Source organism: Aricia agestis, chromosome 2 (assembly GCF_905147365.1).
Source record: "Aricia agestis chromosome 2, ilAriAges1.1, whole genome shotgun sequence".
Classification (NCBI taxonomy): Eukaryota; Metazoa; Arthropoda; class Insecta; order Lepidoptera; family Lycaenidae; genus Aricia; species Aricia agestis.
Genome location: NC_056407.1, coordinates 16,991,615 through 17,135,793, shown reverse-complemented (window position 1 = coordinate 17,135,793; position 144,179 = coordinate 16,991,615). Strand labels below are relative to the sequence as shown.

The following is a 144,179-nucleotide window of genomic DNA, read 5'->3' as shown; positions in this document are numbered from 1 at the left end:
CTTGGACCGCACACCGGACCAACACGTCTATACTTCAGCAACTCAAAATTACCACCCGCCTGTCCACGCTTTGTCTACAACGATCACTTGCCTTTTTTGGCCACATAGCTCGCCGGGAGCCTAATAATCTTGAGAGTCTCATACTAGCTAGGCAATTAGAGGGGAAAAGAGGCAGAGGCAGAGTGGCTACACGATGGACAGACGCGATTGTCAAGGCTGCTGACTGCACGTTCCAGGAGGCATTTCATCAGGCCAAAAATAGAGACAAGTGGAGAGTCCTATCCCAGAAAGCAAATTTTGGTGGTCACGTCCCTCAGCCATGAGGATACGACTAGGAAGAAGAATTTATAACTAAGGACTTCGAGAAAAAATAAAGTACCGACCTGTTGCTATTATTGATATCTATGTCGCTATATTTTTGCTCTAGCAAAAAAGGTCAAAAAAATCACATCTGTTGTATGGGAGCCCCCCTTAAATATTTATTTTGTTTTTAGTATTTGTTATTATAGCGGCAAGAGACATACATAATCTGTGATTTTAAAATTACAACTCGCTAGCTATTACGGTTCTTTAGTTACAGCCTGGAGAAAGACAGACAGACGGACAGACGGAAAGACAACGAAGTCTTATAATTAATTGGATCCCGTTTCTACCCTTTGGGTACGGAACCCTAAAAAATACGTGTTATCCTTGAGAGACCACAGACTTACAGAAAACCGGCGTGAAACAGCTCTTGCGCTGTGTTTCGTCTAGTGAGTGAGTTTAGCGGAGGCCCATCTTATTCCTATTCCTATTCTCTTCTGCTTATTCCCTTAGCCTATTCCTTCATAAAAAGGCCGGAAATTCACTTGCAACTCTTCTGATGTTACAATGTCCATGGGCGATGGAAATTGCTTTCCATCAGGTGACCCAACTGCTTGTTTGCCTCCTAATTTCATAAAAAAGGGAAAGAGAACAGGTGAATAGGGATACCTCTTTTCCCTATTCCCTCAATTAAGTTTCTTTTCTCTGAAAGGCTGGCAACTCGGCGACGGTACTACTTTCCATCATGTGACCTGTTTGCTCGTTTGTCCCTTAATTTTATATAGCCTATCTTAAAGGCTGGCAAAGCAATTGCAACTTTTCTCATATTGCGAGTGCACATGCTCGTATGCCCCTTAATTTCATAAAAATGTGTGTGGTAAAACTTACAAAAAGAAATGAAATCCCATCAATAACATTTTCATGTAAAAATTCTGCCAAGACGAGAACATAATTATAGTTCGTGGTGTTGAAAGAAACTTGGCTCTACATGAGATTTCACTACTTTTTGACACCACGAACTATAATTAGGGGAATTTGAGGTAAAACGATCCCTACGGGTCAAATGATCCCTCCCCTTAAATCAGAAAGATGCCTCTGGTTTACCAGAGGCATCTTTCCAAATGCACGTGAAACGGGTTGCTCATAACCCTGCCAGTTGCCACTTATAGTATCATGGCGATCAGAGCGCTTGGCGAAGTTTTATTTAATTTTTTTTTAATCAGTGTCGCTCTGATCTAAATTAAGCCTGTTTTTGGACTTTCATAACATTTTACGAATTCGTGTTTATTTAAATGTTATTTTGTTATAGGGTATTAAAATTAAATAACTGCTCAATATTTTTTTAAACTGATCATAATAACATCTCAAATATTTAAATAACTGCTCAAAAAATTTGTTCCCATTTTATAATAAACGTAATTATCCTAAAACGTATATAAACTACATAATAGAACAAAAGTTCTGATAAAATTTTAATAGTCTAAGGGCCTGTTTCACCGCTTCCTGATAAGGCTATCCCCCACTTAATTTGACAGATGGAGTATGGAAAATCTGTCAAATTACCCTATCGGGCACCTTATCAGGAAGCGGTGAAACAGGTCATAATTCAGCAACTCCACAGAATACACATTTGTGCAAGCTACTCTAATAATTTAACGAAATTATAAATAGTTTCTTTTAAACACATTTACTTATAAGTAGGAAATTATATCGTAAAAGAAACACAAGCACGAATATTTGTTCGTAATTTATTTATTTGACAACTACTTTGCTACATATCCACCAATAGGAGGGTGAATTTGTGTACGAATTCGGACATCTATCGGTCCCTAGCACTTGTATGACTCGAGCGATCTTTACACGAAATATTTCGAGTGTTTTGAGAATACACAAACTATTAGCAACAAATTATATCGTGCAGGAAACCGGTCTCGAACGCTTCAACTCCCAAGCGGCCACATGTGGTGTACGAATTTGTTTTATTTGTTAAAAAAATGTATGATAAAAGCATAATTTCAAAATAGTATTACCCCGATGCACTCTTTCACCATATAAACTATAACTGTGCAAAATTTCATTCACCTATGTTTTCCCATTTTTCGTCAAAAGGGATACAAAGTTTTTGGCTCACGTATTAATACTCGTATATAGATGTTCTCGTCTTGGCAGCATTTTTATATGATTTTTTTTTATGGGATTGTAATATTCAGGAGGGCGACGCGACGCGACGTGTCACAAGTCACAACTCACATCACACGTGAGCTTAGAGGCGGTTTGTCACCCGCACATGTTCGTAACTTGTCATGTTCTTATTTCATACTTGTAAATGCAATTAACATTTAAAATAATAAGTATTATTTTTGTGTTCGTAGCATTTTATATTGAAGAATGTGATTGTAACCAAATTAAAAAGTCGCCACCGATAATAATGAGAATGCCTAAGTTAAATTATTATTTTTTATTTAAGCAATTTTAATTTGTTTAATTGTAATTATTTTTCTGTCGATTGACGTATGTTTCATAGGTGTACACAAAAACAAGCCATTTTAAGTACCGTACTTGAAACTAATAATTAGGTATGTCACGCTCCATACAAAAAGGTTCGAACTCTTTATAACAATAATATAATTTAATTCGTTAATTGCTTCACGAATATTGCAAAAGACCTTAAATCATAATAAAGCCTGCTGACTATACTGATGATGATGATGAATAGATGACATCTCAATATTGTTATTTAATATTTATTATGATTATTGTATTGCCTAACGGTTTAGTAGCTATGAGACTAGGCTACTAACACAATTATACAATTTCGTCATGAACAACACTTTGCTATTTATCTTATCTTAATTTCTTATTACTCTTTGTTATATTAAAATAATGAATTGCTTGTTTCCTCTTAGTTTGAAACATTTAAGATGTAGTAATTTGTAATGAAGTATTATTATATGAAATCAGGTGTGTGGTAATAGTTTAGAGGTAGCAGGTGTTTACAAGATTTACTTCTGTATAATATTATCAGCGTTTAAAAAACTTAAAATAAAATGAAGTTATGGAAGGTAACGAAAATTATCCCAGTGTTAAGGAGATACAGCCTAGTGACAACTGACACGTGACAGTCATAAGGACAGACGTATAGACTATGGACGGACAGAATAAAAAGTCTATTTTTTTCTACTTTTGTATGGGCACGCTCCCCAGCGTCATGAGTTTCCCCATACAAAAGTAAAAAAAAAAATTTGGTCATTCAGCGCTGCTACTTTAAAAGTGAACTCTCTACCAGGAACACGTACACACCCTAGTATTATCACTTAGTTTTATTACATTACACCTTGTATAGCTGATAACCACCATGAACCATCATGGCCGATGCGTTCCATTAACTCTCAACCCCCGAGGCATACAGACCCTTTTTAGGGTTCCGTCAATTCTACCTCAGTTTAAATAGAATTCTTTGGGTTCCGTGACAAATGGAAAAAAACGGAACCCTTATAGATTCGTCATGTCTGTATGTCCGTCCATATGTCACAGCCACTTTTCTCCGAAACTATAAGAGCTACTATTGAAACTTAGTAAGTAGATGCTTACTTATATAATAATTATAGATGCATAATGCTTAAGTTGTGGGTACTTACTTATTAAAAATTTTAGGGGTCCGCATAGAAACAAATGAAACAAAAAAATTTTTTTCATCTAACCTATGCGTGTGGGGTATTTGTGGATAGGTCTTCAAAAATGGTATTGAGGTTTCTAATATCATTTTTTTTCTAACCTGAATTATAGTTTGCGAGAGAGACTTTTCCAAAGTGGTAAAATGTGTCCCCCCGTCCTCTAACTTCTTTAATATGATTCATGATAATTTTAAAAAATATATGATGAACAGTACTATAAAAACTACCAACGAAAATTGGTTCGAACGTGATCTAGGAAGTAGTTTTTTTATCCATACTAATATTATAAATGCGAAAGTATCTCTGTCTGTCTGTCTGTCTGTCTGTCTTGCTTTCACGCCAAAACTACTGAACCGATTGCAATGAAATTTTGTATACAGTTATTCTAGAGTCTGAGAAAGGACATAGGCTACATTTTGATGTGGGAAAATATCTTATTTCCATGAAAATATCGATGAAAATTAATTCGCTTTGCGCGTGGCCAGCGCTCATCCCGGGGTTCCTGGGTTCGAGTCCCGCAGGCGGAACAAGTTTTCAATGTTCCTGCTTCTTGGCACGTCCAAGAAGCAGGAGGATAAAATAATATTTCAAAAATCTTAAACATATTTTATGTATAATACTAGCTGTTGCCCGCGACTTCGTCCGCGTGGACTTTAGTTTATAGCGCGCGGTGTCAACAAAATTTGTGTCAAATTTAAAAACTTTTTAAAACCCTGGTAAGTGCTTCCGGTGTAGCGCGGCCCTTAATTAATCAAAATACCCAAAAACAGCTATGCAGTGTGCACATAATCTATACTAATATTATAAATGCGAAAGTATCTCTGTCTGTCAGTCTCGCTTTCACGCCAAACGCCAAAAGTATCTCTGTCTGTCTGTCTGTCTGTCAGTCTCGCTTTCACGCCAAACGCCAAAACTTCCGAACCGATTGTAATGAAATTTTGTATACAGATAGTCTAAAGCCTGAGAAAGGACATAGGCTACTTTTTTACTGGAAAAAAGGGTTGTAAAGGGGTGAAAATGCGTAAATTTGTTCAAATTAAGTTAGTTCCAACAATTCATAATAGATGGCACCGTGCGTCTTCTACATCGCGCTGACGCTTGCTCAAAAGTCTTTCTATAAGACGTGGTATCATCTTTTTAAGTTTCGATTTATTCGATTGTTATATCTATTCTACGGTATTAAATAACTCAGTACTTTATCTGTGCAGTGACGTAACCTTAAATCTATCAATGATAAATAGTTTATGGGTAAAGTTGTGTAATTGGAGGGCTAAATAAGCTTTAAAATTTGGCATAAAATATAAAGTTTAATATAAAAAAATTAAATACTTATTGTGTGCACACTGCACAGCTGTATTGATTTAAGGGGTACCAGGGTTTTTTTATAAAAGCTTTTGACACCAATTTTGTTCATATCGCGCGCTATAAACTGAAGTCCACGCGGACGAAGTCGCGGGCAACAGCTAGTACGTCATAAATGGTAAACCTTCATTTAACTTTCATTAAATCAACTAAAATATAAAAATAGATCAAAAGCCTTTTAATTTCATAGAAATAAACCTTATTGCTGCTCCGGAACCATTCATGGGCGAGTCCAACTCGCACTTGGCCGGTTTTTTAATTTTTGGGTACGGTACCCTAAAATATGAATAAAAAAATAAAAATTATTTAAAGCAGCATCAACAAAACAATATTAAGGTCAGTTATCGAACTTACTGTGGACGTCGACCTTCTGTATGTACACGGTTTGGCCACGGTAATAATATTCGCTTATATTTTACTTGAGTATAATTACGTATGCAAATCTATGCAGAATCGTGGTTAGCAGAAAAGTTATTGATATTTAACGACTCGCATTAAATGCTGAATCACTTAGTCATATCATAAATAATGGCTATTTCTGATCATCACTTTGGACCATTACACATTTCCACCACATTTCTGTGTTACCAGGATTGACAGCAGTATCCAACCACGAAAACCCTCTGATATAGATAACCCTCAGGCTGTCTTTTCAGGGAACCTGAGGGACATGCTAAAGCTGGCTTGGGACCCGCAAATAAATTAATGAGAAGAACTAAGGAGGAGTAACTGCATCTGTATGTCGCCAGGATCGATGCAGTAATAAAGTGAGTGACATGTAGTGACGTACCTAAACTATTAATGTGACCTCAGGGATGCTCGAATCGTGGAATAAGCCCAATAAGAACTCTATCAGAGACCCAAAACGCTTCCATGCAAGCTTTTTCTGAACCAGTGGGCGACCGGATGCACTCATATTGTGTAAGAATGGTCAGTTGCACACTCATTGTGTTGTGTTATATCCGACCGTATCCGGTAAACACCGGATGAAAACTTTTTATTTTTTAATTGTGATATCGTAGGGTTGCTCTTGCTACATTTGTCGGAGTGGTGTAACCGGCGTAAGCTGCCTCAAGAACAATTTTTCGAATTAATTACGAACGTGTTAAAATAACGTCCATATGCAATGTTGCACTCGCTTCAAATAATAGCAGATTTCGACACAGATAACGATCACGAAGTTAATGATCAAGGAAAATATACCGATTACCGACCTCTCTCTACCGCCGCGCCGATGTAGTACCGAATTATATCATCACTTTGACCTGCTCCTGACTGCTGTATTGTGAGCGATGTTTGGTAAATAACTAAACGTTTCCCGCAAAGTTGGGCCGAAATTCGTACATTTTTGAGATTAAAATATCCGCAGCGGAACGTATAACCTCCTCGTTTTTGGAAGTCAGTTAAAACAGTCAACAGACACAATTTCGCATTTCCAATAATTATATATATACTTACTAATTTATGCAAGTAAGAATATTATGGTCTATGGATTTATGCTGAATCGTAGACGAATTATATCTAAACTTAAGTCTCTAATCTTTTTTTTTTTAAATGATAATAAGGGGGCAAACGACCAAACGGGTCATCTGATGGAAAGCAACTTCCGTCGCCCATGGACATTCGCAGCATCAGAAGAGAGGCAGGTGCGTTGCCGGCCTTTTCAGAGGGAATACGGTAATAGGGGAGGGTAGGTGCTTTACACGTTTGCTCGTTTGCCCCCTTATTTCATAAAAAAAAAGGGAAGGGAAGGGATTAGGAGAGGGTAGGGAAAGGAATAGGGTAGGGGATTGGGCCTCCGGTAAACTCACTCACTCGGTGAAACACAGCGCAAGGGTTTTCTGTGAGAACGTGGTATTTCTCCGGTCGAGCCGGCCCATTCGTGCCGAAGCATGGCTCTCCCACGTATTATATCTTAAGAGCGGAATGTACGCGGGGCTAGCGTGCTTTGGTATTTCTGGCAGCCTAGCCGGCAGCAGCTTTACAGAACTTCCACTAAGGCTGATTATTATAATAGTTAACTGTAAAAACAGTACGCCTGCAGTAGCGCACTGGCTAAGCGAGAGGCAAACCAAAAGTTGTGTTGAGACTTGAGGCCAAAAGTCTTTGCTTGAGGCATGTAATTTGACACTTGTATGTTATAGTTATCGCCTGTCAATATCATTAATTTCTCACTTTTCACTACATCAGGGTCTTTCATCAAGATTCATGTTGCATTCGATAATTTCAACTAGTTCAGAAGTCAGAACTCTAAAATACATGGGATTTATAAAAACCGGCCAAATGCGTGTCGGGCCACGCGCAATATAGGGTTCCATAGTACCGCTAGTTTTTGACAATTTTTGTATAATTATTGTATGTACATTTATAACGTGTCTTACACTACTATATACTAACTATATACTATATAGTATATACTAACAACATCATCTTAGTTACGTGAGTTACGTTCAAAGGAATTTGAACGAAAAATTTCCTTTATACTTCTCCGAATACAATTTTTTTAGTTGATCGACTATTACTCAATAACTCATGAAGTCATCTTAGCCGTGATAGTTTTCCTTTTAAATTCAGCATATTTTCTACCTATGGGAGGTACTTACAATAAGAAAATTTTTAAAGATTTTATATAAGTATATCATTTTGTCGGTGTCATTAAGATGTACATTCATGCCGAATTACAGCTTTGTAGGCCTTATAGTCTCCGACGCGTCGCGGACGGACAGACGGACAGACGAAAGAACAGACCGAAACTATAATTCCTTGTTGACCTCGGAACCCTAAAAATATCGTATAAACTCCATGTTACTACTTACTTAGCTATGTGAGTCCTGTTTGCATTTTGACTAAAGGCACAGGCAATATCCGGTGTTCTGTGTTAGTCTGATCTGTGACATGATTGTTACCGATGGGCGATGGGCGATGTTATAAGCTAATTGCTTAACATTTTACAACAATTCTAGCTCGGCTGCTCGGCCTATTCATTATGTAACCTTGGTGTATGTTATTGCTGTACGGTGTCCATCTCGAATTTCGTAACTAAACCACACAGTTATATTTTATTTGTGACTTGAGTGATGGCAAACAAACACGCGTAGCAAAATTAAACACGTTTTTGAAAATATATCCTGCTTTTTAGGGTTCTGTACCCAAAGGGTGAAAACGAGACCCTATTACTGAGACTTCGATGTCTGTCAGTCTGTCTCCAGGCTGTAACTCAAGAACCGCTATAGCTAGAGTTCTGAAATTTTGACATATTATGTACATTTCTGTTGCCGCTATAACAACAAATACTAAAAACAAATAAAATTAATATTTAAGGGGGTCTCCCATACAACAGACGTTATTTTTTTGGCTTTTTTTGCTCTATATCAATAATGGCAACAGGTAGGTAAGTACTTGAATTTTTCTCAAAGTCCTTAGTTTGTGTACTTTAATATTTTATTTTATGAAAATGACTCCTAGCTAGATCGATTTATCGCCCCCGAAACCCCCTATATACTAAATTTCATGAAAATCGTTGGAGCCGATTCCGAGATTCCAATTATATATATATAACAAGAATTGCTCGTTTAAAGATATAAAATAATAATATTAAAATAAATTAGGGGGGGGGGGGGGGCTCCCATACAAAAAAACACAATTTTTGACCTAATTTTGCTCTATAATGGCACGGAACCCTTCGTGCGCGAGTCCGACTCGCACTTGGCCGATTTTTATTATTCGTAGCAGTAGCCCTTAACATATCGATACTATTGAGTGGCTTTAAAATTAACAAATCCTCGAAAAAAATTTATTTTCTTGTAATGTCAATAATTGGGAAGCAGCACTGCACTGAGGGCGATACCGGTCCGTCCCGTTCCTGGGCACCTTCCCCGTGCCATCGTGAGCCTTTTCACGGTGACACGGGAGGGGTGGCTGAACGCCGGTATGGGGTGTGTTTGTGTGAGTGATTGTCGTTGTATGTTTGTTTGCGCCCGCAGTATGTCGAACGGGCCCGTGACCCGGGGTGTCGGAGTAAAGTGGTGGAGGATCGCAATAAGACATGGCACCGCCCCTTAGTAAGGGAGCGATGCCAAAATCCAAGAGAGGACGCGGCCGCCCGCCAACGACTAGACAGTACGTCGGTCTGGCGAAGGCGCAGGCCGATTATAATCGGCAGAAGGAGGAGGCCCTTCGACTCCAGACGGAGAAGGAAGTGGCCGAGGGGGCCAGGGCTGCTCGAGAGACGCGCTATTCGCTCCTCGCAAGCCCTGCGCCCATGGAGAGTGACAAGCTGGAGCAGACCACCAACGCTCTGGCTCAGTCCGCCGAGACTTCGTTGGCAACGATCACCATGGTCGCAACGTAGTCCAGCAATCTGAAGGGGACGTTCCAGGGTCTTCCTAGGGAGGCGGTCGGCGACATACGTGCGACCGTAGCCGAAATGAAGAACCGCGGAGCGACGAACGAAATAATAGCCCTCGAATCTCAAAATGCGCGGCTCCAACAGGAAGTGGAGTCCTTGCGCAGAGAAGTCGAGGGCCTACGTCGACAGACGTCAAAGCCGGTCGAGCAAGACATGCGCCAGCTGTTGTCTGAGATCTCTCGTTCTAACGTGAAGACTTTCAGCAACATGCTGAACGCTCGGCTGGCCGGATTGGAGAGTCAGCTCTTACCGGAGCCACGACTTCAACCTCCGCTCGCGGCTGACAGAGCCTGGAGTGTTACTCCGGCCGCCGCTGAGAGCGTTGAGGCACCACCGGATGAGACGCCGGGACCCCCGAGGCCAAAAGCCAAGGGGAAGCCGGCCCCGAAGAAAACGCGGCAGCCAGTCGCCGCAGTGGCCCCGCAAGAGGCCCCTGCTGCGCCCACGGCGCCAAAGGCCAAAAAGGCTCATAAGAAGAAGAAGCGGCCCTCAATGGCCGCTCAGGAAGCGGCGCAAGGGGGAGAGAACACCAGCTCCCACCGTACGATGGCCCAATGGACCACAGTGGGCCCAAAAGGCAAGAGGAAGAAGAAAGGGGCAACTACTTCACCTAAAGCCGCCCCTAAAAGAAAGAAGAAGGCGAAGCTCCGCGCCCCCGCCACCGCGGCCATACGGTTCCGCAGCGTTCGCCCCCAACGGCCCTTACGTTGGGGGCGAACGCTGCGGAAAAGGGCGTCTCATACAAGGACGTCCTTCTAAAGGCGAAGAACGCGGTGAACTGTGACTGGCAGAGCTGGACATACAAAAGCTAAACCTCCGCTTTCGCTTGGCTGGACGACTCAGCAACGACCATCGACGTCACCGAGGCGGTCTCAAGGGAAGGAGGTTGCCCGTCCAACTCCATCAGGACGGGCCCCATAAAGATTGGAAGGTGGGGCGACGGGTCGGTATTCCTTAGCGTCCCCGTCGCAGCCGCGAAAAAGCTAGTCAGCTTAGGGCGGCTGCGAGTGGGCTGGGTCTCGGCGAAAGTGACACTGCTGGCCGCGAGGCCTATGCGGTGTTACCGATGCCTTGACACCGGCCACCTGGCGACGACATGCCAGTGCGCGGTGGACCGCAGCCGGAACTGTTTCTGCTGTGGGAAGGGCACAAGGCCGCCGAGTGCCAGGAGAAGCAACCCAACTGCTTCTTCTGCGAGGCACTCGGCAAGGAGAGCGGGCACGTCCTAGGAAGCGGTGGCTGTTTAACAGCCAAGCCTTCCCCCACTACGAAGCACCGCAGGAGAGGAGCTCCCTCCGATAAGGCTCGGCCGCAGGAGCCTGGAGCCGGTGGTGCCGGGGTAAGTCAGCCCCAGCCCGCCATGGAGGTGAAGCAATAGGCCCGCGGGCGGTTGATCGGGGGATCACCGCTCGCACCAAGGACCCCGAGATGAAAGCTCCCTAGATGCCCGGGGAGCTCTCGGTGACGGAAAGCGGCGGCAGAATATCAGCCGCCGAAACGGAGATGTGCCGGACGTGGCTAGCACAGTCAGGACGCGGAGTTTGTAGAGTTCCCGTGTCCCACTGGAATGGTGCTGGAAGGAGGGCATGGGGGGTTTTAGTGGGTAAACCTCGAGAGGGAGTCCCACATACCCCCGCCCCTCCCCCGAGGGGGTGGGGGATACGTAACGTATTTCCCCTCCTCAACAAAAAAAAAGGTATAGCACTACACTACCTAACTTAAATATATTAAGGTTAATAGAAAATCGCTCTAATTTCCGGGTCACTCAAATGGCTCCAACGATTTTCATGAAATTTAGTATATAGGGGGTTTCAGGGGCGATAAATCGATCTAGCTAGGAATTATTTTTAGAAAATGACATTTTATTCGTGTTTTGTCGAATACCGAGCAAAGCTCGGTCAAATAGCTAGTGTACTATAATGCCGCGGCCGCATATGCGTAGTGCTTCGCGCTAAAACCGATACTATTGGACGATCTGCGTGTAGTGTATCGTCCAATAGTATCGTCTCGTAGCACGAAGCTTCGAACGATAGACGCAGGTGCGGCCGGGCCGTCAGAGAAGTTGATTCCTAGGCAGATGGCGGACCTTACGTTTGGTCGCGTTACGTCAAACCCAGCCGACAGATCACAATAACATTGAATTTACATGATCCGACCAAATGACATAGGTCTGTCAATTGTCTAGGAATCAATTTCCTCGATGGTACCAAGGTGGTGAAGAAAAACATTGCGACGAAAGCTCTGACGACTGACTAAAATGCAAGCATGTGAGACTCTACTGTAGCTTTGCCGTCTATCACTTCTTAGTTCTTACCAGTAGCCTAAGCATGGTCACCAGTAGAAATGTGAAAGTATAGACAAACTGGCCAGGACATAAACTTAAGGTGCCGTTCCGATCTTTACCGCGGCTTTTTTTTATGAAATAAGGGGACAAACGAGCAAACGGGTCACCTGATGGAAAGCAACTTCCGTTGCCCATGGACACTCGCAGCATCAGAAGAGCTGCAGGTGCGTTGCCGGCCTTTTAAGAGGGAACAGGGTAATAGGGGAGGGTAAGGATGGGATGGGAAGGGAATAGGGAAGGGTAGGGAAGGGAACAGGGTAGGGGATTGGGCCTCCGGTAAACTCACTCACTCGGCGAAACACAGCGCAAGTGCTGTTTCACGCCGGTTTTCTGTGAGAACGTGGCATTTCTCCGGTCGAGCCGGCCCATTCGTGCCGAAGCATGGCTCTCCCACGTCTAAATCGCGCCTAATCGCGACCGACAAAAATTCAATTAAAATGCCACTTTATGACAGACTATAGACTGTTATTATGTCATAAAGTAGGATATTATTTGAATTTTTAGGACTATAATCTGTTATAAAGTGGCATTTTAATTGAATTTTTCGGAACGAAAAAAGATCGGAATGGCACCTTAGGTTTATCTCCACAGTTTTTCTATACTTGCGCATTTCTACTGGTAGCCATGCTATGGCTACTGGAGGTAGAATTGGCGGAAGGTCTTATGTCCTTATCCAACAAAAGTAGCAGTGGGAACCTTAGGGCCTATGAGTTGATGGTTGATGAGTTTTGTGTTAATGTAACTCATAATCGTCTACGAGTGATGAGATCTCGGACGTTTGAAACAAAATATCATCCAACCTTGATGCTAGAGATTGTAATAATAATTATAACTCTACTCGCCTTAGTGGCCTTCTGTGCGTATAAAATAATCATCGTTTCTCGAAATGAAATCTAGAAATCTCTTGAACCGTAATTTTAAATCAAGGTTTACAAAGGCGCAGGTGTCATCTTAGATAGGTAAATTGGGTACTTAAAAATAAATTCTTATAAACAGCTCACAGCAGCTATGTACAGTTTGATAAAATTGCAAAGGTCTTAGAGTTTTGAGTTCTTGACCACGGAGACTTAAAAAAATTCTCTTAATTTTTTTCTCGCTCGTGCTTGTGGCGTACGGTCTACATTTTTTAATGTCGTCGGCAGAGAGTCTGTAAGAGAGTGTGTGGATATTGGGAAAATAAATTTGACCTTTAATAAAAATTTTTGATTAAAGAGAATCGACGAAGACTTTTAAGGTTTTCTTTATATTTAGTGAAATTAACGTCCCTATAGTCCCTAACTCCCTACCAATTTTCAGCTCTATGCGATATTTTCCTGGCATTGTGACTTTTTTGTGTTTCATTTGTCTGGACTAATAGGACCTCTCTTTTTGCATCGATTGCGCCTATGTATATTTTGTTTACCGTAACATATTTGATCATAGGTGATAGGGCAGCCCTTGCACTATAATTTCGGTAATGATAGTGGATCATGATTCATGAAGCACCTTGGCCTCTGAACAGGCGCTGATCTTTGAGACATTTCTATATGGATAAAGGTTAATTTATGATGATTAAAAACAATAATTAATTTATTATGAAGTACTTTCATTTTTAGGGTTCCGTAGTGAACAAGGAACCCTCATAGTTACGGTCTGTCCGTCCATGTCCGTCCGTCCGTCCGTCTGTCTGTCCGCGGTTTTGCTCAGAGAATATAGGACCTACAAAGCTGTAATGCATGAATGCACATCGACAAAATGGTACCTAAATAATATCTTTAAAAAAAAATTTAAGGTTCATTCCCTACACATCAAGCGGGGATGATTTTTTTCGCGTCCACCCCACCCAACACGGTGTCGTTGGATAGTTTTTTATAAATATTACCATATTAATTATCATAGAAAAAAATCATCGTCGCTTCATGTGTAAGGGAGGAACCAAAAAAAATATTTTTTTAAGATTTGATGCACCATTTTGTCATGACTCATGTACCATTAATACATGTGTGCATTGATGCCAAATTACAGCTTTATAGGTCCTATGGTCTCTGAGCAATATCGCGGACAGACAGACGGAAAGACGGACAGACAGACTGACAGATGGACAGACAGACAGACGGACAGACCGAAACTATAAGGGTTCCTTGTTGACTACGGAATCCTAAAAAAGTTAGTACTACATAAAAGCCAATGTTGAAACATTACTTTTGATGTATTAAGGTAGGCAGCACTTAGCTTACGTTTTGAGGTAAAAGGCGTAACTTTACAGTTTACGCAATCCATAATGCGTCTCAGATCCGATCTCACAAATTTTATCTCGGTACGGTTTGATATAAGTAACAAAACTTGGTATTGTTTAACACTGTAAACCAATTGTAGACCATTATATTATTATCTGTGAAAATCAGAGTGACCTCAGTATAACAAAGACATCATGGTGTCTGGGCGATGTTTGTATGTTAATATGAAGTTGTCTGAGGTTAACCATTCTATCAAATGAGTAATCATTTAATTTGTTGTTTTTATGCAAAGTAATCCTAGTTAACTATTAATAATAATATTAAATAAGTAATTGTCTACGGACAGTTAAAATCGTTTATGCCTAGTTACTTATTTTTTCTTAATTAAGAAAAACACTTTTAATTTTAGGGGAACAACTCTTTTAGGGTCCTATATTATGTCGTAGGATGACCAATAGAACTTTTATGGCCACCAAACCATAGCTCTAATATTCAGGTAGGTATATTGTTGTATAGGTTTATTTAAGACCGTATATATTTTGTTACATAACGTGTATACATGTTATATTTTGACGACCTCCGTGGCTCAATGGTTAGAGTGTGTGGCAACTCAAGCCGTCGCGGGGTCGCGGGTTCGAATCCCGCCGATGGAACAAAAAGTTTTTCAATGTTCCTGGGTCATGGATGTGTATTAAATATGTGTATGATATAATAAAAATCTTAAATATATGTATAGTATAAAAGTATTAAATAAATTACCGTTGTCTGGTACCAGTAACACAAGTCCTTCAGGTACTTAGTACGGGGCCAGACTGACGTGGTGTGAAGCGTCCATAGATATTATATTATTATAAAACAATTTAAATCGTACTCCGTTTCTTCTAGCCACATTTTAATGTATAAAAGTATAAGCAATTACGTCCATATCTCACCCATGTAATTCTATTGTCCACAGGAAACTTCTGAAGACAGACATGAAAACTGTGTCAGATATTGTGCAATGTAGATTGTCTAACTTAATTGTTGTATTGCACAAGTTGCGAATTTGAATAATGTGGAATAATATTAAATCATCTGATGGTTAGTAAATTAGTGTCTATTTGCTAAGCTATTAGTAACACGCATCGTGCACGATACGGTAAACCAGCGGTTCTCAAACGTTTATGCTGGCGGAACCCTTTTAAGAAGTGACATTTTTCACGGACACCCCAAAAGTAAGAATGTTTAACTTTGAATGACTCCATGTTGGTGTTTGATGTCATTTCTGTATACAATTTTAAATGTAACTCTCGCGGAGCCCCTACAATGCATTTGTGGAGCACCAGGCCTCCGCGGAGCACATTTTGAGAATGGCTGGTAAACTATTTTGAACTACGACTACTGTAGTACTTAAATAGGATGTAGAAACGTGCAGTATTCAGGAGTCAGGACTGTGGTCTGTGGCAATAGTTTAGAAGCTCTACAAAAAAGATCACGGAACCTTAACACACTAAACGACAAACATCCTCAATTTACATGCAGTAGGTATAATAATTAATGGTATAGCAAAAAGTGATCCTAATAGTACCGATCATGGTCAAATGCTTGACGATGACATAACTTGAACTGACGAGCGGCGACAATAAAAAGACTGATGCGACCGGCATATCTACACCTGCAGCATGCAGATGAGACTAATGTCTAGCCCTAGGTCCTAACATTAGGTCATCCTACATTAGGTCTGGCCGCAGGTCAGGGATAGGGCTCCGAGTTCCGACTATTAATCATTGTTCTCGGCTCCGTCGTTGCGAAATAACATGAGGACAAACGGTGTAAAGTGTAAACATGAGAAAATGGATTTAGATTTAGGTACCAGCTGTGTTGAATAAATGGTGCTTAGTGCTTATATTATATTGTTATCAATAGAATAAAGAATTATAAATAATAATATAATAATAAAACCATATAAAAATAATAGAGAATAATATTTTTATCTATTAGTAGGAGTTGCGTATGATACGCAGTTAATACGCTGTCTTCCTCCACCACGTCATTTTTAGGGTTCCATGGTCAACAAGGAACCCTTAGTTTCGGTCTGTCCGTCCGTCTGTCCGTCCGTCCGTCTGTCCATCCGCGGTTTTGCTCAGAGACTATAGAACCTACAAAGGCATGAATGCACATATTAGTGATGCCGACAAAATGGTACTTACATGAAATCTTAAAACATTTTTTTATGGTACCTTCCCTACATATCAAGCGGAGATGAATATTTATTTCCCGTCCACCCCATCGTGTGGGGTGTCGTTGAACAGGTTTTTTTTTTATTTTTTTTTTTTATGAAATAAGGGGGCAAACGAGCAAACGGGTCACCTGATGGAAAGCAACTTCCGTCGCCCATGGACACTCGCAGCATCAGCAGAGCTGCAGGTGCGTTGCCGGCCTTTTAAGGGGGAATAGGGTAATAGGGGAGGGTAGGGATGGGAAGGGAAGGGGGGAAGGGAATAGGGGAGAGTAGGGAAGGGAATAGGGTAGGGGATTGGGCCTCCGGTAAACTCACTCACTCGGCGAAACACAGCGCAAGCGCTGTTTCACGCCGGTTTTCTGTGAGAACGTGGTATTTCTCCGGTCGAGCCGGCCCATTCGTGCCGAAGCATGGCTCTCCCACGTAAAATATTATGAGTATTCATAGATCATTTTCCGATTTAGGGAGGGTTTGAGAAGTATTAAGTTTTAAAGTGGAAAAAATCGTTCAAGTCCAGTGTCCTTCTACCAGCTAAACGGTTGCTTCTGGAAATGTGAAAAAATTCACAGGAGTAGGAAATATGCTGAATTTAAAAGGAAAACTATCACGGCTAAGAATACTTCAAAAGTTTTTGAGTTATAGTCGATCAACTAAAAAAATGTATTCGGCGAAGTATAAAGGAACTTTTCGATCAAATTCCTTTGAACGTAAATGAGATGATGTTGTTAGTAGTGTAAAACATGTTATAAATGTAAATTCATTGACTATATAAAAATTATCAAAAACTAGTGTTACTACGGATAACGGAACCCTAATTGCGCGTGGCCCGACACGCACTTGGCCGGTTGTAAGGGTTCCGTAGCCAAATGGCAAAAACGGAACCCTTATAGATTCGTCATGTCTGTCTGTCTGTACATCTGTCCGTCCGTCCGTCCCGTATGTCACAGCCACTTTTCTCCGAAACGATAAGAGCTATACCTACTATTGAAACTTGGTAAATAGATGTAGTCTCTGAACCGCTTAAAGACCTTGATACAAAAATGGAAAAATTATTAAAGATTGTAGGGGTCCCCGTAGGTACAACTGAAACAAAAAAAAATATCTAACCTATGCGTGAGGGCCCGAGGGGTATCTATAGATAGCCCTCTCTAACTTCTAAAGTAGGGGCATGATAAGTCTAAAAAATATATGATGTACTATCAGAGAAGTTGATTCCTATGCAAATTGGGGACCTAAGTAGTTTGGGTGCGTTACGTCATACTCAGCTGACAGATCACAATTAACATTGAATTGACATACCTATTCGACCAAATAAGTAATAACGTTGGTCTGTCAATTGCATAGGAATCAACTTCCTCGATGGTACATTGATATAATAAAAACCGGCCAAGTGCGAGTTGGACTCGCCAATGAAGGGTTCCGCAGCAGCAATAAGGTTTATTTTTATGAAATTAAAAGGTTTTTGATTTATTTTTATATCTCAGTTAATTTAAACTAGTTAATTTAAAGTTTACCATTTAAGACGTATAAAAAAAACTACTTGCTAGATCTCGTTCAAACCAATTTTCGTACCAATTTTCGTTGGTAGTTTTTATAGTAATGCACATCATATATTTTTTTTAGATTTATCATGCCCCTATTTTAGAAGTTAGAGCGGGGGGGGGGGGGGTTTCCATTTTTGTATCAAAATCTTAATGCGGTTCACAGATTACATCTACTTACCAAGTTTCAATAGTATAGCTCTTATAGTTTCGGAGAAAAGTGGCTGTGACATACGGACGGACAGACAGAGATGACGAATCTATAAGGGTTCCTTTTTTCGCCATTTGGCTACGGAACCCTAAAAACTACCAACGAAAATTGGTTTGTACGAGATCTAACAAGTAGTTTTTTTCTACGTCATAAATGGTAAACCTTAATTTAACTATCTTAAATCAACTGAAATCTAAAAATAAATAAAAAACTAATAATGTAATTTCATAAAAATAAACATTATTGCTGCTGCGGAACCCTTCATGGGCGAGTCCTACTCGCACTTGACCGGTTTTTTATTTAAATATGCCAGAGGAAGATTTAAGGCAGACTATGTATTTATTATTATTCGCTTTTTGTTTCAAAGGGGATAGTACGAACAAAGAATAATCTAATTAGAAACCTCCATGCGGCCGTCTAGGATTCTCCTGGCGACAAACCGTACGTTCTCAAAGTAATTACTAATTAACAATGTACTTTGCAATATGCATATACCAGTGATATCTATAAGATAACTGTGTGTAATTAGCAGTTAGAAATTCTAACTCAGAATCTTATAATCCAGGGCTTCCCAAACTTATTTGTACTGTGACGCCCTTGGGACTTTGCCATTTCTTAACGACGCTCCCAAAAATACTTTCTAATTTTAAAACCATAGGTTATCATACAAACACTATATTTGGATATTTATATTTTTATTAGGAAATAATGGCTAAGTTAATCAAAACTTATGCATAAAAATTAAAAGAGATATTTATGAAAGATATTAAAGCCAGCAAGGCTGACTAATGTGAAGGCTGCGCTTGCTTTTCTGAGCATAACTTCTGAAACCGGGGATTATTTAGACTGCCAGGGCATCGGGATGTATGATTGACATAATGCGCGCGGCGCTCGCTCACTCAATTTGGTTGTGCTGACTATGGTTGCTGAGTATTCCTCTTCCGCTTCCTCATAATGAGCTTCCTCATTATGAGGAAGCGGAAGAGGAATTCCTTTTCCGCATTTCCTATTCCGCAATATTTTGGGTTCCTCAACCGTTACCGCATCCTCATAAATAAAAATAAAAAAATCCTCTTCCGCTATCGCTTCCTCAAAATTTAAGAGGAATTTATGAGGAATTTCACTGCGCATGCGCGTCGCGTATCCAATCATGGCAATGCACACGCCAGAGCCAGAGAATTGTATTATTTACTCATCTTTTTTTTGTGTGCGTGTGTTGTGTATGTTTTTTTTCTATTGCTGAAGGCAGGTCATCTATTGTGACTCCTTCGCATTAGAGTACCGTCCCCAACCCAATGCTGCTCATAAATTGAACGATGTGGTTAGGGATGGTGCCACAAATTTCTTCTGTGGATGAGTATTCGTAGCGACCAAGGTGCCTGTTTCTGCTCTGTAGTAGAGCAGGACAGTCAAGGAGAAGGTGTATAGGTGTCTCATCCTCCTCCTCGCAGAATCTGAAAGTCGTTAAGCTACTAACACCTATTCTGTTAAGGTGCTTATTGAGCTTGCAGTGCCCAGTTAGGCTTCTGGTAAGGATTCTTAATTGATTCCTACCTATGGTGAGCACTATTTCTGACAGTTTCTTGTTAAAGCCAGGAATTAGTGCCTTGGAGTGTTCAAGGCCAAAGGCTCAACCCACGTTCCCACTCGAGGAATAGGTTCGCGAACCTATTCCTCTCGAGCACTTGCTTTGTAGTACTGGGAGATATTCCGCAGACCGGTTCTGGGCCATATATGAGACTCTCGGCCCCAAGCCTAGCCAGTTCGTCTGCGGTTTCGTAGCCAGGGACGTTACTGTGGCCCGGGACCCATACTAGGTGTATTTTATTGTCCCTTCCTAGCATGTTCAACGTCTCAATGCATTCCAGAACCAATTTCGACGAAACTTCTGCAGCAGTCAGTACTTTGAGTGCAGCTTGACTATCAGAGAGATAAAAATATTTTTGTTAACTAGTGCCATCTCTAGGCTTTCTAGTAAGCAACCGATGATTGCGAAGACCTCAGCCTGAAACACGGTCGCAAACTCCCCCAAACTGACATGTTTGCCTCTTGGTGGCTTGCCCCCGTAGAATCCGGCTCCCGTACGGTTCTTTCCTTGATCCATCCGTGAACCAAACTATATCGCTAGGGCGAATATCAATTGGGATATTTCCTTCCCAGTCCTCCCTGGCAGGTACAAGAACCTGATATTGCTTCGAAAATCTATGCACCTTGATCATGGCATCTGATGGCATGTCCATGATGGGTGATTCACGAAGAGACTGTTCCAGCTGTCTAAATGGGGTGGAGGCCTAATTCATCCTGCCCGCCGTCCTGGCCCTGAGAGCCGCCTTTCTGGCCTCCATCTGAACAAGCAGAGGAAGCGAAGTAAGATTGATCAGAGTCTCGAGGGAAGCGGTGAGTATTGACGAAAGCGCACCCGTGATTATTAGGCATGCCAGTCTCTGGACGCTGCTCAGATTCTTGCGACAGTTTACTTGTTCAGCCTTTTTTGCCACACTACGCAGCCATATGTGGTAATCGGTCTCACTACGGCTGTATAAAGCCATTGTATATGTTACTGAACTCCTCCTTAATTGCTGGACCAATTTTGACGATTCTTTATTGTGTGTGTGAGAATGGCTTAGATTCATAGTTTGGTCCACTGGAAAATGCCCTTTTAATTAATTTTTGTGTAATGTATGTACCTAGTTATGTACAGACAGGACAAAGACTTTTGGGTTGGGTCCGCTAGTATTTATAATTTCCTATCATCCTCTTCCTTATCCGCTTCCTCTTCCGCTTCCTCATCCGCATCCTCTTCCTCAAAAAATATCCTCTTCCTCATCCGCATCCTCTAAATTTGCGCGTGAAAATTCCTCTTCCTCCTCCTCTTCCTCATAATCACTTACTCAACAACCCTAGTGCTGACATGCGACGCCCCTGGGACTGTGTCGCGACGCCCCGGGGCGTCGCGACGCACAGTTTGGAAAACCCTATTATAATCGATTAAAATAAAATAAACGTTTTAAGATACCGTTCATTGTTTCTTGATCTCTGGTAGGAAGTCGCGTTGTTACAATAATATTGTAATTCCATGTTCTAAGGCTCAGCTGAATGCTGATACATCAACTGTGCATTTCGATTACAAAAATTTAATTTAAGTACAGCTATTTGTTTGCTTGTTTTGATAAGTAGCTAATATAGTAGAGCGATTGTCGGTGCGTAGGGAGTTGCTCAATGTTGGTAATTATCGGACGATTACTCGTGTGTCGTGTCACGATCCCTTACCTGTTACCATGAGGCTAAAACTAACTAAATATTTAGAATAACTAGCTGCCCTTGGCTAGGCCATCAGTATAATTATTTTATGTTTCTTTGTTTTAATCACCGTAATCCGGCTTAAGGGATTTTAATGTTTATTGTCTAAATTAATAATTATATTCTTATTATATCCTTATAGATCTAATCACTACAATATCGATGATTAAATCTAATAAAACTTATATGAGGACGACCATTCACTTAATGATAATTATCATTAATTATTATTAACGAACTATTAACCTTATGGTCGGTTTAGTCACCTTCGTTCAATCAATAACATTTAAGTTATTCAAATTGGGATTGTGAGCACGATTTTAACTGTCGATTATTATTTATTTATAAAGTGTCATTGACGGTTACAAAAGATAATAAAATAGATGTTTGTTATTAAAATCTTCGTTAAATATGATTGTGTAACTTTTGTATCACTGATTTGATTGATTGATTTGAAAAATATCTACGATTTATGTTTTTATATATTTTCGGTGAGTAGGTTAGCAAACGATTAATTTAGTGGTCAACGATTGCCTTTTATTGTCGCATAGAAATGAGGCTTTAAAAACACTCGTAACGTAACACAGGTAGGTACTTCACTCAAAGATAACTCAGCACTGGTGTACTGTGTTTTGATTTCATTCACTTATGGAACATCCGCAAAAGTAGTAGACTGGACGTCTTAGATCATGCCAATTGATGCCTCGGACGAAAAACGTCCGGTATTGCGCAATTATTCTTCTCACTTATCTAATATCTTACAGAAACATGTCAATAATAGTTAGCTAATCTACATGCAGTAACAGGACTAACAAAACTAAGGGGCTGTTTCACCGCTTCCTGATAAGTGCCGGATAGGTTATCCACAATTATTTAACTTAGCAGATAGAATATGGAGTATCTGCCAGATAAGTTGTGGATAGCCTATCCGGCACTTATCAGGAAGTGGAAGTTGCAACAGGCCCTATTAGGTGATACAACTTTAAGGCGTGACGCGGACGTATGTGCAATGACTGAGTAATGACTAATGAGGCCCTGTTAAGAGGATTCCACACCGCCATTTTTTCCATACAAACGTTGTCCCCTGTTTCCTCCCTGGATAATGCTAGTAGAGTTATAATTTTTTTCCTGAATATCTACGGCCACTAATACAATGTCCCTATGTTTTCTTTTTTTCCATAATTTAATTATTAAATAAGATATGAACGTTCAAAAACCTAAAAAAATGCCCAGATTTTCCGCTGTGTTCAAACGTCCAGAAAACAGATTTGGCTAGATTATACAAAAAAAAGCAAAACATAGGAACACAGGTCAAGCCTTTTTTTAATCTTTAATGAAAAAAGTACTTAAATCGGTTAAGTTTTGGAGAAGGAATCAGGGGACAACGAATCGTTGAATTTCTGGATTTTCTGCAGTTGTCTCTATCGCGTTCTGCGGTATAGGCTTGAGGTAAGGGAGACAGCTATAGATATTACAAGTACTTTTTTTTCATTTCTCTAGCCCCTGGTGTATCCTCTTAATGCACTAGAAGGATATAATATTAAATAGGTAGGTATCACATTCTGTCCGTCTACCCGACGTATTATACGCAGCAGCTAGCTTTTATGTAGAGTTAATTGTGAAAGTAGCAGCGCTGAAACAATATATTATTTTTAATTTACGATAATTATTATTAATGATTCTGGGGCATTTCTTATAGAAATTAGAAACATACAAAAAATAATAGCGCGCTGAAAGATATATTTATATCTTTCAGCGCGCTAGTTTCACATACACACCCTAAGCATTAGGGTGTCTTACAACCTGACACCTGTATTAGGTATATGTAGAACAAACTACATATACCTAATACAATGGGAAATGTACTGTACACTACAGTACATTTCCCAGAGCTATAGGTGCCCTATTGCTTAGGCTACGTCATAATTCGTGCTTCAATATTTCGCCCCAATGTTGTAACTTGTCTGGCGGTGCTCTGCAGTTAGTTTGATGAGGGAAAGGAGTGCCGACTGCCGATGTCGACCCACTTGTAAAAGCTACGGTTACTTATTAGATTAGGTACATTGCGATACACGATATCTGCCGGGTGCATAAGTAAATATAAATTATCTGTTATTCGGGCTTTCCCTTATTCTAATGTAATCTAATGGTAGGTTAGATTTGGTTGATGTGGAGTGCGTAACATTACGTATGAGTAGCAAAATATGTAGTCAATTAAAGGTTTTGTAAGCTGAAATTCAAGCCAGAATCCGGAAAGCCATGGAATTCGGAAAGACATGGGTACAGAATCCTAAAAAGGGCATAATAAAGTATTGTTTAGTGTGTACCTAATATTTATTTATATTAAAAAAATACTAAACTACAATGACATTGGAATATTACTTCTTCTTCTTCTTGTCGGCCCTACTCCCGCCCATGTCTTCCAGCTGCTGCTTGAGCTCTAGCAGCTGGTTGTCGGGGACGTAGCGGATCTCCTCGTGCTCTGGCAGGTGCTCATGGACGGTCAGCGTGCAGCCCTCTGGCAAGAGAGCCCGGGACACGCGCAGCAGCGTACCCAAAGCCCAGGCCGGCACGTCAGTTACCTAAACAGCTATATGGTTATGTATGTCTAAGGCTTCCTACAGACGAACGGCACTTGTCGACGGCAACCGTCAACTGTCGACGGCTGGCGGCTGCCGTCGACGCGTGTCGTCGACAAGTGCCGTTTGTCTGTAAGCGATCTAAGCTTGACTTATTAAATTGTTTATCTAAGCTAAGTCTTAATCTTATGGATTAAGACAGCTTAAATTTAGTTGTTTACTAGCTGTTTGACCGAGCTTTGCTCGGTATTCAATAAAACACGAATAAAATGACATTTTATAAAAATGATTCCTAGCTAGATCGATGTTATATATATATATATATATATATATATATATATATATATATATATATATATATATATATATATATATATATATATATATATATATATATAACAACGATTTTTTGAATCTTATATATTTAAACGAGATAGATCTTAGATCTTATATATATATATATATATAAGATCTAAGATCTATCTCGTTTAAATATATAAGATTCAAAATATACAATAAAACTACTGTACTGATTTGATACTGTACTGATGACATATATAGAGTAAACCACAATATTATGAAAGGATTAAGGGTTAGTTATAGAAAAAATGTTCACAGAGGGTTTTTATTTCAAAATATTATATTGTATGACTGTATTTTATTAAACTGTTATATATGGACAATGCGGGTAGTGACTTGTTTATGTGTAAAAAGTGAGGTAGTTGAAGAAAGCAGTCTGTCATCGCGATTCCAGCTCATCAACTAGGCTAGGACTCTCCAATCGTAAGATATATTAGTGGCGACGAGATAAACGCGGAATCAGTGTGTAAAAGTGCGTGATTATAGTGGAAAATATATTTAAATAAAAATTACAGTGCAAAATGGGCATTAAGTTTGGGGAGTTTGATATAGCACATGGCTGCTGGAAAAACTACATAGAAAGGTTTAGTTTCTGTCTGCAGGCAAGTGAGATTGAAGATGATGCTTTGAAAAAGGCTAATTTATTAGCTGTTTGTGGTCCTGATTTGTATGATTTGATAATATCATTGACGGCTCCAACCAAAGTAAGTGAGGTTACCTTTACTACAATAGTAGGTAAATTAAATGATCATTTCCACCCGAGGCCAAATGAAATTATAAAATCTTATAAATTTCATTCGAAATATCAAGAGGAGGGGGAAAAAATGAGAGATTTTATAGCTCAGATAAGGAAATTGAGTATTGATTGTAATTTTCAAGACCTGAATCGGACATTAAGGGATCGGCTAGTGTGCGGTATCAGAGATAAAGAAATACAGAAACGCTTGTTACAACATAGTATATTAACATTTGATCAAGCTTGTGAACTAGCCTTATCTCATGAAGCTGCAGGTATAGATTCTAGTATGATTGTAGGGGCGTCTTCAAGTAAAACCACCGGTGATTTAGAGACACCTATGGAAGTCAATAAATTTACAAACAGAAAACTTGATAAGCAGACAGAATCGTGTTTTCGCTGTGGCAGGTCTCATAGGGGCGTATGTAGATTCAGATGGGCCAAGTGTAATAATTGTGGGAAAACAGGCCATATCGCAGCAGTGTGCTCATTGAAGATTAAGGGGAATAATTTATCGAAATCAGATTGTAATGGATTATATGAAGACATGTCTGTCAATAACATGAGACAAGATAGGTCAGTACCAGCATTTATGATTAAAATTATGCTAAATGGAGTTATGATAAACATGGAAGTTGACTCGGGATGTGCTTTTACTCTCATAAGTGAGCAGACAGCCAAGTGCATATGGAATGGCCAGTTGCCTGCGATGAATGATGTGAAGATTGCATTAAAGACATGGACCGATAACAAACTATGTTTATTAGGTAAAGCTACTGTTGTGGTACAATATAGAAACATAAAAAGGAAGTTGTCCCTTTTTGTAGCGGCAGGAAATGGGCCAAGCTTAATAGGCCGAAATTGGTTTATGGATCTGGGTATACAGCTGCAAGGAGTGTACAATATGAAAATTGATAAAAATGTATTGGAGACGGAATTAAAGGAAATTCAAGGAAAGTATGCAGGCGTTTTTAAAGAAGGATTAGGTAAGTATACCGGTCCTGTGGTGAAAATTATACCTAAAGAAGGTTCAAAACCAATATTTTATAAGAGTAGAACAGTACCATTTGCTTTAAAAGATCGAATATTTCGAGAATTAGACAGATTAGAATCAGAGGGGGTTATCGAGGCAACCTCACATTCAGAATGGGCAACACCAATAGTACCTGTACTCAAACCAAACGGTGAGGTGCGGTTGTGTGGGGATTATAGATCTACAGTAAATGCTGTGACTGATACCGACACATACCCTCTACCTACTCTCACTGAAGCATTTGCAGAACTACAGGGTGGGGTATTTTTTACAAAAATCGATTTAGAACGCGCTTATACTCAAGTCATTGTTGATGAACAAACTGCAGATTTGTTGACAATAAATACACCGAAGGGCTTATATAAAATGAAAAGGTTACCATTTGGGGTAACGGCGTGCCCTGGTATTTTTCAACGATTGATGTCATCGTTACTGGCGGGTATACCTGGTGTGGCCGTTCTTTTAGACGATATTGTGGTTGCTGGCGCAGAAATACAGGAACATAATAATCGGTTGAAAAAAGTGCTGCAGAAATTACAAGAAGCTGGCTTACGGGTAAACAAGAATAAATGTAAATTTGCTGCTGCAAGTGTTCAATTCTTGGGATTTGTCATCGATGAATTTGGTATTCATCCATGTGAAGAGAAAATTCATGCGATTGAGAAGACGCCAGCACCACGTAATGTGAAAGAACTTCAAGCTTTTTTGGGGTTAATCAATTTTTATGATCGATTTTTGCCACACAAGGCCTCAATTGCTGAACCATTGTACAGGTTACTAGATAAAGAAAATAAGTGGAAGTGGGAAACGTCGCATCAGGATGCATTTGAGAAACTAAGGAAGATGCTTTCGAGTAAGGACACCTTGGTACATTATGACATGAAAAAGAAACTCATTCTATCGTGCGATGCTTCGCAATACGGTCTTGGAGCGGTTTTGGAGCATGAGATGAGTGACGGGTGCATTAGACCTGTGATGTTTGCGTCTCGGACCATGAATACACATGAGCGTAACTATGCACAGATAGACAAGGAGGCAGCTGCTATTATATTTGGATTGAAAAAATTTCACCAGTTCATAAGTGGTCGAAGTGTGATTATCAAGACAGATCATAAGCCTTTATTAGGAATATTTGATTCGAAGAAGCCAATTCCCAATATAATTTCACCGAGAATGTTGAGGTGGGCACTTTTGTTAAACTCTTACGACTACGTAATACAGTATGTAGAAGGAAAGAAAATCGGTAATGCAGATGCCCTTAGCCGTTGGCCGAATCATGAGGTAGCGGCGACAGAAGAAGATTTTTCAGGGGTACTCTTGATTGAAGAGACACCAATAGAATTGGAATTTTCCGCAGGCGAAGTGGCATCATTGACTAAAAAAGATAAGTGTTTAAGTAAAGTGTTATTCTGGATACGTAATGGATGGCCACCTAAAAGTGAGGAGGATTATGAGGTTTTTTGGCGAAAAAGGGATGAGTTGTCTATTTATAAGGATTGTATTTTATGGGGCAACAGAGTGGTTATACCAGAAAAGATGAGAGAGAAAGTGTTAGAGGAGCTACATAAGAATCATGATGGGATTGTTATTACCAAAGCCATGTCCAGAAGTTATTTTTGGTGGCCCACGATAGATAAACAGATTGAGAACATGGTAAAAAACTGTAATGTATGTGCAGAAAATCGGAACTTGCCACATAAAGTCACACATCAGTGGATAAAACCAAATAAAGCGTGGTCTAGGCTACATTTAGATTATGCAGGACCATTTCAAGGGAAAACTTTTTTGATAATAATTGACGCATTTTCCAAGTGGCCAGAAGTCAAAATAGTCCCAGATATGAGTAGTACTACGTTAATTAAAATATTGCGAGATGTATTTGCTGAACAAGGCCTACCAGATGTAGTCGTAAGTGATAATGGAAGAAGTTTTATCTCGGAGGAATTTAAGAAATATTTAGATTCGCAAGATATCAGGCATTTGTTGTCAGCTCCATATCATCCAGCGACCAACGGACAAGCAGAAAGAACGGTACAGACCGTGAAATCAAAATTAAGGAAACTAACGTCAGGACCATGGGACGTTAGGTTGTCAAGAATATTATATGGATTACGTACTACACCAAACAGTATCAATGATAAAACACCGGCTGAGCTTCTAAATAACAGACGATTCAGGACAAAATTTGATAAGTTAAACCCTCTTTCCTACAGATACACTGAGAGTGATGAGATAATAGACAAAAATATTAATACGAAGAGCAGGGAGTTTAATGTGGGACAGTCAGTTTATGTAAAAAACTACTGTGGTACACCGCGTTGGTTGAAAGGAGTGGTAGAAAAACGAGTGGGAATATGCAGATATCTGGTTAAATGGAATGATAAACTTTTAATGCGACACATTAATCAAATGCTGAGTTGCGGGGAGGAAAGTCAACAGATGGTTTCAGAGCCAGAGCCAGAGTCAACCACAATCATGGATGACAGCGATGAGGATGATGATAGAGTTTCGATACCATCTCCTCGTCATTGGGCGGATATAGTCGGAGTGTCAGGACCACAGGATATAACTATTCATGAGAATTCACAAGATGCCACAGCAGTCAATACTTCTAAACGTCCACGATCGAATTCATCGCCTGATTTAATTGAGCCTAAGCGCTTAGCCATGTCTAATACTGACAAGGAATTAGATTGGTCCGAATGAGGAGACCGAGACTTAGAGATTGATAATGAAGAGATCTAAGTTAAATAAGGAATGTTAGGTTAAGGAATACTAGTGTTAGTAAGTGAATGATAGTGTTAGGACTAATAGTGTAAGTGAACTAAACTAATTAGTGAACTCTCTTAAGGTGGGAGATATGTTATATATGGACAATGCGGGTAGTGACTTGTTTATGTGTAAAAAGTGAGGTAGTTGAAGAAAGCAGTCTGTCATCGCGATTCCAGCTCATCAACTAGGCTAGGACTCTCCAATCGTAAGATATATTATAAACTTTTTGTTAAAAATCTGTAATTTGCTAAAAAAATAAGTTCTTTACCTGTACATTTCTCTCATAAACCTGAAGATTGTATTCTGAATCTACAGCTGTACTTGCTGGCTTAAAGCGTTGGACTTTAAGCTGTTGTGCAGGTGTCGCCCAGCTACAATGTTTTCAAATATTTAACTTACCACTAATAAGACCTAAGAGTATGAAATTAACATTATTATATAAGAACAGGGGTCACCAATTAATTTCGCTCGGGGTCCGTTTTAAAACATGAAACAACCTTTGCGGTCCACACATTTTATATTAAAAAAATATTAAACAAAAGTAATTACCAAAATTACAAAGGTATTTTAAGATATCAATGAGAAAAGTAACCATTTTTTGTAGCTAATTATCTCTCTCTCTGAACTCTGAAGTTTGGAGTGAAATATTGGTGCAAGCTATAGAATATATTGACATTAAATCCTGGTGATGTTCAAGTCCAAAGATGAACGAAGATCATCTTCGAACATGCTTGGTCTGCCCACCGGCACCCCTGTATTAGACAGTGGATTGTGGTATACTTAAGTTGTGTAAATGATTTGCTTGAATGAAAAAAGATGCAAAAAAGCAATGCTTAGCCTGATGAAAAGTGATCACAGTCAGCTATGGACAATGTAATACTGGAGGAGTCACAAGAGTGCCTGTTTATGAATAAAATGAAGAAGGTGATGAAAATATACTGTTACTTACCATTCATCTACAGTAATTCCCATAATTTCGGCATATCTGTGGATCTCTTTCTGACATGACTCAAGTAAGGTGTAGTCATAGCCTTTGATTTGAAAATTTAAGCAGTCATAAACTGGCTCATCAGGTTCCAGGCTCTGTATAAAAAAAGGGTTGATTAATTTTATATAAGTTACATAATATTATAACTGTTTAATTAATCAGGGTTCTGTACCCAAGGGGTAAAAATATGACCCTATTACTGAGACTTCGATGTCTCTCTGTCTGTCTCCAGGCTGTAACTCAAGAACACACACATTGTGTATTTCTCATAATTGTCACAGATTGTGTATTTCGGTTGCCGCTATTACAACAAATACTAAAAACGCAATAAAATTAATATTTATGGGAGGCTCCCATACAACAAACGTGATTTATTTAGGTTTTTTCGCTCGTAATCATTAATCAATACAAGAAATGCTCCCATACAAGAAACACAATGTTTTGCCCACTTTCGCTCTATACCGGTACGGAACCCTTCGTGCGCAAGTCCAACTCGCACTTGGCCGATTTTTTTATGTTATACTTTATATTTCAAACTTACAATCAGATAGTCGGGTTCATGTAAATCACTCTTGAGCCTATTGTTTAGTATCCTTAAAGCAGGAGATCCAGCCGTCAAACAGGTTTTAACATGGTTGCTAGCTGCTACCTAAAACGTATATGAATTGAGTTACATGGAGGAGAGAAGAACATAATAATAATATTATAATAAAGTTTTGATATGAGAATTACATATCCTGGAAACAATGTATTCCAGTTGCATGATCTTTCATTATAGGTCATGTAGGCTTTAAATACACTAACTTTAATTATTTAGATATAAAAATACAATGAACAGACTAGAAATGTTTCTTACCGATCTTACTATTCTTGAAAGAAACATTTCTGACAATTAGTAAATAGTTTGAGATAACAAGAACTCGGCGTTTTATTTTAACTGTTTGCCACAGTTCTAAAAAGTTATTTTATTTAAAACAATAACATTTTTTTTATAAAATATAACCTACAAAAATGCTACAAAATTATTAAATTTTGACAATTTACGTTTAACAGTTCTCTCATAACTCATTCTCTGCGACATTTGACAGCTGTTATTTTTTCTTCTTATGGCACTGGCCATGGGTTATATTATTTTCAGCAACGTTTTTCTATACCCGTGAACTCGTTTCATTTTTTCGCAGTTTGGCAGCTGACTGTCAACTTCATAATTGAGTGTCATGTTCAATAACATCATAACATGGAATAAATATGCATGCAATATGCATGGAATCAATACGTACAACGTACATATTGATTCCATGCATCATAACAGTTCAGACCATAGGTTTATGGTTCAGACAGATTTGTTAATATTTTAATGAACATGACACTAATTATGAAGTTGACAGTCAGCTGCCAAACAGCGAAAAAATCATAGACTTAATATATACTGTCATAATACCCCTTTTATTGAGATTTTGTGTACATATATTCGTGATAACAATATAAGATTGTGATGTCTCTACTAACATTTGTGTTTGTGTTTGTTTTAGGTTAATCAACTCCTGTAAATATGTAATTTTGTTTTGTAACCGTACACGTCTTGTTACTTCACCAGACCTTCGCTACATAGAGCAAAGTCCTTTAAGCCACTCTGACATTGGCAACTCACCGAGGCGGCCATTTTTAAAAGAAGAAGAAGATATATACTGTCGTAAAAAATGAAACGAACACGGATTATAATCTATATCGTCAGGTCCAAAGTCTAGTCAAAGTCATAAAGGCCGTATACACGATCGGTTCCAACCATAGACTTAATATATACTGTCGTATAGACCACCTGACAACCCGAAAATGCGTGACCATTTTCGATCTGTCAATGTGTGTGTGTGCTAGTGATGTATATTTTACTATCGATAGTATAGTATTTTGCTATCGATAGTATAGTCCGTTCGAGTTATTTTACCTGAGTTTCTATAAGAAATAAATAATATGCAACTTTGACAGATTTGTATTTCAAATTAGGTATCATAAAATTTAATTGGCAAAAAAAGGTGACGATTGAAAAGTAGATACACATTTTCTTTTGGAATGATTTTTCAATCGTCGGATATGTTATGACATGAGGTTCTTATAGGGGTAAATAATATGCACATAACACATTATAAAGTTACTTATTTATTACTCAGGTAAAATCTATCTGGTAAATCATCCCTTACATTGAAAGTAAACAACACACATAGTATATTATATTTTATTCTGTCATAAAATATCATAATATTTTTTATTACAATTATTTTTAACCGACTTCCAAACAGGAGGAGACGTTCGGCTGCGGATATATTTTTTATGTATGTTCAACGATTACTCCGCCGTTTATGAATTTTCAAAATTTTTCTTTTGTTGTACCGTACATTGTATTGTTCCGAGTAGGTATCATGTTCACAAAAGTGGTGGTCTGGTGATGGAAACCATGAGAAATCGAGGTGACTCCTTGATATTCAAATGGGAACATATTATGGTCCCAGAAAACGTTCAAAATCTATCGATTAATAAATTTAAAAAAGTAGTTTTGACTACTTTTTTTGCCAAAGCCTATTATAAGGTCAATGATTTCATAAACGATGGCACATCTTGGGAGTAGAATGCTGAATTACTGCTTGCAAGGCTACTTCTACATGACTTACAATTATTATGTATCTATCTATGTTTATATTGTATAATTTTTAGTTACAGCATTGTAAATTTTATTTTAAAAGATTATTTTTTTCTCACTTTTCTTGGTAAAAAGTGGGCCCCGTGCGAGTTTCTTACGCCGGTTCTTTTCGTCGGCTTAGTTCCATGTAGTAGGCACCATGTATTCTGAAAATATATTTTATTTTAGATTTGTTCAGAAATAAAGCAATTTTGATTTTGATTTTTTAAAACACCAACTGTAAGTATAGAAAACCTTAAGGACAGCTAAAAAGAGTAAAATTATCATTTTTTAAACAAAAAATTAAAACCGATTTCCAAGGTAATGACAATAGTAATGTTATACTTAAATGAACTAAAAAGTATTTTCACGTTGTTAGTGGCGGCCGAAAAGGAAGATCTTCCGACCGAGCGAGATAGCATGCTCGGTCAGGCCGAAGCCCACTGACGTCATTTCAGACGTTGTATATATCTTGCCGTTCTACGAAACTTCGATAGCGCGATGCAGGAATGTTAGGCGAATTGTGGGTACCGCCACATCACTCCCCCCCGAAGACCTGTGGTATTCTTCGATGCGCTTGTGTTGTCAGGTGTGGGCCGAAGCTACGCGTGCAATGACCAGGAGAGGGACCCCGTGCTCTGCTTGTTGACCGGTCGTTGTAGCCTATGGCTGCCCCGTTCAAGCCAGACACAGGTTCGACCGGCGCGGACCTCCAACGCGGCTTATGGTCGAGGCGACCCGGTTATGCTTGATGTCTGCTGACGTGGTGCGGAGGGGCGGGGAGTGTTGATGATGATTGATGTCCAGAAGGATGCGTGTTCTTGTCGGTGGTCACCAATTTAACGTTGTTCGTGGCGGCCGAAAAGGAAGATCTTCCGACCGAGCGAGATAGCATGCTCGGTCAGGCCGAAGCCCACTGACGTCATTTCAGACGTTGTATATATCTTGCCGTTCTCCGAAACTTCGATAGCGCGATGCAGGAATGTTAGGCGAATTGTGGGTACCGCCACATCACTCCCCCCCGAAGACCTGTGGTATTAATACCGCCACATCACTCCCCCCGAAGACCTTGCCGTTCTCCGAAACTTCGATAGCGCGATGCAGGAATGTTAGGCGAATTGTGGGTACCGCCACAGTATTAAATAATTCTTATTCTGTACTCAGTATTAATTCTGTTCTCAATCTTCATTATTTTGCAATCGGTACCAGCTAACCTAATCACCAGTTCTCTGACAGAATAGGTATAACTGCAACTTATATACTTAGGACTGGTACCGGCTTCAAAATTATGAAGATTGAGTACAGAATAAGGATTATTTAATACTTTTTAGTTCATTTAAGTATAATCTTAAATGAACTAAAAAGCAATAATTGCTTATCTATACTATAATATTATAAATGCGAAAGTATATCTGTCTGTCTGTCTGTCTCGCTTTCACGCCAAAACTACCGAACCGATTGTAATGAAATTTTGTATACAGATAGTCTAAAGCCTGAGAAAGGACATAGGCTACTTTTTTACTGGAAAAAACGGTTGTAACGGGGTGAAAATACGAAAATTTGTTCAAATTAAGTTAGTTCCAAAAATGCATAATAGATGGCGCCGTGCGTCTCTTACATCGCGCTAACGCTTGTCCAACATCTTTCTATAAGAGGTGGTATCATCTTACATTTCAGTTTCGATCATAGAGAAAAATAATACACGGTTTCGATTTTTTCGATTGTTATTTCTTTTTTACGTTATTTAATAAGTCAGTACTTTATATTATATACAGTGACGTAACCTTAAACCTATCAATGATAAATAGTTTATGGGTAAAGTTGTGTAATGGGGGGGGCTAAATAAGCTTTAAAATTTGGCATAAAATATAAAGTTTAATTTTAAAAAATGAAATATTATGTGCACACTGCACAGCTGTTTTGATTTAAGGGGTACTTACCAGGGTTTTTTTTATAAAAGCTTTTGTCACCAATTTTGTTGACATCGCGCGCTATAAACTGAAGTCCACGCGGACGAAGTCGCGGGCAACAGCTAGTTTTTAATAATTGCTTCAGTAACAAGTGCAACAGTATGTCAAACTTACTGGCACAAATAAAGTTGGAATAGCTCCTTTAACCAAAATAGTATTTATTCTACTTTTTCTTTAAAAATTTTCAATGAAATGTTTGCTACATATTGTTGAATTTTTCTTGGGATTCCAACCAACACGCCCAATTAATTTCAGCCATTTTCCTCTTATTAGAGGATCTTGAGGGAATCTGTAAAACAAATGATTATGATATATAAATATAAACCTTCCTCTAGTTTTAGAGTCACTCTATATTATAGTAGTTATATTATATTAGCTATATTATACTATATTATATTAGTTAAAATAAGATAATATGTCCTTTTTAGTCCGGCCGCACATTATCCGAATTTGTGATCACTAAAATTCGGACGCCCCGCACCGCTCATACATTTTGACACGTCAGAAATTCTTTTAGTATGATGGGCCTACAACAAAATGTATGAACAGAGTGCGTTCCGCCGGGCGTCCGAATTTTTCTGATCAGAAATTTCGGATAATGTGCGGCCGGGCTTAAGGTGATAAATATAAAGGTAAATGTTTTTTAATTTTAGTTTTATATTTCAAGTTATATTTCAAGTGCCTATTTTTTCGCGATATATCGAATCCGATATTGATATTTTTTCAAATATCGATATATCGATATTTTCTTTCAATTTCGACATCCCTATAATACGACACTTTGACAGTTTATGTACCTCGGAGAACCGGAACATAAAATGGCGGCCCGGCCACAGTATTTTGATTTGGTAGAGACCATTATGCCGAGTCCACTTATAATACAGTCAACACTGACCTCTATAATACACTGGACAGGCGATCGCTATCAATAAAATATTCCTATTTGAAAGTCGCCATATTGGCGCTGATTGCTATGTGAAAGCAGTAGTGAGTGTACTTGGAACTACTATTTTGCAAATGGCGGTTGTCATTTTCTATATAAATTAGTTCACAGTACGCTCACCGCGGCGCTTCAAATCGGCATAAGAAATAGCTGTCATTTTGTACGGCATAGCCTGTCCAGTGTATTATAGAGGTCAGTGACAGTCAAGGAGTCAAGTCGGTCGATTCAGTAAGGTGGTAGACGCTTTACTGAAACTTTCGATGGAGTTTTGGAGGGAACACAAAATAGCTCGTTTCTGGATATTGCATCACTTTCCCACACTTGTGCACGATAACGAATATCTAATGGTTAATATCCTACCAATATTACACATTAAAAAACCCCATTAACACAATTTTAGGAAAATAATACAAAAACACAACATCACTCTTTCACATGCCCGACAAAACTCCTCGTCCATCCACAAGGATTAACAACTACAGTTCTACAACAATGTAGAACTGTAGTCTTCTTTCACATAATATTTTTTTTATGGCATTTTTAAAGGCTCCCGCAGACAGCGCGATAAAATATGGCGCGTTCCTTGCACACAGCCGCGATTTTATCGACCGATCTCGAACGATCCGAAACTTCGGATTAGTCCGAATATCGATTTCTAAGAAACTTCTACGAATCATAATCAATATGAATCATAATATGAAACATAATATGATTCATAATATGAATCATAATATGAATCATAATATCAATCATAATATGAATCATAATATGAAACAAAATATGAATCATAATATGATCCATTTTATGAATCATAATATGATCCATTTTATGATTCATATTGTGAAACATAATATGAATCATAATATGATTCACAATATGAATCATGCCATGATTCATAATATGATTCATTTTATGATTCATATTGTGAATCATAATACGAATCATAATATGAAACATAATATGAATCATAATATGATTCATTTTATGATTCATATTGTGAAACATAATATGAATCATAATATGATTCACAATATGAATCATGCCATGATTCATAATATGATTCATTTTATGATTCATATTGTGAATCATATTATGATTCGTATTATGAATCACAATATGAATCATGTTATGATTCATATTGTGAATCATATTATGATTCATATTGTGAATCATTTTATGATTCATATTGTGATTCATATTGTGAATATTCATTTGTGATTATATAAATCTAAATTAATCAATCTGCTTAATTAATCAATTAATCAAATCTCAATCGAGAGGAATTGCTAATTTGAATTTGAATAATAATAAGATAATCTCTAATTATTATTATTATAATAATAAAATATATTTTTTTTATCATTTTTATTGTTATCAATAAAAATGATAAATTAAAAAATAATACTATTAAGTAAGTACATACTAAAAACGAAATTAAATATTACATATTTATGCTGTAAAAATTTTACTTCCAAAAATATCCCCAAAAAATTTTAGAAATTTTTCTTTTCCCACTAAATTAAAAAAATAAATCGTACATCTGGCAATACCGCGTTCTTACGATATATACTTCTATTGCGGGCTGCGGCGTTATTATCGCAGTCGTAGACTTAATATATACTGTCGTATAGACCACCTGACAACCCGAAAATGCGTGACCATTTTCGATCTGTCAATGTTGCGTGTGCTAGTGATGTATATTTTACTATCGATAGTATAGTATTTTAATATCGATAGTATAGTCCGTTCGAGTTATTTTACCTGAGTTTCTATTTATGAAATAAATAATAAGCAACTTTGACAGATTTGTATTTCAAATTAGGTAGGTATCATAAATTTTAATTGGAAAAAAAGGTGACGATTGAAAAGTAGATACACATTTTCTTTTGGAATGATTTTTCAATCGTCGGATATGTTATGACATGAGGTTCTTATAGTGGTAAATAATATACACATAACACATTATACAGTTACTTATTTATTACTCAGGTAAAATCTATCTGGTAAATCAGCCCTTACATTGAAAGTAAACGTTGAAAGTAAACAACACACATAGTATATTATATTTTATTCTTAAATTAAATACATATCATAAAATATCATAATATTTTTTATTACAACTATTTTTAACCGACTTCCAAACGTTCGGTTGTGGATATATTTTTTATGTATGTTCAACGATTACTCCGCCGTTTATGAACCGATTTTCAAATTTTTTCTTTTGTTGTACATGTATTGTTCCGAGTAGGTATCATGTTCACAAAAGTGGTGGTCTGGTGATGGAAACCATGAGAAATCGAGGTGACTCCTTGATATTCAAATGGGAACATATGGTCCCAGAAAACGTTCAAAATCTTTCGATTTATAAATTTAAAAAAGTAGTCAAAGAACGTTTTGTGCCAAAGCCAAAATGATTTCATAAACGATGGCACATTTTCAACAAACCGTTCAAAATAGCTTTGTAAACGATCAAATCGGTTTGAGTTAAAGCCAAAATTTACGTGTTTGAGTCAAACCGTTTGATCGTCCTCGGGGCCCTTAAGAAAAAAGGGATGACACTACGATGTTGCCACTCTTTAAGAGGATACACCAGGGGCTAGAGAAATGAAAAAAAAGTACGTGTAATATCTATAGCTGTCTCCCTTACCTCAAGCCTATACCGCAGAACGCGATAGAGACAACTGCAGAAAATCCAGAAAATCAACGATTCGTTGTCCCCTGATTCCTTCTCCAAAACTTAACCGATTTAAGTACTTTTTTCATTAAAGATTTAAAAAAGGCTTGAGCTGTGTTCCTATGTTTTGCTTCTTTTTGTATAATCTAGCCAAATCTGTTTTCTGGACGTTTAAACACAGCGGAAAATCTGGCCATTTTTTGGGTTTTTGAACGTTCATATCTTATTTAATAATTAAATTATGAAAAAAAAGAAAACATAGGGACATTGTATTAGTGGCCGTAGATATTCAGGAAAAAAATTATAACTCTACTAGCATTATCCAGGGAGGAAACAGGGGACAACGTTTGTATGGAAAAAAGGGCGGTGTGGACTCCTCTTAATTTCTTCACTTTCTTGACAGACTATACATTTAATTTTTATCGTCTGTTTCGTAATCTGTCATAAATAATCAAAGACAAGCAAAAATCAGAGATAAAACGACCGCAAAGGTTAGACAATTTTTGTAGGATTCAATGTATAATTTTACAATAAAGTAATTTATAGTTGTCGAAATAAATGGTGAAACATTAACGGTTGCGTATATCATCAGGATGGCTTCCACCGGCAGCACACCTTTCCCGAAATGGCAACTGGCGATCCTCCTCGGTGCCCCCTTAGCTATTGGCTTAGGTTACCTTTATCTGAGAAATAGATTTGAGGATCCCGAAAAGAAGAAAGTGGCAGAGCTGAACGCGAAGGCCACTATATCATTAGACAACGATGAGAACGCAAAGGCCTCCGAGTCCGCCATAGACCGTGCCATGAAACTCAAGGGTGCCGGAAACCGGGCATTTCACGCAGGCGAGTACGACAAAGCCATCGCATTGTACAACGAAGCTATCGAAGCCTGTCCACCGGATCGTCCTATCGATTTGGCCACCTTCTACCAGAATCGTTCGGCGTGCTACGAGAAACGTGAGATGTGGGAACAGGTTAAAGAGGATTGTACGTTTGCCTTGAAACTGAACGAGAAGTATGTTAAAGCGTTCCTACGTCGTTCTCGTGCGGCTGAGAAGAGTGGTGACCTTGTCCTGGCTTTGGAAGATGTCACTTCTGCCTGTATTTTAGAAAAGTTCCAGGTGCAGAGTTCTCTTGTCAATGCTGATCGAATCCTTAAGGCTCTCGGCAGACAGCACGCCCGAGAAGCGTTAGCCAAGAGGAAACCGGTAATGCCATCCAAGCACTTCATCAAAACTTACTTCTCTGCTTTCTCCGAGGACCCAATTGCAAAGATAAAAGTGGACGAGAAAGCTACCAATGGATTCGCGAAGGCAAAGCGTGCACTTGACTCTCAGGATTACGAGTCTGTTGTAGGTTACTGTACTGAAGAAATTGAAGCTGAAGGAGCACACAAATATGAGGCTCTCCTACTGCGTGCTACCTTCTTCTTGCTACTGGGAAGACATGAAGATTCTAAAGCTGATTTGGGTAAAGTGATAGACAGCGACGCCCCTACTAAGATCAGGGTCAATGCCCTCATCAAGCGGGCTTCACTCTACACACAGCTGGAGAACACTGAACACTGCCTAGAGGACTTTGCCAATGCTGCCAAGTTGGACCCCAAAATATCTGACATATACCACCACCGGGGCCAGGTATATTTACTGTTGGAGCGAATGGAGGAGGCTACTGCCGAGTTTGCTAAGGCCGTGGAACTAAACCCAGAATTTTCAATTGCTTTTATTCAAAAGTGTTATGCTGACTACAGACATGCCCAACTACACAAGAACATAAATGCTCTGTCACAAGTGAGATCAGACTTTGAGAAGGCCCTGGAGAGGTTCCCCAACTGTGCGGAGGTGTACATCTTGTACGCTCAGGTGTTGTCCGACCAGCAGGAATGGGGTAGGGCTGAATCGTTATTCGAATCAGCTTTGTCAGTAGACCCCAACAATGCTACGTTGTACGTACACAAAGGTCTTGTCCAGCTTCAGAAGAGCACAGATTTTGATAAAGCAGTTAAACTAATCAACAAAGCAATTGAAATTGATGACAAATGTGATTTTGCATATGAAACTTTAGGCACCATAGAAGTACAGAGGTAAGAATAATATTAATTTATATGTTTTATAAAAGTAATAATCCATCACTTGTAGATACAATATTATCCTACAATTTTTATGGTTTCTTTAAAAGAGGCTAATGCCTGATAAAAATATGTAGAACACTTTATTCTAAATATTTTACATACAATATGATTTATATTACAGCATGTAAATTATATTATTGGAGGAATAGTTTCTTTATTTTCTTTAGTTTCTGATAAGGGTGGAAGTTAACTCCATAAGGTCTAATGGAACCAAAATAAAACTAGGTGTGCCACAAGGGTCCATTTTAGGGCCTTTTCTTTTTCTCATCTATATAAATGATTTACCTTATCTTGTTAAAGATAAGCATGAGATAGTACTTTTTGCTGATGACACTTCACTAATTTTTAATGTGAAGAGGCGACAATTTAATTATGACGAGGTAAATAGTGCTCTCTCAAAAATAGTACATTGGTTTAATGCTAATAATTTACTTTTGAACTCTAATAAAACAAAATGTTTAAAATTTATCTTGCCAAATGTTAGGCAAGTACAAACCAATGTACTATTAAATGATGAGAAAATGAATTTAGTAGACACCACCGTATTCCTAGGCATAACGCTGGATTGTAAGTTACAATGGGGTCCACATATTGCGAAACTGGCAGATAAGCTTAGTTCTGCAGCATATGCTGTTAAAAAAATTCGTGAAATCACTGATGTAGAGACCGCGCGATTAGTTTACTTTAGCTACTTTCATAGCATAATGTCTTACGGCATCCTCTTGTGGGGAAACGCGGCGGACATTAATACAATATTTGTGCTGCAGAAGCGAGCTATTCGTTCTATTTATAAGATGTCGTCTTTGGAATCTCTAAGAGAAAAATTTAAAGAAATAAGAATTCTGACCGTCACATCTCAATACATTTTGGAAAATCTCTTATATGTTAGAAAGAACATAAATATTTTCAAAAAGAAAAGTGATAATCATAATGTAAATACTAGAAATAAGAACAAGTTAGCAATACCAATGTTCAGACTAGCCAAAATAAGCAAATCCTTTAAAGGCCAATGTATACGCCTATACAATAAAATCCCAGAAAATGTTCAAAATCTACCTTTAAACAAATTTAAAAAAGCAGTTAAAGAACGTTTGTGTGCTAAAGCGTATTATAAAGTCAATGATTTCTTCGAGGACAGCACACCTTGGGAATAGGGTGGCTCCATGCAGGTTACTTTTCTTTTAATTTTGTTACATAGCTGTAAGCCATAACATTGTAATTTTCCATTTTTTTTGCAAAAGATGGCCCCGTGCGAGTTTCTTACGCCGGTTCTTCTCGGCGGGGTAGTTCCCGAACCGGTGGTAGGCAACGTAGTTTCTTCGTTCGACTTTCAAAAAGTGTATCATGATACCCATTTTGAATAAAAAGATATTTTATTTATATTTATTTATTTATTTATTATAATTGAAATACACAAAATTTATTGCTATTGTAGTAATTTTTAACATGTGAATTTTCTTGATGTTCTATTTTCTGTTTTATTGTGTCTAGAAATCGAGTGTTATTATTTACAATCATTAATTGTTAGAGCTTGTCTAATTTGAAATGATGCGCCCCACCACTTCACTAGTTGATATAAATTAAAAATTTTGTACTGTGAATGCAAGGTAGGGGTGCAACATTTTAAGTTAGACAAGCCAAGCCAAGCCAATAAAGTACAATAGTTTATCTAAACCACACTAAATTTATCAACATACACAACTTATATCAGTGTGTCACTTGAGAATAACTGATATGCTTTAGTACGCATTGTTTGAAATCATAGATAATAACATTATCTTCAGAATGACTATTGCATTATGTAACAAAACAACATAATATGTGACATCTGTTGCAAGTTGCAACAACTATGTAGTTAGTAGTAGTTCTTTTGTTAATTAAATGTTAAAACTTATCATACACATACAAATTATGTAACTGATAACATTATCAAAACTTTCACAGAGATTACAATTGCATTATAAATAGATACAAGTAACACAGTTTAGAAATTAGAACTTCTGTTTAAACACAAAACTTTTATTTTCCAGGGGAAATCTGAGGCGTTCACTAGAACTGTTTGAAAAAGCAATAGCACTTGCCAAGACGGAGCAGGAGATGACACACCTGTTCTCACTGAAGGATGCAGCAGCAGCTCAGCTGAAGGTGTCTGAGCGCTGGGGACTGGACTGGACAGTCAGTTAGAGCTTGTATCTGTCCACCACTCGCGCAAAACATACAACGCTGAACACGGTTCTGATACATTAGATTTTTTCTGTTGTCCCCTTTTTTTTATGAATATTTAAATATTAATCGATGACATCCTCAATGGAATTCTTAAACAGATTTTACGAAAGTGATAAATCCAAGTGAAATAGTATTTGACTATTTGACAGTACATCCAAGTGAAATAGTATTTGACTATTTGACAGTACAGTTTTGTGTTTGATTGTATAAGTAACAACTTTATACTTGTTTGGTCAGTATCATTACCGCTGGAAGAGATGGGGGTTTGTTTCAAATACGATTGCGTGATGATGTGGTGTAATACACTCCCATAATGTCATATTTATCATGTCCGCCGCCAACTCAAATTTTGGTTTGTGTTAAGCTCTGTAGAATATTTAAGCTGTATCTACAGTGTAAATAAAGACAATGTTCTTTTGTGAAAATCGTTCGTGCTTCATAGTAAATGTACACAGTTGAAATTACATTTTTATGTTAAATCTGTGTGCTGGTATGAGTTTTAAACGCCATATTGTTGTAACACTGGCAATGTGCACGGAGCACTGTTAGATAGAATTTGAATCTTGTGTAATATTTTCCTCAGAAACATAATATTTACTTCAATTATGATGTAAAGTCATGGTTGTAAAATTCCATACTATATTTTCTTTATAACTCCTTGGTGCTCATAGCACAGTAATATCACACACAGATAACATATTGTATGGGTATATACTTCATATTGAAGTTTCTGCCTGTGAATTTTTGAGTGAATTAGTCTGAAAGCTGCATTTAAAAATTCAGAGAAACATTTTATTTAAAATTGTATTATATGTAATTAATTATATTTTACGTAAAGGTAGATTGTTGTATATATTTTTTTTGTCAATGTTGGCTTAACTTTTGGCTTAGATGGAGTGGCTTTGAATACCCCGTAAGAATTTTGAACATTATATATTTATGTATTTAATTCGTTTCGAATTCAGTCATTAATTATTCATAAAAAATTTGATTAACTTGTTAATATATTATACTATATTGATGTACTTCATGTTGTATAATAAATATCCTAGCAAAGTACTTATTCAAAAGTATCAATTTTATTGTGTGTTAGATATTAGGTGTACGAGGTTGCCATTGCAAACGTAAAAGACCCTTAAAATTATTAAAATCTGGGATATAACTGTAGAATGGAAATGCATGGAATTGGACTAGAATGCTTCTATAGGACTATGTTGTATGCTCTGTCTCTTTTCACACAAGTAGAAAAGAGACCGAGGATATGTGTTCCCTGTCATTGTAGTAAAAATATATTTAGACACGTGCAGAACCCCATTAGTTGAATAATATTCAGACGTTGTACTCGTAAATTCAAAATTGAACTGTAAATACGCATTCTAGTTTGAGTCTCCAAGGGGCAAGGACGGAATGTTTTGTGAATTAAGTTGAAGCGCTTCGGAGTTGGTCGGCGCGGCGGCGCGGAGTAAAGTCGGTGCATTCAGTGTATTCGTTAGGGTAGCTCGGAGTACCACGTGGTTGCTGTGTTTTATTATCCTAAGCATTTATTTATGTTCGAATGCACCTCTAAATTGCCAGCTAGAGTGAGTAGAGTTAGAGATAACAAATGGTTCTACAAATTAAAGTTGTTACCTCACCGATAGTTATAGTTTCAAATTATAAAAAACTTCATTATTATTATTATTGTGTTTTTCTTATACCTAGACTGCGTTTCCACAAGATATGTGTTGCAAGGAATGTTGTTTTTGAGAACCAATGGAATCGCTTCATTTTAACGTGAGCTTGCCATGACATCGCTCAGCGCTACGAATATGCTATTGGATCTTAGGCCCGTATAAATAGTCAGTACCTACTTAAGATGCGACCGGTCTCAAGACGCCGTTCGGCTTTGTGATTGGTTTTTTTTGACAGCCAACAAATACCAATCACAGAGCCTGAACCATGTCTTGAGACCGAGATGCATCTTGAGTACTATTTATACGGGCCTTAAAAACACATTCCTCGCAACATCTCTGGTGGAAACGCAGCCTTAAAACCCGCCAGACACTTTCGTCTCTACCACAGATTTTAGAAAATATTCCTTCCTAGGTATTCAAGATTATTCAACAAGGTAGAGACCTTATTTTCCTGAGGTCTCTACCCTGTTGAATAATGTTGGATACCTAGGAAGGAATATTTTGTCTGTGATAGCACAGATTACTGAATATTTATTGAAAAACCCTTATTGGTTTTATTAGTTTCCATTTTATTTCTGAAGTGGAAAGTCTCAGAAATGTGAATTTAGTACGAATAGCTAACCATAATATTATATTGTGTCCGTGTTGCTTACGTCACGGGGACATAGTCTAGTAGGCTATGCTGTACATACTAGTGGTGTGCTTGTTCAATCTACAGCCCAGTGATGGTACGCTGTGCTACAATGGTACATTGAGCTTCAGGCATTTCGGCGAAGATCCGCTGACGGCTCCCCCCCTGTTCAGCTCGGCGCGGGACCGTGCGCGCCTGCGCTGTGCACTCACGGTCAAGTGCGATGGTATGGAATATAGATGTTTGTTACTGTTGGACACTTTGAATGTTTGTCCCTAGGGGCCTTGAAGATAAGAATTGAGATGCGGTATAGAAGATTGTTTTTCTTGCATACCCATGGTAACAAGTTACATGACATCCAATGAACAATACAGAAATAGATATGTATATTACCGTATTTTGGAAATAATCCCTGATCAGTAATGTGCTACTGTCAATGTATATTTAGCCGTTTTTTCCAATCCAAATAATATTGTACGATTTTTATGCACACGCGGCACGCCTGTAGAAACCGAAGAGTGACAATGTTTTATGTTGTTGCGCAAATTAAAAACGGTAAAAAGAAAATTTTGGAGCAAAGAAGACGCTGTCAATCATACTGCCGCCACCTTGACAATGTGTTTCCCATTAAAATTATAGCAATAACAGCATGAAAAAAAACATTTTGCACTGGTGGTTAGGATCACTGTTTCTCAGTGTTTTGAGTGCCGAAGCCCTCCTGTGTTACAATTGCTCCTCCACTCACAAGGACCTCGGGAGGTGTGCGGGGACCTTTATCACTCCCCACCTGCAGTTCAACTCCAGCCTGCTTCACTTGATAAAGTGTGACGTTGGTTCGTTCTTTGTTATAAAAGGCGATATTGAGATAGCAACGACTTGTGACATGCGACATGAGTTCCCTGCAACGCCAACCCAAGTCACAACGCTAGCTCGAACTATCAATAACAATCTCTTATTGCGTATAATGATTTTCGACTAAGAGCTGACGACCAAATCGGTCATGTGGCTTCAGGTGTATTAAAACTCCGGCTACTTCCCTGAACAACCTTTTCTGGCAGGCCGTGGGCGGTGGGTGTGGGACGTGGGTATAGTGGGTTGGGGAAAAAAATTGAAAAAATCGATTTAAATTTTTTATTGGGTGCACAGGAAGTACAGAGAAACTGCTTGGAAAAAAAATAAAGTCGCTGAACCTACATTTATTTTGCCCCTACCTGGGTACGCCCATGGGTTATGTAACACAGTAGGTAAGCTTATGGGAAACCGTATGGAAATGTTTCTGTAAAATACTTTGTAAGTACTTATAGATAATATTATGTTTATAAATTATTAAGACTCATTTTTACTATACTAGAAGTTCTACTACATCTCTACTTTTGAACAGAGAACGCGATGTGCTTCGTGCGGTCGTGGTCTGCGCGGGGTGTGCACGCGTGGATCGTGCAGCGCGGCTGCTACTCGCCTCCCTCCACCGACCCTCTGCTGCGGGAGATGGTCACTCCCACTAGAGCCATGACGTGCAAGGAGGAGAGGTATATTTCAATTTTCAAGTGGTAGCTGCAACCGGACAATGATCACATACTGCCGAAGCTTCAGAAATAAACCTTTTTCTAAATAGTGATTTCCATAGTCGAGGTCGGATACCCTACATCCAAGTAGGTTCAAACTTAGCGGGCCCCTAGACGATCAATTTTATTGTGCAGTTTGAAGTTACACGTACCTATTGTGTAATATTATTAACCGTCTAGATTTGATATTGAGCCTTTCAATCTTATTGTCAAATAAATTGTTCAATAGTATTGTTCAATGATATTGCACAATAACATTGATCGTCTAGGCCCTAGGGGCCCGCTTAGACACGACTGGTATTATAAGTGGTAAAATATGATGAGCGATGTCACAACCATGTCCAAATGTCAAAATTTCTACGTACCTATATATTCTGATCGGATGATAGATATAGTCATAGCCGCTGGCAGAAATAATTTCCAAGGGGTGAAGATTTTAGTTTTCCTTCTTTTCTTTTTACTTTTTACGAAACGAACAACACAACTGTGACTGTCTATTGTGTCTATTTACGTCAACAGAATACATTTAATGCTGAAACATTAGGAAATCTTTGTACTGCATGGTAATAGCCAAGTTAGGTACAACTTACAACATGTTCAACACAACTTTTTATTTCAATAATTCCTGTTGATCCCGAGATTCCCAAGGGGTGCAAGCGTACCACCTGGCACCCCCCTGGTGCCCTGCCATGCCTGCGCCCATGGATATAGTTAGGTATAATAATTATTATTAATAACACTACTTACCCTTAATTATAATTAAGGGTAAGTAGTGTGTACCGTTAAGACTTAGGACCAATATTAGATATAAATTTTCAGGTTGCCAGAGGCGGAGTACAAGGTATGTCTGTGTAAAGCGGACTGGTGCAACTCCGCGATGCATGACAAATATCACACACGTCGGACACAATTTATATTGCTATCAAGCACAGTGCTGGTCCTTCGAGTAGGAATATTGGATGTGTGACGGTAAATTGTGATATGCTATAAATTTTCATTTTATAATTTTGATAAATTTTTAATTTATAAGACTTGATACTTGACATTAATAATAATGATTGTTTAAAGTTATTAAAAATCATATTGTGCTGCATGCGTTATTTCGTGGTTATTTTAATTCAAAATTAAAAAAATGTATGTTGGTTAAAAGCTAAGTGTACCTATAAAAACAACCTGCTCGCAGCTTATATAATTAAGCGCTAATTGGGAAAGTGTAAATTCATAAATACAAACAAATACATAACTAGTTAAACATTGTCCTGCCGACTTACGTTTTGTGATGGCCGTCTGACGTCTCATTGTTCGAGAATCAATTAATTATTTATCTGTGGACTTGCTGTGCGCTTAGGGCGCTGGACGACGCGACGCTTTCACTCGGTCTAGGCAGTAGGCAGTATTCCGCGAAGAGCAGAAACGCGTGTCAGTATGCCGCGTCCGCCGACGGCACTTTTTGTGCGCCCACGTAATTAGATAAACAGTCCATGTTATGCCGTTTCCGATACACACTTTGTTTCGCCGGCTCCTCTCTGATCGTTCAATCCAAGGTTTATTGGGATAGATATTGAGGTGACTGAATGTCATCTTGAGACAAATGGCTATTTTAGAACTCTGTGAAAATGGAATACTAGAATGCTGAGCGTAAAGCCCGAATCGATAAGGGATAAGTAAACAGCTTATTCCACCTTACTAAAAGTCGTCCTAATTAGAATCCTAAGAAGAAGACTATAATTAGAAGCTTCTGATTCCACCAATCAGAAGTCACACTTCTTCCGATTTAGTACGCTTATTAGGATCCTAAGTCCTAACTTTCTAAATGCTATTACACTGGGCTTTTAGTTACTGAATCAATTTAGTAAGGTGGAATAAGCCCTTCAGAAAGGATTTTTTTAAGAGCCTATATTGTCCCACTAGCCCTATTTTAATATTGTTATTAAATATTAAAGTAAGTACACATATAAATAAGACTTTGAAAAAAAATTCAAGTACCTACCTGTTGCTATTATTGATATAGAGAAAAAAAGGCAAAAAATCACGTTTGTTTTATGGGAGCCCCCCTCAAATATTAATTTTATTTTAGTATTTGTTGTTATAGCGGCAACAGATATAGGTATACATAATCTGTGAAAATTTCAACTATGTAGCTTTTTATACCGTTCTTGAATTACAGCCTGGAGACAGACAGACAAACGGACAGACATCGAAATCTTCGTAATAGGGCCGTTTTTACCCTTTGGGTAGATACGGAACCCTAAAAATATCTTACAAAACATTGCCACAATAATTGAACTCTATCATGAAACTACATTTAGGTAGATGTAGATTCTTCAATGTTTTAGATCTCACGGATTAAATCAAGCCGGCTACAGTAGATACATAATGAAGCAACAAAATAAAAATTAACAACTTTATTTAATAATTTATATATAAGTATACTTAATAATTCTATATAACAATAATAATTTAGGTCCAAAAGTTACTAAAAAGCATAGCCAAAATACTTTGGTAAATAAGTCAAATTTTGAAACAGAAATTAGGTTGTGTGTAAAACACTAAAACATACTTACTTTTAAAAATATTTAATAATATTTCCTGAGTATTATTGGCGCGTAAAACTTCAAAAACTATTTTTTTTTCCTGAGTAGGTATTATTATAGAATGCTATAGCGCGTAAAAATTTAAATTGGCTACATCACATTTTTTCGTACTTTTATTAACATATTCTCAGTGTACAGGTTAGTACTAGATATACTAGTGTTAGGTACACAATAATTGGTCCCCGATAAAAGAACAGTCATTAAACTTTAAATATGGCCATGTAACAATGCTTAATTAACTGTAAATCATGTAATTAAATAGGATAATACATCTGTACGTCAAAGTAGATCGAAGTTTCTCTACTTCAGGGAAAGATTCTAGGCGTTCTAAATAAAATGTAAAGTACGTAGAATTTTTCCCGATGCCTTTTCAAAGCTTTCTTTTTCCTCGGTCCGATATGATTCACCATAGCCTACTTGATCTTGCTACTTATTAGGATTCTATTACTCGTCATTACGTTTAGAGTAGAGAACGGTGGGACTCGTATTGTTGAAGATTGAAATATTATTTACCTTACTAATAAAAAAAGTTACACATTGAATTAGAATAATGTTTTGCATTTGTCTGTCAAACGAATTTTCGAATGTATAAGACAAGAACAATTCATTGTACATATATCGTTTATATTTTAAAATTTATCAGTAAGGGCAAGTGTTTACTATTTGTTCGATTACAGAAAATATTAAGGTAAAAGCACTAATGGCAGACGCTTTAAGGAAACATGGAACATTTGAATGTTGTAAAATATATATTTATTAAAATAAAGGATTGATAACTTCTTCCATGTCTTCAGTAACTCTTACAAAATAAAACTATTACGATTATTCACTGACAAATCAATTAAAAAATATATTAATGGTCTTTTTGTAAACTTAGTCACGACAACTAATAGATGACATCACAGAAAACGAACATCGCTAATAGTATCACCACCACAACCAATATGAACTAATAGTTGACATAGAACATTACATTACATTTAACATTTTTCCTATTATTAGGTCTTTATTTGCCGTTTTTTCAAAAGATTTCATTTATTTCATCATAGTAACTACATGCATATGAAATATTATCCACGTTGTCTCCAGGTTCTATCCATTCTTCTTCCATGCTAAAACTATCTTTCCTTTTATTTTTATATTTCATAAAAAAATATTTTCAGTCTTTAGTCTCCATGCTTCTTTTGCCTCTTCTTTTTTTTCTCAGCTCTCCTTTTTCTTCTTTTTACTGCTAAAAAACTAAAGCAATCGATTTTTAGATCAGACAAGGTCTAATATGTCAATTTTTAGGTACAGTAGTTCTAATTTGTTGGCTTTTTAAAATAATTATATTTTCAGAGAATATTGATGATATTTGCAGTAGAATAAACTACAAAATAACTTTAGTATGTATTGCAAAATGATGATATGAGTTCCATGTCATCTATTAGGTTTTTTACATTTTCAAGAACTAATAGTAGACACCCTTTATATTGTTAGGGAAAATGGATAAAAAATCATAAATAAACATTAATTATTGTAAACAATATGACCATTAATCCAATGAAATCAATAGAAATTACAAAAAATCAAATAAATGTATTCAAAACTTACGTGCAAAATTTCGCCTTCCTTAACCTATTTGCTAAGAAACTGCCGAGCGCGTGTTGACGCGGTAACATTTTTTACGAAATCTGATCCCATTTTAAAATTTTGTTCCCGAAGGCGTCCCTAATATATATTTTTACGTCAACAGATAGCTTGAGAAGCTTATAAAATATATAGTGTTGAGAAAAAATTATACTAATTCTTATTTTTATGCTATTTTTGTCGTAAGTGCTTTTACCTCATATATGTAGAAAATTCGACCGAATTGAGATTTACACCCGTATTCTTGGTCAATACTTAAGAAGCGCCTCGACCTCAAGGAACGTTTCAGGATTGGTTGGCTGTCAAAATTTGGACCAATCACAGAGGCGAACCGCGCCTTGAGGCCGAGGCGCTCCTTAAGTACTGACTAAAAATACGGCCTTAATCTCAGCAGAGGTAACTATGTAGCTCTTATTTAAACCTGTTTTTGGCATGTCGCTGAACCCTAGACATAATTATGTGTACTTTACTAGCGTGTGTTGTGTCTGTTCACCTGTCCTCCTCGCTCGAGTCATCGTCCTCGAGGTTGTCGACGACCGAGGACACCTTCTCGTTGGTGACGGTCTGCGCTATGAGTCCCACCAGGCCGGTGCTGTTCTGTCTACCTTCGAAGAAGTTGTAGACGAACTCTTCCAGGGAGTCTTCGTCGAACGGCAGCAGTTGTTCCAGATCGATCTGCCTCCTCGTCCTTTTCTCCGCCGTTTTCTTCAGCGCTGCCACGTAATTGTTTTCGTCGTTGTCGACGATACCTTTCTTGTAAATTTCAACGGGCACGTCGCTTCCGTCGCTGATGTCGTACTTTATTCCCACGTCCGCCTCCTGAATTTCTATGGATCCGACTCCCCTGTCGATTAGTGATTTCAAGTTCTTGGACCTTCCCTCCCTGTCGGAGCTTTTCTCTTTATTTACCTTCTTCTTCTCCTTGATAGGATGCAAATGTTTGACCTCGTCGGTTTCATTCGGGTGAGGAATTTTGTTGCTGCTAGTACTTTGAGGTTTCGGTTTCGAGCCGTACGTTTTTACTTTGGAATGCCCCTGGATGATCAAGTAAGTGGGGAGGTGCTGTTTTTCAGTGGTCGTCTTGGTCTCCTGGGATTCGGTGGTCGTTGCGGGGGTAGTGAACCGCATGTGCAGGTATGGATCTTGTGTAGGACCAGTCATCGCGTGAGATTCCTCGGGGTAGTTATTGTACGTTTGAGTCGAAGAGTCTGGTACTTGCGGCGGCGGAGGCTGCATCGTCTGCATCATTTCTAATTCCAATTCGTCCTGCTCGGAGGGCTCCTTAAAAATTTGAATGTTGTTAGAAGCGTGAGCGTAGATGTTGTCCTCCGGCCGTTCCGTCACCATCGGCATAGACATCATAGGCGCCAGCATATCGATCATGCTGGGCTTGTGTTTGGGCGCAGGTCTCGCAGTAGTCGGGCGTGGTGTAGTTCTGTAAATTTCTGTGGTGGTTTCTTGAACGGTTTTTGTGGTTTCCGTAGAAACTTCTTGAGTCGTCGATTCTGTCTGGGACCAAGTTTCTTGAGGTTTAATTGTGGTCGGTGGTAGTATCGTTGGCAGGAAAGATGGGAACGAATTGGCAGTGACCAGAGGCGGTGACGTCGGCTCGGTCTGTAGTCTCTGGAAAGGGTATTTTGGCTTGTAGACCTGTGACAGGACGTTATCGTAGTGCGGTATAATGTTGTGCGTTTCATTAATAGAAATATCGTCGAAGGGCGTAGTGGGGCCCCAGCCCGCGTAGTCTCTCGTCACTGCGACATTCGAGAACGGATTGGTTCTGTTGGGCTCCAGCAGCCACTCCTGTCTAGTGGAAGACTGGTAGATGAGATTGGCCTCCTGCAACGCGTAGGACGTGATGACGTCGACGGCGGGTGTAGCGTCTCTCGTGAACACCGTGGACTCCACGTACTTCGGTGTGGTCGGAGTCGGCGTGTTCTCGTTCGATATGATGAACAGAGTGGGCTTGTGTCCCGGCGGAGGAGGCGGCGGGGGGACTAGAATAGTCATGGGAAAGTCATTGCTCAGCTTGTAGGTGAAGTCCTCGTACTTCTGAATTATCGGAGGGCGTGGTGACCTCCTCGGAGGTGCGGGGGGCCTCGGCGCGATGCTCGGCTTCCGGGACGAGACTCCCAGCATCAGGACCTCCGACTTCCTCTCGGGATGTTTCTCCCGCTCGACGCGCGTGTCGTCCGCCCAGTAGTGCACCCGCTCCAGCACGGGGGGCTCGTAGTCGTAGGTGGGATCGTTCCTCAGCGGATCCCCTCGCCCCGTCAGCGGCTTCCAGCGGTCGAAGTCCATACGAGGTGAAAATATTGATGAAATACCTTGCTGTATTGCACTCGACTTCGGAACTGAAAGAAAAACAAAATATTGCTTATTTTTAATAAATTTGGGAAGAATTAAATTTAAATTTGGGAAGAAGTCTTATTATTATAAGACTTCGGAACCGTAAAAAGTACTTAATGCAAGTAATTGGTTTTAAAAACATATTAAGTTATCGATTTGGTCATATCAATTGACTACTCCACCTTTATCAACTAATAAAATATACTCACATGGAGCATTGTCGAGCTGTCGATCTGGTGCTGGGTGGCTCGATTCCGGTCGCACCGAGCGCAGAATCCCAATGAGCATCACAAGTAGAGTAGCGGTGTGTTTCTGTAAACAATGTTAAAGTTATCAGTGACGATTAACTAACATACCTTAGCTTCTTGCTTTTGTACAAAAAACCCATTTGTAGGGTCTAGGGATCGATTTGTGAAATATGAAGTTTCAAAACGGAAAAAATCATTAGAGTCCAGTGTCCACCCCTTCTACCAGCTAAACTGTTGCTTCTGGAAATGTGAAAAAATTCACGAGAGTAGGAAATGTGCTGAATTTAAAAGAAAAAAATAGCGGCACATATTGCGCGTGGCCCGACACGCACTTGGCCGGTTTTTTTAAATAATCGTTTATAATAATCCTTCTCATTTAATGGTCATCGGTGGTCCGGAGCGGGTTTGGTGTAATTAGAGCAGGCGATATCAGTTTTTTGGTCACGCGAGGTCTCGTTAAAATACCTGCGCAGGAGTCCACCGTCTCCCGCCTGATGCTGACCCCGATACCACTAACTGTTCCAATTATTTTAACGTAAGTCGTGGCTTTCGTTTAAAAAAGTAGTTTGACTTATGCTCATTTACTATATTAAATTGTAATTTAAACTGGCCGAGCGTCTACGATAATCAGCTGCACCAAAAATTGGATCAAGGGCTTTTTATTCTTGTTTCGTTGCATGGTAACTACTTATAACTTAATAAAATACACTTTACATACTTACATATTTAGGTACTTCTAAATGCAAAACATAGATAGGTAGTCAGTAACGGCCGTTCCCAATATTTGATCTATCTCTGGTTTTGCCCTACTAGAGATAGGAATAGCTCACAATTGACATAAAATGTATGTCTCTAATGTCTAATCTGAGCTATTCCTATCTCTAGTAGGGCAAAACCAGAGATAGATCAAATATTGGGAATGGCTGTAAGTCGATGTATGTCGATTGGCCAGTGCCCAATGTTGCATTTTAGGGGGGTGAAGAGTGATGATGATGATGTGTTCCTGGAGCCCGGAATGCGGGTGGCACGTGAGGAGCAGGACGCGTCAGTGAAAGCCGCGCGTGCGCCGAATTGTTAAGTTCTGTACGCGCCGGGAATAGGACTGAGGCGCTTAGCATCTCATTTGTCCTATTCCGCCTCTCCTTTCACTATCTACCTATCAGCTAACAAAATACTACTAGGATAATACTTTGATGTGAACATCGAATCGATAGGTCCCGTCCGCCATCTTTTAAAAATTACTCATAATATTTTAACATGCAGAAGTTAATTAAGCAACTTGTCGCCGACTTAATTTCTGCTTGTTGCACATGTGCATGAGTATTTGTAGCTACTAAAGACAACAAGTTGCAAACTATTCTCTACTTGTGTCCTTTTGCTGGCCGTTATTAAAAACCTTAGATGCTTTGCACTTGTGGGAAAATGCAGTGGATGCCACATGTATACCGATGCACTTTGAAAACTTCGATAGCGCGATGCAGGAATGTGGTCTACAATGTGGTGCTAATTATTATAGGTACCGAGTACCCAGGGGCGGATCTTGAATTTGTGAGGCCCTGGGCTAATACTGCTTAGGGGCCCTACCTAATTACTCAACTAAAAAACGGGGCGAATTTATTTGAAAGGTTTATTTGAATTTTGAACGCGCTAATATCAGGAACTACTGGTCCAATTTGAAAAATTCTTTCAGTGTTAGATAGCTTATTTATCTAGGAAGGTTATATGCTATATTTTATCGCGCTAAAACTAATAGGAGCGAAGAAATAGAGGAAAGTGTGGAAAAAACGGGAGAAATTATTTGAATTGGTTTACTTGAACGCACTAATCTCAGGAGCTACTGGTCTGATTTGAAAAATTCTTTCAGTGTTAGATAGGCTACTCATCCAGAAAGGCTATAGACTATAATATTTTATCACGCTAAAACTAATGAGAGCGAAGAAAAAGAGGAAAGTGTGGAGAAAACGGGGGAAATTATTTGAAAGGGCTTATTTGAACGCACTGGAGCAATTTTTATGTTATTTGGCACAAATGAAGAATAGACCACGTGAAAGGACATAGGTTTCTTTTTTTGCGGAAAAATGTACGGTTTCCGTGACATTTCTAAATTACGCGGGCGAAGCCGCGCGGAACATCTAGTATTATAAAGCGGAAGAATTTGTTAGTTTGTTTGTTTGAAGGCGCTAATCTCAAGAACTACTGGTCCGATAGTCCATTTATCGAGAAAGGCTACAGGCTATATTTTATCATGGTACAACTAATAGAAGCAAAGAAAGAGAGGAAAATGTTGAAAAAAAGGAAGGAAATTAATTGAAAGGGTTTATTTGAACGCGCTAATCTCAGGAACTACTGGTCTGACTTGAAAAATCCTTTCAGTGTTAGATAGTCCATTTATTGACAAAGGCTATAAGCTATATTTTATCACGCTACGACTAATAGGAGCGAAGAAATAGAGGGAAATGTGTGGGCTTATCTCACGAACTACTGGAGGAATTTTTCTGTTATTTGGCACAAGTAAGAAGTAGACCACGTAAAGGATTATAGGCTATTCTTAGGATTCCGTAGCCAAATGGCAAAAAACGGAACCCCTAATAGATTCGTCATGTCTGTCTGTCTGTCTCCGTCCGTCCGTCCGTATGTCACAGCCACTTTTCTCCGAAACTATTAGAGCTATACTATTGAAACTTGGTATGTAGATGTAGTCTGTGAACCGTATTAAGATTTTGATACAAAAATGGAAAAATTATTAAAAATTTTAGGGGTCCCCATAGGTACTATCAGAGAAGTTGATTCCTATGCAAATCGGGGACCTAAGTAGTTTGGGTGCGTTACGTCAAACCCAGCTGACAGATCACAATTAACATTGAATTGACATATTCGACCAAATAACGTTGGTCTGTCAATTGCATAGGAATCAACTTCCTCGATGTTACAACTGAAACAAATTTTTTTTTTATCTAACCTATGCGTGTGGGGTATCTATGGATAGGTCTTTAAAAATCATATTGAGGTTTCTTACATTATTTTTTCTAATCTGAATAGTTTGCGAGAGAGACTCTCCCAAAGTGGTAAAATGTGTCCCCCCCCCCCCCCCCTCTAACTTCTAAAGTGATGATAATTCAAAAAAAAATATATGATGTACATTACTATAAAAACTATCAACGAAAATTGGTTTGAACGAAATCTAGCAAATAGTTTTTTTTATACGTCATAAATGGTAAACCTTAATTTAACTTTCATTAAATCAACTGAAATATAAAAATAAATCGAAAACCTTTTAATTTCATAGAAATAAAAAAAAATCTGCTACGGAACCCTTCGTGGACATGTCCAAATCACACTTGGCTGGTTTTTGTGGACTAATTTGTCTGTGATATATCTAATTTACGCGGGCGAAGCCGCGCAAAACGTCTAGTGTAATATATTATGTTAAGTACAGGAAGAAAATAGTAAAACAAAATATTTAATTTATTTATATCGGTTATAAATGGTTATGTTATACGCCCACGTAAATTAGATATTTTACAGACTAATTAGTCCACAAAAAATAGTCTATGATCCTTTACATGATCTACTTCTTATCTGTGCCAAATAACAGAAAAATTGCTGCTCCAGTAGTTCGTGAGATAAGCCCTTTCAAATAATTTCCCCCGTTTTTCCATAATTTCCTCTATTTCTTAGCTCCTATTAGTCTTAGCGTAATAAAATATAGCTCATAGCCTTTCTAGATAAATGGTCTATCCAACACTGAAAGGATTTTTTAAATCGGACCAGTAATTCCTGAGATTAGTGCGTTCAAATAAGCCCTGTCAAATAATTTCTCCCCATTTTTTCCACATTTTCCTCTATTTCTTCTATATAATTTTTATTATTGACAATATCGTCTATTGGTTTCAGTTCGGTTGGGGGCCCTCTGTATTTGCGGGGCCCTGGGCTGCAGCCCAAAAAGCCATATAGTAGATCCGCCCCTGCGAGTACCGACACACACTAATTTTCCAAAAGCGCTTACTTTATATGATCAAGAACAACGCGAAGATCTATCGATCGTAGAGTAAGCTCCCAGATTCGTTAATAAATGATCAATACTGAAGCCGTGACTCTACACTAAATTGAATGAAGCTGTCGTCTAAATTACTTTATATATTATACGTGGGAGAGCCATGCTTCACAAATTGGCCAGCTCGACCGGAGAAATACCACGTTCTCACAGAAAACCAGCGTGAAACTGCGCTTGCGCTGTGTTTCGCCGAGTGAGTGAGTTTACCAGAGGCCCAATCCCCTACCCTATTCCCTTCTCTACCCTCCCCTATTCGCTCCCCTTCCCTACCCTCCCCTATTACCCTATTCCCTCTTAAAAGGCCGGCAACTGCAGCTCTTCTGATGCTGCGAGTGTCCATGAGCGACTGAAGTTGCTTTCTATCAGGTGACCCGTTTGCTCGTTTGCCCCCTTATTTCATAAAAAAAATCGATATCGATAGTGCGATATATGTATCGATATCTGTCAGTCGAGTTGGCGATACCGCTCGCGCTCGGATGACAACTTTCAATTTCTATATCCGCGGTCGGCAACCACCTGATATGATATTTGTTCAGCGGGCAACCAGCGGGTATTGGGTGATTCGCGCGCGGGAAAATTGCGAGAAAGTGACGAGGACCATAACGTTATGTCACATGGACGTGGTGCATATTAACTGTGCTTTATCTTCGTGTTGTTTGTGCGACGTCAGACGAGTAACTTAAGTATGTCGCCAGACGCCACTGCCTAAATACAAACATCTCTCAAAGACCATTTTGTTCAATGTTAAATAGGCTCTGCAATTATTATATTACGGACGACAACGCTTATCTTAAAACTATAGTAACTGAAACTATGGAGTAAGGAGACGAGTCACAAATTCGTAATAAATACTTCTCTACATTTTACTCTACTGTCTACAGCTTTTATCTCTTTACTTGCAGCCAAATTTTAATGAATTATCAAATTGACCACATCCGGCCCCAAACGAGGCAAGCCCGGCGACCACGTTGTAAAAATTTTCACCGACGAGGTATTTAAATGTGAGCGATTGTTTCTATCTATTTGCATACAAACGCGTATACTATTACAGAGCTCATAAGCTAAAATCAATAATTTCTAAAACCTACGCGGCGGGGAAGAAATAAATACATGTAGGTAGTAGATACTTCCGTAAACTTGTACACTATTTATTTTGCGGTGAAAGTTTAAAAGCATAATAAAACGTTAAAATTGATATATTAGCGCGAGGCGGCGCGGGGAGCGGCGTGGGAGCCGACGGCCACCGCCAGACCGAGTGGCGCCAGGGGCGATGTGACGTCATACCGTGGGACAGGACTAGGATTGTTTACAATTGAGATTGTAGAGGTAGGACGTAGGAGCTATCGTGCCTGGGGGCCAATTCTCATACTTCGAATGTCGCTTTAAGCGTTCTTATTTTACAGGTGTACACACTTGCTGTTTGATTGCGAGTGTGACAGCCAACCCAACTTACAATGTGAACTGAAACAAATGAACGTCCACTATAATGTGATGTTGGCTGGGCTTGACATAACTTAAAAATTTAATTACGTAGTAGGTCCGCACTCTGCATATGAATCGTCAACTACGTCATTCTCTTAACTTACTTCTAAATTCTGTGGTCTTAACAGACTACAGAGTCAGAATAAAAGCTAAAGCCGCACACCAACTGCCAAACAGTTATTCTATGAAGATGGAATGTGTATGGGAGTTTTATGGTGTTTTGACGGTTGTAAATAAATAAATATATGACGCATTGTTCTTAATATTATGTGGTGCTGTGACCTGATAGTCACGGGTTTTACTGGTGGTACTTTCACGGTGATGACCGGGGTGACACCAAGTTTAACTTTACTGTACTTAATTAAATTCTACTAAACCATTATTACTGCATAAAATATAAAATTAAATTAAGAAATTTAAAAAAAACAAATAACTTTAAAAAGTAATGAAATAATATTAACTGCCTTTAAGTTCAAATAATTCCTAACTTGTGCAAAGTAATATTTTAGTCCATAATTGTTGTCAAGGTGTGTCGGGGGACCGATTTAATGTGAAATCAAACATTTACATAAGCGGTGCGGTATATATATATATATATATATATATATATATATATATATATATATATATATATATATATATATATATATATATATATATATATATATATATATATATATATATATATATATATATATATATATATATATAAAAATTAAAAATTAAGAACGAATTTTTGCCATTTCTTTGCAATACAATATTTTTACAACTAAAAATTATAAATTTTTTATTCTTTATAAACCCCTAGCTTATGAAAAATCTGATTTGCCCCCCCTGGCCCAGAACCTGGGTGATTTGGCCCCCCCTGGCACCAGAACCTGGGTAATTTGCCCCCCCCCCCCCCCCCCCCCTGGCCCAGAACCTGGGTACGCCCATGTTTAAATATAGAGGTACGGGACAGCGGGAAGGAACTTTGAATGTTTTTTTTCATTTGCTATAAAGTGATGAATTCCTGCTCTACTTATTACTGTATAGTGTCCGTATGTACCTACCATCGGAGAAATTGATTCCTAGCCACATAGCGGGCCTATAATATCATTTGGTCAGGTTGTATCTTCTGTAATGTTTGTCGCATTCTGTCGGCTGGGTTTGACGTAAAGCAGCTAAATTACGTAGGTCTGCCATCTGGCTATGAATCAAATTCTCTGATGATTATGTAGTAGCTCGCTAGTGGAGCATCTTTACATTGATGAATATTTAATGAGAGCGTTGTTACACCACGAGATGCACACAATTTGATTATGTGATGACAATTTGCTGGTACTTTCACAGAACATTACACAACACGTGCGCTATGGCCAACACGCCATGCGATAACACGCCACACCATACGACGTTAGCACGCGACGTGATAACACGAATGCCAAAAATTGCATCCGAATTTGGCAGCTACTTCACGGTATTACGTCATAAAGGACTTGAGCGAAGTCTAGTTGCAGCGCGGCACGTGACGCTCATCGACGCTTTGTGATTTTTCATGCATTTGAAAAGCATACATAAATATTTTGTATATGTAGAAACTGTGACAACTATTGTATGCAGCACTAGTAAATACATAATACAGTAGGTACAGGCAACACATACATATTGTAAAGACAGCGCGAAACCGATATCGCGACCGCCCTACATCACACCGCGAAGGTTGTATTGTAAGTATAAACGGTTGTATAAATGTTGGTACTTGGTATATAGGTGTATAACTATACATAATACTATAATATTATAAAGCTGAAGAGTAGCTCAGAAGCTACTGGACCGATTTGAAAGATTCTTTCAATGTTACATAGCCCATTTATCGAGGTAGGCTAAAGGCTATATTTTATCACGCTAAGACTAATAGGAGAGAAGAAATAGAGGAAAATGTGGAAAAACGGGCGAAATAATTTGAAATTGCTTATTATCTTAAGAAATATTAAAGTAATTTTTATGTTATTCAGCACACATGAAGAATAGACCATGTGAAGGGACATAAGCTATTTTTTGCGGAAAATGTACGGTTTCCATGAAATTTCTAAATTACGCGGACGAAGCCTCTCTAGTTTACATATAAATAAAAAATACTATGTTAAAGCACAAATCAATAGCCAATAGGCGTGATAGTTTTTCCGTAAAGTGCCACACAAAATGTTCAGATCGTGGGATATAATATTTATATCCCACAATCTGAACGTTTTTTTCCCACAATTTGAATATTTTAATTTATATATATAATATTAAAATATTCAGTGAACGGTCAGCTATGTCCAATTTACAATTTTTAACAACCGAATTATGATTCTCAATAATAGTTGTTCTGCAATATTACTATTTTGAATAAATCATAATTTTGCAATTAGAAGTTGTTCTAGATTAAGCTTTTTTTCTGTGGGTTTAGTTTGGCTACGCACAGGGCCGGGTATATAATTATATTTAAAACGAGTATAGGCCACTTTAATTTTGACGCCCTTACGTACGAACTCTGCCTCCATCCTAAGACGCCATAGGACGCTGCCGCCCATAGGCCATGGCCTTTACTGCCTATACATAAATCCAGAGCTGGCGATGCATCTAAAAAGCAATGACTAATTAATTACTATGTGTATATGAGATATATAGAAGATCGAGAATAATCTGTTAATGCAAATATTATGTTATGGCGTGCAACTCAAAGTCGTACGTACAAAAGACTTCAACGCTCATGCGTTGTATAGACTCGAAATGAGGCAGACTCGCTACGAGAAATCTTGGCTGATGTTGTAGAGTTTACTAATACTGGAAAAATAGTAACCAATTGTAGTTTATGGTTAAGGAAAAGTTACATTTAATTAAAATTTTGACGACCTCTGTGGCTCAGTGGTTGAGCGCGTTGGTTAGCTCAAGCCGGGGGTATGAATCCCGCCGAAGGAACAAAAAGTTTACAATGTTCCTGGTTCAGCGATGTGTATTGTATATGTGTATCATTTAATAAAAATCTTAATTATATATGATATGTCATAATCTACGAATAATAAAAACTAAGGAAGAGTAACTCCGTCAAAAAAAGTGCACCAAAAGGCTACAAAATGTGACCCGAACACATGCATATTTATGCATGTGTTCGGTACACATTTTTCGTGTATATATACTCGAGTGACATTCAACCAGTTTGACATGACAATTTTGTCAAACTCATTTTACAATTTGTTTACATAGGTTGTGCATAGGTTTGTTTACTTAGGTACGTTTTACGTGGCTTTTTACAATATTTTTGTTGTTAAAATGCCTAAATGCCCTGTGAAATGGTGTAGAAGTCATACAGATACGACTTTTAATACAGGAATAACCTTTCATCTGTAAGTGTATTGTTTAAAATTATGCTTAAATTTCTTGTATTTTTGTCGACCAAAAATAGGCAACAAAAAGATGGTTTATTTAAGTTGGATGCTAGGGTATTTGCGTAAAATTAAGCTGGTCCCTTTGTGTTTGTCTTATTAAATTTACATGTTATTCTAAAAGTGCAATAATCAAAAAATAATATAATTACAAAATTTTTACAAAGTCGCCATGGACAGTGTATGCAAGATGTAACAATTTAATCATAAACGAAATTTTAGGGTCTGGCTGACATTATACGAAATGCGTTATAAGATGAATGGGTATTCTCATATTTCTTGCTACGGATTTTTTACAACAAAACAAAAAAAATATAATGTAATAAATTACGTTCAATCGACAAAAACAAATAAGTATTTCCTTTAATATTGTAAATGAACAAAAATAAAAAAAAACTGCTAACTGTTATTAAAATATTATATTAATTGTGAGTTATAAGTACAAATTTTACGTAAGTTTTTAATTTCAATTCTGTAATAATTGAGCACATAGATTTTTGTAATCTGAAAACGTCTTCTCTAGGTGCTTGGACAGTTTTAGATTCGCCCGAGTCGTACAAGGTTTGTTCATAATTATTACATGTATATTATTATCGATGTCTTAAGGATCAGAGGAAAAAGTTTGATTTTAAAATAATAATAATGTGCTCGTTTCTTCGTGATAGTAGATGTGCTTGGTGTATACTGCATAAAACTATCCGCTTTTGACAATTATTTGTTTCATAACTATGACAATGACAATAACCGCGCAGGCTGTCGTCCGGCGCGCAATATTATGATACGTTACCTGGGAAACGACCTTGGCGAAAATCTGAATTGTCATATTTTAGTGTTCGAAAAGGAGCCAAATTTAAAACGGTTGAAGTATGGGAGTTACGTTTCCTTAGTTTTTATTATTCGTAGGTCATAATATTATGATGTAGGTACACAAGTATATAAAAGTATTAAATATAGTTTCCGTTGTTTGGTACCCGTAACACAAGCCCTTCAGGTAGGTACTTACCATGGGGCCAGATTAACGTGATGTGAAGTGTCCATAGATTTAAAAAAATAGTAAAAAAATTTAAAAATTGATTCACAATAATTATAATTAACCTCCATTACATATAAATTTTTAAGACAAAATCTTGAACGAGTTTCTACGAAACTATTTTGTTACGTATTATAACTTTATACAATTAATTGTATATTATTTACCCGATGCTCACTATACCGAGTAAATCATAGTTAATCTTGTTTCACGCTTGGAGAAAAACTACTTTTATTATTTCGTAGCGATTGTGAAATATGTCTGGTATTTCATAATGTAAGTACCTGTTCTACTTATAAAATATATATAAATTATTATTGTAAATGAAATAATTATAAGAATATATAATTGTACCTAAATGAAAAGACTCCACTTCATTTTGAATTACACAGTGATTTAAAGTGTGATCCTGCCAAATGTGGTTTATTCCAGAATCATAATTGTATAAACAATAAGTGTGATAAGTACTTTTAATACAATTTTTACATTATCCTATAACATGCGTTTTATCGAATAGCGGACAAACGAGCAAATAGATCGCCTGATAGTAAAGTGTCAGTATTTACTATTTGAGAAAGAAGCTCTAAAGCTCGCCGTAAAAATATACTTTGACTTAGAAATTAAAGTAACTTTAGATTATATAGAATAACAAAAATATACAAACAATATCCAATGCATTAATTAAGTCACTTCATACTTTTTTAAATAAATATTTTCAATTAGGTTTTAAACGTTTTTAAAAAAACTTCTTACCTCATATTTTATGGATGGAGAATTAAAAAAAAACACTTATACCTACCTAATTCTAACTTTACGAGATAAATAAAAAAAACACTTAAAACTTCCGCGACACGAAATAAGAATGAAAATTTACTTATACGGCTCCAGCCTTCAACACAACAATAAATATTAAAATCTATATTTACCAACCACTCCCACAACAATAAATATTTATAACTAAACAAAAATATCACTAGTTGACTTGAGGGCTCACCATGTTAACTGTCGTGAGGTCCGCACTACAGTGTCGGCGTCGGCGCGGGCTCGCGACGCGGCCAGCGTGTGTAAACACCGCGATATGGTGGTCGTGGAATGTTGGACAGTGGAGCTACAGGATGTAGCTAGCGAGTGCCGGCTTTTAACCGACTACAGCGAAAAATAACAGCTATGTTAGATTGGCTGTCTATAAGTGCGGCACTCAGAGATAATGATAATTAAACTCATGGGCGTACCCAGGATTTCAGCTAGAGGAGGGGCAGCTCATACCTGTTTCGAGAAGATGGTCAATCTGGTATACACGGCCGTAGCTAAGGGGGGGGGGGGGGGGGGGGGCATTGTAGGGCAATGCCCTACCTTAAAATCATAATGCCCTACCTTAAAAACACCAAAACCCAAGAAAATCAATCAATTATGATTTTTTTTTACTTGCGCCCTAGCTGTAACCAATGCTGCCCTACCTCAAATCTGACTCTAGTTACAGCCCTGCTGGTCATATTGAAACAAAAAAACAAAAAAAAGATATCCATTTCCAACACTTCATTTTGCGCAGAGTACCTAAGTAACACGTTTATTTCCACTTGCCAGGAAAATTGACGTTTATTTCATCTTCTAGGGGGCAGCTGCACCCCCCTGCCCCTACCTGGGTACGCCCATGATTAAACATCAATTTAATGTAGAGTTTGACAGATTATATATAGGGCTTATGTCAAAATCTTCATTTAATTACAGTTAGGTACCTAATTAATTTTCGTCTCTGAGGGCTGCAGTTAGCAACTAAGATTCGGCTTAAGAATTATTAACTATAACTAGCTCTACTAATTCTGCACCCTTTTTATGTTAAGGTAGAGTAGGTAGTCAGGTACTGTTGCTGTAGCTAAGTACTTACTAAAATCAATTCTACTTATATACAAGGACTTACTTACCTAAGTATTAGATACTTAAGTAGATGATGATTTTGGATTTCCATGAATCATGTAAACATAATAAAACCCTGCGAATCTTTAAGTCAGTCTAGGTTCTAAATATGTGCCATCTTTCACTCTCAACTTGGATAGCCCTAATTTAGTTACATATTATATTATTAGGATTTGACCAAAAGTAGATCGTGAATTCGTGAGTGGATTCAAGAGCGACTTCCAAAAAAGAGGTTTCTCAATTCGACCGTATATTCAATTTTATGTTACATTTTTTTAAAGGAATAGATCGGAGACTGTGGCATATTTTATATTTTGTAATAATTGTGTGTGATATGGCAATTGGCAGCCAGCGCGTGAAGTCTGCGTGTCGGATGTCTGAAATGTGATGGATACTTGTGACCACCGCGCCGCGCCGGCGTCGAGAAGCGACCTGTATAATGTATTACTGTATTGTGTGCTAATACAGCTTGTCTGGTACGTTGTCAATATATTACCACCTTTATTTAGCCTGGTTGCTAAATGTCCCGGTAGCTGGAAAGGGGTATGAATATTTTTGTATGGAGCCTGGCCGACCTACTGTCCGCTAAATATGTTTTTTCGCGTTCACGTATATTTTTTTCACGAATATTCGTGAACGCAAAAAAACACATTTAGCGAAAGTAGGTCAGCCAAAATCTTCATACTCCAATAGTTTGTGACAAATTTTCTTAGGTGACCTGCCATGCCAATTGCCATGTTATATTTTCTTCTTATACAATGCAAGAAAAGTTTAAAACCACTTTTTGATACGGAGGCATATCTACACAGTAGGTAATTATTAGATAAGTACATTGGAAATATGCTAATAAATAATATGGAAATTAGCCATGTCTAGATCTTAAAGCGCTATCTAAGTATAATTTAATATTTTTAAAGGAATCGGGATAAATATTTGATGTAGACGAATTAATTAAAAAGAGACTGCCTATACCGCTACAACAGGGGATCTCAAACTTTTTAGAAAGGCGCACCCAATTTGAGCGTCCCAGCCTAGGTCTCTACGTCTCCTTATCCGGCCGCGTGTAACGTGTTGGACAACGCATCTATTGTTGTACACTATTAATTGTTTTAACTTTTTATGCAGCGCCGTTACGTTTGTTGTGTAACAACGTTGTGTCATAGATTTCTATTAAACCAATTTGTTAATAATATTCGGCGATCTTTGTTTTCTATAAAAATGACGTGCTGATGATTGATGAAGAGGATCATGATACATGAAAAACAAAGACTGCTGACAATAGGAATACAATTTTAAGTTCATTCATCAGTTATCAACTCCCAAGCGGTCGAATTCGACCGCGATAACAATAGAATAACAAAAGACTGCCAAGAATCCGTGATCGAGGGATTGTAGTCTTTTACCTAATAATATATTTAACTAAATGACGCCTGCAACTCCATTGCGCCAAAACTCGTTTTTCGCGGCGGAACCGTACATTTTTTCGGGATAAAAGTATCCTATGTCCTTTCCCGGGACTCAAAGTATCTCCATGCCAAATTTTAGTAAAATCGGTCCAGCGGTTTGGGCGTGAAGAGGTAACAGACAGACAGACAGACACACTTTAGCATTTATAATATTAGTATGGAAGTATGGATTTACTTAATAATAAAAGTTATCAAAGCATATCACAATATAAGCCTGTGTTCTTTTTTTTTTAAGTAGATGGTTATGTTATCCATGTATTACTCATTTTATTTTTAGATTTCAGTAATAAAGAAATTCATAATCCTTTATTTGTTAAAAGTGGTATTAAATAAAAGTCAGTTATTACTGATTTAGTTTATTTTCAATATGTGTCATGAACTCATCTAGAGGGTCAACAGCTGAGCTGTCACTGGATTGTTTTCTTCCGTATTCGTTAATCAGCTTCATATGTTCCTCCAAGTTGTTGCTGTCATTGTCTTCCGAATCAAAATACCTGTCCTCTGCATCTCTAGATATCTGCTCCAAATCATCATACTCCTCATTATTATCAACCGTAGAGTAGTCAAACTCCATATCGTGGCCCTCTATAAAGCTGCTGTACATTTCTTGTAAAAATTCCTCTCTTAGTAAGTTTCTTTCGTTTGCATTTATCATTGATTCGAGCCTCGGCTCGGGTATGTGACTGGGTTGGGTATCGGGTTCATCAAAATCGCCCCATCTCTTCTCTTTCATACTGGAAGAAGGTGCTACTTTTTCCGTTATATGGTCCTCTGAGTCGGGAAGGTGTAAATCTTCAAGCATACTCTGTATATTTCTCTTCTCCCTCATTTCATTTCTCTCCACAGATTCCAGGATGACTTTTAAAAATGAGTCGTTTTCCGTGTCCATGCCGTCTCGCTCCTGTAATTCCTCATTGGTCAGGTACTGCCCCACGAGTTGCTCGTACAACAGGGGGTTGCGGTACATCATTTGTTTATCGCTGAAGTAGTCTGTACTGCTTTTTAGCCTTTGGAGAGCTTTGAAACGCCTATTCCGTATCCTCTTAATAGTTTGCTCCTTTGAATGATAAAGTTTCAAATGATTTATGCACTCTTGAAAATGAGCATTATGTTTGAGATGCGGCAGGTTCTCGAAGTAGCTTATGTGATTGGGCGAGCAATACTTTCCGAATTGAGTTAAGAATTGTGTCGGTGACTGTTCGTAGAGTTTTATAGCGGCGCTTATGTTTTCTTTAGTATTAGCTTTTTGTTCGTTAACGTGAGAGTGTAGAAATGAAATATTTACACAGCGAACCAGATAGTCAATAATATCATGAATTGGATCAATTTCACTCTGACCATCGTCGCAGTCAGACATGTTGTTACAGTCGCTAGTCATTCTAAAGGTTTCTTTCAAATTTAGAATGAAGAAATCAATAAAATAACATTTAATTTAGAGGTAATTGTTTAAATACAAAAATCGACAAAACACTTTTCCAATTGTCATTTGTCAGTTGTCAAATCTGACAGTGACTGTCAGTGACAAGTGCATTTTTTTTTCATATAATGGCACTTCAGCTATAACCATGGCCAGTGTCGAGTATAATATTATGGCGGGAAAACAATATTCTTTATACAATTTTTTCTATATTATCGTCAGGTCAGTCAGGTCTAAAGTCTAGTCAAAGTCCAAGTATAAAGTCAATACAGTCAAGAAGTCAAGTCGGTCGATTCAGTAAAGTGGTAGGACGCTTTACTGAAACTTTAATGGGAGTTTTGGAGGGAACACAAAAGAGCACGTTTCTGGTTATTACATCACTCTCCTACACTTGTGGACGATAACGAATATTTAATGGTTAATATCCTACCAATATTACACATTAAAAACCCAGATAACACAATTTTAGGAAAATAATATAAAAACACAACATCACTCTTTCACATTCTTTCAAAAACTCCCAAGTGCAATTTTTCAAGTTGCCAAGAAAAAAAAAGTGCATTTTTTTTATATTATAACACTTCAGCTATTCAACCATGGCCAGTGTCGAGTATATTATGGCGGGAAAACAATGTTCTTCAATAATCAATACAGTCAAGAAGTCAAGTCGGTCGATTCATTAAAGTGGTTTTACTGAAACTTTCGATGGAGTTTTGGAGGGAACACAAAATAGTACGTTTCTGGATATTACATCACTTTCCTACACTTGTGCACGATATCGAATGTCTAATGGTTAATATCCTACCAATATTACACATTAAAACCCAGTTATACAGTTATAACACAATTTTAGGAAAAAAATATATTTAAACACAACATCATGCTCTTTCACACTCCCGGCAAAACTACAAGTCAAAATTTTATCGTATCAAAAACGTGTAATTATTAGCATTTTCGGCATTGGAACTGCCCCGGGGCAGGGCAGGCAGATGCCAGGGCCCAGGGCAGGCCGAATGGATACGGAAATAGCCGAACAAAATTGATGATTCACTAGTATAATACTTAGTAGTTGTTAATTTAAACTTAAAAGGCCCATTCACGGCAGGACTGCACGGCAGTCCTGCCGTGAATGGGCCTCACTGATTCGTTCACACTCGGTGTTTCCGGCTGGCAACACCCAGTGTGAACCAATCAGTGGGGCCCATTCACGGCAGGACTGCCGTGCAGTCCTGCCGTGAATGGGCCCTTTTAGGCTATTTTCGTATCCGTTCGGCCTGTCCTGCTGCAAATAGCTGCTAGATGCTGAAAACGCTTCAAGTATGTGGCAAAGTATATCCCCGGTGTCTTCTTCTTCTTCTTCTTTTGGCGTAAGCCTCCCCATTTAGGAGTTGCCAGCGTCAGAGTTGAGGCGAAAAATGTGAACAGTTATATCTTATAACGAAAACTGTTTGGCATGCAGTGGGCACGGGTGAATGCCCGGTGTCGGTGCCAAAAGCCAATAAAAAAAAACCTCAGTCAGGTCAACTGTCAAGTGTCAAGTGTCAACATGTCAAAAAGTTTTCGACACGAAATTGCAATTTGCAAATTGTACTATTGTTTCGAAAAAATCATTGAAAAATAGATTATAGATTGCTTGAGATTAAAATTATTTTATGATAACAGTACGTATATCACTTCAACATAAATAAGATGTGGGAAGTAATGTGATAGTGAAAATAAAACCTTGCGTATATGTATTGTACTGATGTTTATTTTTGTAAAGTAAATAATCTGTTATGCACAGTAGAAGATGAATGTGTTTAGCAACTGGACGTGGAGGTGGGAGGATGTATGTGGCCCGGGTGGCCTACGACCATGGAACGAAACCACGAAAGACTTCAGCATGTGTTTCCAAGAGCTGTTCCTGCATGTTCCCGTTTATTTCATTTTCGCCATATCTTCCAGCTATTACATCGGCTTGAGAAGGAATTGGGTAATACGAGAAAAGACGCAGGAGCGAGCAATAATGTTCCGAAGTTTCGCTGTCCTTGCACTGGTCTTCACCCCAATAATTCAGATTTACGTATTACTGACCAACAATAAGTCTGCTCTAGTCCCTATCGACTACTTCTCCGCCGGAGCCTGCTCTCTGTGTTGGGTTGCCCACTTCTCTTACGTGTTGGTGCTGAAGCACAGACTGGGTCAGAGTGCTCGAGGGCCAATATTTCAGCTGCTGCTCTGGGGCGTTACTGTTATACTCAACGTAATAGCTCTAAGAAGTAACATTATTTCAGGCGAAAGTCTGTCATTTGAGGTTGCAAATTTGTGTTTTCATGCTGTATACTTTTTGACATTACTGCCATCCAGTGACTCCAGACCGACATACTACTCCCAGTGTCTTGTAGGATCACAACATAGACATGTAAGTGATTTTATGATAACACCCCTCTTTTTTGTCGGGGGTTAAAAATGTATCTGTGTATCAGTTAAAGTAGGGCTTATCACATTTTTAATTTTTTTCTTGTTTTTAGAATGAATACACTCCCCTGCTGCCTGGAATTGACGAGGATGTGTTGGGGACTGCGATGCAAGATGCCAATATATTCTCTAAAATAGCATTCTGCTGGGTCAATCCACTGCTCAAGAAAGGTAAACAGTAACATATGTGCAGAGGCCAAGTTTATAAACATTATGTAATTGAGGCTGTGACTCATGAAGTTGACACCATATTATCTTGTTTTAATATTGGTACTGACTACTGAGTCATCAGCATCTGCATTTATTACATATTTGTTGAGGTTCTTCCCCCATATTTTAACTTGTTGAAAGGAAAAGTTATAAAATGATTTACATTAAAATATGATGAGTAAGTTATTTTTATACTTAACCTTGAATCAATGAAAAAAAAAAAAAAAAAAAAAATATATATATATATATATATATATATATATATATATATATATATATATATTGAATTGATTTATTAATTTTGGAGCTCCATAAAAGTAAACAGTATAGCACATACACTAAATAAAATGATATCCTCAGGATTTTATATTTGCACACACAAAATTACAGGCAACAACGTAACAAGTAACTTTAAAATTATTACTAAACTAATTTACTGTTTTCAAGGATATGAAAACAAGTTGAATGACCTTGAAGAACTGTTTGACTTGCCACCACAGTACAGATGTTCGTATGTCGGGGCTCGAATAGACAGAGCTCTCATAGGCAATGTGGACAACTACCAACAGTTTGCTGAAGTTCCTCACGAACCTTTTATAGGTTCAGGTAAGTTTTATAATTAAACTTTTTAATCGGGACTTAACGCGACTTATTTAAGTAGTAATGCTACTACGAGTACATACTTTTTCTCGACGTTTCGGCCGTGTTGCAACGGCCGTGGTCACGAGGGGACTGCAGGAGCGCGACGTCTTCGTTTGCACCGGGCGGTCGGTTCTACGACTACCCTCGAATTGTCCAATATTTGTGTTCCAATACACTGAAAGTCAGTAGGTTCACTGCGACACACAACACTAACTGTATCCGGGTTTACACTTATAGACAGAGGTGACACACGCGGTTTGCACTTATTGATCACTGGATTCCAGGCGGGCGACAATTTAAATCCGTCCTCACGATTGAAATTTTTGTACTTTTTAATTTCAATTTTGATTGACAATTGAAATTGAAATTAAAAAGTACAAAAATTTCAATCGTGAGGACGGATTTAAATTGTCGCCCGCCTGGAATCCAGTGATCAATAAGTGCAAACCGCGTGTGTCACCTCTGTCTATAAGTGTAAACCCGGATACAGTTAGTGTTGTGTGTCGCAGTGAACCTACTGACTTTCAGTGTATTGGAACACAAATATTGGACAATTCGAGGGTAGTCGTAGAACCGACCGCCCGGTGCAAACGAAGACGTCGCGCTCCTGCAGTCCCCTCGTGACCACGGCCGTTGCAACACGGCCGAAACGTCGAGAAAAAGTATGTACTCGTAGTAGCATTACTACTTAAATAAGTCGCGTTAAGTCCCGATTAAAAAGTTTAATTATAATGCAACGCGAAAGTTTAAAATGTTAAGTTTTATAATAATGGTGTAAGATTTATTATAGGAATTGTTTTGCCTTAAATGACTTTAATGTAACAAACTTTTTGTGTAGGCTATGGTGCTACAGGAGAAACTAGACCAGAAAACATATCAACACCTGTGACGCCAACATCCAGAGTGCTGGTGCGGCCTCAGAGGCGACAGAATGTGTCGCTCCTGCGTGCCCTACACACCTGCTTTGGATTCCAATTCTATGCAATCGGACTGCTTAAGCTTGTGTCTGATATGGCCGGATTCGCTGGACCCATGCTCTTGAACAAACTAGTGATATTTGTTGAAGATACAAGCATTGATCAGCATATGGGGTGAGCGATTTAATTGCTTTGTGTCGCTAGATTTTTTTATTGTATTTTATTTATGGGATATTTGGTTTTTTAGATGTTGTTGTCGTTCAATTTTAACTTTCAAAAAATTCCTGTGTTTAAAATTTAGTTTGAGGATGTGGACTCTACAAACAAACTTGATGGACGTTGTTCGAAGAGTCCACATCCTGAGGATGCTCCGGAGATGGGGCGAAACGCGGGCCCAGGTTTTCAACCTGCATGGTGGTGAGGGGCCTTGCACGGATTTGCCAACATTATTGCTTGTGTGGTGGTGGTGTTTGCAGGTTCTTGCATGCGAGTGTACGCATAGGCAGTGTGGAAGAGGAGGGAGGTGCTGTGTGCATGCCTATGTGTACACTCACTCATTCACTTAAAGGTTCAGGTTTATTTTGCGGAATATTGCTAAAAATAATAACAAATTAAAATTTAAGCTATGGATAACGCCTGATTCTATTAACAATTCCTGGGCTATTATGATTTAGTTATAAAAGTAAATGGTACACTGGGAGCTAAATATAAGTATTACATTGCTCCCAGTAGATCTATTGTATACCAATTATTGCGCGTATTGTATAACTTTTGTGTGGATATATTTCGTAAATATTATTGTATGTTGCTCCCTAAGATTTTCACATTGAGTTTTGTTCTCTAGTTGAGTTCTCAATTCAACTAAAAAAAATGTATCCGGCCGCCGAGGCTTGATGCGGAAATTCGATGCATGAAATGTTACTAATGTGTTCCCAGTCTTAAAGTTGGAATTGGTTAGAAGTGTAGCGTGCCCTTGCAGAGCGTAATTAAATTTGTTTGGGGCCCTCAGGATTCAGGAAGGGTAACTTACGTACGTTGGGGGACCCCATGGCACGGGCCCCATATAATTCATACGGCAGATACGGCAATAGCTACGCCCCTGAATTAGTAGAATCGGGGTACTGATCCAAACATTCTATCAGCTACCTATACGCGCTGACGCTGCTGGGCGTGACGCTGACGTCGATGATATTCAACGTGCACTTCAACTGGCTGATGTCGGTGATCGGCATCAAGATGCGTGGCGCCATCGTGTCCACGGTGCTGCGGAAGACGCTCAGTGTTACGTCCACGGAGCTGACTGCCAGGTTCTTCTTTTTTACCAATTTAAGCTACGGGATTATCACCCATATTTTTTTTATTTTTTACTAGACGCTCGCAACTCTGTTGCGCAGAAATTCGTTTATCGCGCGGGAATCGCACATTTTTCCGGAATAAAAAGTCTATGTCCTTTCCGGGCACCCAAAATACCTCCATACCAAATATCAGCAAAATCGGTTGAGCAGTTTCGGTGTGAAGAGGTAACAGATAGACAAACACACACACATACACACACACACATTGATTGGAATGTGCCAAGGATTTTTTTTTTTAATGCCAGGTTCAGTGTGGGGGAGGTGACGAATTTCATGTCCACAGACACGGACAGGATCGTCAACAGCTGTCCCAGCTTCCACGCACTCTGGAGTATACCATTGCAGGTAAGGTGTCGACTCTCCAGATTACTTTTGGGGCATAAGAATGATGATGATAATTAATTATAATAATTTAATAGAAAAAAGTTATAGAAAATAAAATAGTTAATTGTTTTAATTTATTTAAGCATTAGATAACATAGTAAATAAATATCTACAGTCAATTATTATTCTTTAAAAATCCTTGTAATAGTTACTATTTTGGAATCTGCTGTCATACTTTACTTACCTAACAACACACAAGCGCACATAATATCACAAATAAATATATTGATATTTAAAAAAAACTGCTAAACTGCAAAGATGTAACTTTTTTTTGCTGATTTTGTGTTGAAATAGTTCAACTTATGTTTTTGGCTATTAGTTTAAGGCGTTACTGTTGCTTATTTTTATTATCTATATTTACTAATATTTAAATATATATCTTCGCAGCTCACCATAACCCTGTTTCTGCTGTACCAACAAGTGGGGGTGTCCTTCTTAGCGGGCGTGGCCTTCTCCGTCGTCCTCATTCCCGTCAACAAGGCCATAGCGAACAAGATCGGCGAGTTGAGCACGGAGCTGATGCGGCACAAGGACGCCAGGGTCAGCCTGGTGGGGGAACTGCTGCGGGGCATCCGCGCGGTCAAACTGCACGTGTGGGAGGACTACTTCATTGAGCGGATATCCGGTGAGTCTTTTGAATGTTAGTTGAAGTTTTGCTTGCGTTAATCTTCGTTTATTAAAAAGTGAAGTTACACACAGCCTTAGCGGGCCCCTTGACAATCAATTTTATTCCGCAATATCACTCGCAATATTGATTGAACAACTTATTTGACAATAAGTTGCCTAACCTAACCAATACGTGATATTGCACAATAAAATTGATCGTCAAGGGGCCCGCTTAGCAGTAGGTACGTATACAGTGTGAATAGAAACGCACATTCCTAATAATTAAGTTAAATTTTTTTCAACAACATAGTCCGCTGATGCACTTAATAGTCCATTTATTGACCCTTCGTTGTAGCTTCAGTCAGTCGCTGACTGTGTTTCCCTAGCGCACGCAAATCTTGTTTACGTGTAGTAGTGGTAAAGAGATAAAAATATTATATTGCCGTTATACATCTATCGGCCTCGTTCACTGAAATGTTTCTGACGCATCTTGTGGTTATGATCATGACCAATGTTTAAGTGGCTGAACTGGCATATCAGAAACAATAGAGGTAATTTGAATACGTTGTTTTTTTTTCTTGCAGTGGCCCGGAGCTCGGAGATGCGGTACCTGCGCGCGCGCAAGTATCTGGACGCGGTGTGCGTGGTGCTGTGGGCGACCACGCCCGTGCTCGTCGCCGCGCTGACGCTCGGCACGCACGCGCTGCGCGGGATCGACCTCGACGCGCCCACGGTATGTAATTGAACCACATAATACGTGTACGTTAACACTGAGTGTTATAAGCCTCTGTAAAATAAAAAGATAAAAAAATACGTATTTTTTTTTACGTATCCGATAAGGACAGCCACTGTTTAAGTAAAAGGTCTATATTATAATTTTTGATCGTTTTATAAGCGACTTGTATACTGACCACCGTATCATTATACACAATGTCATGTTGTACAAAATAGAGTTCTAATGTGTTTACAAACAAATTCCGCCAAAACGTTGCGTCGCTATTCTGACTGGCCGATATTACTGTTACGGTCGCGTAGCTATTTACGGACTACCGTCTTCGATCTCTAATATACAAGATACACAGTCCCATACAAAACCTCTCGAAAATCTGTCGCCGAGTAAAAGTGTTTAAAAAAGTATACATTTATCTAAAATCAACCTGATTAATAGTTACTAAAGATCTTTTTATAAAACAATGTACAATGTGTGTTAACAAAGCAATAAATTTTTACGAACGACGCACACTTCAAACTAAATTCAACCATCCGCGATTTTTACAATTGTTGAACGAGCACTGGGACATGTTTCCCAGCGGAGCGTTCGAGCACTACTAAATCGAAAGTCCACCAGAATGTTGCGTTTGGTGCTCTTTTAGTTAGGTCGTTTTTTGCCGCGGACTGTGTGTCTTGTATATTAGTGATCGAAGACTACCGTACTGTTTTATGACGTAAGATTTTATGGGATTTGTCAGTGATTATAAATCACTAATCAGTTTCGGACAAATATTATGGTTTATATTGCCTTATCTGATATAGGCGCAAACCTAGCTATATTTTTATGATTATGCTCGATGGTTTTATCCGGAACATTTTTCCACCAGGTGTTTACGACAGTGGCTCTGATCAACATGCTGATATCGCCGCTCAACGCCTTCCCCTGGGTGCTCAACGGCCTCACTGAAGCTTGGGTTTCCATTAAGCGCATACAGAAACTACTAGATGTGAGTTGTGTCCATATTATCCATACTTCCATACTAATATTATAAATGAGAAAGTGTTTCTGTCTGTCTATCTGTCTATATGTCTGTCTGTTACCTCTTCACGCCCAAACCGATTTTGCTAAAATTTGGCATACCTTGAGTCCAGGGAAAGGACATAGGATAGTTTTTGTCCCGGAAAAATGTACGTTTCGCTCGCGACAAATGAGTTTTGGTGCAACGGTGTTGCGGACGTTATATAGTATTTATTAAGTAAGAGTTGTTTAAAGTACGGTCGCTGAACGGTGAATAAGTATAACTGTTTTGCATCCTTGAGCTTATCTATGGTTCAACAATAATTTATTCTTCAAAAAAATGTATTCTGTATGTACACAGAATAATCATGAAAGTTGCCTTATTTATAGTAACATCCTAATATAGAAATCGAATAACAAGCTAAACATTGAGAATACGTAAATGTTAATAGTGTGACAGACAGACAGACGCTGGAGAGATTGTAAACAGACGTCTGTGTCGGCGACCCTCGCACCCTCGCCGGATTAGCGGTCAACCGCGCGGCTCCGGTTACACGCTATTGTCTAGTGGTAGTGTCTAGACGATAAATATTATATATCATATATTATAGTATCGTTCCGTGACCGATAGGTCCTCATTTTTAACCGACTTCAAAAAAAGGAGCTATGAATTCGACCCGTATGTATGCAACATACGGGTCAAATTCATACCCTCAACTGCTAACATTTCGTATATGTTAATCTTAATCAGCGTCTGAACAAATATTATTCCAAATTTCAAAAGTGTATATGTATGTATGTATGTACGTATGTTTGTTTTTATTATGTTTGTGTTCGCATATCTACGGAACTACAAGTATTTAAGTAATTATTTTTTGTTGTATTAGGGTATTGTTCAACTTAGGGAATACAACAGTTTTCATCAAAATCGATTCAGTAGTTTTTGAAATAGAGATTTTTTTATTCTCAATTACGTACAATTTTGAAGTCCATTTATCTTCTTAAAATACTATTATTTTTATTGACCACAGTGGTGATTGTAGTAATTATAGAAGTGACGAATATTAATAGAAATATTATTCCAGCTGCCGGACAGCGATTTCGAGAGCTACTTCGACCGCCTCAACACAAACAAGGACGAGGACAAGGTCCTCATATTCAAAAATGCAACATTTTCGTGGGCGAAACCCTCCGTTCGCCCCAAGCCCGCGAAGGAGAAGAAGAACAAGGGAAAATCCACAAAGAAGCTGTCAAAGCGACAGCACGCCGATACCACTTCTGAAGCACAAAGTACGGAGCCCTTCTGTCTCCAGGATATATCCCTGGAGGTGGGGAAGGAGGAGTTGCTGGGTGTCGCGGGGCCGGGGGGAAGCGGGAAGACATCCTTCCTCCTCGCGATAGTCGGGGAGATGATCAAGAAACGCGGAGATATCCAGATACCGGAGTATATCAACAGTGAGTATTAATAAAACGTTATTTTTAAGCCTGATTAAGAAAATGAAATCCATTGAGTAGGACTATTCCGTCACAACAGCAAAACAAGGAAAATCGGCCAAGTGCGAGTTGGACTCGCGCACGAAGGGTTTTCTGTACCACTCACTATAAAGCAAAAATAGGAAAAAATGTGTTTTTTTATTATTAATTGTTTAAGTATAAATAAAACTGAGTCTTTTGTGAACTTTTCAGGTGGCTAACAGTTATTATTATCATTGATACCGAGAAAAAAATGTTAATAAATTCACGTTTGTTGTATGGGTGCCCTTAAATATTAGATTTATTTTGTTTTTAGTATTTGTTGTTAAAGCGGCAATAGAAATACATAATCTGTAAAAATTTTAACCCTATTACCGTTTGAGTTACAGCCTGGAGACAGACAGACAGACGTACAGACATCGAAGTCTCAGTAATAGGGTCCCGTTTTTACCCTGTGGGTACGGAACCTTAAAAAATGAATTTAAATATCTTGCACATTGCACTCTAACAATATATTTTTGGGTTCTAAATGAGCTATGAACGTAAAACATAAATTTTAAAATCATGAATTGCCTTAACAATAAAAACTACAAAAAGCTTGTTTCAGTGTGACACTTAAACTTATATGTCATATCATGGGATATACTCCAGTATATTGTCTCATCGTTATTTGTCCCTTTACAGGTTTCGGGTACGTATCGCAGGAGCCGTGGCTGATCCGCGGCACAATCCGCGACAACATCTTGTTCGGCCGACCATACGACGAGGCCAAGTTCAAGGCCGTCGTCGACGCCTGCGCACTCACAGGTGAGACCTTATCTATTATACAAGCTATGAAAATAATCTTCATATTGATACGGCTGTCAGTTAAGCTTCGTGCTTTTACGGCCGTTCCCAATATTTGATCTATCTCTGGTTTTGCCATACTAGAGATAGGAATAGATCACAATTGACATAAAATATATGTCTCTAATGTTCGTTCGTTCGTGCCCCAACAAAGATAAGGACAATTTTAAAACGGTTTAAAGCTGCCTTCGTTATAAAAAAACCCTCCGACCACTCCACGGGCTCCCCTGACTGTCCAACGTGTAAGACTAAAATGGAGCAACTCATTTTAACAACTAGGTATGGATAGTTTAAATATAGGACAGTTAAACCTCCATAATAACTAGCACGCGACTTTAGAGTTAGAAAAGTTAGTTTCTGATTACAATTTAGACTTAGTACTTGTTCAAGAACAATATCAACTCGCGTCGTCTCGGTCGAAAATGATACAAATTAATAACGTAGCTCGCGCGGGTATATACACACCTCAGTCCAGATTTTCAATCACGGTCTTAACTAACCTTTCGACGTCGCACTATGCGGTAGCCGAGGCGTGTCCTCAGTTTAGACTTTACGTTGTAAGCTGCTACTTTCAGTACTCGGATTCCGTAAGCCCCCATTACATCAACTTCGACGCGTATTACAATCTCTTGCGGGTAATAAAATCATTATAGGCGCCGACGTCAATGCATCCTCGCCCTTATGGCACGGCCAGCTTAGGTACACTGACCGCGACCGACGTACCGCAGAAGACTTTATTGCGGAGTTTAAGCTCCATATTCATAACACCTCCGATGCACCACCTACCTTTAGTAGCCCTACGGGCGAATCGTCGATTGACGTCACGCTATCTAGCGCGTACGTCCAGATTAGGAATTGGCGTGTCCTTCACGATGCGTCATGTAGTGATCACCGCTTACTGGTGTACGAGTTTTCTCGTGCGGTCCCGAGTGATACCGTAGTCAATTCTAATGACTATAAATACAATGTTAAGAACGGCGATTGGAAATTATTCCGCTCCCTCATTACCGCTCATGCCGGAGACTTCACTCGGCCGGATTTAAACGTCAATGAGTGCGCGGAAATTATGACAAACACATTTGTTTACTGTGCCGATGTAGCCTTGGGTCGTAGACCTCTTAAAAAAGATCACAACTGTAAATGGTGGAACAGTAAACTTCTTAATCTTCGTCGAGAATTTAGAAGGGCCAGGCGCAAAATTAATAATCTTAGTAAATCTGGCCTCGACCGTTCGGATGATAATTATATAATTAGTTTAAATAACCTACGCATTTCAAGGTCACGCTATCGTGCCGCCGTTACGTTAGCGAAAAATAATGTGCTGAAGAATGCCGCGAATAGACTGGATAAAGAGGGTCCCTGGTCCTCTTTATACCACGGGCTTAAACCCAGTAGTAGTAATGAGCCAAGCTTTTTCTCAAATATTAAAATTAACAACTCTTACACTTGTAGTTTAGAGGAAACGGCAAAGGCATATCTAAACGTTCTCATCCCAGACGACGAGCCCTCCTTGGATGATGAACACCAACGCGACATTAGGAGTAGAATGTTAGACCCCATTCATACACCGGTCTCAGATTTACGAACTTCGGAGGAGTTTATGAAAATAGTAAACCTTTTGCCTATAAAAAAATCTGCGGGCGAGGATAAAATATCGAATATTATGATAAAGCAAGCGTGTTTAGCGGCCAATTCATCGATTCTGTATGTTTACAACAGATGTATCGCAGAAGGTATATTTCCAAAAATTTGGCGTTCCGGTTGCAAAAAATTAATACCTAAAGCGGGAAACAAACCTCCTGACGACCCAAAATCTTACCGTCCGATAACGTTACTGCCTTGCTTAGGTAAATTACTAGAACGTCTCATCGTACCTCGCCTGCTTCCAGGTGGCCCTAAATTTCATAGCTATCAGTTCGGTTTCACCGCCGGGAAATCGACTGTTGACGCGGCGTTAGAAGTAAGAAAAATAGTTAACTTGTCGGAAACTAAATATGTGGTCGCCATTTCATTAGATATTTCCGGGGCCTTCGACCATGCTTGGTGGCCGATGGTGCTATTAAAACTAAAAAATCGAGGGTGTTACTGTAATATTTATTCCATAATACATTCTTACTTTTCTAACGGTCAAACTAAGCTTCGTCTAGGACATTGTACACACGCCAAAGATTTAACTTGCGGCTGCCCTCAAGGATCGGTAATTTCGCCTAAATTATGGAACATCGGATTCGACGATTTGTTAAGTCTTCCACTTCCACCGCTTTGTATACTAGTTGGTTACGCCGATGACGGGTTTCTTATCGTTCAAGCAAACTCGCGTTCCGAAATTGAGTCTAAAGCCAACAGTAGTCTTAATTTAATATCTGACTGGGGTAAGCGTAATCGTCTGAAATTCGCCGCGCAAAAAACTTACCAAATTCTTTTAAAAGGTTCCCTTATATCTTCCCTTAGCATCAAACTTGACAATATTAACGTTAAACGCAAACAGTCACTCTGTTATCTTGGTTTTTACTTAGAAAATAAATTTACATTTTTAGAACACATAATTCAAACCGATGAGAAAGCGAAACGCAACTTTTACTCCTTTACCAAAATATCGACGTCGACATGGGGCCTCTCATTCAAAACCTTGAAATTAATTTACACTGCTACTTACCTTGGCAGCATTTGCTACGGGGCCCCCGTGTGGGCCGACAGAGCAACTATCGGCGCGGCTCGTCGCAAGTTGCTACAAAGCCAACGTCTTGCTCTTATATTCTTGTGCAAAGCTTACAGAACCACAAGCACCGAAGCATTGCCCGTGCTAGCCGGAGTTTTACCCGTTGACCTTGAGATTCAGCGTCGTGCGACAATGTACTATCATAATAAAAACATTGACAACCCGTTTTTTTTTAAGCGCTCGGGATAAAATTAAAATAGCAAGATTGTTTGAACCTTTAGAAAACTCTTTGCAAAGCCTAATCTCCGAATGGCAGACGCGATGGGACTGTTCCACCAAAGGGCGATATCTTTATAATTTTTTCCCTAATATTCGTGAACGGCCACCCAAACATTGGATGGATATTGATCAATGCGTTTCTCAATTCCTGACCGGTCATGGAAATTTTAAGGCCAAACTCTACGGATTTAATCTAGTAGCATCACCCATGTGCGAGTGCTCGACCGAAGGCAACATGTTTGAACAAACAGCTCATCATGTTCTCTGGGAGTGCAGTCTCTGGCAGGACGAAAGAACTACAATGCTAAACAACCTACTCTGTACATCTGGTGTCGCATACTACAGTGATCTCGTGGGCAGCGCTAGGAACTTCCGTGCCTTCAAGCGTTTTTGTCACAATTACTACTGGCAACAGTCTAACACAATAAATTAATTTAGCTCTAGCGTAGTAGTCACTATTATTATTAACGTTTATTCCCGTGGTGCTTCCCCCTTCCAGTTCTTTGACTTTCGGTCACTGCAACTTTGTGCTGTCTCCCGCTTTATATGGGGAGGGAATCTGGAATTCTTCCTACTTCTCCTATTTTCTTCTGATTAATTTCGTTGCGGGTCCCAAGACAGCTTTAGCATGTCCCTCGGGCTCCCTGAGATCATATCAAAGGGTTTTCGTGGTTGGATACCGCTGTCGATCCTGGCGACACAGGAGATACAGATTGTGGGAATGTGTGGTGGGCCAAAGCCCGTTTTTAAATGTCTCTAATGTCTAATGTGAGCTATCATCAGGATATTTTTTACAATAAAAAAGTATAAATATGAGAAATACCAATTTTCCTATTTCTGTAATTTAATATAAAGATATATATCTGACAGAAGACCTGAACACGCTGGGATGGGGCGCGTGGGTGGGTGCCGGCGGCTGCACGCTGAGCGGCGGGCAGCGTGCGCGCGTCGCACTCGCACGCGCCGTATACGCCGACAAACAGGGTACGTCCACGTATTTATACTTACAGATCTTTTATTTATTTATCTAAGGAAAACTTACTATGTATGATAAGGAAAACGTACTACATGAACAACATCGATTAACATAGCACGATAAGGCCTATTAAAAGTTTTCACTAATAATGATTATATTATTACAGATGATATTAGATCTACTTATTAATTACTCTAATAAAGCATGGAAATATGAGTGGGGGGGTGAAATATCTTTGACTAATCTGGTGACTTTATTCATACATTACTTCAATGAAGGCATTTCGTTAAAATAATAATGATTATGATTATTAATGTTTTAAGGCCGACTTAATCTTACGATGAAAGGCCTATAAATAAAGAAAAAAAAAATGATTATGATATGCAGTGTACTTATTGGACGACGCGCTGGCGGGCGTGGACGCGCGTGTGGCGGAGCACGTACTGCGGCGCTGCGTGCTCGGCTTGCTGCGCCACACCGCGCGCGTACTCGTCGCGCACTCGCCCCGCCCCCTGGCGCGCGCACACCGCGTCGTGTTACTGCGGGACGGACGCGTGCAGGCTGTTGGTAAGTTGCTCCCAAGTTCTAAAACATTTTTTCTTATTGGAATACTCACATACGACAAAGCAGTCTCCAAAATCTAAAGGATTGGCCTTCAGTCACATCAAGTAGTTTGTTTGGCAAGTTATTATTAAAAATTTCAAATACTGCATTGGATTTAAGATTGAAATTGTTTAAACTGTCTGCAGAGGTTTATAATATCATATTTTGTTATGTATGAGTAGCAATTACTTCTATGAAAATTATAAAACGCGTACCAACCGCAGGTCCGCCGGAGGCAGTAATGAATGAGGTGGAGGAGTTTCTCACGAGTGAGGCGGAGTCAGTTGGGGAGGAACCGACCCCGCCCCCACCCCCGCCGCCGCAGGTCCCAGAGATGGCTGGCTCCGTCAACGCTGACGGTGACAACCTGGATACTGTCAGCCGACATAGTTTGGACAACGACGTGAGTGAAATTTGTGTTGTCACCTGCTTAGTTTGCACTTAGTTTGATAACCTCTACCGAGCATTATAGTTTGTGCGTTTTATGATGATATGCGTGACACATTATAATTGACAATAGTAGGGAAGTTACCTAACAAAAATTAATCGATAGTTTAAAAATATCGAATCACTTCGTAAAGGAATTACAATCGAAATTATCGATTTCGTACTGACATTTCAGTGGTGCCGGCGATTTAAGAGGGCCGCCCTTTTTTATCGATTTGATTTCGATTCAACAGAGTCAATCTCTATTGACATAAGTTCCGTTACGTGCATATGACATTTTTCAAATGTTTTCGTAACAATAATTTTATACTCCTATTTCACAGTTAATATTTATAATTTTTATTAATAAGTTAGCATTTAGCATCTTTTCATTTTTATTCATTTACAATTATAGGAAACATTTGTTTTTGTAGATGCAATATAATTTATTACATTTTGATTTTTTTTGTTTTCTTGTAAAAAAAACCCGTAGCAAGGAACGTGAAAACTGTCACCCATATCATCTTAGAACGCACAAACTATAGTTCAATTTTTGAATATTTTCAATAACTATTAGGCTGTTTCTACAACCACAAAAAGCACAAGACATAAACTGTCTTAAACGGGAATGCGATATAAATTATATTTAAAACTCGCTATTTGCGTTTGTTGTCCGAGTGCTAACTGCCATAGAGCAAATTACTTGAAACTTGAAAACACTTTTCTGTCAAATAAAATTATCATAACAATTTTCAGGAGAGTATGTCGGAAGGCACGATCGGCTGGTGGGTGCTGGCGTTGTATCTGCGTGCCGTAGGCGGCTTTATGTCCGTAGCCATATTCCTCTCCCTAGTCCTGATGCAGCTGTCGCAGAACTTCACCTTCCTCTGGCTCACGTTCTGGGTGAACAATAGACAGAAAAACTCCACGGGCGTAGACAATATTCACGACACTCCCATAGACAGTGTCCACGAAAACGCCACAATACTGGACCACGGATTCAACGCTGCCGACGCTCTAGTTCATACGGTCGTCAATGGAGTGCTGGATTTCTTCAGCGACAATAATTCTGTGCCCGTGCAGCCCATAAACAAGACCATAGACCAAACCATAGATACGAAACTGGGGCTCGAAGCGCCGGCATATTCAAACAACTACTATTTAGAGATGTATTTCGTGTTGGCTCTAGTCAATGTCCTGTTTACTATAATGAGGGCGTTCTTGTTCGCGTACGGCGGAGTAAAGGCGGCGGATAAAATACATAAGAAGCTACTCAGAGTTATTGTTAAGGTAAGGACATAATATTATACAGGGTGTCACAAAACTAAGTGATAATACTTTAGTTTAGGGTGTGTTTGTGTTCCTTGTAGAGAGTTCGTTTGTTTTTGTTTTGTGATTTGTATGGGCAAGCGATTCAGCGTCACGAGTTTTCTCATACAAAAGTAAAAAAAAAAGTTCTTTCAGCGCTGCTATTTTTACAGTGAACTCTACACACGGGACTCATATTATACACCCTAAAGTATTATCTTATATACAAAATTCTCGTGTCACAATGTTCGTTCCGCTCCACTCCTCCGAAACGGCTTGACCGATTCTCATGAAATTTTGTGAGCATATTGAGTAGGTCTGAGAATCGGCCAACATCTATTTTTCATACCAAAAATTATTTATAAGGCAAAACAACACTTGCCGGGACAGCTAGTAATTTATAACTTAGTTTTGTTACACCCTGTATAATTTATCCGCATCTAATATTACAATGTTTTATTGATAAGAGTGTATTACTTATAGTAATTTTGAATTTTTTGACACGTTTTTTCTTTCACTTACCTATGAGTAGAAAGATAAGTGGAGACAGGTCAGTGTATTCTGCAGCAGTATTTAAAAACAGTAAATTTGTCAGGCGGAAGTGAAGTTCTTCGACACGACGCCAACGGGTCGCATCCTGAACCGTTTCTCGTCGGACACGTACACGGTGGACGACAGCCTGCCCTTCATACTCAACATCTTCCTCGCGCAGACCTTCTCGCTGCTCGGTGAGTTTTTGCCATGGTAACTGAAACCAGAGTAGACTGAACTAAGGAGTACCTCGACTTCAAACAAACGGGCGTATCTACGCAAGTTGGGCGCGAGTACCACTTTCGCATTAGTACGGCGCGCGCCGCCGCGCCGATGTGATAACTATTCACATGCATACGGTTGCGGCACGGTCGCCGTGCCGTACAAAGTTGAAATGTATGAGCTACTTAGACAGCTTTCACATGGCGCGGCTTAGTAGCGCATACATTTTTACTCTCAAAAATCAAACGTATAAACGAGATCTCTCCTGAGTCGGCATACTTGTGAGTTCTGTTTACTCTGCTAAAACTTTGTACAATTTCTTCTTCAATTTGTGGAGAAATGTTATGATCGTTTGTAATTTATGTAAGTATATTGAAATGAATGTCCAGGCGCAGTGATATTGACCGTGTACGGCATACCGTGGCTGCTGGTGGGCGTGCTACCGATGGCTGTCATATACTACAGGTAACTAACTCTTTTTTTGAACGTTACGTTACATTGGGAATCCAGAGATAACTTTTATTTTTTTATTTTTATTTTCTTTATTTAGAACACATACAGTCATAATATAATAAAGCACTGTTACATATAAGACATATACAATAAAAAGACCTAAAGGTTCTTAACTTAAAATTAAATATTACAAAATATATTGGTTGAGCGTGTGTGAGGTGACGTGTATAATAATGTTACATATTATTAACATGGTTAAAATGTATAACGTTTGTATAGAACCCTAGCCCTACGACAAAGTCTTGGGATCAGAAAACTAGTTCTGCTAGGGTTCATGTTTGTGTGTATGTGTGTGTGTGTGTGTGTGTGTGTTTAACAAACATTGAAGGTGTAACAATTTACAGAAAAATTTACAGAAACTCATAACATATTATACACAAATAAGCAACATTATGTCATATGAACTGGTTTTACAATTTATTGTTAATTAGTACTTAATTAATTATTATAATATTTCGGTTTTAAGTATGTTTTTTATTTTATTAATAGCATTGCAAAAAGGGTCTATATGGTGTAAATTCTTATTGCAATAGTTGGGTACTCGCCTGAAGAAGCTGTGTTTCGCGTAGTTTGAGTGGGCATAATTTATATAAAATAAATTATGAGAACGTAAGAAGTGACCTGGAATGCTATATGTTATTTTCTCTAACAAGGTTTGTGAGTTGACATGATTTTTAATTATTTTGAAAAAGAAAATGCAGTCTAAATATATACGCCTGTCCTTAAGTTTAGTTAAATTAAGTTGTTTGGTGTTTGTTCTGTAGCAAATATTTTTAAGGAAGATATTTTGAATACGTTCTATACGGTCAATGTGAACTTGGTATTGAGGAGTCCATATTATACTGCCAAACTCGAGAATGCTTCTAACATAGGAATAATAAAGAGTTTTATATGTGCAGGCACGTTTGAAAGGCTTGCCGACACGGAGTATCATGCCTAACATTTTGTATGCACGGTTACATATATTATCGATGTGAACATTGAACGTTAATTTAGTGTCCAGGGTTACTCCCAAGTCCCTTATTGAATTTACTCGGGTTATTTGTGTTCCAGCTATGTTATAATTAAAAGTAATAGGATTATTTTTACGAGAAAAACTGATTACATAGCATTTATTTAAGTTTAGATATAACTCATTTCGGGTGCAGTAATTTAAGAAGCTTTGTAGGTCTAACTGTAGAGAATGACAATCATCTATGTTTGAAACTGCCTTATATATTTTAGTATCATCAGCGTAAATTATGTGTTCACTGTAATTAAAAATAGTGTCAATATCGTTTAAAAAGAAAATGAAAAGTAAGGGACCTAGGTGCGAGCCCTGTGGCACTCCGGATGGTATAGGGAGGAAAGTCGACGTATAACCCTTTATAGCGACTGCTTGGCTTCGGTTATTTAAGTATGATTTTATCCACCTTAATAAATCCCCATGTATACCCAACCTTTGAAGCTTAGAAATTAATAATTTATGATTGATTTTATCAAAACATTTGGAGAAATCAGTGTAAACTGCGTCTACCTGCCGTCCCTGGGAAATATTATTAATAATGAAATCAGTAAAAGTAAGTAAATTTGAGTCTACACTACGACCTTGGAAAAAACCGTGTTGCCTGTCAGATATAACATTATAAAAGGTAGCAGTTATTTTTCTTGTAACTAATTTTTCAAATATTTTTGCAAAAATATTCAGTTTACTAATAGGTCTATAGTTGGTAATCAATTGACTGTTGCCGGACTTAAATATGGGGGTGATCAAAGCAGTTTTCCAGATTTGAGGAAAATGTCCTTCGGCAAGTGAATTTGTGAAAATAATTTGGAGAGGCAACGCTAGCTCTTTACAACAATTTTTAACAAAAAGTGGGTGAATGAGGTCAGTCCCACTACCCTTCTTTGAGTTTAATGTTTGCAAGAGAAGCCGCACCTCTTCCACAGATATATCGACCGAAGAGAGGTCAAAGGACGTATTTGTTGAGCTAGGGGTCGAGGAAATTGTATTTATATCATTAGCTACAGAGAACACAGAATGAAAATAGTTATTAAAGGTGTTACATATAGATTCACCGTCATTTATTAAGGTTCCATTATACGACATTTGTTCAGGTATGCTATTTACTGGAAATTTGGATTTCATAATAAAAATTTGGATAACATTCAGTTTTTGCGTAAACTTTTTTCGGAAAAAAAAAACATTAGGGATGGACTAACTTTACCACTTTATGACCTATGTTAATACTCTTTTCATTGTATCTGTTGTGTTTTTGTAGAGTGCAGCGCCTGTACCGCGTGACGTCACGGCAGCTCAAGCGGCTGCAGAGTGTCGCGCTGTCGCCCGTATACGCCCACTTCAACGATACGCTCGAAGGTAAACTTAATACCTTAGAAGATACCATGATTCCACACTCTTGCTGAAGACACTTGTACGTACTGACTCGACTTGGCCTGCACACCTTTTCCGTCGTGTGTATGTAAATTATGTGCTTAGTGCTTATGACATTTATATTTATTTTATTGTAATTATGTAGATATATCATTTTTAATTTTTTGACGTTGTCTTGTCTTACATCGTGTTTGACCAATCAATGATTCGTGTGTAGGTCTAGCGACGATCCGCGGTTTAGGCGCGCAGGACACGTGGGCGTGTCGCGGCGAGGAGGGCGTGGCGCGGTGGCAGCGCGCGGCGCTGTGCGGCGCGGCGGCGGCGCAGTGGCTCGCGCTGCGGCTGCAGGCGCCCGCCGCGCTCGCGTTAGCTGCCGCTGCTGCGCTCGCGGCGCTGCAACGCGCCACGCACGCTGCCGATCCCGGTATGAAAACATACTTAGGGCTCCCGCACAAAACTGAATCGTAATCGCATCACGTAATATAATTTTTAATATGCGTTTTGTCGCAGATATTTGCGATGCGATGCGAATTCGCAGTTATGTATAGGAGCCCTAATATAAATGCGAAAGTGTGTCTGACTGTCTTTCTGTTGTCTCTTCACGCTTAATCTAGGTAAACCGATTTTGGTGAAATTCGGTATTGGCATAATAGACGGTTCCCCTGTGGGAAGTTTCCATTCCATTTAAAAAGAGATACCATGTATTGTCAGAGTTGTCAGGATATTTTGCTCGTTTTTTTGTAAATAAAGGTAATTTTTAGTCGTGCATACTTCATCATCATTCCATTTATAATATTGTTGTCTGATGTTAATTTTTAATTCTTATTTATTTTTGTTTTATACGAATACAGGTCTGGTTGGTCTGGCGATATCGTACGCGTTGTCGTTGACTTCGGCGCTGGGCAACGTGCTCAACTCGTTCACCGAGACCGAGCGGGAGATGATCGCCGTCGAGCGAGTCGGCGAGTACATCACACAGGTATAACTTTTGCAAAAGCAATAGTGCGATTCAGGATAGAGGCGCTCAATTTGATGTGGCCTGGCAGTGAATAAAAGCAATAATTTGGAAATAAAAAAAAAATAAAAAATCTGAATAAAGTATAATTGCTAAATAGTAATTAAGTACATAAAATTATAATTATTTGCAAATAGAAAAATTTGCCTATCTTCGTTGTTAAAATACTACTTTATATGTGTATAAAGATAATATACAAAGTTTTATCCTTGTCTGCTAAGCCATTGTTCTTACGTATCACACAAGAATAAAACATCATGACAACTAAAGTTTCATAGAATAATAACTAAATATTGCTTGATGTGTTACAGGTGGAGTGTGAGAGCGTGGACGGGGAGTGGCCGCCGTACGGGTGGCCTGCGCACGGCGTGGTTAGCTTCGATGACGTCGTGCTACGATACAAGTAAGCTAAAACTTTGTATCTATGGATTAGGGAAAAAATTAAGGCCAAAAAGTTGTAACGACACTTTTTGCCACAGATATAGCTCCGCATGTGTATGTACTTCGCGGGACATGCGGTATCTATCTTGATCTATGTCTGTGCTTTTTGCTATAGTTGTAAGCCATGCGGTAGCGCGTGTTTGTCTCTCTTTTTTTTTGTTGAGTATACAGGTTTTTTTACTATCAGAGAAGTTGATTCCTATGCAAATCGGGGACCTAAGTAGTTTGGTCGCGTTACGTCAAACCCAGCTGACAGATCACAATTAACATTGAATTGACATATTCAACCAAATAACGTTGGTCTGTCAATTGCATAGGAATCAACTTCCTCGATGGTACATAAGAAATAACTCCGGGTGTCCCTTGACACCTTATATGCCTCTAGCTCGTCACGCCATCTTTTTCTAGGCCGGCCACGGCGACGCCACAATAGACATAACTACCAGTATTTCGACTGCAAAGAAACGGACAGGTTTCAATATCTGCCAAATTCGTCGGGTTTCACTAGGATTATGAACGTATTGTGCCTCGCGCTGCGGATATAATTTATTTTTAAATATTTAAAATAAAGATTTCAAAATTGAATTCTGACAATTTTAATCGCATGTGCCAAAACACAAACAACAATACGACCAAAGAGGAACACGTCCAGCGAATATGTCATATTTTTAAATTTGTAGGTAACAGTTAACAGCCCTAGCGACGATTTTCGTCATAATACTGTTACGGTACATGGTATACGGACACGTGGTGCGCAAGTACATACTCGAACCTTCTAGAAAGGTCCAATGTTTGTTTACGTGTTTACCCTTTATTTGTAAGCGTGTTTGAATTTAGACCTTATGACTGAGTCCATAAGGTCTAAATTAAATTCAACTTACTGCACTTATCGCAAGGACGGCAGTTTTATTGTGGTACATGTCCGAGCCTCCTAGAAATTTCCCACGGTTGTTTACTTGTTTACGTGAATCGGGAAATTTCTGGAATTCGTCTCGCCATATAAAAAGAGCCGCAGGCAGGCCCGGCAAGTTAGTTCGGTTCGAGCGATCATCAAGGCGATTTCGGAGTGAACACAAGTGATCAATAGTGAGTGAACCAGTGAAACCTACGAATTGGCTACGACCTAGGACAGTGATAGTGCTTAGTGATTGGACCTAGTGATTAGTGTTTGGACTTAGTGCTAAGTGTTGTGACCTAGTGTTTAGTGCAGTGTTAATAAAGTCTTCAAGAGAGTCACCAGGTCTTTCTCTCCAAATCCTCGAACCCTAGTACGTAACAATACGTCAAATTTAAAAATTTCAACATCAGTTCTTAGTCGGCATACTCTATCATTCTGTCTACTCTGGCGACGCGGCGGCGTCCATCTCTGGGTGCCATAAAATATAAGTAATTCATTTCGTGCTTTCTATCACGTATTTTACATACATGGTCAAAATAAGTACACTAACGATTGATTAATGTGAGTACTAATAGTTATTATCATTCGTAGTAGTCGCGGCGAGCCCGCGCTGCGCGGCGTGTCGTTCACGACGCACGCGGGCGAGCGGCTGGGTGTGGTGGGACGCACGGGCGCGGGCAAGAGCTCGCTGCTGCGCGCCCTCGCCCGCCTCACCCCGCCCGCCGCCGGCCGCGTCATTGTGGACGGAGTTGATGTAGCCACGCTGCACCTGCACGCACTCCGGTACGTACACGCGTCTATAGCGTACACAAACGCACACAATCCTTGCGGGACAATTTGTATAACTACCCCCTTACTAATAAACTTTGTATAAGCTTTGAATAGTTATAACTTATACAGTGTTTTGTTCTTGTCACACAAGTGACATTTTTTATTGGATTGAAGAAGACAAAACACTGTATAACTATTCAAAGCTTATACAACGTTTATTAGTAAGGGGGTTAGTATATTACAGCTATAATAGCTGGCTGTAAAGTATTATACTTACAAGTTCAATTAACGTTTTAGTGATTTACTTTGTTTTTTATGATAAGATTTTTTCTTTCAATGTTCTGCTGTAAGATTTTCTTGATTCTAAAAATTAAATAAATGATATGTATATATCTTTAATTGGGTGTTGTTTTTGAATTAATTGTTAAACTTTTATTTGTTCCAGATCTCGCATCGGCGTGATACCGCAGGACCCGTTCATATTCTCGGGTAGCGTGCGCGAGAACGTGGATCCGCTGCGCCAGTACTCGGAGGCGGAGCTATGGCGGGCGTTGGAGGCGTGCGGCGCGGCCGGCGCGGTGCGGGCGGCGGGGGGACTCGACGCGCCCGCCCCGCCCCTGTCGAGGGGACACCATCAGTTGCTGTGTCTGACGCGTGCGCTGTTGCAACGACCTAAGGTATTAATTCAGCTAATAGGAGTTGCCCTTGCTTGTCTCACGTAGCTTATGCGCCTCAATCTGTGATCTGGAATGATTGATGGCCTATGTAGTTGTTATTGTTTCCTAATATCAAATGTATTTTATACAATTTTCTTTACATAACTTATTAACAAATACGTAGCTGTCAAATATTAAAGCTTAACACACAGTGACTCTTAAAAATTTGTATTTTTTTTACTAGACTATACACTAATTATACGCGTTTGAGTCACATGTAGTTTGTCAAAAAAGTGAAGAAATTAAAAAGTGGCAACATCGTAGTGTCATCCCTTTTTTATTAGATTGGTTTGAAAGGGATGACACTACGATGTTGCCACTTTTTAATTTCTTCACTTTTTTGACAGACTACCTATGCTCCCGTTTTATTGTTTGACAGACGATTTTTTAACAAAGTACCGTCGAAGAAAGTGAGTCGTAGGCAGTTGACGGGCCTACGTTGATTGGTAGGATTGTGACTCTGATCTGTCGGATGAGTTTGACATATTGTGACCAAACTACGTAGGTCCGCCATCTGCCTAGGAATCAACTTCTCTGATAGTACATCGCGTTCCAGATCCTGCTAGTAGACGAGGCGACGGCGGCAGTAGACGCGGAGACGGAGCGCGCGGTGCTGGCGTGCGCGCGCGGCGCGTTCGCGGGCTGCACCGTGCTGTGGGTGGCGCACCGGCCCGCCGCCGCGCTAGACTGCGCGCGCGTGCTCGTGCTCGCCGCCGGCCGCGTGCTCGCGCTCGCTGCCCCCGACGCCGCACTCGCCGACCCCACACATCCCCTCACGCGCTTGCTCCACCCCGAGAGGGAGGCTGACGCGTGAGCTGCGGGTAACTGAAACGAGACTCGCTTACAGAACGACTAGGCTAGATATTTTATTGTGTAGGCTACCCTCGCGTCACACAAAGGTGAGACTCGCTAGTTATAGTGTAGGCTGACTTGTGATAAGTGACCACGCGTAACTCACAGAACGAGATTATATAATACTATTGTGTAGGCTGCTTTCTAATAGGTGACCACGACTTCATTTGATCTGTGGATTTACCACGTGATCCACTGATCACACTTGACCATGCGATGTAGAAAATCAGACTCGCTATCCGCACAATTAACATTCTTTATCACAACTCGTTGCTACTGTGACTTGTGATCTTTTTTGACCACGACTGAACCCAAATGATCACATCTGACTCAGTAAGGACTACGCGTGACCGCACATGGCTCATCAGCCTCTATAACTTTTAAACGTTGGCTATGAATATAACAAATAACTTGTATGGTCTCAATGTCCCGGAATACAGAGTACCTTATTGTCTACCTTAGTAATTAGACTTGCCAGTTTTTTTTATCATTTTCGGAAAAACTTACGACCAAAACCTACATAGCTATAACGTATAAAGCTATAGTATAACGTGTTTTATGCATTATATTTACTTCATGCCTGAACTCTGAAAATTTTACTTTTAAAACAAAGTTTTTATTGACGCAGGTCACTACTAGCTTTTATTAAATTGAAACCCAAATATAAAATTTTGAGGAACCGGACATGAGTCATTAGATAAATATTAAATATAGTATTTGAATTGTAAGATTTCATATTTAATACGATTGAATGTTTGTAAAAGAATGCCAAAGTCAATTAATTTAGTATTGATGAGATGTTGTTTATAGTGTATGTTTGTAAGTTTTTAAATTTAATTTGTAAGGGCCCACATCAGGAAAACTACTAGTATAGATCGCACACAACTTTAAAGTTACTGGTAATATCAATCAACGTGTCACCGTCTGATAGCGATCCAAATAAAACATTGTGCCTTACTTTTCTGGTTTTACCGAGCGATCTAAAAGTTGTGCGCGTCTGTTGCTACGTGTCCCTTAAGACTGATTGTTGTGTATGAGAATATTTATAATCAATTCATTCTATTAAATATGTTTAAGCAAGTTTTGTGTAAATGATAACTTGATATTAATGTAAAAAAATAATTAACAATAAAATATTATATTTGTGTACGAAGCAATAATATTAGATTTGATAATTTGACTTTAAATAGAATATGATAATGTTTTTACATTCGTCTCTGAAATAGTAAGCTCAAATGGACTATAACAGTATTTTTGTTTTGCTTTTTAGTTACCATTGTAAGAAACATCTGTTAATAATTACTAATAGTTAACATTCCATACCTACAATTTGTTAACAATAGTGATTTAAATATTAAATACATTTTTATTATTTTACAGCAGTTTTTGTTTGTTTTGGCTCTATTTGGAACATTTCTGAATATTTCACTAAACCTGTGCGACCACTGCATAGGAATTTGCCCTACGTCCCGTCACTTATTTGAAATTTGAATATTATGTACTTTGACGTTGACGGATTTTTGACGATGCTATGTATACTGAAACATACAAACCAAACTTTGTCCACATTGTGCCTTTTTCTGTTCATCAAGGGCATGCCTTATAGCGCTGTCAACAGCGAACGTGAAGCATACCCGTAACGCGCGTTGTAATCGTAGCGCGCGCTGACACTTTTCTTTCAACGCGGGTGGATTTTGATGCGCGCGGGGCATGCCACACGTTCGCTGTTGACAGCGCTATAAGGCATGCCCTTGATGAACAGAAAAAGGCTTAGGTTGACTGGTAGAGATTGCTTAGTAGCAATAAGTTCGCCTTTTGTACATCAATTAGTAATATTTATTATTGTATCTTTCGTATTATGTACTGTATTTTGGTGTGCAATAAAGAGTTATATTATTATTAAAAGGCACAATGTAGACAAAGCTATTGACCAACCGACGTAGCGAACGGCCTGATTCCGATGCAGTAGGCGCGGCGCGAAGCTTAATATTATTGTAGTGAAAATAAAATAAACTAAAGCGGAACAGAAAATAAATTCTTTATTCATGTCAATAATATCCAATTGTATCAGATTAACATAGGATCGAAGACTAATAGTACGGTCAGTACCTACATTAGTCGCTGCGATAATTCTACAGCGCGACTCTGCACGGCAGCAGCGGCAACGCAACAATAAAACATTTAGTTTTTCAAGTGTAAATTTATCAAAATATGTCATATTTTTTAGTTAAAAAGAAAATATTAATTCATATACACGAGTTATTTTATTACGATTTTCAAAACATGCACTGTCATTAAAATAAAATGTAAAGGTCACCGCTGCGTCGCAACAGAATCGACTCCCTGAGATCTTAGAAAATTACATTTCAATAAATCGTCCTTATAAAATACAGTCGTGTAGGAGTATTAACACCGCGGCACCGCCACTCGCTTGTAAAACGTTTCTAAAACTGTTAACCTAATTATATACAAAATACACTGTCGGCTGAGGTAATTTCTTGTTCTACGTGTTTGTACTCGTTTCCTTCTCTACTCGTACTTACTCTATATACTGCTTTAAAATTTGTCTAATGACTTACAAATGTAACAACTATATCAAAATTAACAACGGTACTCGTTGGCACATCTCCGCCGTGGAGCGGTTACAGTTATTGTCCGTGAAACTCTCGTAGAAAAAACAACACATCCCGGATGCACCGACCGACGTTATATCACCTCAGCGGCACTAGAGTACCGCGAGACGCGTGCGTTACGAATACCTATATCCACTGATATATAAATCAAACGCACCACTATAAACTAAATAATATTTTTTCCTTGCACGTGATTCATAGACTAATCGTAGGAAGTGTAACCACTCCACATGTAAAACTACGATTGAACGGTTTCATAAACCATTTGGCAGACAACTAGAATGGATCTACTCTACGATGAAAAAAAATAGGGCCGCCCCTATAGAGGCACTAAGTACTAAATAATAGTAAAACATTATGCGTATGTCTGGCAGTCGGGTGTCGCGTACGTCAGCTGCCACAAAACATAATACTACAAAAATAATTCCGGCCGCACGGATCGTCAGGCGCATTTTATGCGCCCTCTAGTTACTAAAAAAAAACATAAAAAATAATATTTTTAAAATAACTTTACAAAAATAACTATTCTTACAATCACATTTCGTAACCCGCCCCCGGCGCGAATATGGCGGTATCGCGTACTCGCGTACGGAATCATCGCGCCGGGGGCCTCACAGCTCAGCGACCCCCTCGCAATAAAAAATAAAATAAACCGGTAACTAGAATACGATGGCACGTCGTGTGACTACGCTCACTGTCGAGGTCGGGCCGGGCCGGGTCAGCCGGCCGGGCGTCGCCGCCTCCCTCCGCTCGGGTTGGTTCGCCGCCGCGCGCGCGCCGCCCCTCCGCCGGGTCATTTGGCGCCGGCCTTCTCCAGGAAGTCCATCTTCAGTCGCAGCTCGATGAGGAACAGCTGCTTCTGCAGCGAGAATATCTCCTCCTTCTGGCGCAGCTCCATGTCGAGGATCTTCATCTTGGCTTCGTGCTCCCACACGGCGTGCTGGCGCTTGGCGCTGAAGTAGAGGCGCTCCTCCTCGGTGGCGGAGGCGCACTCGGGGCGGGCGTCGTCGCGGTCGCGGCTGCGGTCGTCGCGGTCGCGGCCGGCGCGCCGCTCGTCGTCCAGGTGGCTGAGGTTGAGGGGCGCGTTGGACATCTCGTTGAGCTTCTGCAGGAAGGTGTGCTGCAGGCGCGCCTGCTCGATGGCCTGCAGCGGGTTGGCGAGGAGCGGCAGGTGGGCGAGGGGGTTGAGGCGGGGGGCGTGGGGCGGCGGGGCGGCGGGCGGCGCGGGGGGCGTGGCGCGCGGCAGCGGGGGGGAGGGGGAGTGCGGCACGATGCTCACGTGCGGCTCCAGGACGTTGCCCGCCGCCTCGTCGCTGTCGTTCGTGTTCGATAGCCGCCCGTTCGACATCTGGAAAGCAGATCGTTTCGTTTACGTCACACAGTATGTGACAAAATCATAGAAAATAAATGCCGTCATAATAGTTTAATAACTTTAGTTTAAATATTAAAAGTTATACTAGCTAAATTCGTTTAAAATAACATTTACAGAAGTCAAAATGTTATTTTAACAAGTATTCAATTTATTCTCGCCGATCAACAGAGGTAGGCGAGGCGGACTCACGTTAACGGGTAGACAGTCGTCGTCTTTGGCGGTGTGCGCGGCGCCCTCGAGGCTCGTCGTGGCTTCTCCTTCCTCATCTGAATAACGAACACGTATAACCTGATTACATCAATTTATTCCAAATAGCATGAAACAGGTAATATGTTGCCAAAATAAGTGATTTAGAATCCACTTGCGGCAGTATTGGCTGTAGTTAATGGTTTTATAAAATATCATGCATTCTAAATATTTATGTTATTATTCAATATATATTTTGAGAAAAGGCAGACCAATTACCCAAAATTCAGATTGGCCTTTTTAAAAGTACCTACAAAGAACGAGAAAGAATAATATTAAACTTATCCAAGAGATTCAACACAGATTCGCGCAAGTGGCCATGAAAGTAATTTAGTAAACTATAAGTAAGTATATTATTATTACTAGCTGTTGCCCGCGACTTCGTCCGCGTGGCCTTCAGTTTATAGCGCGCGATGTCAACAAAATTGGTGTCATAGGCTTTTATAAAAAAACCCTGGTACCCCTTAAATCAATACAGCTGTGCAGTGTGCACACAATAAGTATTTCATTTTTTTATATTAAACTTTATATTTTATGCCAAATTTTAAAGCTTATTTAGCGCCCCAATTACAAATTTTAAGGTTACGTCACTGCACAGATAAAGTACTGAGTTATTTAATACCGTAGAATAGATATAACAATCGAAAATAATCGAAACTTAAAAATGTAAGATGATACCACGTCTTATAGAAAGACTTTTGAGCAAGTGTCAGCGCGATGTAGAAGACGCACGGCGCCATCTATTATGAATTTTTGGAACTAACTTAATTTGAACAAATTTACGCATTTTTACCCCTTTACAACCCTTTTTTTCAGTAAAAAAGTAGCCTATGTCCTTTCTCAGGCTTTAGACTATCTGTATACAAAATTTCATTACAATCGGTTCGGTAGTTTTATGGCAGCGGCGAGGCGAGCACTTTCAGCGCTGCCATTCCGGTGTAGCGCGGCCCTAAGAGGGTTACCAGGGTTTTAAAAAGTTTTTAAATTTGATCCAAATTTTGTTGACACCGCGCGCTGTAAACTAAAGTCCACGCGGACGAAGTTGCGGGCAACAGCTAGTTATGAATAAAAACTAATAAAGTAGGTATGATTAGTTCTGTTACAATAATGCAGTTAAAAAATAAAACGCCATCTGTTTTCATATATTAGAATTAAAATGTTGATTGCATTGATATATTTTCTGGATGGAATATCTAAGGCCAACACGGTACACTCGAACTCCTTTATTTTAGAGCGCCTTCTGTTGTCAACTTGTCACATATATTAGAAATGCAGTAGGAGTAAGATAAGATAGATTGACTATTATTATACCAAGTGATAATATTATTAAACATAATATTCTAACGTATTAAAAACTATAAACAAAAACATAATAAGTATGATTAGTTCTATGTTACAATGAAGTTAAAAATAAAACGCCATCTGTTGAATCGTATTAGAACTAAAATGTTCATTGCATCGATATATTTCTGGATTTTTTATAATAATATATTATACTTACATAAAATATATTTAAGATTTTTGAAATATTATTTTAATACACATCTAAGACCCAGGAACATTGAAAACTTTTTGTTCCGCCTGCGGGACTTGAACCCAGGACCCCCGGGATGAGCGCTGGTCACGCGCAATGCGAATTAATTTTCATCGATATTTTCATGGAAATAAGATATTTTCCCACATCAAAATGTAGCCTATGTCCTTTCTCAGACTCTAGAATAACTGTGTACAAAATTTCATTGCAATCGGTTCAGTAGTTTTGGCGTGAAAGCGAGACAGACAGACAGACAGAGATACTTTCGCATTTATAATATTAGTATGGATTCTATTCGCTTACATAGAGATATAATAATTTTGTGGCGGTTACCTTTAACGTCTAGAGGGTGTATGGTCTGCCACAGCATGCCGTCGAGCAGGCCGGTCGGCTCGGGCGGCGGCTGCAACACACAACTTCGACTCAACACCTTTTATTCCCATATCACATCACACTATATCATGTTTTAAAGGCGAAAGGTTGTTAGTGTGTATGGCTGGACAAATTTGTTGGCAAAATGGCAACGTTGTGGATTAACACATAGGCATACTTTTTATCCAGAAAAAAAATAGAGATCCGAAAGATACTGACAACAACTAGCGCGCTGAATGACGGCCTAGGCACAATAGACATAACGACCAGTAGTTCGACTGCAAAGAGACGGACAGGTTTCAATATCTGTCAAATTCGTCGGGTTTCACTAGGATTATGAACGGAATGTGCCTCGCGCTGGCTTAAATAATTTATTTTTAAATATTAAAAATAAAGTTTTCAAAATTGAATTCTGACAATTTTAATCGCATGTGCCAAAACACAAACAACAATACGACCAAAGAGGAACACGTCTATCGAATATGTCATAGTTTTAAATTCGTATTTAACAAGTTAACAACCCTAGCGACGATTTTTGTCACAATACGTGAAATTTAAAAATTTCAACATCAGTTCTAAGTCGGCATACTCTATCATTCTGTCTACTCTGGCCTAGGCGGCCTTTGTACTCAAGGTAAAATAAGCCGATGACAACAGACGGATGTTGGGCTACCGCGGTAGATTTATCGTGGAACTTTTTAACTGGCACAGCTACGTTTCTTTAGTGATTAATTATTATCCGTAGAGAGGAAGCCACGGGGGAAAGCAAGTGGGTTTTCATTAACAGCACTAACAGAACTATCATGTAAGTGTAACGTCTCCGTGGTCCAGTGGTTAAGAGCGTGGCTCTTGACTTGGAGGTCGTGGGTTCGATTTCCGCGTCGGATATATGTTATTTCTAAGTTTGGCTAGGACAATGCAGGCTGATCACCTGATTGTCTGACAAATAAGATGGTCCATGCGTCGGATGGGCATGTAAAAACTCGGTCCTGCGCCTGATCTCTCGCCAGTCGTGTCGGCCTTCCGTCCCACTGGGTTATGAGAGTAAAAGGAATAGAGAGTACTCTCGTGTACTGCGCACACACTTGGGCACTATAAAATTACTCCTGCTCCTGTTTCAATGAAACCGGTGACCATCACCGAAACGTGGGAGTTATGGGTATTATGATGCGAGTGTACCTGAGTGTCGGTGGCGCGCATCTTGCACTTCTTCTTGTAGTTCTCGTACCACATCTTGACCTGCGCCGGCGTGCGCGGCCGCTCGCCGCCGCACCGCTTATTCACCTCCTCGCAGATCGTCGACCACACTAGCTGTAACACCACTCCACGTTACGCGGGGAAAATTACTTCGTCTAATATAAACTTATCTATACTAAAATATTATAAAGCGGAAGAGTTTGTTTGTTTGAACGCGCTAATCTCTGAGGGGTAAGTGCGAGTTTTATTCGATCATACGCATCGAGCACGTTAACGCGAATTTATATGAAATCAAAGCAGCGCCATCTACTGGCTAACGTGGATACTGCTTTGATCCCATATAAATTCACATTAACGTTCTCGGTTCGTCAGATCGAATAAAACTCGCACTAACCCCTCAGAGATTACTGGTCCGATTTTAAAAATTCTTTCCGTGTTAGACAGACAGCCCATTTATCGAGGGAGGCTATAGGCTATGTTTTATCACGCTAAGACTAATAGGAGCGAAGAAATAGAAGAAAATGTGGAAAAAACGGGGAGAAATTATTTGAAAGGGCTTATTTGAACGCGCTAATCTCGGGAATTACTGGTCCGATTTGAAAAATTATTTCAGTTTTAGATAGCCCATTTATCGAGGAAGGCTATAAGCTATATTATATTATCTAAGGCTAAAGCGAGCGAAGAAACAGAGGAAAATGTGGAAAAAACGGGGAAAATTATTTGACAGGGCTTATTTCACGAACTACTAGAGCAATTTTTGTTATTTGGCACAGATAAAAAGTAGACGACGTAAAGGAGGCTATTATTTCTGGGCTAGTTAACAAATAAAATCAGCCAAGTGTGTGTTAGACTCGTACACTTGCACACTTCAAAATCTTAAAATGTCTTTATATTCAACCGGATGAATCGTAATACAAGCTGATTTTGGATAACTTTACAGGATAAAACAGTGCAGTATCTCGTCACGTGCGCCAAAAAATTATCTACGATGAGCGACTTTGATTATCGACAATATGTCTGTGTTATCTACTGTTGTCTGGTGTTTCGTACAAAGTCTAAAACTTTTTATTGCTGTAATTAAACATTTATTGCTGTAGGGAAAATGCCTCCAGAGATAGATTATAATTTATAACACTTAGGGCCTGTTTCACCACTTTCTGATAAAGTGCCTAATAGGCTTTTCACAACTTTTTTGACAGATTCACCATACTTGATCTGTCGAGTTAATTGGTGGCTAGCCTTATCAGCAAGTGATGAAACAGGCCCTTAGTCAAAAATATTCACTCTTTAGCAAGACGACGTAATAGATATATATTCTAGCTACACTCTAACACGACCCCCTACTGTGACCTACTAACTTGGTACAGATCACACGTGACACGACACAGCGAGTCATACGTGCAAACATTTAGATTTTAGATCCATATTGAACAAGTAATGAATGAGAATAGGGCTGTCCTAAATAGATGAAATATTCAATTAGATCTTAAGGTTCCTATTATCATAGAGCACATTTAGAACAAACATAACTATGTTTATCTGTGTTATGTTGTATGTATAAAACTACTCCAATTTTATAAAGCACTAGTTGTCCCGGCAAACGTTGTTGTGCCATAAAATGATTTTCGCTGTTTTCCTGCTTTTCTCTTGAAGTTTTCTCTGATTTTTTTTCTATAGACCTTACGGAGCCCGAGACCTTTCCAACGAATGCAAAACCGTGGAAATCGGTTCGTGCGTTCTGGAGTTATAGCGTCAGGAAGGAAAACCCGACTTATTTTTATATATTAGATAAAAATAACGAAAAGTGTTTGGAATTATCATTGTGATTTGTGAGTCAACCCTGAAGCCCGCTTATCCAATATATGTATGTTATCATTTCATAGCGCATATCTTGTAATACGCGATATTGTAGAAATAGTCTTGGGGTTGCCCTTCATAATAATACTCAAAGCGGGTTTAGCATGACAGCAAGAAACACGAAATACTGATAGATTTTAGGGATAAAATTACTTTCCACATGACATGAATGATGTATATTGTTTTGTCTGTGTTTAGTGAGAGGATATTATTACGTAGCCACTCTGATACTGTATTTAGGCCCTTTTGAGAGATCTCGTATACGTTATCCCAAGTGTCCGAGTGAAATAGGAGAGCAGTGTCGTCTGCAAAGGTGAAAATTTGTCCGTTTGATAAGTTGAGCGCACACAGATCGTTAATGTAGATTAGGAACAGGGTCGAAGCTATCACGCTGCCTTGTGGGACACCGTGGGTGGTGACGAGTCACTGCTTAGGTAGTCATCTACTTTAACGCTCTGCGTGCTCCCGGTTAGGAAATCTTTGAACAGTTGAAGCTGGGTGCCCCTAATGCCTAATAGTTCCATCTTGTCTATAAGGGCGGCAACAGAGATAGTATCAAACGCTTTGGCTATATCCAGGATTGTTATTTGGCTATAACTACAAGTACGATTTGAGTATTAAATATTATTTTTTGTTGTACTAGGTATTGTTTAACTTGGGGAACACTGCATCCTCTATATATATATCCTCTCACTAAACACAGACAAAACAATATACATCATTCATGTCATGTGGAAAGTCATTTTATCCCTAAAATCTATCAGTAATTCATCAAAATCGGTTCAGTAGTTTTTGAGATAGGGAATTTTAATTCTCAATTATTAAGTACGTACAATTTTGAAGTCGGTTTTATCTTTTTCAAATACTATTATAAAAAGATAAAACCGACTTCAAAATTGTACGTTATTGAGAATTAAAACTTTTTGATTATGTTTTTAACAAGAAACAAACATAATATTGTTAATTCTTTTAACGGGAATTATTAACTTATCATTAGATAAAGATTACATAAAGATTATATGAAACTAAGGCCGATATCAAGATTAATAATTTAACTAAATTATGATTATTATGTAAAAACCGACTGACTGATCTAATGACGCAGTTAAATACGTATTCGATAAAACACGAATAAAATGACAAAATTGTTCCTAGTTAGATCGATTTATCGCTCCCGAAACCCTCTATATACTAAATTTCATGAAAATCGTTTAGTGGGTTGCACCAGAGGCGTGGTTATAGTTACAGTTATGGTCAAAGTTATGGTTATAGTTAAGGTTAACTTAACTTTAACCTTGACCTTGAATGATGACAGCGTTAGTTCCCTTTTTCGCCACGTTCATTTAAAGCCTTGTCGAGCTCTATTGTTATCGTTAAATATGGCGTCCATTATTGACTTTAACCAAAGATTTGACCCTAAGTTTTTGAAATAATAAACAACATAAAATTAGTCAACGTAATACGTGTAGGCTCGTTGCAGACTGTCGCAGCACGATGCGCTGACAACGCATTTATTTGTAAAAGATTCAAATACTTATTTTTCTGCTCTATTTTCAATTCTTAAATAGCACACCTGTGGATTGGTGGCTATAAAAACTGCTGCTGTTGTTGTTATGTTAACTGTGCGTTGTTGGAGCGGTGCTAGCGCACCGCGCAGCACGTCGCTCGGTACGCACCTGTTTGCTGCGGTTGGTGGCGTTGTTGGAGCGGCGCTGGCGCAGCACGTTACACGGTACGCACCTGTTTGCTGCGGTTGGTGGCGTTGTTGGAGCGGCGCTGGCGCAGCACGTTACACGGTACGCACTTGTTTGCTGCGGTTGGTGGCGTTGTTGGAGCGGCGCTGGCGCAGCACGTCGCACGGCACGCACCTGTTTGCTGCGGTTGGTGGCGTTGTTGGAGCGGCGCTGGCGCAGCACGTTACACGGTATGCACCTGTTTGCTGCGGTCGGTGGCATTGTTGGAGCGGGCCTGGCGCAGCACGTCGTTTGGTACGCACCTGTTTGCTGCGGTTGGTGGCGTTGTTGGAGCGGCCCTGGCGCAGCACGTCGCTCGGTACGCACCTGTTTGCTGCGGTTGGTGGCGTTGTTGGAGCGGCGCTGGCGCAGCACGTCGCTCGGCACGCACCTGTTTGCTGCGGTTGGTGGCGTTGTTGGAGCGGCCCTGGCGCAGCACGTCGCGGTGCCGCGCTATCAGCTCGAGCACGGTGCGCTTCTCCAGCTCTGTGAAGTTCTTGGAGCGCTCCTTGTGCCCGCGGCGCGCCCGGAACGCGCCCGCGCTGCTGCGCGTCGTCATGTCACACTGAAACAAGTAAAACATCACTTACAAAGCTGTTGATACTTCCACAGTCCTACTTCGTCCATTTTATGTAGGTCAAAGTTTGTGCATGTCCCGGTTAACAAAAGAGTTAGAATTAGGATATATCTATTCAATGACTACAGTGAACTTAATTTCATCTTCTTCAATTCATCGAAAATTTCGTTTGGTTGGAAAAACAAGCTAGGCTTTCTATAGCCTAAAAGCCAGTAGCGTTAAAGAACATCTTAATCACATAACATAAATATTATAATGATCGCAGTTTAACACAGTGTGAATCATTTCCAATCTAACACATAGTGTAAAATATTTGTTGACTAGCTGTTGCCCGCGACTTCGTCCGCGTGGACTTCAGTTTATAGCAACAAAATTGGTGTCAAAAGCTTTGATAAAAAAACCCTGGTAACCCTTAAATCAAAACAGCTGTGCAGTGTGTACATGATATTTCATTTTTTTAAATTAAACTTTATATTTTATGCCAAATTTTAAAGCGTAGTTAGGCCCATAATTACACAACTTTACCCTTAAACTATTTATATATCATTGATAGGTTTAACTTTTAAGGTTACGTCACTGCATAGATAAAGTACTGAGTTATTTCATAAAGTAAAAAAAGTAATAACAATCGAAAAAAATCGAAACTCGAATGTAAGATGATACCACCTGTTATAGAAAGAAGTCTGGGCAAGCTTAGGAGACGCACGGCGCCATCTATTATGAATTTTTGGAACTAATTTAATTTTAACAAATTTACGCATTTTCACCCCCTTACAATCCTTTTTTCCAGTAAAAAAGTAGCCTATGTCCTTTATCAGGCTTTAGACTATCTGCATACAAAATTTCATTACAATCGGTTCGGTAGTTTTGGCGTGAAAGCGAGACAGACAGACAGACAGAGATACTTTCGCATTTATAATATTAGTATAGATATGGTAGTGATGATGATGATGATGAATGTAATTTGCATATACCAAAAGAAACATTTTGAAAATCGGTTAACAAACGGCGGAGTAATCGTTGAACATAAGAAAACGAACATAACACCTCCCCCATTTTGAAAGTCGGTTAAAATTGTAGCCTATGTGTTATTCTGATGTATAAGCTATATTATTGTAAAGTTTCATTAAAATCCATTCAGTAGTTTTTGCGTGAAAAAGTAACAAACATCCATACATCCAAACAAACTTTCGCCTTTATAATATTAGTAGGATAGTAAGATTTTACTTGTGGGAGACGTAAAATAAAAAATGTTCGCTACTGCTGCAATTTCTGTATAAAATAATCTAAAACAAATGCAATCACGAGTTGATCGCGTGTTCGGCGTATTTGTATTTTTGTTATAGGTTAGTTGTTTTAGTCATTGATATGCAAACAAGTAAAAAAGCATTGCCTTAAGTGTCCACATTCCACAGCCACAATCTAGAAACTACAATGTTCCTATTGTGTTTTTATTCAATTCATAAATATTTTGATCTACATACTATCTTTATAATTAAAAATATATAGAAAATAAAGATTAAACAGCACAAAATTAGTCATCCCTATTCTATTTCTGTCGACGTTTCTCTAAAAAGTTTAAAACATAACTTATTTTGAATACCAAAAAAACTGAATGTTTTGCAAAGTTTTTTTTTATGCGTAGGGGACACCATTTATGGGTGCCCTGGGTTGGGGATGTGCCTCAGTTAAGCTGAAGCACCCCCGGGGCTATGTGGGACTGCCAGTGAGAGCGCCGGGATTACCCACTAAAACCACCTGCGGTTCGCCTTCAGCCGTATACGGCGGGGGTGTCTTGATGTTTTGCAAAGTGCGGTAGCAAAATATAATAGCAAGTAGCAACGAATGCCAGTTATCACCAACTGCCCCCTAAGGGCCAGCTAGGGAATGCAATACCGGGATACCGGGATCCCGCATGCATTTTGCGGGACTAATCCCGGTTGAAAATTAGATCCCGCGGGGCTGGCGGGATTACAAAGAAGCGTGATTCATACGTGTACCTCTGCGCGCGGTGGTGCGTTACGGCTTTACCTTCAATTCACGTATAATTCACTTTAAGTGACAATTGCACCAACCGCGTGGAAGCTGAGCGAACTTTTTTAGCTGCTGGCTACCTTCTGTTGATTATCAGAAGCCGTTTGGCAGACGACACAATTAATACCTTAACTATTTTAACAATGTACTTACTCTTATAAGCTTGGGCTGTATGTATGTAACGGAATCTTTTAGCTTAATTTTTCCTATATTTCGAAAAAAAAAAGAATAATTTGAATAAAATATGAAAATAATTTGCGTGTTATTTTAGTTTTTTTAACTATTATTATTACGTAGCAATTTCCAAACAAAATTTTCAGTTTTTCTTTGATTTTAATATCTAAAATTCTAGTCTTTAAGTATTAATTATGGACGTACAACTATGGACGACGCGGGAATCCCTTATCGCACTTTAGTGTCATAATTAGTGCGTTAGTAAAATCCTCTCCGCTGCGCCCCGTCCCGTCTGCGCTGGCCCTTACGCTAAGTATCTCCTAGCGGTCTCCTAGGATCATATGTATCTCTTACTCTCTCTTTTTAACGAAACTCATATTTTGTCACCTAAGTTCTTTCTGCCGCACTCAGAGACGAACATTAATTAGTTAACTGTAAATTGTAATTAAATGAAGATTTTAGACTTATGCCCCATACCTACAGTGTCTGTCAAACTCTTCATTAAATTGAACTTTAATAAGCATTTAATGTCGAGTCTAATGTGACCCATTCACTATCCTGTATTGCAGTCCGCCGGCTTATGCAGGATTGTGAATGGTGTCGCAGGCGGGCCGCCATGCAGGCCTGCGACACCATTCACTATCCTGCATAAGCCGGCGGACTGCACGGCGGCCTACCGTGAATGGGCCCTTTAAGGCCCACTTGCGCAGATTTGGGTTAAAGTTAGCCCCGGATGAAACGTTATCTCTTTCGTAAAATATATGAAGAATGTAAGAGAAAAATGACAACACACTATTTAACCCGGTATTTACTTAAACCTGGATCTGCGCAAGTGGACCTAAGAGTGCGGCCATTAGACCATATGAATTTAGGTGGCATAATATAAACTTTGGTAAAATCTTTAGGACATTAGCAGAGGCGTTCGATCGACGGGTTAAAGGTTTAAGGTAAACTTAATGGCCGCTAGGAGTCCGACTTTATAGGGCTGTTTCACCACTTCTTGATAAGTGCCGGATAGGCTATCCACCTCTTAACTTGACAGATAGAGTATGGAGAATCTGTCAAATAAGTTGTGGATAGCATACCCGGCACTTTATCAGGAAGTGGTAAAACAGGCCCTAAGCATTAGGAGGCAGTTGGTGAAATCGGGTATAAGTTATAACGCATTTATAATAGAACGAGACATTCCGCGCGGCTTCGCCTGCGTAAATAAGATATTTCACAGACAAATTAGTCCACTAAAAAAAAGCCTATGATCCTTCACGTGGTCTACTTCTTATGTGTGCCAAATAACATAAAAATTGCTCCGGTAGTTGTGAGATAAGCTCTTTCAAATAATTTCCCCCGTTTTTCCACATTTTGCTCTATTTCTTCGCTCCTATTAAGTGTAGCCTACCTAGACTTTCTCGATAAATGGGCTATCTAACACTGAAAGATTTTTCAAATCGGACCAGTAGTGTTGAGTTTAATGACAGAGAGATAAAATAAACGCCGAGCCCTGGATAAACTATTTATTGCCTTTACAAAACACAATTCATAAGTCCCTCATACGGAGGCTAGAAAGAGACTAAATATAAAACACATAACGAAAGTAGTTAACACGTAACACAAGTTAATAATGCCAGCATGCACTTATGTGTGGTCCCTACAAATAGTTCCTGAGATTAGCGCGTTCAAACAAACAAACTCTTCCGCTTTATAATATTTAAATAGCTATTACAAAATATTATTATTTTTACACTAACTTTAAATTACTCATATGATAATGATATGAAATAAGTCATTTTAGTTGGTCAGAGAGTTAATTTGTATGAATAGTATACTTCTGGAGATACCCTTCACCATAATTACTGGAAATGACAAATGTTTTTTCCGCTTACCAGTTGACCAAAATCCAAAAACCAGTGAACGGAATAACTTAAGGTAATGTTTCTACTTAGACTAGCAAAATAATATCTTTCATTCATTTCTTAAATTTTTGCATACGACAAGAAAGTTTTTTAACAAAACAAATCCAAGTTATTTCCGACATGATATCATTTTGACTAGAGTTTCAAAGATGAGTCAAAATCGTATTTTAATTTCCGATACCTCTTACTAAGGTCAAGGTTTTTTTAAACCAAAAGTTTATACTTGTAATAAAATGTCTTCTCAAGTTTTATGTCCTTCAGCTGGGCGTGGATCTTCTATAAATGATCGCTTGTGAGTTTGTATTCAAGACATTGTAATATAATACTCCAGAATACCTATCTATTCCAGAGTCCATCAATAGATTAGATATGGGCGGGTCTGAACTTGGACGTAAAAGCGATAAGCTCCATACATAAATAGATAGGTGTTAAGTTAGAAAGGTTCAAGTGCTTGTTGGACTCGCGCACAAAGAGTTACGTACCATAATAGAGCAAAAATAGGCAAAAATTGTGTTTTTTTGTTGACTTAGTTTGAGTTTATTTCAATTTTATTATTAATTAATAAATTATAAATACAATTGAGTATTTTGTGAATATTTCATGTGTCTACCTGTTGTCATTATTGAGATCGAGCAAAAAAAGAAAAACAAAAAAAATCACGTTTGTGTATGGCATATTTTTTATTTTGTTTTTTAGTATTTGTTGTTATAGCGGCAACATATATACACAATCTGTGAAAATTTCAGAACTCTAGCTATAGCTTGAGTTACAGCCTGGAGACAGACAGACGGACAACCATTCTTCTCGGGTAAAACGAGGGGCCGCTTTCGATTTGCCGGCGCTTGGGCTCGGGCAGGCGGGTTACTTAAAAATCTATGGTGGTATAACATTTTAAAGAACCTCATCTTAATGTTGATATTATAAAAGCGTATCAACAAGTAGACTCCTAGGCACAAAAATTAAAAAAAAAATACTCAACGGAAAACGGCGAAAAATATCTGGACGGGAACAACACATGGTTATCCATTTACAGGCACACACACATTTACATCACTACCACGCACCACTTGAACCACAGTAAGCACTAAATTGTGCACTAAAACTAGACTAAATCACACCGACCCGACCGGTCGTAGCTCAACTCGGAACTAACGCATTGATAGCTAGAAAGCCTGCGTTTTCGATTAATTATTCCAGCGTAGGTAATAAAATAGCGGTCTAGAGATAATGGTCCAGGTTTACTCTTGTGAACTGAATTTCTCATTATTTATGTAAAACAGAGGCAGAAGTTGTAGTCGGAGAGCTGCTACGAATTTGTAGCGGGTGTTACATGTGAGCTGAAACCTCGTCCAGCGTCCCACTCCTACCCCGACACGGAAATTAATACCTGTTTGGTAAGAAAAAAATACCAATTCTTGAAACCTATCACTTTTTAATGAAAATTCCAAATTATTTCGAACATAAATAGTTTTAGAAAAAAATAATTAAAAATTTGAAAAATGCATCAATCAAACTGAGCTTAATTTTTTATATGGTTTATAAAAAATTTAGTAATTTAATGTAAATGTGTACGACAACATTTTAGTTTGTATCATACACAAGTGACCAGATACTTGCTCTGACTTTACTATAAGCTTCGGGGCTATAATTCATTTGTCAAAAACCTAAGCTGTTTAGAAGGAAAATGTTTAGTCAAAACCTGAGGTTTGAAAAAAATCATAATATTAACATAGTACGAAACCAGATTGCAATCAATTAAGTAAAATAAGAATTTAAATTTATTTATTTGAATTAAGGACACGGTAACATAACAGTACATTTTAAGTACATTAAGCCATAATTGTGCACGTCCTATCTGCTGTTTTAGTGCTACCTCTCTCCGTGGGGCTACTGGAAGAGCTTTCTTTTTAGATATAAGCAGATCCTTTGCGTCATCTTGTGTAAACTGTAATATTGCCATTTTTTTTGCGCACAATAAATGAAAAACAAATAAAATAAAAATAATGTACAATCATTAAACAACCTTATTCAAATAAACACGATAATATAATTCGCACCGATGCACGTACCTTAGCAGGTGACAAAGTATTAAAAATATTTTTTAAACTGTAGAGGGTGTTCTCTACATTAAGAATATCATCATGCAACACACGTTTAATTGGAATCTAGCAAACAACATGCGGGTAGTTTATAACAATTAGAACGGGTCACGTGACATTTTGGTCCTTCGAAAAATGAACACATAATTAAGATACAAACATAGGAGTCATCCATGCTGCAACTTTCAAGTCTCTTAAGCCTCCTCCTCACATGATCACTTGATCACTTCACCACCCGCCGCGGCCGACCAGTAGTCGTTAGCGGTGCCGGCGCCGCGACAAACCAGTAGTCACTACTTTACTAATTGGCTATATCGCGGACTAAAATATGCAAATCATATCATGGAAGGTCATTCATGAATCAAACGGTCATATGAAAGTTGGGTATTCGGTGATCTACTGCAGTCTGTAGTAAGTTAAATCTGCTCGTAAAATATAATATATTGACTAGACGACGCCTGCAACTCCGTTGCGCCAAAACTCGTTTATCGCGCGGGAACCGTACATTTTTCCGGGATAAAAAGTATCCTATGTCCTTCCCCGGGACTCAACGTATCTCCATACCAAATTGTAGTAAAATTGGTTCAGCGGTTTGAGCGTGAAGAGGTAAAGACGGACAGACAGACACACTTTCGCATTTATAATATTAGTATGGATCTAGGGCTACATAAGTTTAGGTAGTATCCCTCCCGCGAGGGCAGGATATGTATATAACACGATGTCACTGTTGAACAACTCTCAAATCGAATCAAATCTCTTTTTTTTCTCTATTCAAAAAACAACAATGCTATAATATTGCACAATGCACAATATATTGATTTTCTGTGATTGCCGTAATAAGTTATGGAAGGATTGTTATAAATAAAAATATTAAAAAGTACCGTTTTAAATCCCATAGTTATAGGGGTACACCAGTGCCCCAGCCAGGTCTCGAGTAAACGGGCACAACCGTACAATACTTTTCTCGAAGCGGTTTGCAGTAAATTCTCTGTTATAATGTAGGTTATAATGCTCAAAGTACAGAGGAGTTTTTATTGAAGTATTTTGTTAAAATCAGCTAGTACACACGATTTTAATAAAAAAACGAAAAGCTCGAAAAGCTCCATTTTAAAACCAGGGTTTTTTGCGATCTACAAAACCCGGGTTTTTGCCGAGCTCGATGCTCTACATAAGCCATACATTACCTGTCAAACTCTTCATTTAATTACAGTCGAGTGATCGAAAAAAAAAACTGGCAATCTCTCGTAGTTGCGAACTATTTTAACGCAAGCGAAGTTGCGGGCAACATCTAGTAAAGTTATAATACAGGCTTCTGGAACTCATGAATAGAAATTCACTTAGCGAGCGGACATGGAGGAATTAATTTATCTCTGTATTATTAGTAAAAGTATGGCATACGAGTTAAGCACATTATATACTCGTTTTAGCGAGTTCATAACGAGATTATTCGGTGGCGTTCTTTAACATACTGATCGACTTCATACTGGTTTTTTATACATTTATATTTGAATTAGTTTAACGAATTGATAGTGATCTAAATTTAAAGTTTTTTTTTAACACATTATAAGGAATTTACAAATTGTTTGCTTTCCCATTTCTTTACAATATTTTACAATGTATGACATATTTTAAAATACTAGCTATTTGACATATTCGAATAAAATGACATTTTCTACAAATGATTCCTAGCGGTGGTAGGCATCTGTGTAGCCCCGACGTTCAGAGAATATTTGAAAAAATTTATTCTGAATAAAAAATTTTGAGTTTGAGTTTGAGCTAGATCAATGTATCGCCCCCGAAACCCCCTATATACTAAATTTCATGAAAATCGTTGGAGCCGATTCCGAGATTCCAATTATACCTATATAATATATACAAGAATTGCTCGTATATCTTTAAGATATAACATAAAAAAGCAAAGGCACAGTTAAAAGCTTACAGTTTTACCGAATTTAAAAACGTGAAATATATCTCATATTGTAATTCATAATGAGAATGCGACACGTATAATTATGATTGTTAACCCATTTGACCCTCTTGCTACAGATTATAAAAACTAAGGCAGAGTAACTGTGACAAAAATTTGTTCCGCGAGTCTACAAAATGAGACCCGAATACAAGCATACTTTATGCATGTATTTGGTACACAATTTTGTGTATTTATAGGAGTGACAATTATTGTCAACGGCTTTCTTTCGTAAATTTGAGTGTTAGTGTTTCGTAGTTAATGTCTAATATTTTAGTATGCGAAAAGGAACCAAATTCAAAACGGTTGAAGTATGGGAGTTACGTTTCCTTAGTTTTTAATATTCGTAGGCCGGAACCCCTTTTGCCCCATTATAACTTAACTCAAACTCGTCGATTGTCTGAATTCATATAAGAAAAGAAATGCGTCCAAAATTTTAAAATTACTTTTGATCCCGCACCAAAATTGTACCACTCGGCAGTCGATCACGGCATATTCGCGAATATGCATCCATATCTTAGTCCAATATTAACCTTTATATGTCATGAGGCATGCATATTCATGTTGGTTTTATTGTGCCCGAGCTCTAACGACTATCGAGAGGACTCATTATAATAAATTAACATTATATTTTAAAATAACGTTCGCTCTGTCTCTACTTTACCTGTCGGTTAGTTTTATAATGAGTGAGTTCTATCCTTAGAACAAATATAATGCAAAATAATTAGGACATGGCTTTGTCAAATAAAACGTGAGGCTTTTTGAGTGAGTGTGTGTGTGTGTGTGTATGCGCGCGTGTAACTACAAGCTAGAATCACACACCACTGCCTTTTAAATTGAGGCGTAGTTTCATTACATGTGTGTAATGAGTAGAGACCGGATTATATGCAACATAAAAAGCATGTTATATGCATGCAAATATGCATGAAAAAGGCTTGAAATATGCACGAAAATTGGCAGAATATGCAAAATTATATGACAATATGCAAATTCAAAATCTGGCACATAGAATTAGTAAATTATTTTTTGATAGGCGATAATAGACCGTACTCAATCTTTTCTTTTTAAACTGGTCTATCTACTTTAATATATTATGTTACTGTATATATTTTGCATTATTATTATAAAAGGATAAAACATCTCAACTATTATAAAACAGGATCTTAGAATGAGAACATTTAATAGCGTTGGAACAAAGTTCTTTAGCTTCGAATAAACAATATTTTATATAATTATTATTTCTATTTCTATTTATATTTAACATTACATCATAATTTTCGATATTTTTTTATTATTTTCAACTAGCTGAGCCTAAATATAAGCTTAAATGTAATAGGAATAATCTATATATTAATACGCGAGCGAAAAACTTTGTATCCCTTTTGACGAATAATGCGGAAACGTAGGTGATTGAAATTTTGCACAGTTATAGTTTACTAGCTGTTGCCCGCGACTTCGTCCGCGTTAGCATAGTAGATCACATCCCAAGTATTATTTATTGTACAACAATATTCAATGTACAGAATTGACTTTCCTACGATTTTATTATATAAGACTATGTTCCGCGCGGCTTCGCTTGCGTAATTTAGGAATTTCACACCGTACATTTTTCCGCAAAAAAATAGCCTATGTCCCTTCACGTGGTCTTTTCTTCATGTTTGCCAAATAACATAAATATTGCTCCAGTAGTTCTAAAGATAATAAGCAAGTTCATATAACTTGCCCCGTTTTTTCCACATTGTCCTCTATTTTTTCGCTCCTATTAGTCTTAGCGTAATAAAATATAGCCTATAGCCTTCCTCGATAAATATCTATATCTAAAACTGAAATAATTTTTAAAATCGGACCAGTAGTTTCTGAGATTAGCGCGTTCAAATAAGCCCTTTCATATAATTTCCCACGATTTTTCCACATTTTCCTCTATTTCTTAGTTCTTATTAGTCTAATCGTGATAAAATATAACCTATAGCCTTCCTCGATAAATGGGCTATCTAACATTGAAAAGTAGTTCCTGAGATTAGCGCGTTCAAACAAACAAATAAACTAACAAACTCTTCCGCTTTATAATATTAGTTTAGATATGGTAAAGGAGTGCAATGTGCTAATATTATTTAGAAATTATGCTTTTATCATACATTTTTTAAATAAATAAAACATAACATACACTACAACACACACACTAGGAGATTTTGATTCACAAGCCTATACACACTCTTTTATTTATGGTTGAAGTATTTTGTAAAATTGAAAATAGATAAATAAGCAATTAATTTATTTATTGAAAAAATATAAAATTTGACTTAGTAGGTACTTATTGCGTAATGCGGGAACAAACATACAAATTATTCCTTATTATTATTTATACACACAAACATACACAATCCTTAGCTGGCGCCGGCGTTACAGTAAGTAGGTACCTACCAATATTTCCATACTAAGTTGAAGATTTTCTTCACTTGTTCGGCTCTACAAACTAGTTGGGTGACATTTCTAATGGTTCTGTTGATATTTTTAACTGGCAACATAAACTTTATTTTATTGCAGTTAATGTACATTTAAACAAATACTTACGTATTTTCCGAGCATAACTTTATAAGAAGACGTGAGTGGAAGAACCAGGTAAGATACAGTTAAACATTGCCGTTTTTTGCATAAACGGAGGCTTCAGAACCAGAAAATGCTTTGAAATCAAAAAATCCACAGCTTTTTGATTTCTTTTTTCTATGTAACATAGCCAGATATATTAGCCAGATGATGAACTTGGTAGGTTACAAGGTTTGTTCAACTATAAGGGAAAAAACCGGCCAAGTGTGAGTTGGACTCGCCCATGAAGGGTTCCGCAGCAGCAATAAGGTTTATTTTTATAAAATTAATAGGTTTTTTATTTATTTTCATATTTCAGTTGATTTAATGAAAGTTAAATTAAGGTTTACCATTTATGATGATTTACGAAATCCTCAAATGTACATGTGTCACATGGACACAGAAGCCCGAAATCGCCCCGCTCAATCCACGCTCCACCAAAAACATAATTATTTTTAAACGACTTCCAAAAAGGAGGTTATTAAACAAAAAATTAAAACCGACTTCCAATGTAAAGACAATAGTAATATTCTTAAATTAACTAAAAGTATTAAATAATTCTTATTCTGTACCTACACAGTATTTCTGTTTTCAATCTTCATTATTTTGAAGTCGGTACCAGCTAACCTAATCGCCAGTTAGACCAAATATAACTGCAACTTATAGGACTGGTACCAACTCGGAACAATATCCTGTACAACAAAAGAAAAAATTAAAAAATCGGTTCACAAACGGCAGAGTAATCATTGAAAAATATCCACAGCCGAACGTATATATAATCTCCTCCTTTTACAAGTCGGTTAAAAATCAAAGATCGCACCTTTTTTATTTTTACCAAAAAGTAAAAAAAAGTTGCACTGCGTATTTAACCTTGAAATTTCGTTTATAATTTTTTTAATCAACTAACTTCTAGGCCAGGGCCTCGAGCTCGGGGCCTGGTAGTCAGCTCTGGATTTATGTCGGCAGTATAGGCCATGGCCTATGGGCGGCAGCGTCTTAAGGCCTCCTAGGATGGCGGCAGAGTTCGTATACTTTATTATCTATTCTGTGTTCGTATTTAGGGGTGGCAAAAATAAAGTGACCTATACTCATAAAAATATAAATCCGGCACTGGTAGTGCTAACTTTAGCTGTTATATAATAATGAGCCTTTCCCAGTCACGACTGTTTAGATACGAATGACAAATACACAAGCCGATATGTTCATGTTAAAAGCTGCTATTTGATTTGATCTTATTCAAAGATATTCTGGATAAACGTAGTAAACAAAAAATATGAAAGCATAAATACGAATTATGATACATAACTATAACGGAGAACTTATGATGATCACCTTAAATATATGACAATTGACAGAAGCTTATAAGAGCTCTAATGCTAAGTACCTACTCACATACGGTTTTTCTCGATAGAGCAATCACGTACACGTAAAAACCACGGCTCGGGCTTACGTCCACAAATTCAGCATTGCTCGATATAGTTTTACTCTAAATCCATATATTTTATTCCATCGAGCCAGCTCGATGCGACCCTTCGAGCTGTTAGTTTTGCGGTCCACACAGTAATTATTTTTAATTACTGTGTGGACTCGATTTGAAGTAAGTAAAACTATCCAGCAAAACCGTATGTGAGTACTTAGCGTTATGGTAATCTAAACTTCAATACAAATTTTGACCGGATTGCATGGGCGTACCGAGGAAGGGGGGGGTAGGGGGCAGAGGGGGGGGGCAGCTGCACCCCCCCTGGATCATGTTGACGTCCCTACTAAGTATATTATCTAGTACTTTTATCTATAAAAATTAAAAATTAAGAAAACGGATTTTGCCATTTGTTTGCAATACAATATTTTTACAACTAAAAATTATTAATTTTTTATTCTTTATAAACACCTATCTTAAGAAAAATCTGAGTTGCCCCCCCCTGGCACCAGAACCTGGGTAATTTGCCCCCCCCGCCCCCTATTTTAGCTATTTTATGAATTAACACTTCAAGAAATAAAGCTACCAATTCAAATAGTATGTATAATATTGTATAAGTCGTGCAATAAAAATATTTCTTGATAGAATTTATAACTGTTGATACATATTAAAATAAAACTGAGTATAATCTTTTTAGCTAGAAATTATACAAAATGATAAAAAAATCTAGAAAGTTCCGAGATTCGTTTTAGTTCAAATTCGGCGATCATTATCGGTAATGTAAATGACAGCGGGTCCGTCGCGAACCTGTTATAAATGTTAGCGGCCACTTGTAGCGCGACAGCCACGGCGCGGCGACAGCTAATAGCCGTACATAACCATAATATTATACACTAACACTGATACACTTTCCAAATAGTAGGTACACTATGATGTTTTCTATTAGATTAAAAAACTGGCGATTTTTTTGTAAATCTAAGTCAACGCGTAAGTATGCTTTTTATTAGGGTTCCGTATCCAAAGGATGAAAACGGGACCCTTGAGACTTCGATGTCTGTCTGTCCGTCTGTCTGTCTCCAGGATGTATCTCAAGAACCTCTATAGCTAGAGTTCTGATTTTTATCTATACTAGTCTTTACTAATATTATAAAGAGGTAAACTTTGTTTGTTTGTTTGTATGTCTGTTTGTTTAATTGTAATGAATAGGCTCAAAAACTACTGGACCGATTTTAAAAATTCTTTTACCATTTGAAAGCTACATTATTTACGAGTAACATAGGCTACTTTTTATTTTGGAAAATATAGGGTTCCGTAAGATATTTTGGTTTTTCTGACACAAGGTGAAAAAAATCAACCAGAAAACTTACTTATTTTGCGTACGCTGCCTAAACTATAAAAGATAGAACCATACAATGTTCTAAGTAAATGTAGATCTTATAAATATCTACAAAAATGTCCGCGACACACTATACCTATCTATGTCGATTAAGGCACAACAACAATTTTTTTATTTAAAAATCGATTTTTTTTGACTACCTTTAAACGCATTTATTTTACTCATGCTGTCAAATCCTTATCAAAATAAATTATTTCATCACTAAGTACAGTTTGTGTAGATAATATTTTGTCTTTGAATGATTAAAATTGAACGTTTGGTTTAGAAGTTATGGCGAAATTAAAAATTGCGATTTACGCCCGTTTCGCGTAGAGACAGGCGTCAATCGCAATTTTTTTCGCCTTAAAGTAGGCGCTAACTACCAAGGCGGGGGTGCGCAGTACAAGCGAAGATTATGACCGGCCCTGCAGCTGGTGAATCTATACTAATATTATAAATGCGAAAGTATCTCTGTCTGTCTGTCTGTCTCTCGCTTTCACGCCTAAACTACTGAACCGATTGTAATAACATTTTGTATGTACAAAGAATATAGTCTAAAGCTTGAGAAAGGACATAGGCTACTTTTTAACTGGAAAAAGGGGTTGTAAGGGGGTGAAAATGCGTAAATTTGTTCAAATTAAATTAGTTCCAAAAACTCATAACAGATGGCGCCAAGAGTCACCTAGATCGCGCTATCGCTTGCTCATATCTTATATCTTTAAACGAGCAATTCTTGTATGTATATCTTAATATATATATTTCTTGTGTGCGTGTGTATGTGACTGAACTCCTCCTAAACGACTGGACCAATTTTGATGAAATTTTTTGTGTGTGTTCGTGGAGATTCGAGAATGGTTTAGATTTACAGTTTGGTCTACTGGAAAATGTTTTTTCAATTAATTTCTTATTTATAAGGAGTTTTTGATTTTGGAATGTTTTACATCAGATTCGACGGATGGCGCTATCATCGCATTCAATATTATTCTATTTTAATTTTAGTTTGTCCCGACAGATAGTGCTACGATCAATTTGAAAAAGTATTTCGTTATTTTGTGTTATAATTGTGTTATTCAAGTGAAGTTGCTAATTAAAATATTTAATGTAATTAGTTTGTGGATAACAGATCTTAGCTTTGTCAGTAGAATTAAGTAAGCAGGCAAATGTATGATGTGTATTTTGTGACTGTAAACTGTTCTAAAGTAATAAAAAAATACGTGTAGCACTCGAGGACTGCCGCGGTAAAGCATTGCATAGCATTCTTTATAAACTTAATATGCAATTATAATTCGCATAGTCGCATGCACACAAACACCGTGCCGGAGTCTGGCAACGCCGCAAAGTTTTGCCGGGCGTAGTGGGGTGTGTTAGGTTTTTTCGTTACGGAATTTCTTGATTCGGTCGTCACTTTCAAATTCCGCGATATAAGCCATGCGATAGCTTAAAATGACAAGAGTTTAACATTTAATTACCCATCCCAAAAAAGTGAATAACGCGTTTCAAGAACTTTTCACTAGCTAATAAAAGTTGCACTGTTAAAATCTATATATACTTATATATAAAACTCAAAGGTGACTGACTGACATCACATGGTGATCTATCAACGTACAGCCCAAACCAATGGACTGAAATTTGGCATGCAGGTAGATGTTATGACGTAGGCATCCGCTAAGAAAGGATTTTGATTATTTGTACCCCAAGGGGTTAAAATAGGGGATGGAAGTTTGTATAAAATAATAGTTGTTAACGCGAGCGAAGCCGCGGGCAAAAGCTCGTATGTATATATAATTGGAATCTCGGAATCGGCTCCAACGATTTTCATGAAAGGTGAATGCCCAAAAATGTATGGACCAAAAACCCGTAATCGATTGAAACCATTTATATGTGGCATAGTAAGTCTACTATGCTACATATAAATGGTTTCAATCAAAAGCACATTGTATTTGGGATACAGTATAAGTAGTCACTTATACTGTATCCCAAATACAATGTGCTTTTTGGATTAAACAATCACCGAGTACTTTAAAAACGATCGTCACTCATTGGCTTTTCTTATAGGAATCTATATGATATTCAGGACGAACGCGATGCTATAAACGAAAGTGTGGCGATTAGTACGTAGTAAAAACATTTTTAATACAGATGTACAGTGTTGTAATTATGTATAAGTATTCATGAATTTTCTATTTAAATATTTATCACTTTTATATCTCACAATATAGAATGTTTTTTAGGATTATTAAGTACACGATATCGGTTATATGATCGTTTTTTTTTAATAAAATACAAACGAGCAAACGGGTCACCTGATGGAAAGCAACTATACTGTCGCCCATGGACACTCGCAACATTAGAATTTAGAAGCTGCAAGTACGTTGCCGGCCTTTGCAGGTTTGCAGGTCGTATTGAAAATATAGTGACAGTTTATTTCAGAGTTTTACAGTGCGCAGCAGAAAGTTACGCAAAAAACGCACGGTGGAAGACTGCCACTCATGAAAGTGATGAGGATAGTATATTTTTTGCGTGGAGCGATGGCGAAAAGTTGCAGGTGGTATGATTCTGAACAATTTCTTAGAGCACTCCCCGTGATACAACCGATAGAGGATGTAGAGTGAAGCCACTTGTGATTTAGTTAATTCTTAAAATATATTATATTTGACATACTTTTTTAGGGTTCCGTACCCAAAGGGTAATAATAAATAAAAATAATTTCAAGAGAAAGATCACAAAAAATAAGGAAATAACTAGTTGATTGGAAGTAGATACCACACTGTGTATCTCAGATTAATTTTTTCAAATTATCGGTTTCGGTTATGGTTTAGAAAAAAATGAATTGCATATTTTCAATCTACTATTTATGCTCTACTTTGCTGTACATAATTTATTTTAATCGACTATGGGTTTTTTTTGGGCATTGTCCTTTAGTATATAGGGGGTTTCGGGGGCGATAAATCGATCTAGCTAGGAATCATTTTCAGAAAATGTCTTTTTATTCGTGTTTTATCGATAATCGATAAACTGAAAAATATGACTCTTCTGACATCTACTGGCGAATAATAATACTATTTTATGAGCAACTAATTGTTTTAACGACCAGCAGATGGCGTTATTAAGTAACACGAAGTCAATGAGTGTTTGCTATACCGAGCAAAGCTCGGTCATCCAGGTACTGTATTTCTATAAGAGGTGGTACCTACCATGTTGAGGTAAGTTTTTCGATTCTTTCGATTGTTATTATATGTTGTTACACGTCATTAATTAATAACTCACCTACCAACTTAGATATCAGAAACAACAGCGCCAAAACTACTGAACCGATTGTTATGAAATTTTGTACACAGATAGTCTAAAGCCTGAGAAAGGACATAGGCTACTTTTTTACTGGAAAAGGGGGTTGTAAGGGGGTGTTCAAATTAAGTTAGTTCCAAAACTCATAACAGATGGCGTCAAGAGTCGCCTAGATCGCGCTATCGCTTGCTTATATGTATTTCTATAAGAGGTGGTACCATGTTAAAATTCGTTTTCCGATTCTTTCGATTGTTATGCACGTTATCAAATAACTCACCTACCAACATAGATATCAGAAACAACAGCATTGAGCATACCAAATACCAATAATAAATACTAAATAGTTTATGGGTAAAGCTAAAGTTGTGAATGAAGCTAAGTTTTGTAAAGCTAAATAAGCGCCTTTAAAATTTGGTATAAAAAAGTTTAATAAAAAAAATATATATTATGTGCACACTACACGGCTGTTTTGGGTATTTTGATTTAAGGGGTACCAGGGTTTTAAAAAGCTTTTGACACCAATTTTGTTGACACCGCGCGCTATAAACTGAAGTCCACGCGAACGAAGTCGCGGGCAACAGCTAGTTTATTAATATAACAAGATGAAAAAATTATAATTTAGTACTAACAGAAAAACCACGTAGTTTTAATGACGTAGTACAAGTTATCATTTTACTGATTATTTATATTATATTTTCACAGATTGTGTATCTGTTGCCGCTATAACAACAAATAATAAAAACAAAATAAAATAAATATTTAAAGGGGGCTCCCATACAACAAACGTGTTTTTTTTGGCCTTTTTTGCTCGATATCAATAATGGCAAGGTAGGCACTTGATATTTTCACAAAGACCTTAATTATATGTCTACTTCAATATTTAAGAATAATATTTAAAAAAAAATAAAAAAATAAGGGGGACTCCCTTACAAAAACACAATTTTTGGTCTGTTTGATCTATAACAGTACGGAACCCATCGTGCGCGAGTCCGACTCGCACTTGGCCGATTTTTTATTAGGTAGGTAGTTACTAATACCAAATATCAAACTTCAACTGAAAAAATCCTAAACTTTTAAAAGTTTGTGTATTTAAAAATTACTTAGAATACTAAACTAGAGTATTTTAAAATTCATTTTAGATTTTACTAGAATAAAATTACTAATTTGTTTTATGCATAAACATCAAACGTGCTTTAAATGTCACGACTGTGAGAAAAGTTAGTAAGTGAACAAAAAGGAAGCAGTTTTATATAATTTTAGAGAATAATAATTATAGTATACTAGCTGTCCCGGCAAACGTTGTTTTACCATATAAAGTATTTCGCCCATTTCATCAAATTAGATTGAATAGTTTAAGCGAAAATCATAAAAGTTTATTGTGCGGGAACCGTACATTTTCCGGGACAAAAAGTATTCCTTGTCCTTTCCCGAGACTCAAAGTATCTCCATACCAAAATTCATCAAAATCGATTGAATGTTACGCCCAAATCATAAAAGTATATTTATTGTGCAGTAACCGTATAACATTTTTCAGGGACAAAATGTATCCAAGTTTCGTCTTCGCGACTCAAAGAATCTCTATGCCAAATTTCAGCAAAATCGGTCCGGCCATTTACGCGTGATGTCGTGACCACACCAAAATAAATTCATTTAAATATGTATATAGCTAGTGAACCTAGAACAAAATTTTTTTTATTACTATCAAGCTAATTTTTTATGAGTAGCTTTATTTTGATAAGACAAACAACTTTTTTATCTGCGAAAAATCTTGAAAGTGGTAGCTAACAGAGATAGAAAGGATTTCATACTTTGACTTGAAGGTCCTAAAATAGAACAATCCATAATGGATTGTTCTATTTATAGAACAACTAGCTGTTGCCCGCGACTTCGTCCGCGTGGACTTTAGTTTATAGCGCGCGGTGTCAACAAAATTTGTGTCAAATTTAAAAACTTTTTAAAACCCTGGTAAGTGGTACCCCTCTTAGGGCCGCGCTACACCGGAATGGCAGCGCTGAAAGTGCTCGCCTCGCCGCTGCCATTCCGGTGTAGCGCGGCCCTTTATTAATCAAAATACCCAAAAACAGCTGTGCAGTGTGCACATAATCTATACTAATATTATAAATGCGAAAGTATCTCTGTCTGTCTGTCTGTCTGTCAGTATCGCTTTCCCGCCAAACGCCAAAACTACCGAACCGATTGTAATGAAATTTTGTATACAGATAATCTAAAGTCTGAGAAAGGACATAGGCTACTTTTTCACCGGAAAAAAGGGTTGTCAGGGGGTGAAAATGCGTAAATTTGTTCAAATTAAGTTAGTTCCAAAAATTCATAATAGATGGCGCCGTGCGTCTTCTACATCGCGCTGACGCTTGCTCAAAAGTATTTCTATAAGAGGTGGTATCGTCTTACATTTAAGATCCGATTTTTTTCGATTGTTATATCTATTCTACGGTATTAAATAACTCAGTACTTTATCTGTGCAGTGACGTAACCTTAAACCTATCAATGATAAATAGTTTATGGGTAAAGTTGTGTAATTGGGGGGCTAAATAAGCTTTAAAATTTGGCATAATATATAAAGTTTAATATAAAAAAATGAAATACTTATTGTGTGCACACTGCACAGCTTTTGATTTAAGGGGTACCAGGGTTTTTTTATAAAAGCTTTTGACACCAATTTTGTTGACATCGCGCTTTATAAACTGAAGTCCACGCGGACGAAGTCGCGGGCAACAGCTAGTAACTAATAAGTATGATTAGTTCTATGTTACAATGAAGTAAAAAATAAAACGCCCATCTGTTGAATCGTATTAGAACTAAAATGTTCATTGCATCGATATATTTCTGGATTTTTTATAATATTATACATAAAATATATTTAAGTAAAAAATAAAACGCCATCTGTTTTCATATATTAGAATTAAAATGTTGATTGCATTGATACATTTTCTGGATGGAATATAGGCCAACACGGTACACTTGAACTCCTTTATTTTAGAGCGCCTTCTGTTGTCAACTTGTCACATATATTAGAAATGCAGTAGGAGTTCTATAAGATAAGATAGATTGATTATTATTATAGCAAGTGATAATATTATTAAACATAATATTCTAACGTATTAAAAACTATAAACAAAAACATAATAACTAATAAGTATGATTAGTTCTATGTTACAATGAAGTAAAAATAAAACGCCATCTGTTGAATCGTATTAGAACTAAAATGTTCATTGCATCGATATATTTCTGGATATTTTATAATTATTAAAATTATAAAAAATCCAGAATTAATTATTTAAAATTAAAATATATTTAAAATTTTTGAAATTTTATTTGAATACACATCCAAGACCCAGGAACATTGAAAACTTTTTGTTCCGCCTGCGGGACTCGAACCCAGGACCCCCGGGATGAGCGCTAGCCACGCGCAATGCGAATTCATTTTCATCGATATTTTCATGGAAATAAGATATTTTCCCACATCAAAATGTAGCCTATGTCCTTTCTCAGACTCTAGAATAACTGTGTACAAAATTTCATTGCAATCGGTTCAGTAGTTTTGGCGTGAAAGCGAGACAGACAGACAGACAGACAGAGATACTTTCGCATTTATAATATTAGTATGGATTACTGTTAAATTATAAATATAATTATTAATATAATTATTAACCTACCAATATACAAAAAATCAGCTGGTTAGGGTTCCGTTTTAGGGTTCTGTCATCAACAAAACTTGGTTGAAATAAATTGGTATTACTTTGGAAGCTGATATCATGAGTATAATAAACAAAAATAGGAAATTAATATCTATAAAATGTACGTTCATATACTGAAGATTATTGCTGTATTTTTTATTATTATTTTGTATCCTCCAAATTATAAGTTGATAAGGGTCTAAAAACGGTAAATTACGGCATCTCCGTAGGGGGAGCGTCTTAAAGATAATGTAGTACAGTAGCTCTACCATGTGTTTAAAGCTATAGTATTTATCGATACTCGATACCGACTACGTAAATATTTAGTATGGCGATTTTAGTTCCGCAAGTAACCGCTAGAGGCGCTGTAAAATTTGCCATACTAAAAATTTACGGTAGTCGGTATCGAGTATCGAAAAATACTTAACTCATGGTAGAGCTACAGAACTAGTGTTCGTACGTAGCGCGCTACGAGGTGCTACGAGCCCGCTACGACGTCCTTCGCGGTTGCAGTCTGCTGACTGTATACTGTACTAGCTGTTACTTCTCAGTTCTCATAGTCACTACGGTAGCTTATTTAAGGGGGCGACTAACCCAAAATTGTCGATTTTATAATTCATTTTTATATTTGAAGATAAGCCTCGAATTGTTTCATTTTTTAAACATAGATACTACATTATATTTCCGAGGATCCAACCTAGCGGAAACACGATATCTTAAAAATTTCTCTATAGAAAAAAATCACAAAAATGGATCTAATTTTCACGAATTTTTCATATATTGCCATAGCCGTGCATTACATTAAGTTGATATTTTAACACATTGTATAAAATTCTATCATTGAGAAACTGACCTAGCGGATTTTTAAAATGTTGTATATTTATCGAGTCATTAAGAAAAAACTAACTTGGCGCTGATTCCGCGTCGTCCTTTTTCACCTGGCATATTATGAAAGACGGGCGTGAGTGTGAAGAGAGAAGGAGGAAGGATGTTTCATTTTTTGGGTTAATCGCCCTCTTTACACCCTTTTATAAGCATGGGCTACTGCCCATATATACTTATTATATTATGTACAATGTACCTACATTGTACAGTATATATTTCATTTCATATGTAACGGAATCTTTGAGCACGTATTCACCTAACTCCAGTAGTCTAATTAATTCGAAACTTTGCATACATATTAAGAGCCAAATGCAATAATTTAAAAAAAAGTTTTTTTTAACTATTATTACTTGTATCTCATAATTATTTTTGGTAAGTTCCCGAACCGTCGGTCGACAGCACGTAGGACGTTCTGAAAACATTTTGTTCAATTTTATTCAGAAATAAAACAATTTTTATTTTATTTAAAACTAGATGAGGCCCGCAACTCCGTTTACGCCCGAACTGTATTTGTAACTGGATTCCGGGATAGAAAGTATCCTATGTCATTTCCCGGGACTCAAATCATCTCCATACGAAATTTCAGCAAAATCGGTTCAGCGGCTTGAGCATGAAGAGGTAACAGACAAACAGACATACTTTCGCATTTATAATATTAGTATAGTATGAATTAAGATTTTTTTATTTCAAATTGGTACCTACCACGTGTTTGAAAACTAACCAGGAGAAAACCTCCATTTTGAATAAAACTCAACTCCGAATGATACACATTAAGGACTGCCATAAGTCACACCATATTTTGCTTACACATCAGCGTCGCAGATGTAAAAAATGTAATATTATTAATTAATTAAATGAATATCGAGCAAACACTAAAACCGACTTTTACAACCCATCTCAGACTAGTTTTTGGTTTACTGTGACAGATAAGGCGATATTAATATTTATACTGTTTATTTATTAGTAATTTGCTCGTAAAAAATTGGCGCAAGTGGTCATTGACCTTGGCTTTTGATTCTAATTAGTCCTGATGCTATTAGACTACATGAAGCCCGCTACTTCGGCGAAAAGTTGATAAAATTTGTGTTATAAAGTAGCCTAATATGTTCTAGGGCTCCCGTATATGTTCTTTCTTGCGGTCGATTGTACCACATCTATAATGTGGTACAATCGACCGTATATCGAACATATACGGGAGCCCTAGAACATTTTTTTTATTACTATCAAGCTAATTTTTTGTGAGTACCTAGCTTCATTTTGATAAGACGAACAACAATTTTATTTGCGAAAAATCTCGAAAGTGGTAGCTAATAGAGATAGAAAGGATTTTATACTTAGATTTGATTGTCCTAAAAAAAACTATAATACAACACATATACGTACATATTTAATATGGACTGCTTTATTTGTAGGACAATGTTACTCTTAAATTATATAACTATTAAGTATTAACCTATCAATATACAAATAACCGAGTCGGACTCGCGCACGAAGGGTTCCGTACCGTTATAGAGCAAAAGTAGGCCAAAAATTTGTTTTTTGTATGGGAGCCCCCCTTAAATTTTTATTTTATTTAAATATTATTATTATTTATTAAAGTACATATCGTCCATGACTATTAACAATGTCGGATGTGAAAAACGACAACTTTACAGGAGAGCGATTCAAAGTCTAAATTGTGCATAACTTTTTACTTATTTCAAGTAGGATCATGAAATTTCAGGGTAATACTATAAAAGTTATTTACGTTTGATATGTTATTATGAGTATCTCGTATTTTATGCCTAAATATGAGAAAAGTCACTTCTGACCTTTTTAACGGGGTACGAGTAATGCTGATTTGTCGGAAGTGCCAGAACCGATATTGTTGCTTGTAGAAAATCGATGATTGCTTGTCGGAAGTGGCATTTACGTCATTGTTAAGTGATAACTGTTAATTTAAAAGTATGTCGCATGTAGAAATTACCAACAAAACGACAACAATTTAAAGAAAAAAAATAGTTTTATGGACTTCTGTCAAATAAAACGTAAAAACAATGGACGTGTGAAAATACAAAACATTTCTTATGATTTAAATAATTCGGAAAATCAAATTTTCATCCGAATGAACTTACTTAAAACATTGAAATTAAAAATTATTACCAACACTATTTTGTTGAATTTTTTTAGCATAACTTATATTAACTTAACAAAATATAAATTAATAATAAAAAAAATATAAATTAATTATAAAGACGAAAAGTTTGTTTTATTCATTTGTTTGTTTGTATTGAATGGGCTCAATAACTACTGCACTAATTTTAAAAATTCTTTTACTTTGGAAAGCTACTTCATTTGCAAAGAACACAGGCTATGTATTATTCTGAAAAATATTAGGGATCCTACCGAAAATAGCAAAAATATAACCCAAAGTGGTAAAAATTTGCCAAAAATTTCATTATTTCGCTTCCGCTACGAAAAATACTGATGATACATCAAAAAAATGTTATACATGTTTATAGTACTCATCATTATCTACAAAAAAGCCCAGGGCAGCTTATATCTATCTTTTAAGGTTAACGAATAATTATCATTACTTTCATTAAAAAATTTACTTCAAATCATCTCCTTCTAGCGTGACTTTTTTCGCATATTCGTTATTAATCCCTACCTACATAAATATCAAAATATTAATCGGAATTATGTGAAAAATAGAATTGTCCTTTAAATTATTACCATGGGCCAAATATTTTAGAAGTAAGTACAGTTCAGTGATTAAAGCTCAAAATAAGGCCACCAATGTGTTATGGAAAATATTATATTTGCAAGTCGAACGACCGGCTATCGATCTCATCTAGATCTTCCAAATATGCTGGAGAGATGACAGTGCCTAAATGTGTGGGGAATACAGAAAGTACTGACGAAATACCGACTGTTTTGCAGGCCCATGAATCGAAGTTCGCGGAGTCAAGTAGTTCTTAAAAATTTCTGCATTTTAGGACACTTACATACCATCACAGCCTTTGTTTACATGAAAAATTGAGATAAGTATTTATTAGATTAATTATTCAAAAGCAGTCTTCTTCATCCGAGATTTTCTCTGATCCATTGTGGTATTTTAAATAGCATTTTAGATATTGTTTTTAGGAATTATGTCACTTTTACAAAATTTGAATAAATCTTTATGTTTGTTGCCTACCTGCTTAATAGCAAAATGCCAAGAAAGTCTGGCTTTATTGCGGCTACATTAGTCGGCTTCTTTGCAGCCGACTAATCGGCTAGTCAGCTAGTCGGCCAAAGTCATGATCGCCACATCTCTAGTATCTATATATATGAAGCACTAGCTTTTGCCCGCGGCTTCGCTCGCGTGGAATTCAAAAATCGCTTAAAATACGAATATTCTTGCAAACCTCCATTGGAAACCTGACGTTTTTCCAAGACCAAAAGTAGCCTATGTTCCGCGGAGCGGACAGAGAGGACGATCCTACCTCTCTGCCGCTCCGCCGGCGTAGGACCGGAGTACGGAGGCGACGCTATGCGAACCTCCTAAGACTCGTCTAACGGGGCTCCGGGAGAGGATGGGAACCTCCCCGGCTTAGCCAGTCCCGGCGCCGAGGGGAACGCTTCAGTTTGCCGAAGCGTTCCCTAACTTTGGTGGAAGTCCGGTCCCTTCTAAGGTAGACCGGCCGGTCGTGGAGGGAGTCCTGTGTTTGTTAGATCCGGGATAAATAGATCGACTTGGACATCGCATGAAAACACAATGTATCTTACAATTTATACATAACGAGCTTTTCCCCGCGGCTTCCCTCGCGTTAAGAGGTATTATTATACACAAACTTTCATCACCTATTTGAACCCCTTGGGGTTGGAATTTATCAAAATCCTTTCTTAGCGGATGCCTACGTCATAACATCACAACATACCTGCATGCCAAATTTCAGCCCGATCCGTCCAGTGGTTTGGGCTGTGCGTTGATAGATCACTATAATGTCAATCAGTCAGTCACCTTTAAGTTTTATATATATAGATTATTATATTATTAGATTGTTTATTTTATCGCGCTCCATGCGATTGATGCAGGCCCGTAGTGCTGTGTGATACTGTATAGTGTTATACTAAACAATCTAATCATGCGATGTCCAAGTCGATCTATTTATTTAAAATGTAAAAGATTTTTAATTTAACCGACTTGGTATTGCATGGATCTCATTAAATTTTTACGGTATAAAAACTGAGTTGCGAGACTTGGTTTTTTTATAGGATGTTTTTGATGGGATGTTATTATACATAACTAGCTGTTGCCCGCAACTTCGTCCGCGTGTACTTCAGTTTATAGCGCGATGTCAACAAAATTGGTGTCAAAAGCTTTTATAAAAAAATCCTGGTACCTCTTAAATCAAAACAGCTGTGCAGTGTGTACATAATATTTCATTTTTTAAAATTAAACTTTATATTTTATGCCAAATTTTAAAGCTTATTTAGGCCCATAATTACACAACTTTACCCATAAACTATTTATATCATTGATAGGTTTAACTTTTAAGGTTACGTCACTGCATAGATAAAGTACTGAGTTATTTAATAACGTAAAAAAGTAATAACAATCGAAAAAAAATCCAAACTCGAATGTAAGATGACACCACCTCTTATAGAAAGAAGTCTAGGCAAGCGTCACCGCGATGTAGAAGATTCACGGCGCCATCTATTATGATTTTTTGGAACTAACTTAACTTGAACAAATTTACGCATTTTCACCCCCTTACAACCCTTTTTTCCAGTAAAAAAGTAGCCTATGTCCTTTCTCAGGCTTTAGACTATCTGTATATAAAATTTCATTAAAATCGGTTCGGTAGTTTTGGCGTGAAAGCGAGACAGACAGACAGACAGAGATACTTTCGCATTTATAATATTAAGTATAGATTATAAACCTTCCTCTTCAATTACTCCATCTATTCAAAAAACCCCCCTTCAAAATCCGTTGCGTAGTTTTAAAGATTTAAGCATACAAAGGGACATAGATAGGGACATAGAAAGCGACTTTGTTTTATACTGTGTGCAAAATATTTTTTCCTAATATTCTTAGTATTAAATGCAAACTGGATCGTTATTATGAAATAAATTATTAGGTGTCGCCGATCAAGTAACATTAAGACGAATATTCACCAAATCCATTAGACCCGACTCTCTCAATCATTAAATTAATATTCAGAAAATAAAATCACATCAAAAATTAATTATGTTTTGTTTTGAGTTATGTAACTAGTAGAGCCTTTTAAGGCTGCTTCGTCCGTGCGCGCGACTCCTCGAACGTGCAAATGCTGCAACCACAAAAATATTTGATTAAGATTTGATTTCTAGAATGGCCGAAGGACAAGTTAAAATCGTTATGAGACCGGCAACGAAAAAAGACGAAATGTCTAGGAAATAGGGATGTAGGAGTGGGAGGTATCAATTTTCCTTCCCAAGCAAAGAGGGAGAAAGATAAATTGTAATAAACCAGTCATGACAGAGCTAAAAAGCTCTCATCAGTAAATGGAAGAATAATAATCGGCCAAGTGCGATTGTTTATTTGGTTTAATAAATAATAAGGCAAAACAACTTTTGACTGGACAACTAGCAATTAATAATTATAATGACAGTACGTTGACGAATAATTTGTGTAAAGATTAATCATATCCGATATATTATATGTTTCAATTAGCTATATCAACAGAAGCTGGCGGTTCCCACAACGGAATTATAATTTACATACTGGTGAGATGTCCTCATAAATTACCACGTCCATTAAACCAATTTCGTGTTCTACCAAAAATATTAGTCAAACTCAAAATGCTATTAATGTTAACTTTCATGGAATACTTTTTTGTTTAAATCTAGCCTAAAAAGCTATTACTCGTCGACGACACGACTTTTGTGAATGAGAATATCCAAATAAGGGGTTAAAATAAACGCGTTTTAGGGTTCCGTAGCCAAATGGAAAAAAAACCGGCCAAGTGCGAGTCGGACTCGCGCACCGAGGGTTCCGACAGCTTAAAGGTATTATAGACCTGAGTATTTGGTATGAATTTCAATTTAATACCTCTACGCGTTTATGAGGAAATGGGTAGTAAGTTTAAAATTATTTAAAAAAATATATTATGTGATGTAACTAAAAATTTATGGTTTTCGTAATTTTTCCTTTATCTATGCTATAAGACGTTGCTTCGTACCAAATTTCAAGATTCTGAGTTCACGGGAAGCACCCTGTAGGTTTTGATTCCCTTGCAAGTGTCGAAAATTTGCGGCATAAACGGCTGTATCTTTTGATTGCGTTGGCTTAGAAGTTTGATTTTTTCACAGCTTCAAGGGACAGTAGACCTGAGTAATTGATATAAATTTCAGCTTCATACCTCCTCGCGTTCCTGAGAAAAAGGGTCTTGACAGACGGACGGACGGACAGACGGACAACAAAGTGATCCTATAAGGGTTCCGTTTTTTCCTTTTGAGGTACGGAACCCTAAAAAACGTTATAGATTCGTCATGTCTGTTTGTCTGTCTGTATGTCTGTCTGTCTGTCCGTCCGTATGTCACAGCCACTTTTTTCCGAAACTATTATAAGAGCTATACTTACTATTTAAAGTTGGTAAGTAGATGTAGTCCGTGAACCGCATTAAGATTTTGATATAAAAATGGAAAAAATCTATATATTAATACGTGAGCCAAAAACGTTGTATCCCTTTTGACGAAAAATTGAGAAACGTAGGTGAATGAAATTTTGCACAGTTATAGTTTATATGGTAAAGAGTGCATCGAGCTAATATTATTTTGAAATTATGCTTTTATCCATAAACTTATAATGCATAGACCAACAAAGAGTGCGAGAGAGAAGAAAATCCTTTATGGAATTATAACAAGATGAAAAGAGAGAGGCAGTCTAATGAAAATTGTAACAACTTTTATTTGACAGGTCGTCAAAAGTCGTCAATCGTTTTTATGGCCTTTCGGTATTTCCAATATATTGTTAAATTTGTTTGTTATTTTTAATAAATATTATTATATTTAAAAATGGTTACTTGTTGTGTATTTCATGGCAGTGTAAATCATAAGAATAATCCTGAAAAATATACATTTCACAGGTAATTAATCTTCATGTCCTAATTGCTACGATGTGCTTATTTTTGCTCTATTCTGTCTTTAGCTCTCTATTTAAAATAAAATATTGTGAATCCTCTCTTTTACTTTCATATTTTGCGTAACTAAAGTTACTGTTGTTCTTATATTACACAAATTTTGAGGAAAAATTTTTCATTAAATTTTTTTACATATACGCTAGTGCTTGAATCAAATTTATCGATATGCTTATCGATATTTTACAATAACATAAAACTAAAATAAAAATCATTTACCTTTATATTTATCACCTTAAAAAGGACATATCTATTATCTTATTGTAACGATTATTTTTAAGTAATAATTATCTTTTGACATACCTTGTATATAATCAAGGTTTCACAGATCAGTCACTTGAATGTAATACTCATTGAATGCAGCTTTCAATAATATAATAGACAATTCTCTGACAGAATAGGTATAACTGCAACTTATATTATACTTATTAATAGGACTGGTACCGACTTCAAAATTATGAAGATTGAGAACAGAAATACTGAGTACAGAATAAGGATTATTTAATACTTTTTAGTTCATTTAAGTATAATATTACTACTGTCTTTACCTTCAAATCGGTTCACAAACGGCGGTGTAATCGTTGAACATACATAAAAAATATATCCACAGCCGAACGTCTAACCTCCTCCTTTTTGGAAGTCGGTTAAAAATAATTGTAATAAAGTCTAGCGCTTTACGCATTATCACCGGCTCCCATTTTGAGTGCCAGCGCCGGCAGTCGTTGTTTTATATCTCGGCTGCCGGCAGTATACTTACCGTAGTTCCCATTACTGATATTTTTGGGAGCCGGCGCCGGCAGCGGACGCACTCCCAAAAGTATTATGATATTTTATGATATGTATTTAATTTAAGAATAAAATATAATATACTATGTGTGTTGTTTACTTTCAACGTTTACTTTCAATGCAGCAATGTAAGGGCTGATTTACCAGATAGATTTTACCTAAGTAATAAATAAGTAACTTTATAATGTGTTATGTGTATATTATTTACCCCTATAAGAACCTCATGTCATGTCATAACATATCCGACGAATGACGATTGGAAAATCATTCCAAACGAAAATGTGTATCTACTTTTCAATCGTCACCTTTTTTGCCAATTAAAATTTATGATACCTAATTTGAAATACAAAATCTGTCAAAGTTGCATATTATTTATTTCTTATAGAAACTCAGGTAAAATAACTCGAACGGACTAAACTATCGATAGCAAAATACTATACTATCGATAGTAAAATATACATCACTAGCACACGCACACATTGACAGATCAAAAATGGTCACGCATTTTCGGGTTGTCAGGTGGTCTATACGACAGTATATTATAAGTTTATGCTTTTATCATACATTTTTTTTTCAACACACTCACTAGGAAAAATGACAGATTTTTGAGTAACAAGCCTATACATACGAATTATTATGGTCGAAGTCTGTTGACAATAAGGTGACAAATTGAAAATGAATTATAGTTTTTTTTATTGAATGATACTAAGACAATGCTTACACGGCCAGTCTGAGATCAGCTGAGTCCCAATGGCACTTGAATTTTTTACACAATCTTTATGTTGCATGTGTACTTTAATATTAAATAATAATATTAACATAAAATAAAAATTTAAGGGCGGGTCCCATACAAAAAACACAATTTTTAGCCTATTTTTGCTCTGTATCAGTACGGAACCCTTCATGCGCGAGTCCGACTCGCACTTGGCCGATTTTTTTAGTCATACAAGGCAAACGGGAAACCAAACGTATACGATAATCTTAATCGAGTTTTGGTGAAATTGGCGCTTAATCATTAGCTTTAAAGCTTCTGGTATTTTCCATTTATTGCTAATCTGAATATACATATTTTAACGTGCGATGTGAACGAGAATGTTCCATGCTACGTTCCATGTATAAATTACTTACATTTTTAACCGACTTAAAAAAAGGAGGTTATCAATTCGACGCATATGTATGTACCTAATATTTCCCGAACTGCATAATTTTCGTATATGTTATAGTCTATATCAGCGTCTGAAAAAACGTACCAATTTCAAAAGTGTATGTATGTATGTAAGTATGTAGGTATGTTTTTACGTTTGTGTTCAGAATTCGGATATCGCTGGAATTACCATTCCGATTTCAGTCATTCTTTTTTTGTTGTACTAGGTATTGTTCAACTTAGGGAATAGTACATGTTTCATCAAAATCGGTTCAGTAGTTTGAGATATGAAGTTTTAATTCTCAATTATTACGTACAATTTTGAAGTTGGTTTTTTTTTAATACAGTTTGGTAGAGCAGAACTAATTGCTGCTATAAGTATGCCTTAACCAGGGGTGGATTTACACCAGGGGCAGTCGGGGCTAGTGCCCAGGGCGGCAAGTTCTCTAGGGCGGCAAAATTTGGAGAGTGGAGAAAACTTTTTAATAATGTCATCAAAATTTCTTGATAGATTTATATTTCTTTTAATTAATTATATAAATAATATAATTTAAGAAATTCGACTCATTCAATGAAATAATAGTTAATTAAGTTTATTTATTTCTTTCTCCTTAAAATCTATACTAATCTATACTAATATTATAAATGCGAAAGTATCTCTGTCTGTCTGTCTGTCTCGCTTTCACGCCAAAACTACTGAACCGATTGCAATGAAATTTTGTACACAGTTATTCTAGAGTCTGAGAAAGGACATAGGCTACATTTTGATGTGGGAAAATATCTTATTTCCATGAAAATATCGATGAAAATTAATTCGCATTGCGCGTGGCCAGCGCTCATCCCGGGGGTCCTGGGTTCGAGTCCCGCAGGCGGAACAAAAAGTTTTCAATGTTCCTGGGTCTTGGATGTGTATTAAAATAATATTTCAAAAATCTTAAATATATTTTATGTATAATATTATAAAAAATCCAGAAATATATCGATGCAATGAACATTTTAGTTCTAATACGATTCAACAGATGGCGTGTTATTTTTTACTTTATTGTAACATACGAGGGCTGCTATTTATGTATCCGGAATTAAAAAAAGAAACAAACATATATCATTTAATATGGTTTTATTGCTTTTCAAAATATTCGCCGCGATGATCGACACACTTTTGCATACGCTGGAACCAATTTTCATAGCACTTTTTCCATTCTGATTGAGGTATCTCCAAAACGTGCATTTTGAACGCATCAACAGCCTCTTCGCGGCTCGAAAAACGTTGACCACGTAATTTGTTCTTCGCGTATGGAAATAAAAAGAAATCGTTAGGTGCCAATCAGGGCTGTACGGCGGATGACCAGTCAATTCGATCTTTTGACCCTCCAAAAACTGAGTTGTTTCAGCTGAGGTGTGACAGCTAGCATTGTCGTGATGTAATATGATTCTGCGTTGTCGGTTGTCCTTTCTTATTTCTTCAAAGACTTCTGGTAAACAAATGGTCGTATACCATTCAGAATTAACCGTTTTACGATTCTCTAATGGCACTGTAGCCACATGTCCATTAATTCCAAAAAAACAGGCGACCATTTGCTTCAAAGTACTTTTTGCACGAGTAACTTTTGTTGGTTTCGGCTCATCTTGGAACACCCACACCGTTGACTGTTGTTTAGTTTCGGGGTCATATGCATAGATCCAAGATTCATCACCTGTGTAGATATTATAAACGGCTTTTGACGTACCACGGTTGTATTTTTTTATCATTTTTTTGCACCAATCGACACGAGCCCGTTTTTGATCGATTGTCAAGTTGTGCGGAATCCAACGCGAACATATTTTTTTTACAGCCAAATGTTCGTGTAATATCTTATGTATGCTCGTCATACTTATGCCTAAGGACGCCTCTATCTCGCGATATGTAACATGACGATCACGCATTATTAGTTCCCGCACAGCATCTATATTTTGTGGGACAACAGCTGTTTTAGGGCGACCTTCTTTATTTTCATCCGTGAGCATAGACCGCCCACGATTAAACTCACTGTACCAGTGATAAACAGTGGTTTTTGATGGTGCTTCATCTCCAAAAGTTGCGGTGAGTTGAATAAAGCACTGTTGTTGATTTAGCCCACGCCGAAAATCGTAGTAAATCATTGCACGAAAATGTTCACGCGTTAAATCCATGGCAAATGAAGACACGCAATTTTCAAAATGACGCCACAATGGAAAAATAATTGACAGTCACATGAAACAAAATGTATTCTTCAACCAAAGAGTTCTATTTTCAAATGTTGTAATTACTTTTTAAATATTGTTCTTGTAAGTGGCCAGTTCCGGATACATAAATAGCAGCCCTCGTAGAACTAATCATACTTATTAGTTATTATGTTTTTGTTTATAGTTTTTAATACGTTAGAATATTATGTTTAAATAATAATATTATCACTTGGTATAATAATAATCAATCTATCTTATCTTATAGAACTACTGCATTTCTAAGGAGTTCGAGTGTACCGTGTTGGCATATATTCCATCCAGAAAATATATCAATGCAATCAACATTTTAATTCTAATATATGAAAACAGATGGCGTTTTATTTTTTACTTCATTATTGTAACAGAACTAATCATACCTACTTTATTATATATTATTGTTTTTATTCATAACTAGCTGTTGCCCGCGACTTCGTCCGCGTGGACTTTAGTTTATAGCGCGCGGTGTCAACAAAATTTGTGTCAAATTTAAAAACTTTTTAAAACCCTGGTAAGTTGTACCCCTCTTAGGGCCGCGCTACACCGGAATGGCAGCGCTAAAAGTGCTCGCCTCGCCGCTGCCATTCCGGTGTAGCGCGGCCCTTAATTAATCAAAATACCCAAAAACAGCTATGCAGTGTGCACATAATCTATACTAATATTATAAATGCGAAAGTATCTCTGTCTGTCTGTTAGTCTCGCTTTCACGCCAAACGCCAAAACTACCGAACCGATTGTAATGAAATTTTGTATACAGATAGTCTAAAGCCTGAGAAAGGACATAGGCTACTTTTTTACTGGAAAAAAGGGTTGTAAGGGTCGTAAATTTGTTCAAAAAATTCATAATAGATGGCGCCGTGCGTCTTCTACATCGCGCTGACGCTTGCTCAAAAGTCTTTCTATAAGAGATGGTATCATCTTTCATTTAAGTCTCGATTTTTTTCGATTGTTATATCTATTCTACGCTATTAAATAACTCAGTACTTTATCTGTGCAGGCAGTGACGTAACCTTAAGACCAAATTTCACCAACGACTGTTAAAGTTAATGCTCGAATTAGTATCACGTTAGCTGTTTCGTTTTTCATATGAATGAAAGAGAAGACAGGACATTTTAACAAGCTGTTAACACTAACAGACGTTGGTGAAATTGGGGCTAAACCTATCAATGATAAATAGTTTATGGGTAAAGTTGTGTAATTGGGGGGCTAAATATGCTTTAAAATTTGGCATAAAATATAAAGTTTAATATAAAAAATGAAGTACATACTTATTGTGTGCACACTGCACAGCTGTATTGATTTAAGGGGTACCAGGGTTTTTTTATAAAAGCTTTTGACACCTATTTTGTTGACATCGCGCGCTATAAACTGAAGTCCACGCGGACGAAGTCGCGGGCAACAGCTAGTTATATAATATATCAAAACTACAAAACTTTTAGTTATATTTCGATGATGGGGCAGCATTTTTCAGTACCCAAGGGCGCCAACCTAGTCGGGCCCAATTGCGCCAGTATGGGTTAAAGTTGAAGGAATGAAATGAGTTGATTGAATATTATCCTGAAGTTGATCGTGTGAATTTTTAACATTAATATTTGGGAAAATAATATGCTTAAAAGTAATATAAAAACACGTAGAGGGGTAAATATTCCGCGGAAAAAGTTCATGTATTGTATTTCGTTGTCAGGCTCACTCTGGTCTCTGTGTAAGACCTAGGTAAGGGATCATCAGCTGGGCGGATGGCCAAAAGATCCGTATACACCCAATATACACCGATCAATGCACAAAACAACTATACAGTACATATTTTACTTTCTTAAATAATATGGAGATGTACTGGATGACCATGAAGGCAAGGCGCTAAATTATTCGTTTAACGCGCCTAAGCCGTCCATTTTTCCGGTATAAAAACTATCCTATGTATTTTTCCGGGACTCAAAGTATCTCCATGCCAAAATTCAACAAAATCGGTTCAGCGGTTTGAGCGTGAAGAGGTAACACACAGACTGACAGACCACACACTTTCGCATTTATAATATTAGTATGGAAGTAAGAGTATGGAAGTATAGAATATAAACACACCGGCAAAATTAGAGGAACATAACAAAATTTTCATTTTTTTTTTAATTGTTCACTGATTTTTATATATTTATTTATTTATTTACTAATTGATTATTAAACAATAAATTTTATATAAATTTGTGGCATAAAAACGTGAAAAATAAAAAAAAATAGCAAAAATCGAAAAATTAAGAAAATCTTTGAAATTTCAGTAGTAAGTTTTTAAGATAAATTCTCCATTTTTATTAAAGAAATGCCATGTTAAAAGCGTTTAATGCCTTCTATGGATCTCAAGAGGGCCTGGATACGCCATTCCATGCTTGCATTTTAATTGTCAATCATTTCCTGTGGGATATTCTCCTACTCCTCCAGTAGCGCCAACTCGAGCTCCTGGACACATTTTGGAGCTGGAGTTTTAACTCGTACCGTTCACCCATTGATATGCCACACGTCTTCAATCGGATCTACATCCGTAGACCACGCTGGCCTCTCCACCTGGGCTACGCCAGCATCGTTTAGGTAATAATGCCCGATTTTCTTACTCTATGGACGCACATAAAATTGAAATTACTACCTAAAACTGTGTAAAAGGCACACCATGCAGTTCCAGGATGTCGGTGCTAAAGCCCTGTACTGTCAAAGTACCATCATCTATAATCATCAGCTCCATGCGGGCTCCAAATCATATGCAACTCCAAACCATTACGAAGCCTGAATCATAGGCCACTGTTTCCGGTAAGTTTGATGGCCTGTAGCTTTCCTTATGATTTATCCACATTCTTTATCGCCTGTCAATACAATGTATACAGAATTTGCTCCCATCACTGTACAGCACAAGATTTCACTCACTTGTCTAATTTTGATGTTCACGCGCAAATCTTAGCCTGGCTCTTCGGTGTCCTGTCTCAAGTTTTGGTGCCCTTGCTGGCACTTTTGAGTTTAATTTAACTTCTTTGAGTCTTCTTCTTACTGTACAATCACTTACACGTTCATCTTGGACCTGTTCCGACAGGTTTCGTGTCTGCATAGCAGTTTGAGGTCGATTTCTTAAGTTTTGTTTCCTTACAAAATGGTCATCCTGAACCATTGTCACCCGATATCTGCCTTGTTCTCGTCTCCGAACGTAAGATCCAGTCTCTCTGAAGCGTTGAAAGTTACGATGAACCACGGAAGCCGACACACCTAAGGCCTGACTGACCGAACGGTAGGTGTGACCTTTCTCTATCGTGGTTACAGCTCTAGCTGTCGCAGATGCTGGGAAATCACTAATTTTGTATCTAAGCAATGTGTTCTTCCAAAAACCAAACAATCAAATGAGCTGAGCATACCTTGCACCCCGCTAAAACGCCATTCTTATCAGGAACACTTACAACGTCAATAATCGAAAAACACTTATTAGGGCATAATTGCTATAAAAACCTGTCAACTTGCCAGTTTTGTTCAATATTTTATTTCTTGAATGAGCTTAGAAGCTATAAAAAAGGCTTTCAGAAAGCCCGACCCACTTGAGTTCAAGTTTTGGCCCTTTTTACCTATGTTCCGCTAATTTTGCCAGTGTGTGTAGATACACGCGCGGGAATTTACCCATCATCATCACGACCTATCGGGTTTATAAAAAAGGTTACATTTAAATAACGTTTAACAATAACTTAGACCGGCGCAATTGGGCCTTAGACTCGTATTTAAATAGCTCCCGCAGTCGTCACCGGTTCTAGGTTTATTAAATACAATGAAGAATGAAGCGCGCTTTTATTCAATTGTGTTCTGCGACGCTGGGGCACGAGTCTCATTCTTCGAATGTTTGTTCAGTGGCAAAGTAACTCACTGACATGTATCATATTAAATGCTGTTTCATACGCAAGTGATACAGCCTGAGATCGAAGTATGAGATTGTAGTCCCTGGCTATGAACATGTTCCTTCTTTTATGTGCTAGAACACCCTATTGGGGTTATATTACTATTTCTTAAACTTTCATTCATAACATTAATTATTCAGGAAATTACATAACAATGTGCTTGCTTAAGCACTTCAGTTTCATAATATTAAATCATTTCAGTTTCAAAATATAATGAGTATTATATTTATAAAACTATTAAAATTATATGTCTGTTTGTATATGGTGTAGGTGATAAATACCCTGAATTTACACTCGGCTGAAAACTGAAGAAGCAATGTTATATTTTGAGACAAATCCAGAATTAATTAGTACAAAGAGTTACTCCTGGAGTACCTCCAACTGTTGAAAGTATTATGTTTTATGATAATATATCAGATTAACACATCAAGTCCCACAGGCTCATCGATGAGCGAGACACAATAGAATAACAATAGATTTCCAAGAATCAACGATCGAAGGATTAAAGGCTCATAATGGCACCGATTTAACTTAACAGAAAGATTAAGAGCATTATATTATATGATAATCCAATTACTTATTTGCATAAATAAAGTTTAAAAGATAAATAAATTTTAAAGAAATTCAAAATTTATAAAAAGTTTTGCTTTAATTTTTCTGAAAGTTTTGCATCAAAAAACAATTTGGTCTGTTTAAAACACAGCAATAAAATTGATGTATAAATTATTTATATTCACATTTAATACTTGAAATTTCACATGCCACCTCAGAACTAGTTCAGCTTGGCAATTAAAATTTAAAATTGGCCGAGTATATATTGATAAATATTATAATTAATGGCAAGTAGTTAAAATGATTTATCCTGTCGAAAAGTAGCCATGTTTTGAATACCCTAATTAATTAAAAGAAATGCATGTATTGGAATATTTGGGAAAGATAACATTATTAGATCTGTATGTCCTGTAAAAAATGTAAAATCAGAACTCCGACAACAATGTAGTTCATACTAAATCAAATTATAAGGGGAAAATCTATTCTTATATTAAGGAATAAAGGTCAAAGAAATAAATAAACAAAAATATTTGATATCCTATTACATAAAAAGGAAGCTTGCCCTATCAGATAAAACATTCATGATAAAACTGAATTTGCATTCTCAGATAAAGATAAATATTATTACAGCATTCATATAGAAAATAAATATAAAAATTTACCATCGATAGCCCCACGGGAACCCAGCTCTCGACTCCTCCACGGAAATAAACTCATTAGCGCACTAGGAACACTATCAACACATCAGATTATTTTCCAAAAAAATTGATAACTGAAGTTATGACGGTTAGGGATATTATCAGACAGTTAGAACCAATCAACGGTTTAAAATATATTTAGTATTATGATTGAGATAACAGTACAATTATGTGATAAGTAAGTGGCGGAATAAAGTTTGCTTATATTTTTTGGTGTGAGACGCCGAAAATAATCGTAGCCGGTGGCACAGGACAGATGTATGCGGCGACTAGGCGATTTGTAATAAAATTATACACGAGACAGCGTCAAATTACGCGTCTCTCGCCTTTAGTTAAAAGGTTAACAGCCAATTGACTACAGTTTTTTTAATCAGTTAAAAATAAGGACATTCAAGCATTAATTTAACAATTTTAATGGCTCACCGATGCTAGCGGACCGCATTCCACCGTTCTCGAAGTGCGTGGGCTCGTATTTTCATCTTGTTCACGTAATACCACTTCACGAATTACTAATATTTTGTATCAAAATGCAAGGAGATATAAAAAATAAGATGACCACTGATACATTAGAACTGTCAAAATTGAACTTCACCCAAGAAATCGTGCCAAATTCCATAGACAAATGTTATTAAAATAGATTAGGCTTCAATCTACTCGATACTAGATGGCGCTTCTACGAGCTTATGAGCTCGTTTTAGAAAGAAACGTGGCGTTGTACATAAGTTTAACGCCACCTTTCTTTCTAAAACGATTTGATTTTCCTTTAAAGAAAAATTAAATCTTATTAACTGTCTAAGATAAATTTAATGATGTCTTGATAAATAATATCACTAAAATTATAATTTTCTAATTGTTTTGCAAACGCCCGAACAAGGCACAAGTTGAATATTTCGTCAATGTATGTTGATTTATATAATATGTACTTGGTTGCAAATAAAAATTTTGAATTTTGAATTTTTTGAATATATATTACAATAAAAATAAGCAAAGAAAAGTGAAGTGTAATATTTATTGGTGTCCGAGGAGTACTTTATAAATCAATGGTTTAAAAAACAATTATTTTAAAATTAATGTTAGAAAATGTATCTCTTTATTATTTTTAACCCTTATCCCAAAAATTATAAGTTTGACAGTTTTTTGTATGTGTGCGTGCGTGTGTCTGTATGTCTTATGATATTAAAGCTCCAGAACGGATGAAGATATATATATATTTTAAATTAAGTTATTTTTTGTTTTGTAGGTAATATTACGTAGCAAATTATAAGAGCAGCAAAAAGAATGTGTGGAAAAAGCGGGGAAAAAAACTATTCTCTTTTCTTATTATCTAAATACTTTGTTAATAATGTTAATGTCTTGACGCCGACGAAGTCACGGGCAATAGTCTAGTTAAGTATAAAAAATTGGCCAAGTGCGAGTCGGACTCGCGC

General features: G+C 37.8%; 7 protein-coding genes and 1 long non-coding RNA gene across 9 annotated transcripts; 3 read left to right on the top strand and 5 right to left on the bottom strand.

Annotated features, from left to right (window-relative positions):
* Positions 1–23,891: 23,891 nt before the first annotated feature.
* LOC121739760 (39S ribosomal protein L48, mitochondrial) lies at positions 23,892–31,050 on the bottom strand. The gene is made up of 5 exons (XM_042132314.1): positions 30,905–31,050; positions 30,590–30,697; positions 30,010–30,143; positions 29,329–29,431; positions 23,892–24,162 (listed from the first exon to the last, which is right to left on the bottom strand). The coding sequence occupies exons 1-5, from the start codon at positions 30,929–30,931 to the stop codon at positions 23,959–23,961; spliced, it is 576 nt and encodes a 191-aa protein (XP_041988248.1). The 5' UTR covers positions 30,932–31,050; the 3' UTR covers positions 23,892–23,958.
* A 7,713-nt stretch (positions 31,051–38,763) lies between these two features.
* On the top strand, positions 38,764–44,340 carry LOC121739040 (mitochondrial import receptor subunit TOM70). Its single transcript, XM_042131356.1, has 2 exons — positions 38,764–40,392; positions 42,471–44,340. Exons 1-2 carry the CDS (start codon positions 38,903–38,905, stop codon positions 42,622–42,624), a joined length of 1,644 nt encoding a protein of 547 aa, XP_041987290.1. The 5' UTR covers positions 38,764–38,902; the 3' UTR covers positions 42,625–44,340.
* Positions 44,341–45,018: 678 nt separating this feature from the next.
* LOC121737696 lies at positions 45,019–47,571 on the top strand. The gene is made up of 3 exons (XM_042129374.1): positions 45,019–45,196; positions 46,352–46,499; positions 47,355–47,571. Exons 1-3 carry the CDS (start codon positions 45,019–45,021, stop codon positions 47,500–47,502), a joined length of 474 nt encoding a protein of 157 aa, XP_041985308.1. The 3' UTR covers positions 47,503–47,571.
* A 3,572-nt stretch (positions 47,572–51,143) lies between these two features.
* On the bottom strand, positions 51,144–53,414 carry LOC121739030. The gene is made up of 2 exons (XM_042131345.1): positions 53,317–53,414; positions 51,144–53,112 (listed from the first exon to the last, which is right to left on the bottom strand). Exons 1-2 carry the CDS (start codon positions 53,393–53,395, stop codon positions 51,248–51,250), a joined length of 1,944 nt encoding a protein of 647 aa, XP_041987279.1. The 5' UTR covers positions 53,396–53,414; the 3' UTR covers positions 51,144–51,247.
* A 10,704-nt stretch (positions 53,415–64,118) lies between these two features.
* On the bottom strand, positions 64,119–85,861 carry LOC121740035. Its single transcript, XR_006037526.1, has 3 exons — positions 85,748–85,861; positions 82,554–82,560; positions 64,119–64,130 (listed from the first exon to the last, which is right to left on the bottom strand). It is a non-coding gene; the product is annotated as an uncharacterized LOC121740035 (long non-coding RNA).
* On the bottom strand, positions 67,047–68,162 carry LOC121740033 (coiled-coil domain-containing protein 97). Its single transcript, XM_042132728.1, has one exon. The coding sequence runs from the start codon at positions 68,087–68,089 to the stop codon at positions 67,055–67,057; it is 1,035 nt and encodes a 344-aa protein (XP_041988662.1). The 5' UTR covers positions 68,090–68,162; the 3' UTR covers positions 67,047–67,054.
* LOC121740032 (ATP-binding cassette sub-family C member 10) lies at positions 69,756–94,706 on the top strand. Its single transcript, XM_042132727.1, has 24 exons — positions 69,756–70,529; positions 70,639–70,756; positions 71,243–71,401; positions 72,276–72,528; positions 73,497–73,661; positions 73,955–74,054; positions 74,481–74,718; positions 75,284–75,432; positions 76,298–76,417; positions 77,514–77,883; positions 78,586–78,708; positions 82,556–82,669; positions 83,049–83,228; positions 83,489–83,667; positions 84,447–84,980; positions 85,594–85,726; positions 86,141–86,216; positions 88,526–88,623; positions 88,856–89,062; positions 89,490–89,617; positions 89,965–90,056; positions 91,584–91,775; positions 92,209–92,440; positions 93,036–94,706. The coding sequence occupies exons 1-24, from the start codon at positions 69,918–69,920 to the stop codon at positions 93,291–93,293; spliced, it is 4,830 nt and encodes a 1,609-aa protein (XP_041988661.1). The 5' UTR covers positions 69,756–69,917; the 3' UTR covers positions 93,294–94,706.
* A 646-nt stretch (positions 94,707–95,352) lies between these two features.
* Positions 95,353–143,330, bottom strand: LOC121740034. 2 transcript variants are annotated; one of them, XM_042132731.1, is made up of 7 exons: positions 143,176–143,330; positions 104,667–104,840; positions 100,668–100,799; positions 99,450–99,519; positions 97,526–97,602; positions 97,008–97,312; positions 95,353–96,977 (listed from the first exon to the last, which is right to left on the bottom strand). In XM_042132731.1, the coding sequence occupies exons 2-7, from the start codon at positions 104,832–104,834 to the stop codon at positions 96,758–96,760; spliced, it is 972 nt and encodes a 323-aa protein (XP_041988665.1). In that variant the 5' UTR covers positions 104,835–104,840; positions 143,176–143,330; the 3' UTR covers positions 95,353–96,757. The 2 variants fall into 2 exon arrangements, with proteins under 2 accessions (XP_041988665.1, XP_041988664.1); XM_042132730.1 differs by having other exon boundaries at positions 95,353–97,312.
* Positions 143,331–144,179: the final 849 nt, after the last annotated feature.

Excerpts from the sequence above, each read along its gene's own strand:
- LOC121739760 (XM_042132314.1), bottom strand. The coding sequence starts at position 30,931 with ATGTTTCTTTCAAGAATAGTAAGATCG. Across the intron at positions 30,144-30,589 it reads ATGAACCCGACTATCTGATT|AGCCTGGAACCTGATGAGCC; the intron begins GTAAGTTTGAAA and ends TTTTTTATACAG. Across the intron at positions 24,163-29,328 it reads TTTATGAGAGAAATGTACAG|GTAACTGACGTGCCGGCCTG; the intron begins GTAAAGAACTTA and ends ATAGCTGTTTAG.
- LOC121739040 (XM_042131356.1), top strand. The coding sequence starts at position 38,903 with ATGGCTTCCACCGGCAGCACACCTTTCCCGAAATGGCAACTGGCGATC. Across the intron at positions 40,393-42,470 it reads GGCACCATAGAAGTACAGAG|GGGAAATCTGAGGCGTTCAC; the intron begins GTAAGAATAATA and ends TTTATTTTCCAG.
- LOC121737696 (XM_042129374.1), top strand. The coding sequence starts at position 45,019 with ATGCTGTACATACTAGTGGTGTGCTTGTTCAATCTACAGCCCAGTGAT. Across the intron at positions 45,197-46,351 it reads ACTCACGGTCAAGTGCGATG|AGAACGCGATGTGCTTCGTG; the intron begins GTATGGAATATA and ends ACTTTTGAACAG. Across the intron at positions 46,500-47,354 it reads ATGACGTGCAAGGAGGAGAG|GTTGCCAGAGGCGGAGTACA; the intron begins GTATATTTCAAT and ends ATAAATTTTCAG.
- LOC121739030 (XM_042131345.1), bottom strand. The coding sequence starts at position 53,395 with ATGCTCATTGGGATTCTGCGCTCGGTGCGACCGGAATCGAGCCACCCA. Across the intron at positions 53,113-53,316 it reads ACAGCTCGACAATGCTCCAT|TTCCGAAGTCGAGTGCAATA; the intron begins GTGAGTATATTT and ends TTTTTCTTTCAG.
- LOC121740033 (XM_042132728.1), bottom strand. The coding sequence starts at position 68,089 with ATGACTAGCGACTGTAACAACATGTCTGACTGCGACGATGGTCAGAGT.
- LOC121740032 (XM_042132727.1), top strand. The coding sequence starts at position 69,918 with ATGAATGTGTTTAGCAACTGGACGTGGAGGTGGGAGGATGTATGTGGC. Across the intron at positions 73,662-73,954 it reads TCCACGGAGCTGACTGCCAG|GTTCAGTGTGGGGGAGGTGA; the intron begins GTTCTTCTTTTT and ends TTTTAATGCCAG. Across the intron at positions 90,057-91,583 it reads GACGTCGTGCTACGATACAA|TAGTCGCGGCGAGCCCGCGC; the intron begins GTAAGCTAAAAC and ends TATCATTCGTAG.
- LOC121740034 (XM_042132730.1), bottom strand. The coding sequence starts at position 104,834 with ATGACGACGCGCAGCAGCGCGGGCGCGTTCCGGGCGCGCCGCGGGCAC. Across the intron at positions 100,800-104,666 it reads CCACCAACCGCAGCAAACAG|CTAGTGTGGTCGACGATCTG; the intron begins GTGCGTGCCGAG and ends GTGGTGTTACAG. Across the intron at positions 97,313-97,525 it reads ACGACTGTCTACCCGTTAAC|ATGTCGAACGGGCGGCTATC; the intron begins GTGAGTCCGCCT and ends TCTGCTTTCCAG.